A 144179-nucleotide genomic window follows, 5' to 3' on the forward strand; every position below is an offset into this window, starting at 1 on the left:
CCCGCTTGGGGATTAATCAACTGGCTATGATAGTGTGGCTCTCCTCCAGAAGTTTGCTCTGGAGTCGACCTCCCAATGCAGACCTGAGAATGGGCTCAACCAAAGCAAAGTTCAGGGTCCAGATTGGGTTCGGCTCTACGAGTCCAATAAACACCACTGGTCTCTTCTGCAAGGATAATCTAACTTGGGTGTGATTGGCACATACTTCCTTCCAGTGCCCGACAGACCCATTCCCTGGAATGGCTCCAGATTCTCAAGGAAATCTTCATGAAAACTCAAAAGTTCGCTCAGGAGAGGGACCCCTCTCCCCTGTAAATGGATCATGTCTCCATAAGACAGATCTGCACAGTAGGCTCCTTGAGGCGATAGGTGGATTCGAAGCCCCTGATCGTGAAAACTGCGTCATTTAATTTGAGCGGTGGGGTAACTTTCCCTAACAAATGAAAATTGCCTCCTTGGTTCCAAGGTAGGAAAGAAAGAATACAGGCAGAGCCTGGGTTAATCTCACGTTTGCCTTGTTCTCTGTGGTTGAAGAATCAATTACGTTTTGAGACACCACAGCCCTCGAGTACCTGCCTGAATTTCTGGAGACACCACCAGAAGGCTTTGCAGCATGAAGGACATTTTTAGCTCCGGTTCCTAAAACCCTAGTTGTGAGCTCCAGGACGATAATAAAATATCACCGCAGAGCGTAGCTGTTGCTCATTTATGCAAGCTTGTTTAGATGACGCCGGGAATTTTTGTTAACTGATGCGTGCAAACTTACACATTGCTTATTGAAAACCCATAGCTCACATCTGTGGATGTGGTTGCTTTGTTATTAAGAACGTGCCTGACCCCCTGGGGCTCCGAGGATGAGTGTGTAACACAAGCACCTGGTTCGATGCCAGGCACTGTTCCATGCCAAGCAGAACTTCACCATGGTTCGAGAGGTTAAAAATCACCAGCCGGGCATAATGATAACTTCAGAAGTAGTTTCCCTATTATTATTTCTAGGGATAATACACTGTGGATATACCTGCTGAGCTCCAAGGGGTTCATCTGCTGGGTGTGTTCCGGGGTTCCTCGTGACTCTGGGCTAATACCTAAAGTCAACGGTAAGAAGTTACAAATGCTGTCCAATTGAGATTCAAGAAAAGTATACTAAGTTTAAGAGAAACGACACCGTGTATTTAATGAGGATGTGCGCTAGGAAGTTGCCATAAGCATGATGCGTCTCTTTATATGATACAGTTGGAAGCACACAATATTCCCTAAGAAGTATTCTTGCCAGAAAGAATGAACCCGGGCTTTAATCAAGGATCTGGAGGTAACCACCGTGCACAGGAAGTTCGGGAGATAGTGGAATACGCTAAACAACATTATGAGAAGGAAGGAAGCCAAGTCCAGGAGATGGGAAATTCTATAGGACAAAGGACTTGATTCCTTCAACATGGAAATGACTTTGAAAACACGGGACAGGAGAAACTGTTACAGATTAATGGAAACTTAGGAAATGTATGGAAAACAACAATGTGTGGACCCAGTTTGGACCCTGTTATCCAACCAGTGGTGAAAGTTTTTTTGAGATATTCTGGAAAATGTGAACAAAGGTTATTAGATAATCCGGGCTGGTGATGATACACTATGGATATGTTAAAAAACAAAAGTTCTTGTGTGTGTGTGTGTGTGTGTGTAGCTGAGATTTACTTTGAAACACCTTAGCAAAAAAAAAAAACAAAAACAGATATAGATATGTAGATTAAACAAGATGAGCAAAATGTTGCTGAATGTTGATGCCCAGGTAATGCATCCATAGGATTTTAGTATGCTATTCTCTCTGCTTTGGTGGACAAGAAAAATTTCCAGAATATGGGGGCACCTGGGTGGCTCAGCCACTTAGGTGTCCAACCTTGGCTCGGATCATGATCTCACTCTTTGTGAGTTTGAGCCCTGCATCAGGCTCTGCGCTGACGATGCACGGTCTGCTTGGGAGTCCCCCCAGCCACCTTCCAGGATATATCCGTGGAAAATATGGCAGCCACATGGTGCCGTGAGGAGGGGAGGGTGAGCAGTCTTCGGAGGATCTGGGGACTTCGGCCACAGACAGATGCTTGGGAGTGCTGGTCAGGTTGCCCCTCACAGTGGCCTTTCTGATTTGTCAGCCAGCAACCAGACCAAGGGCCCTGGTCTATGCTGCCTGGCACTCTGGCTTAGGGGGCCGATACTGGACTTCGATCACTGGCCCTGGGACCACATACTGTGGAACAGCCTCCAGGAGGTATATGCCACACACACGCGGGACACTGCCATTGGAAAAGTATTTGCGTTGGCTCCCGGGAACAACCATTTGAAATCTCTTAACTCCGTGCCCCGTTCCCTCGCTGCCTTCTTTCCTGTCACCGACACGGATCCAGGCAACCCCATCCTTCACTTTGCCGCTCTTCCAAGGACCCGGGATCACCTGCATGCCCGCTAATTATTCTCTCTCCCTCCCTTCCTCCGCCCTGTTTTGTTTGAAGAACTCCAAAGGATTGTCCAGGCTAATTGCAAAGGCTGTCGGAATGAGAACAAGTCTCTGGTGAAAGAAAAGCCACAGTTAGAGAATGCTGTGTTCAGAAGCAATCTTGTTTCTGGAAAGTATGCACAGTAACTCTTAACTGCTTATCAAACAGCTCCAAATGTAGGTCTCACCTTTTGAATTGCTGGCTTGTAAATGGGCCTCCCTGGCATCCCGGGTCTCTGCAGAGGTGCTTGAGGGGCCAGTGCCAGCCCTGAAAGAGGGATAAGATAGAAAAGGACATTTGAGCGTGCACGGTCCCGCAGCCCACTTTCGCCTCAGAGAACTCCCCTTTCTTCTGCTTTGTCTAAGACTTAAAAAAAACTTCCCTGTCTAAAAAAGTAACGAAATAAAAAGAAAGCTGAAAACCGACGGCTTTAATAAGTAAATATTCCAGCTGATTATTGATTTACATATAGTCTTTGCTAAAGGGCTTGGGAAATGATTTCCTAAGATGTCTGAACACTCTACCTGCAATTTTGTTTCATCCGTTTGTTTTGCTGACAAACCTTTCTTTCACAGGAAGACAAACCCGCCCAGTCCCATGGGATTTTGTACAAATTTGCACAACGGGGGGATCCAAAGGAAATTGCATTCTCTATAGCTAATCTTTTTCCCAAGTGGAAGGTCAACGTTACCAATCAGCCAACATCCTATTTGTGGCTCGCTGCACCTGCCTGGATCCCATATCGACATTGAGAAGCCACCTGAACACGGCAGGGGCCGTGGGGGAAATAATCTCTCACTGATCATGAAGCCTGACCCTTTTCCTGCCGGAAAACCAGACTGATAAATCCAGGTAGCCTCAGATGTGCCCCTCTTCACCTTCCGACTCCCATAATTCCCACAGCGAAAGGCCAAGCGACGTTTGATGGTGACAGGAAAAGCAGCCACGCCATCGATCATGAAATCCCGGGGCAGCAGTTGAGAGTCAATCACTGCCTTCTTGTCACCATTTCCGATAAAAACAACGGCAAAGTTACTGCCTCATAACTACAAAGTACCTTCATGTTTCAGAGCAGACACACAAATGGTGGGTGCCTCTAGCTCTTCCAAATCCCAGAGGAATGCATGGAACAGAGGTGAGGGAACAAGTCAGAGAGCAGAGAATGACATCGTGACAACTGTTGTGTCCCCAGTAAGGAGTCAGACAACCGTATTCCCTGGCCGGCTGTGGGGGACGGGGCATTCCACTTTATGCCAACAAATATTTGTGGAGCACACACTCCAAACGAAGCCCTATGATCACACCAAAGGGGCCACGAGGACGGTGAGAGGTGTCTTGTCCTCAAGCAGCTTGCGATCTGGTGACACGGCAAGGTTGTATTCAATGAGCCAGAAAGCATAACGCGCAAGGGGTTAATGTCATGAGAGGACACAGCACAGGCAGCAAGGTCAAGGGGCTGGGAATGGCATACCACCCCGAGGCCTGGACTACAGGGTTCAACCAACCACCGTATCCTTGTATTTGACATGGACCATACTGCAGGGATGCCCCTCCTGACGCTGCACCCCTTTTCACGTAAGCAGCACATACGCAGGACGGAGGTCTCTCTGTGGTTACCGCGAGGACCCAGAGAGACTCCCTAGAAGCTGGATTATTGGCCCCAGGAAGTGCAGACAAGGTGAATGCTGTGTATACAAAGGAAGGAGGGACGGTGGTCTACTTGGCCTGATTTCAAGACCAGAGTACTCTTAATTCCAAAATATCTCTCCAGTTTGCCTCTTTTGAAATAAGACATTTGTCCTGTAACCAAGACCTTTGTGAGGAATAGCACACTGGATTGATAACGGGCCGATGGCCCATTGACACGCACAGATGTTCAGAACTGGCAGGTTTGACAGAAGGAACGTGTTACCCAGTCACCCCACCCCTCTTGTTCCTCAACCTAGTTAGGAACTTCAGGTCCCTGCTTTCTCCACTTTCTTGCTGTAAATCATCTTTTCCCTCGGGTCCCTCCCCATCCAACTAAGGAGGGGGGTGCTCACTCCAGGGAAAGTTATTATAAAGTTATAGAGAGGTCTTATTGAGTTCAAAGATTGGAAACTAATCTAGGCCTGTGGGGACTGAAATCTCAGGAGTCAGGGCCACTCCAGCTCTCTCCATATCTTAGGTACTATTTTCTCACTGCTGCTTCTTTCTACCTACCTATTTGCTTCTCAGTCTGCAAATCAACTTCTTTCACCATCCCCTTAACTTGTTCATGGCCCCCAAGGGCCACTCTAGCCCCAGGTCTATTGGGATCCCCGGCATTCAAACACAAACGACATCCACATATCCACGTGTTTTGGTTCAAATTCCCAAAGTAGAGGTCCTGATGACTCAACTCGCACACCACGGCTTGATGGTTGGCCTGTAGTCAGGGGTCAGTGGGGTCAGGTGCCCACCCTTGCCTCCCACCGACAGCCCAATGCGGGAGGTAAGACCGCATGAGCCAGTGCATAAAACAATACATACTTGCCATGTTTCAGTCTGCTAGGGCCAGGTGGCTTAAACAGAAATCGATTTTCTTGCGGTTCTGGAAGCTGGAGATCTGAGATCTAAGTGTTGACAGTTGGAGTTTCTTCTGAGGCCTCTTTCCTTGGTTTGCAGATGGCCACCTTCTTACTTTGTCCTAACACGGTCAACCCTCTGTCTGTGTTGTCTGTGTCCTAATCTTCTCATGGGACATCTGCCATGTTAAATTAGGGCCCACCCTAACGACCCCATTTGAACTTAGTTCCCTCTTTAAAGGCCCTGTCTCCAAATACAGTCACATTCTGAGTCATACTGAGGGTTAGGGCTTCAGCCTATATGAATTGGGGGCCCAAGTGGACCCATAACAACCAATGTGCCCACCAGAGGGGATGTGGGAGGGAAGAGAATGACTGATTTCTGTCATACCATGGTCTGTCATATTCTTGTCAGAATTGTCAGCTCCTGCGTCATTGTCTTTTCATCACACACCTGGGGGGAAAAAAAACCCCAGCTTTATATCAGCCTCCGTGTCTCAGCTTATACTTAATGCTGAAGAGCACTTTTAAGGAAAACCACCCCTACCGTGCAAACCGGCGCCACATCAAGTTCTCCGTCATCAGAGGGGCCCAGAGAGACCTCTGTGTGCCCTGAAACAGCTCTTTCCTCTTTTTTTTTTTTTTTTTTTTACAGCCTCTGTTTCAGTCTCTTTCTACTCTCCTCAGTCTTCTTCCCTCTTGGCAAGTATTCTTACTTTCTTCTCCCTACAGAAGATGGAATGCATCTGAGAGGGATTCCTTTGACTTCCTGTTACTGACACTACAAACATGCCTACATCTGCTTCTGTCTTCTCTCTCCTTCTAGTCAAAAGGAAGGAACCCCTCTCCTGCCTGCGACTGGTCCCAACCCCTGGGTTCTGGGTCTCTTCCCTTCCAGTCTCTGGGGTCTCCTCCTTCATTTACCCCTTCTCCATTCCACTGGTCCATTTCCATCAGTATTTGTACATAATCAAATTTCTTTCCCGTGAAAAAACCCTCCCGCAACCCATGTTCTCTCCAGCTAATCCTCAGGAGAAACATTTAAGAAGGCTTGACTATGAACTCTTTCTGCTTCCTCACCTCCCATTTGTTCCTTAGCTCCATCAGTGTGGCTTCTGTTCCCATCACTTTGGTAAATGTGCATCACTTCCCCTTGCCACGCCCTACCGTGCTCCTTAACTGAAGCTCACCAGTCTAAATATCACTTCTGGGAAGCCATCTCTGCCTTTAAGACTGGGTTATATACCTTTTATCTATGTTCTCATAACATTTGACTTTTCCTCTTATCATGAAACTCATCATGATGACTTCCAATGATCCATTTACTGCCTGGTTATAAGTTCCTTGAACAGAAGGGCGATTTTTCGCTCACTAAGGCATCCTACTGCCTATGTCAGTTTCCAGAACAACAACAACAAAAAAAGATGTTCAAGGTTATAGAGCTAATGATGGGCAGTGCCGTGACTCAAAGCCGAGTCAATGCCAAGCCCTATCTAGAATAGTCTCTGCATCTGATTATCAAAGAGATTTCTCTAGACCAGGGCTTCTCAAACTTCAATGTGGAATGCTCATCACCAGAGCATCTTGTTAAAGGTGAATTCTGATTCAGCAGGTGTAGGGTGGGGTCCAAGATCTGCATTTCTAACAAGTTTCCAGGTGATGCTGCTACTGTAGGTTCATGGGTCCTACCTAAAAGCAAGGGTCTAGCTGACATAAAAACAAAATACTTTTGTAGACTATATCAGAGAAAGAGAGTCTCCCTCACTCCGTGTAAGCTCAGATCCCAAACGCAATGGGAGAGGGACTGAGAAGAGGTTCCTCTGCCTTCTGTTCTCTTCTTTGTCTAGCCCCAGAGCACCTGCTCCCTGACAGCCAATGAGAAATGAAGTCAATGATTCCTTCCTGTGCAGTTATACATTTTAACTCACCCTGCAATTCTTGACTGCATTTCTTGCTCTAGGAAAGGTTCCAATTTGACAGGGGAGGATGAGATAAACCCTGAGTTATCAAATTGTATTTCCTGGATCTGTCCAAACAAATTCCCTCAAACCCTGCTGAGGAAATGGTTCTGCTGTTTCCCCAGTAATCTGGGTAGAGTTGATGTCATTCAAAACCCGGAGATAAGCCAGGGCTGTTCCCTTCTGTTTCTTTAAGGTGCCTCACCCAAAGGAACTCCACGCTTTAGAGATGCTTTCTCTGTAAGAAATTGAAGAGACAGTGCCTGTGAGCCAACCAAGCAAGGGATCGCCACTCCACAGCTGGGGACGGCAGTTGGAGGTCACAGAGGGATACAGTGTGCTGAGTGTCTAGGACTCCGACCGCTGGTCACTTCTACTGAGCACCCATAGCTTTCTATTGCTTATTGAATTAGCATAAGTTCTTTTCAACTTTGTATGCACCATTACCTTACTTTACCATACCTACTCAACTTTCTTAATATTGCTTTAGTTTATCTATCTACGTCCAAGCAATATACAAAAAAGAGCACCGATGAGTTGAAAATTAAAAACAAACAAACAATCAAACAAACACCCAAACACGTAGATAAAATGATGCAAATGGGAGCAACCAAAAAGTCATTATAACAACAGGAAATTAACAAAAGCTAAGACTCTAGGACCTTAGGAGACTTACGTTGCCAAATATATTATCAATTTTTTCTATTCCAAAGTTGTCTAGGAAAATCTAAACCATAGCCAGCTGTCTTGCAAAAATCTAAATTTGTACTCATGCTCAGAAAAGAGACAGGAAGAAATGCGAGGCTGGATTAGCTTAAACCCTCCCCTCTATCAAGAAAACCTTCCATGAGTGCTCTCCTGATGACGGTGGGGCCAATGGCGATGTGTTTGTCACATGTGCTTGCTTTCCTTCCCAGCTAAGTTGTACATTTCTACACAAGGGTATCTGTCTCTCTTCTGAATACAAATGTCTTATTAAAACTTCAAATATTACCATCCCCCGTAGATCACCTTAGACTCCCATCTCAAGGAGCTCCACTGAGCCTTATGTATAAACTGTTGCAAAAAAAAGAATCCACAATTACTTCCCTCTTCGTATCCACGTCCGTGTGCAATGTGACTTAGCTGCTCCTTCAGTCAAGAACTGGAAAAGTTCCCTACTCTTAAAAGCTGAGCTGGCCATGTGACTTTCTTTGACTAATCCAATGTGGCAGAAGTAATATGTGGGAGTTTCAAACCTAGATCCCAAGAGATCTTATGGGCTTCCGCTTGCTCCCTGGGGCCCCTGGCTTCTGCCATGGGAACAAGCCCAGGCTCGCCAACAGGAGAATGAGGGACAGCATGGGGCGGAGTGGGCTCAGTTGTCCCAGCATACGTATCAGACATACAAGAGAGCACAGCCAAAGGAGCAAAGTCAGTTCCAAGCAATCCACCAGCTGACCGCAGGAACCCGAGTGAGCCCAGCCCAGATCACCCAAGTGTGGCCAAGATGAGAAGAAAAGCCCAGTTGAGGTTCACAGATATTTTGATAAAATTTCCGTGTTTCTATTTACCAAATCAGATTAACTCATGGAACTAAAACGAAACAGATGCTGCCATTCCAGAAAGAGTTCCTGGATTGGTAAATAACATTAAATCATAAGTGTCCGTTTGAGAACCTTCATGAATGTCTGGCCAGGACTGGATGGCTCGCCTCCCTACCTCCCCACCCCTTCCGTGATAAGCCGTGTGCCTCACAGAGAGCTGAGCACACAGTAGGCCTTCAGCACAAGCAGGATGAGTACATATGCAGCTTCCCATCTGTCTTACACAAAAGTGGAATTCATCATGAAGAATCCTGTAGATCAAGATCCACTGGAAATACTCCTTCCTAGTCCCTGGGGGAAAAATAAAGGTAGGAAAATTTCCATTTTTCTGGCCCAGTAAGCCAAGAGTTCTCAACTTTGTTTTGCTGCTCTAACACCTTGAGTGACACACACTCCCAAAGGGAAGCTCACTGCAGAACTGGGCAGGGCCCTTCCTCCCTAGGTGGGAGGTGGCACTTATCAGAATAATAGTGTGCGTGTGCTGTTTGAGAAAGCCTTCCAGGGGCACTTGAGTGGCTCTGTCGATTAAGGTGTCCAACTTTTGATTTGGGCCTGGGTGGTGATCTCCCGATTCACAGGACCGAGCTCCGAGTCAGGCTCTGCGCTGACAAGCAGCAAAACCTGCTTGGGATTCTCTCTCCCCCGTCTCTGCCCCTCCCCAGGTCATGCTCTCTCTCTTTCTCTCTCAAAATAAGTAAATAAACATTAAAAAAAAAAAAAAAAAAAAAAGCCTTCCAAGTAATTCCGGTCTGCCCTTCTCCAGCTACACGGAGATTCACCAGGCCTAATATATCTCAGAGTGAACAATAATCTGTTTTCAAACCCTCCTTATTAAACTACAAGCTTCTAGTCCTCTGCTGTTCAATATGGCCTCTAGGCATATGGCTGCTCAAATTTAAATTAATTATAATTAAGTAACATCAAAAATTCAGTTCTCCGGTAACACATTTTAAGTGTTCCATGGCCACTGGTGAACGGGACAAGGCAGAGGACATTGCCATCACAGACCTGCCACGGGACAGCACTATTCTAGTCGGCCCATGAGCTCCCCATAGGCTCCTACAACCTACCCGTCCCACCGTAAGACATCTCGTTGTCCAATCCTCAGTTTACCTGCTCTCTTTCCGTTTCCGTTTTACCTTTTCCACTGCTTGCCCTTCGTGCGCCTTCTCCCCTTCAGTTCATAGGACCCACCCTAAACACCTTCCCCCAGGTCCTGGATGTCAGTCGCTTCAGTATTTTTCTTTCTCCGGGAGCACATTGAAAACCCACATTTACATTTAAATGAAGGTCCTTCTTCAACCAGACAGAGGTATGCCTGGAAATAAATCCATACGTTTCAGGCAGGGGAGTTATCTTCATTCTTGTAATATAACCTGTCTGGACTCCATTGGAAATTATTACAAATCCGCCGTTCCCTGTGCCTTCAGGAACAGAGTGCCGATTTGGTCTGTCGGCTAGGAATCCAGGTTGCAAACCCTTGCTGAGGGCTGGCTCCACTCTTTCTTTGGCTGTGCTGTCTCTAAAATAACTGATAGCAGTTTAAAGCGTAGCAATAAGTCTTGCCGCTATAATTGGACATCGAGCAGAAAAAGACCTTGAGCTATAATGGGAGGTATGTTTGCTAAAGGCGGTCCATCTTTCTGTCTTTCAGGCATCTGCTCCTGCGGGCGATTTCCAATCTAAGAAGGATCATCTTGACCTCTTCCTACCTTTGGGTAACCTAGTTCATCTCTAAATAGGCAGCACAAAGCTGTCAATTCGGAATGCAGACCTTATTAATCTTGGAGGACTGGGGAGGGTGGGGGAGAGAAATTAATGATCTTGGAAATAAGAAGAATGAATGAGTATGTGTGCTGATGTTGGGTTCCTCGGGAAGCAGACCCTGAAACAAGGGTTTTAATACAAACAGTCTATAGGAGGTGATCCCAGGAAGCACCAGTATGGGGTGAGCAGGCGAGAAAGAATGGAAGGAAGCTATTGTAGGAAGTATTGATTACATCTATAATCACACCAGGGTCCTCCAGGAAACAGTGTAGACCACGCTTTGGTGTCACTGAGATGGGACTTTTATCTTCCAATTCCCAGTTTGTCGATGGATGCTCCTGGGGACATTAACTACCTCCAGTGCCCATGAACAAGTCAAACACAATCCTGCGGTGAGAGCCCTGAGAACAATCGCAATTGCAGGGGCTATCAACATGCAGGGGCTATCAACATAACATCAAAGGGCTATGCACGGGGCACCAAGAGCTCTGCCAGACCCCTCTTCTTACTAGACGGTGGTTTCATCCATTTTCTTAAGCAAGCAGGAGGTTTGTTTTTACATCCTTGGGACCACTTAAAAAAATCATCCCCAGTCACGATGCACGGTGGGAACCGTATCGTGTCATTCCCTCCCCTAGAATATTAACGTCAACCCCGACTCTGAGAAGTTATAGTGGGTACAGGGGATTTGCTGCATTGGCTGCTCGGCTTTCTTTTTTTCCATCCCGTATGCCTGTGATGGAAGGGTCTGTGGATCACAGAGACGGGCCTGTCTTCTGGCTGCAGAGGCGGACACACGGTCAGGGCCAGCCCTATCATAGCCCTCATACGGTGAATAAACGTTGAAAGGGCCCGCATGGGCCTCCAGCAGGGTCAATCAGAATGCTTTAGTGAGACTTCATATATCGATGCTGGGAGAGCAAACTTCTCAAGGGCCACGTAAGCCTCGAGCTGCCAAGGATCACCTTTCCATCCACAGGGAGAACATCTGGAAAATGAAGCCATACAGAGGAAAGTAGCACCAAGGAATTGGTAGACAGAGACTGAATTATGGAGAAAACGTGAATCCCTGCATCCAGCTTTGGCTGAATTCAGTCCACTCCTGACTTCCAAAGCACACGAGCCGACCAAGGCCGCTGTTCGCTGGGCTTCACTCACTTCATTGAAAGAATCCTGTCCAAACCATCTGTTCGAGAGTATTATGCTTTTTGTCTTTTTTTGAGGGCGGACTCTTCATCCATTAGACCATACAGAGAGAAGATCAGCCACTGCGTTCACCATTGGGGTACCACGGACACCTTTGTGTGCCCTGCCTTTACTCCAAGGACCATTGAGGAAGGTTAACTTTGCCTAAGATTTACTTGTGTCGTGGACAATATAAATTGTATAACTGATCAGGTTCCCTCCTCCCACTGGCTGCTAGAAAGACCTGAGGGAAACGTGTTGTTTTTCATTCCCTTCATTGCCTAATTTCGTCACATCTTTTCGTTCATCTACGATGAGCTAATCCTTGCATTTAACAGTGACCCGGCTTACTGAGCTTCTGGGTTTTCCTGCCTTGGAGCTTCTCCAAAGCCACCAGAGCTTACTCAGGCCACACAAGCACAGCTCAGAGGGTTGGGGAGATTGACATCCCCAGGATAGACCCCCTATCAAAGGAGGCTGGCGATTGGTATAAAAATGCACCTCTTTTGAGGTATATTCTACACAGTTCCATAGGGACCCCCCCCCCCCCCGGAATGACTGCTCAGGTGCCCACAGAAATTTTACTTGCTTTAAGAACTCACCACTTATTGGCTTGTCTTCTTCTCTTCTCACTCTCCCCATTTCCTTATGTTACTTCCTGGAATCACCTTGCAAAAAACCGTAAGCACCCAAGTCCTGGTCTAGGGTTTGGTTTTTGGTAGAGCCCAAACCTAAAGAGAAATTAAATAAACACAAACAAATAAATGAGTAAACAACCCCCCCCCCCATTTAGGAAACCCCATTGTAGGAAACGCCAAATGAAGCAGCATTGTGCAAAAAATGGAGCAAAGTCAATACGTTTGGTTGAAAATGGCATCGACAGTGTCTGAGAAGGTCCCCCAGCCAAGCTCAGGGATCATATTCCCTCCGCGGGGAGGGCTGTGATGAGGCCCTGGAGGGAAACCAAGCAATCACAAGGCGCAGTTGGACACATCGCGGCCTGCTGGTTGCCGAATAAAAGCAAAACCACCGAGGGGAGGATCTCCTTCCAGACTGCAGGCTTGCAGACACATTTATATGTACATACCATGCCGTTATGCTAAAAAGAGTTACGTTCAAATAAACGGAGCCCAAACAAATGCAAAACTTGAAACTTGAAAGAAAAATAAATTAGCTAATTATTCCACATCAAACTAACCATTTGGTACAAACGACTGGCAGGATGGAACATTCTCCCTCCTTTTTCTGTGAATGAAATTTCCACAGCACTTGTTCCCAGCTGTGTAATGTACTTCCTGTTGTGATCTGTGAGCTGTTCACACCAACCTGATGTTTCGCCTCAGTTAAAACTTCCCCTGACACCAGGCAGGAGTGATTATGCCTTCTGGGATTGGATGGGATGGATGCCCAGTGGCCTGGGAGTGGGACTCCCCTGTTCTGAGACCCAAGTCCCTTCTCCCTTGTTTAGTCATATGGGACTTTGAGCTTCAGAAAATTCAGCCAACACCCTGAGGCCTACTCACCCCGGCACATTGGTGCTCAGGGGCGAAGGCTCTGCTCCTTCAGAAGTGCAGAAAGTGGGGCGCCTGGGTGGCACAGTCGGTTAAGCATCCGACTTCAGCCAGGTCACGATCTCACGGTCCGTGAGTTCGAGCCCCGCGTCAGGCTCTGGGCTGATGGCTCGGAGCCTGGAGCCTGTTTCCGATTCTGTGTCTCCCTCTCTCTCTGCCCCTCCCCCGTTCATGCTCTGTCTCTCTCTGTCCCAAAAATAAATAAAAAACGTTGAAAAAAAGAATTAAAAAAAAAAAAAAGAAGTGCAGAAAGTGGCTGTTGACAGGAGCAGGTCCTGAGAAGGACCAAGCCCAGAATTCTCCAGGATACACAGCCAGGGCAACTTTCCACATGAAGAAAACACAAATTAAATGTAGCCGATGGAGTCTGGCTCCACATCAATCTCTTTACAAAACAATAAAATAATGACAGAAGGGAAATTGTGGCTGAGGGAAAGAGGAAGGAGATTGTGGGGAACAACCGTGGGCTTCCAGAAGGAACGCTCTGGCTAGTGGAGACCTGGGCTCTGTCCAGGCCGACGTATCTTCCCCTGTCACGACTCGGCTTTGCACCAGCTTCTTGGGGTCCTGAGGAGACCCCGCAGGCCCCAACATGTGGCGTTAGCTGAATCCAGGGTCACCAACGGGTCACGGTTCTTTGACTGTGGCCCCGGAAGGTCCCGGAATTGCCCCTCCATGTCTCCAGGAAGCATGGAAGAGGCCTGGGTGACCACAGGCCCACAAGGAAGGGCCTCACGGGTGGCTCCGTCTGGCGAGCATCCCCCTGGATTCCCTTGGGGACAGTCTGACTCAGCAAGCTCCCAGGAGAGCCTTGCCTCGAAGAGAGCCAAAGCAAGGATTGTAAAAATAGAGCCAAGAGGCTGTGATTACAGAGGAACCGTTTCGATCCATCAAAGACCCAGGCTTTTAATGCCTCACATTGAGGCTCAGGCTTGTGTGGAATGAGAACGGACCTGGCCTTTGTTCCTGCCCTCAGCTGCAGCCAGGCCAGTATCCCAGGAGGAGAACTCCAGCTGACTCCCAGTCTCTGGAGTGACAGCCATCTCTCTGGCTAAGGTGGTAATACACACTCCTAGCCAGGTTCAGGGGCTGGGGAAGGTCTCAGCTCCAGGAGGGTCAGGACGGCAGGCTCAAGGGCTGGAAAACACCCCCAACAGAGACACTTGCTAGGCCTTAAGAATCTGGAGCAGCTTGAAGGCAGGGCAGGGTAACAGGGAGGCCATCTGTGGGGTCATCCTGGTTCTGGGCAAGGAGTCATGGTCGGGCTTGAGGTGCGTGGCCCCCCACGGAAGAAAGCCACACAGGGCTATTGGTTCACCCGGAAACAGGAAAGGGAGGTGTCAAAAACCCAGGGGTTACTGTTTGTCATGCTCTGTGACCTTAGGAAGGCCGGTCACCATTCCGGGCCCCTGAGATTCCTCACCTCCTGGCAAAGCTCAGTGAATGCTCCCGAAGAAAAGAAATGGCAATGGGGCCACGTGACTGCCAGAGTGCAAAGGCTCAGGGAGCCTTCTGGTACCCCAAAGAGGCAGGACAGCTGGCATGAAGTGCAGGTGGCGGGAAGGCATGGCGACTCTTGCCACACACACACACACACACACACGCACGCACGCACACACACGCCTACCCTGCAGAAGCTCCCAGCCAGCAAAGGTCAACCCCTACCACAGTGCTCAGAGAGGGAGGAGCCCGCGCTGACGAGGGGCTAGCCCATGGGGAGGCTACACGGCCCAGCACTCCCAGGATCGGTTTCTCTCTCAGCAAACACTTGCCACCATTGCTTGTGGGCACTGGGTCTGCTCTCCTCTAGGACAACCAAGAAAGGAATCAGAGGAGGGACCGTCCTGCCCAGGAAAGAATGGCCCATTTCCCTTTCCCTCCGGGGCAGCAGAGCTTGGTGCTTAAGAGCTTGGGTGCTGGGTTCAGGCCACAGCAGATTCAAGGTCGGGCTCTGAGATACTTTTCTTCCACCTCTTTGAGGCTTGTTGCCTGGTTTGTAGAATAAGAGGGATCAAAGGTAACAACCTCAGAGCTGTTAGTGGGATGATGCAGGTTTCTTGTTGGTCGCAGTCTAGCAAACAGCAATGGCTCAATAAACACTGGTTATTGTAACTACTGAGCTCTGAGGCAGTGTTGCCCAACACGTGAAAGAGGCTCCCTAAGTGAATCCTGGCGAAGGCGTCACTCTTCAGGGAGCTGGTGCCCTGAGGCCTTGACGAGGGGAAAAGAAAGGGGCTTATGCATGAAAATGCTCTGGCTTGACCTCCCACCAGTCACCTGGCTTCCATTGCGTCAGTCCCAGACTGACCAACCACATCGGCTCAGGGGAATGAAGAGATGGCCCTCCAGGACTGGAAAGGTCTCTGGCTGAAGATGGAAGAGGAAGGAAGGGGATTCTGAAGCCTTCAGAAGCCCATCTTTGAGGAATCACGACACCATCAAGGCTACGGGGTTGGAAACTTATATCCACATTTCAGTTCTGTCATTTCTATCTTGTGTAACCTTGAGAAATGGAGATACGCACCCCTAACCTGGGAATAACTGTAGGGATTAAATGAGATCACATATGTATAGCTCCCAAGAAATGTTTCTTTTTAATTCCCTTATTTTATTTTTTTTAAGTTTATTGATTTTTTATTGATTTTTAAATTTTTAAATTTTTTTTTAAATTTATTTTTGAGACAGAGAGAGACAGAGCATGAGCAGGGGAGGGGCAGAGAGAGAGGGAGACACAGAATCCGAAGCAGGCTCCAGGCTCCGAGCTGGCAGCACAAAGCGGACGTGGGGCTCGAACTCATGGACTGTGAGATCATGACCTGAGCTGAAGTCGGACGCTCAACCGACTGAGTCATCCAGATGCCCCAATTTTTTATTTTTTTTTTAAGTTTATTAATTTTGAGGCAGAGAGAGAGAGAGAGAGAGAGAGAGCCTAGGGGAGGGGCAGAGACAGAAGGGGAGAGAGAGAATCCCAAGCAGGCTCTGCACCATCAGCCCAGAGCCTGAATGCAGGGCTCAAACCCACCAACCATGAGATCATGACCTGACTCGAAATGAAGAGTGGGCGCTTAACCGACTGAGCCCCCCAGGAGTCCTTTTTTTTTGTTTTTAGTAATTCTGTGTTTAGTAATTTCTACCCTCAACGTGGAACTCGAACTCACAACCCTGAGATCGAGAGTCGCATGCCCTTCTGATGGGAGCCAGCCTGGTGCCCCTCTAGGAAGTGTTTAATAAGTGTTAGCTTCCTGTCGTTTGAAGGACAGCTCCATGGAATCCCTGTCTCATCCTCTGTGGTGTCTTCATTTCACTCTGCACAGAATCAACTGCCAAGCTTCTAAAGCAAAGATCCCATTACCTTCTGGGTCAAGCTGTGCTCCACCCAAAATTGTGTGTGCACACCCGTGCACGCGCGCGCGCGCACACACACACACACACACAGCCCTTTTAAAAGGAAATTTATTTCTCTAGTCAGAGAAAGACAAATGCCATATGATTTCACTCATATGTGGAGTTTAAGAAACACGACCAATGAACACAGGGGAAGGGAATGAAATATAAGATTAACAACAGAGAGGGAGCCAAGCCATAAGAGACCCTGAAAGACAGAGAACAAACTGAGGGCTGCTGGAGGGGAGGTGGGTGGGGGGAGGGGCTGAATGGGGGATGGGCATGAAGGGGGGGGCACTTGTCGGGATGAGCGCTGGGTGTTGTAGGTCAGAGATGAATCACTAAATGCTCCTCCTGAAACCAGAACCACACTGCGTATTCACTAACTTGAACTTAAATCAATAAATGATGTGCCCTAAAAAATAAAATTAAAAAGAATAAAAAGTAAAAAGGTACAGTTACTCCTCAGACCCAATCACCTTCCAGCAGGAATGAAGGTCCCCGCCACCGTGATGGGAGCTGTGAATTCAACCCCAGTGTCCCCCTTGTCCTCTCCTCCCCCCCGCCAGGTACCTGAGCCCTTCAACTGCGTCCAGAGGCTTCCTGCCCAGCACGTGGACGGCAAAAGGATAAGTCACTCCTGGGGAGGCTGAAACTCTGCAGATGTCCTAGGTGCCGTCCCAGTCGGGCCCCACGGAAAACACCTAGGGCCACTGCCAGAGCCACAGGTTACCCCTGTGGGCTAGAAGATCAGCCTCAAACCCCAGGGATGACAGTTATTTGAACTTCTTGGCTCACACGTGGGACTCCGCGTGCCCGTCGCAAAAATCCACCCCGAGCTCCTATTTCGGGGAAAACCCGGCCCCGGCCTCTCAGATCAATACGCAGACAGCCCTGCTCGAGTCAGCCCCCTGTACACCCACCTGTCACTCACTCAACAAACAACTCGGGGAGCAGCTGCTCCTGCCGGACACCGGGCAAGGAGGCCCTGTCAGTCCTGTCCTGACTCCTCTCCATCCCAGGGTTACTGCCCAGGCCCAGAACATCACTGTCTGTCCGTGCACGGCAACAGCCTCCTAACACAGCACCTACTAATCCGCTGTCCCTCCAGGACCAGCCCATGTGACTGCTGGTCCGGTGCTGCTTTAGCCCCTGGCCGGGGTCCCCCTTCACACACGCTGCATTTCAGTGAAACTAGCTTCCTGTGGTTCCCCATTTTCTCTGCCCAGAATGACCATCTGGCTTCCTCACCCTTCCCCCACCTGCCTGAGGAACTAGGATTTCCCGAAAGATTTACCTCAAGACTCTTCTCGCTTGGGAGCCCCCCCACCCCCACCCCGAAAACCCTGCCAGAATGAGTCATGCTGTCCTGCAGGCCGTTTGTTGTCCCTTGATCACGGTACCGGGTCAACAAATCCTGTCCGCCTTTGTTTCCCCACCTGACTCTGAGCTCCTCGAGGCCAGAAACTCTGCCTTAGTCGTCTTTGTGGACACGGTCCCTGGCAGTGAGGAAGGTTTGTGTCCTCCCCAAACCCATATGTTGATTCCTAACTTCCAGCGTGGTGGTCTTTGGAGGAGGTAATTAGATCGTGAGGGCAGAGTCCTCATGAATGGGATGAGAGCCCTTATAAGAGACCCCAGAAAACTCTGGCACCCTTCCACCATGGGAGGACACGGTGGAAAGACAGCCATCCGTGAGCACGAAGCGGGCTCTCACCAGATACTGTGTCCTCAGGTGCCTTCACCTTAGACTTCCCAGTCACCAGGTCCGTGAGAAAGTAAATTTCTGTTGTTTATAAGCCACTCAGTCTATGATATTCTGTGACAGTAGCCTGAAGGGACTAACACAGGCTTAATAGAGTTTTATGGAATGTATTGTTTATCTAATGTTAGAAAACAAATCACTCCAAAACTTAGGGGCCTAAAACAATACAGTCATGTATTAGGTCTCACGGTTCCTGTGGACCAGGAGTTTGGGAGTTGCTTAGCAGAGGGGTTCCGACTTGGGAATTTCTTCAGAAGTTTCCAGCCTCGATTGCATCATCTGAAGGCTTGACTGGGGCCGGAGGATCCCAAGTCTTCTAAGATGATTCGCTCACGGGGCGCCTGGATGGCTCAGCTGGTTAAGTGTCCGACTTCGGCTCAGGTCATGATCTCACGGTTCCTAAGTTCGAGCCCCACGTGGGGTTCTCTGCTGACGGCTCACAGCCTGGAGCCTGCTTCAGATTCTGTGTCTCCCTCTCTCTCTCCCTCTCTCTGCCCCTCCCCTATTCATGCGCGCGCACTCTCTCTCTCTCTCAAACATAAATAAACATTAAAAAAAAATCTAACATGATTCACTCACATGGCTTCCAACTGGGGACCATGCTGATAGGGGCGGGGTCTTAGTTCATTTCCATGAGGTAGGGTTGTCAAATAAATACAAGACGGTGCATTAAATTTAAATTTCAGATAAACAAAAATTTTAGTATAGTTATGTACCAAATTATATCTATATCTATTTAACCTTTCTTTCTTTCTTTCTTTCTTTCTTTCTTTCTTTCTTTCTTTCTTTCTTTCTTTCTTCCTTCCTTCCTTCCTTCCTTCCTTCCTTCCTTTCTTTCTTTCTTTCTTTCATGAGAGTCATTACACTTGCACATAAGCAGGGGAGAAGCAGAGAGAGACTCCCAAGCAGGTTCCGTGCGACTCCTTGCAGGACCGCCCAGGAACCCTCACAACATGGGGGCCAGCTTCCCCTGGAGTGAGTGCTCCCAAAACAGAAACTGCAATACCTTTTGTGACCTAGCTTCAAAAGTCACACGCTGTCACTTTCCCCATAGTCTTCTGGTCACATTGGCCAGCCTTGAATCGGTAAGAGAGTAGCACACAGGGGCATGAATACCAGGAAATAAGACCCAGTGGAGCCATCTTGGAGGTTGGCTTTCATATGGAGCAGATTCTCCAATGGCTGAATTCAATTCCTAACATCTCTACTTATTTTCGGGATGTCAGTTGAAACATCCAGTTCCCCCATCTTTAAGGTGGGAAGCATAGCCAGTCCTGCTGGGTGTTTTTCTTAGAACAGATCCTTAAAGATGTGAACCAGCCACTCTCAAATGCCTGCTTTAGTGGAAGGAGGCTGAAGACCGAGTAATCCCACAACCAAGTGGAGAATCTAAAAACCCTCAGCTTTTTATATTGGACTTGTAAACCTAAATGCATGCAACTTCCTTCTCAGCTCCTCTACCCCATGAATCCTTCCCTTATTCCAGACTCCTCCTTCTCCTGTCAGAAGCCACCATCACTCACCAAAGGAGAGCTGACTGTATTGAGATGTATTTCTACGTATTCAGACAATAGGATGTTCCTCGTCAGCTTCCAGAAAATATGATAATCCAGAATTGACTTTACCTCTGCAGCACATTTAAACTGAAGACTCATCTTTGATCCCACCTCAAGGCATTTAGACCTGCCATTACCTCTACCTGGAAAGTCTCCATCACACCCACTCCCCAAGAGTCTAGCTACCTCTTCTCATTATTCAGGGATCTGCTCAAATATCACCTCCTCCGATAGACCTGTCCTGACCAGCTTATGTAATATCAACCACCACTCTCCTACCCTGGTCAATTTCTATCCCTTTAACTTTCTTTGTTTTCTTCATATCACTTGCCATTCTATGGAATCTCACTTTTCACTGTTTATGTGTGTATGTCTGTTTCTTCCACTTAGAATGTAAGCTCCAAGAGGACAGGAGCTTTGGACCCAACAAATTGAACGGTTTCTGGTACATATGAGACAATATATATTTGCATAATGAATGAATGAATGAATGAATCCTAGCACATATGTTTTATACTAGACTTTTTTTCCTTCAAGTTCATTCATTAATTCACTCATTCATTGAACAAATATATATTGTGTGCCAGGTTCTATTTTATTTACAGAGTAATCAGAATAGACAAGGTCATATTCGTAATCCTTTTCAAAATGAGTCTCTCACTATAGACTTAATCACTGCTATTTTGGGCATGTAATTTGCTGTGAGATATCACCCTGAAAATTCCTGGAAACCCTCCTGTCTAGCTGAGTGGACTTATCGGGAACTACCTTGATTCTCTCAGCATCTCACAACCACATCCTTGGCTTGATATTACCGTGATATCGTGTGTTAATTTGATCACCTTTTCCTCACTCCAGAGACTAGCGATGAGAAAGTTTTCATTTTTCAAATCAAGCATGGCTATATTCCCTCTAAAGTTGGCCTGCAAACCAGCCAGTTCTCTTCATGCGTTCATTTCTTCTTGTGGTATATTAGCATATATGGCGAGTAAGAGCCAGCTGACACTTTCAGTATTCTGCCTGGAGATCCTTTGGACATGTTCAAAATTCCATTTGGTACATTTTCTGTCTCCCACACGAGCACAGGCAACTGGCTGTTGGCTGATCAGGATGACCTTGGCTGACTCGACTTGCTTCTCTACCAACGACCCTTCAATCCCCAGCAGGCTAGCCAAGGCATGTTCTCATGGCAATCAGAGACCAAAACAGAAACAAAACCAGGAATTTTTTAAATCACTTTTTTATACGGCTCGAAGCAACGGTTTGTCAATCCCTCTCGTAACTGTGTAGATGGGCTGGAAGCAGCTGGGCAGTTCTCACCTGGGCCCTCTCATGAAGTTGTGTCACATGATGGCTGGAGTTGAAGTCATCTGAACACTTGGCTGGGCTTCTATCCAAGGCGGCTTATTCACTCACATGCTCTGAGACTCGGCCAGGACAACTGGAAGAATGGGGTCCGCTCAGCCTCTTTCCATATGGCTAGGTTAGGCTTCACATAACAGTCTTAGAATAGCTGGAGTTCTTACACAGTAGCTGGCTTCTCCTGGAGTTCGCATTCTAAGAGCTATGTGTTGCTTTAAAAGCTTTCAAAATGACTTACACCTTTACTTCTCCACTGCATTTCTCATGTGGCAAGACACTGGCCATGAGTGGAGCGATGGGCTCGCCTGGCCATCTAAAGCAAAGGAGCAAGTCTACCCACTGGTGGGTAGCAATTATAGGGTAACCACTTAGGTGCCTCAGGGCATTGGAGTAGTCTCAGAATTGAGTGTGTCTTCTTTATTGATGAGCGTGGGGTTCTGAAGTTGGGGCCTCCTATTTTCAGAGTTTCTGGGACATTTGACTGGCATTCTCATATGACATCGGAACATTTGATACCTTCTGCCTTCCTCTGATGTCAAAACAAATCCACTTGCTTTCTATCTTATCAAAACGACCCAGTATTTCCGTCTTAGCTGGAGTTTCCCTGAAAGGAGAGTCTGCGATGAGAACTTGGGAACACTTATTTGAAAGGTGACCCGAAGAAGCAGGAGGGAGAGAGTGGGGACAGTGAGACTGGCGAGGAGGAAAAGCCAAGAAAGGGGCATGGAGTCACCACTGTGTGCAACTGTGCTCAGTTCCACTGGGACCTCCAGAGAGTCATAAGAAGTGTCTCCTAGAACTGTCCATCCAAAAGATGGATGTTCAGCCAGCCAGGCATTTGTCCACAAGCGTCCCCCTACTTGGGGGGTGCCCCTGCAGGGCTAACCATGCACTCAAGTGCAGGCAGAGAGAGCCAGCTGGCCTGGGAGAAGCCTTGGGGGGCAGAAAGCAGAAGGACCAATACCGTGTCAAGATGCTGATCGCTCAAGCCAGTCTGAGCTTGCACAGAACTGTCTTCGGTCCTCTACCTTGAGTTACGCCCACTGTTTTCGGGAAGGCATTTATAGCTGTATCACATTCTTCTCGGAGAAGGGTACGCGATGAACAAGGAAAGCCAAAGGAATGGCTCCACGTGCTCCCGGGAATGAGATTAAAACTCGCTCGCTCAGGGGTGTCTTTGTTACCTGAATCCCAGCTGGCATCTGGGGATCCTCTTCGCACCTGGAGGTCTGGGGGAAGTTACTTCGAAACTGTCTTCCCATCTCCTCCAGGCCTATTCCACCAGCCGAAAGAGCCTACAACACTCTCCCAATGTTCTCCCACGGTTCTGCCAATTCTTGGGAACTTCTGTTCTCCCAGGTCAACTGCCTCACAGGCTCCAGCTTTGTGGGATGTTTTCTAACACGTCAGTCCCAAGGAGAAACTCGAGCTGGTGTGTCATTCCAGCAACAAACAATGGTTCGCAACCAGCATGTGTGGATTTGGTGAATTTGGGCATCCACACATGCCCTCGTGTGGATTTGGTGAATCCAGCCCCCTAAAGGCTGAGGAGAGCAGATCTCAAGAAGGGGGTCTCACCCCACTTCACACAGAATTCAAACACCTCCCTGCCTCCTTCTCTCTCCGCCTTCTATCTTTTATCATCACGAGTAACTTTAAGCACGGTCTGGGAATTTCAGAAACTTTCTGCTTCCGTTATGCTATTGTACTTCTCAGCAAACTCGTCTCCCAAACACTGCCGTTCGAGGGGCTTTCAAAAATGCTTCCCTGCGTCCTTTTGACAGTTTTGTTTTGTCCTGTTTTATTTATTCATTTTTATTTTTTATTTTTTTGAGACCGAGAGTGTGTGTGCCAGCGGGGGAGGGGCAGAGGGAAAGTCTTAAGCGGACTCTAGGCTCAGCGTGGAGCCCCCCGTGAGGCTTGATGTCACAACCATGAGATCATCACCTGTGCCAAAATCAAGAGTCCTACACTTAACCGACTGAGCCCCCCAGGCTTTTTAAAAACAAAGATAGTTCCCTAATTAAGAGAAGTTTGGTGCCTGCTACTAAGATAATATTGCCCTATTCATTTCATTAGTGATGGTCACCGATGCATTACTAGAAATTCTGAGCCACGCTCCCCACTTCCTTACTGGTTTATTTGCCAGCGCTCCCTCCAGGTACCCCCTTTGCCTCGCCATGATAGGCCATCCACACTACTCACACCTTGGGTGTGACCTAGAGGCTGTGGAACGAGCAGAAGTAACGGAAACCATTAATTAATTAATTATGAGAATTTACTGGAAGAATGCTAAGGTGGCTTATGGAATCCCAGAAACCAGGGAAGCCCCTAGCTCCAGGAAGGCTGGGATTAGAGCTTCCCATAGCAGCATCAGCCTAGAGTTTCAGACCTATTTTTTTAAGTGTCTACCATTCATGTGACTCTGCTTGAAAGACCGCCAATCCATTTTTGTGTATGTTCCAGATTTCAAATTCCCAGGACAGAGACTCTGATTGGCTCAGCGTGGGTAAAACATCTACTTGTGGATCTATGAACGGTAGTTAAGGGCAGAAGAAAGTGAGGCTTGTGGTAGAGACAGGGCCCATTTCCACAGGTGGGATCAGGGAGGTGACCAGGGGAGGATGAGACTATTGAACTAGGAAGCCCCCCTGCCCCAACCCTGCCAGAAGGTCTGATGTAGCCATTCATCGATAGTCTTTATTGTACTCAATTCGGTGGGTCCTCAGTTCTGATATCACCACCTTGGGGAGCCCAGACCTCAAGCCACTTGATAGTGATGGAATTGATTTAAAAAAAATTTTTTTTTGATGTTTATTTAATTTTGAGAGACACAGCATGAGCAGGGGAGGAGCAGAGAGAGTGGGAGACACAGAATGTGAAACAAGCTCCAGGCTTCAAGCTGTCAGCACAGAGCCCGACGTGGGGCTTGCATACGCAAGCTGTGAGATCGTGACTTGAGCCAAAGTTGGATGCTTAACCAACTGAGCCACCCAGGCGCCCCATGGAATTGATTTTTTAAACAGGGCGTAAGCTGTGGACTCTGGGGAAGTCCTACGCTTTAAGGCTTTGAGGCCTGCGAAATACATTCCAACTTTTTCCACCACTGACAGGTAGGCCATGATATAACTTTTGGGGTTGTATTTCATGGCTCTTGTCATCTTTATCCTGTCTGTACTGCGAGGCCTGCTGCCCTCCACTTCTAAAACATGATCCTTCTATCTGTTGCTTTTCTGGTTTTTCCTGACTCTTCTTCCTCCTGTAGGCAGGGCCCCGCTCATATTATCCACCGTTCTGCTCTTTTCCCAGGGCCAGACAGACATTTATAAGGAAGTCTGGGAATTAAAACCAGTTAGCTTAAGCTCTGTAGGTATGACTTTTGCTGTATAGTTTTAATTATTTCCAAACAGAGCCTAGAAGTCTATTTCCTTAGAATTTTGCATTGTCATGGATTCTTTTGAGATTAAGCATCAGATTGTATGGTTAAGTTTCGTTGTTTAAATTTTTTTTTTTTTTCAACGTTTTTAATTTATTTTTGGGACAGAGAGAGACAGAGCATGAACGGGGGAGGGGCAGAGACAGAGGGAGACACAGAAGTGGAAACAGGCTCCAGGCTCTGAGCCATCAGCCCAGAGCCTGACGCGGGGCTCGAACTCACGGACCGCGAGATCGTGACCTGGCTGAAGTCGGACGCTTAACCGACTGCGCCACCCAGGCGCCCCAAGTTTCGTTGTTTAAATAAAACAAATTGGGGCGCCTGGGTGGCTCAGTCGGTTAAGTGTCCGACTTCGGCTCAGGTCACGATCTCGCGGTCCGCGGGTTCGAGCCCCGCGTCGGGCTCTGGGCTGACGGCTCAGAGCCTGGAGCCTGCTTCCGATTCTGTGTCTCCCTCTCTCTCTGCCCCTCCCCCGTTCATGCTGTGTCTCTCTCTGTCTGAAAAATAAATAAACGTTAAAAAAAATTGTTAAATAAAACAAATTATTTCTGCTTTTAGTGGTTAAAAAAAGTAGAATAGAAAAACATGGAGATTCTCAGTCGATCCAACTGGTGATACTAGTCTTGCTTTGGGATCGTGACACTTCTGTTACCCACTGCCGAGTACCCCAATTGCTGGCTGAACATGATGGTGTGTGGTTAATAACTGTAGGTGGCATTTTTCAATTATTTTCTGTGCGGTAAGTACTCCGTTGACCCCTCTGCGTAGTGTATTAGCCTTCTTGGGCTGCCATAACAAATGGCCACAAACTTGGTGGTTTCAAACCATCAAATTCTATTCTCTTACAGTTCTGGAGGCCAGACATCCAAAATCAAGGTGTTGGCAGGGCCCCGATCCCACCAAACGGTCTAGGGGAGGATCCATCCTTGACTGTTCAATCTTCTGATGGCACCTGGCGTTCCTTTGCTGGTGGCAGCTTAACGCCAACCTCTGACCCCATCTTCACATAGGCTTCTTTCTGTCTCTCTTCCCTCTCCTCTTCTTAAAAGGTTATCAGTCATTGGATTCAGGGTCCACCTTAATCCAGTATGAGCTCATCCAGAGTGTTAACTAATAGATTTATATAGACCCTATTTCCAAATAAGATCACATTCTCAGGTTTTGAACGGACATGAATTTGGGAGGGGACAGTATTCGACCCACTACACAAAGGGTTTATTACATAACACTGTTTCCATATCATCACTGGGAAATCTGAGATCTGGGAGGGAAAGCCACTTACCCTGTCACTCAACTGCCCACTGGCAGAGCTAAGTTGTCGTCTCAGACATGTCTGAGGCCAGTTCCATGCTTTTTCTGCTACACCATGCTGCTTCTAGAAAACCAGTCTGCAAATTTGAGCCTGGAAAGTAATGGAGCCAATGGTTGCCCAACAATTGGCCCCCACATCATACGACTGGAGGCAAAAGGGCAGAGGGGTCTGTGAGAATTTGGTTTTCATTTTAGGTATGGTGTTAAGATCTAAGAGGATGATGAGCTCATCACTGTTTCAAAAGTGGAAGCAGTCATTTCGTGTACTGCAATTCTGTCCAACCGCAACGCAAGTATTCAACGGTCACACAAGGGTAGGAATGTCAGGGACTACCCTTCTCTGGGCTCCCAGTTGTAAGTGGCCAAATGACCTCAAGCAGGTCACTTTTCCAGGTCTCTGTAACAGAAGTGCCTAGCATTGGACAATGCCTTCACTGCAGGTGTTTCCCAAGCCGTATCCAACAGACTTGTATAGTCACAGGAAGGTGTTCTCGCCCATATATGTTAATGTTTGCCGGAGTGTGGGCAGGGTAGTACAAAGAATGTACATTGACTTTTCACCTCGAAGTTAATAGTTAACTTTGTCTCCTTGTTTGACTGTGTTGCTTGTTAGCTTTGATCAGGAAAAAAAAATCCTGAAACACGGGATGGAACTGTTTGAACATTTACCTTTCTTCACCTTTACTTGGTACAGTTTATTTTTGTCAAGTTGGGTCAAGATAGCTTTTCAAAAATGTATTTCAAAAATACAATATACCACTACGCTATTTACCATATAAATCTTAGAACAGATGTTAACTTTTCAAAATAGGAGAATTTTTTTTTTATAAGCTCGTGCTGTTTTTAAAGGTTAGAGACATCTATTGCAGCGATCTAGAAAAATCATTCTTTGTGGGTGGCTCAGTCAATGCCTGTGGCAGCTCTGTGTGTGTGTGAACATCATGAATTTGGGGGTCACACAGACCTAGGTTCAAATTCAAGTTCTGTGACCCACTAGCCATATGACCTGGGGAGAGTCACATAACCTCTGGATCTTGGTCCCCTCCCAGACTGCACCCTGAAATAATCCCTCTGTAAAATTATTGTGACTTTTCGAAAGTAACGTATGTAAGAATCTTGCCTGTAGTAGGAGGTTAATAAATGTCACTCACCCTCTTCTTTCCCTAAGTCAGCTGTTCTGTTGGGTCAAGATCTGCCATTTTGAAAATGTGGTTAGGACCTTACAATGAGATTCTCTTCTCTTCCAAGTTTTCTAGTGAAATGGGAAAGGCTGATCTATTTTTCTCATTCTAATTAGGCCTTAGGGCAATATTCTGGAGGAAACCCAAACAGCTTGGAATGCTCCTTCCCCTTTCAGGGAAGTGTCTACGTCCAAATCTGTAAGTTCAATGTGCCATTTTGTCTCACCAATGGATTTTACCTATTGTGCCCCCAAAATGAAAGGAACACAGTAGGCCCAGCAGCGGGCTCACTTGATAAATCATTGTTGGAACCAGAGGGAGTTTTGTTGCTGAAGTGACAAGGGACCAGAGCCTGCTTTGGTGCCCAGCCCAGATAACATGTGGCTGAGACTCAGAATTGTTTACTGTTCAGTGCGGTGGCACATTTCCTGCTGGCCCTGCAAAGAAGTGGCAGATGCCCATGATCATGAACCGGGACTTGGGCTGCCAGGGGAGCTTGTGTAGAAGGAACTAGACTGTGGGGGAAATGGGGATGAGGGGGAGTGGCTAAGTTTGCTGTGTGCAAAATCCTAGACAATGATGCCAGCGGCAGGGGAATGGGTCAGATCGCTTTGCCGGGCCCAACACCGAACAAGTAATAATCTCAGTGGGCTTCCCTCCTTTGTCAACCTTCCTCTGTGCCCCTCGCTGGAAGAATGAGGAGAAATGAGAAACCACTCCTGTCTTTGACATCCCCATTGAGTGCAGGAGAACGCCTGGTAACCATTCAGTGACTTTCAAAAGGAACATATGTAAAAATCTGGCCTGTAGTAGGAGGTCAATAAACGTCACTCACTCTCTTCCTTCCTTAAGTCAGCTGTTCTGTTGGGTCAAGATCTGCCATTTTGAAAATGTGGTTAGGACCTTACAATTAGATTCTCTTCTCTTCCAAGTTTACTAGTGAAATGGAAAACAAGGCAGAGCAGTGGCCCTTCCTGCCCCTGGAAGGAGGATCACAGTTCAGAGCAGGGCCCCTGGAACCCAGCAGCCTGGGTTCAAATCCTGCCTGAGCCACTCCCTGTTGTGTTACGTTGGGCAAGTTACCTGACCTCACTGAGCCTCAGTGGCCTCATCTGATGATTACAGCACTTAACCTGGTGGGGTTTTTAGAGGATTAAAAGAATATTTTTTAAGCGGTTGGCACATCGCAGCACTTTGTTGTTAAATTGCATATAATCCTTAAGGGATCCTTTTCCATGCGGGCTGGGGCACCCCCTTTTTCAATCTGAAAATTTAGGCACTGAATATATAAGCCGAGCTTTCCTGATTTATAAGCATATATTCATGAAAAGTCTAACAGAATGTGGCAACATTAAACATGTTTGTATTTAACAGGCCACCTTTTACAGAGAGCACCCAAGTGTTTGATATTAGCACAGTATCTGTTTTTGCCACCGATTCTTTCTAGCAAAGGCTTAAGGGGCTCTTTCTGTCCTGGAGAGAGCTGGAAGCAGCCCCACACCTTCAGTAAACCTCCTTCGTTGTCAGACTAGCGTAAGAAGGAACCGTGTGTGATGAATCTTGGGAACGAAATCGAAAGACTTCGTGAAGCAGAGAGAGCCAGCGGGGGCAGAAACAAGTGCTTTCCCAGGCTAGCTCTCTCCGTGTTAAGTCTGCTGTTTTCATTCTACTCATCCCCGATTCCCCACCATCATGCAACATGCCCTGAGCGTGTATATGTGTGTGTGTACGAGCGTGCACATATGCTCTCTCTCTCTCTCTCTCTCTCTCACACACACACACACACACACACACACACACGTGCACGCACCTGAGCACAGGCTTGCCTGGATTATTCTCCTAAGCTCTCCTGGCCCTGATGAAATGACACTGCTTCTGACTGGCTCTAAACAGGCCCCAGGAATACCATCCACCCAGGCCCGGAGGTCTGGGAACCAGCTGCGTCTCCCACACGCCGATGGTCTGCTGCCTGTCTTTCTTCCGACCTTTTCAGCACATCCTTGTTTCCAGCCCAATGCCCTCCTCTCCGACTTGGAGACACAACTTGGCCATCAGGCTCCATGGGACACAACCTGCCGTGCCCCCCTGGCACAATACTGGGAACCCAACCAAATCCGTTCCGGCCACTGGGACCTCACCCGGTGGAGACAGCCAGGTCTTGAGCACCTGTTCGGGTGAAGGGGTGTCAGTCACTATGTCCTTCTACAGGTGCAGCCTCTTCTAATGCACACATCCTACCATTTTTCCCTGACCTGCTTTGTATATGGCGCTTCTCCTACTCTGAGGAAGCATCCCGGCGGCATGTAGTGATGACCAAATGGACCTTGACTCAAAGGCTGTTCTAGTTGTAACTTTTGGGGGGATTTGTGCACCTGGGACTTGGTTTCTCCCTCCCATATTTTAAGCATCCTGTGAAACTGCAGAGGTGGAAACCCTGTAAATTTCTAAGGGAAACTATCATTCCTCGCCCTTTCTGCTCTCAGACCTGCTCTCTTTCCACCCTCGTCCCTCACACCACCCTCTCCGTATTAGAAAGGGTATTTTCATTAATTGTCAGTTTCTTTGGCCACCTACTTCTGGCTACTGATTCCGGGTGATAGATACACATACACAATTAAAGATAGAGAACGTGGGGCGCCTGGGTGGCTCAGTCGGTTGAGCGTCCGACTTCGGCTCAGGTCATGTGAGCTCAGGTCTGCGAGTTCGAGCCCCGCGTCCGTCGGGCTCTGTGACAGCTCGGAGCCTGGAGCCTGCTTCGGATTCCGTGTCTCCTTCTCTCTCTCTGCCCCTCCCCTGCTCATGCTCTGTCTCTCTCTCTCTCTCTCTATCAAAAATTAAAATAAACAAAAAGAAATGAAAGACAGAGAACGTGAGGACTATCAGTTCCTCAAGAGCATGACTGTCCCCAGCCCAGTGCCTGGTTGAATGAATGAATGAACAAATGAATACATGGCATGATGTGTTTGCTACTTAAGATGGAAAGATGCCTCATGCTCTCCGGACCAAAGGCTCCCTCTGGTAATGTGACGGCATGAAGATTAGCCCCACAGTGAAGACTAAAAGAGGTGACCACGGAAGTATCCCCACTTCCGCACTGCTCATTCTGAACTCTCTGCCCCCACCCCAGCCAGGACCCTTCCCAGAGTTCACCATCAGAGCACCCACGTGCTCCAGTCAGAGCAGACCTGCAACATCTCTCTCTCTCTCCCGCCCGCCATCATTGAATCTCGCTCATCCCACACACCCAAATTTCTCTCTCTTGACTTCAACCACTAATCTTAGCTATGATCATCTCTTGCCTTGTTTACCGTAGAATTTTATTTTATTTTAAAAATGCTTATTTATTTTGAGATTGAGAAAGAGAGAGAGAGAGCAGGAGCAGGGGAGGGGCAGAGAGAGAGAGAGACAGAGAGAGAGAGAGAGAGAGAGAGACGATCTCAAGCAGACTCTGTGCTTGCAGACTCAGGGCTCAATCCCATGAACCGTGAGGTCACGACCTGAGCCAAAATCTAGAGTCAGATGCTTAAGTGACTCAGCCGCACAGGCGCTTCATCTTACAAAATTTTAGACCTCCTAATCTGCTCAGGCAGAGTAATCATTTTATAGTGAAAATCAGGTCATGTCATGTCCTTGTTCAAAATCCTTCAGCAAGTTTGCACTGCACTTACAACAAAATAGAATTCAAGATAAAATTTTGAGAATAAAATCAAAATTCCTTAGCACAACCTAGATGTTAGAACGATGTTAGCTGCTGGGACAAATGGAACAAAAGACATGTAGCGGTTGAAACACAATCAAAGGTCAATTCTCAGACACATAGGAGTTCAGGGTGAGTGCGCCTAGGCGGCCGGCAGCCGTCCTCTAGGATTTAGGGGCCAGACTTCCTTCTATATTACAATCCCACAGGTTTGGAGGGCCTCATCGACACCTGCTTCCAGCTGGAAGACTGGGAAAGGAAGGGTCTGGAGAAGGTAGACCTACTTCTTAAAGGTTTTAGCCTAGAAATGGCACATATCACCTTGATTTTCTAGCCCAAAGTGGCCTCTAGCCACATCTAAGTGCAAGGGGAGGGGTCCTGACTTGCCAAACACTTCTCAGAAACAACTCCGTTCTCTGGGAGGGGTAGCATGATTTTTGGTGGAAGCTGGTCATCTATGCAACATTTAACACCCAAGGCCAGCTGTGATCTGGCCTGCTTTTACTGCTTTGCTTGAGGCCACCGACATACCCTCACTCAGGGTGGCCGCTCTTCTCGTTCCTTACTGGAGGCCACTCTCCAGCTCCCTCAAAGCGGCCATGACAGCCTTTCTTCAATCTTGAGTGAACCAAGCTCTTCCTGCTTCACATATCCTGCTCTACTCCAGAGTTCTCCTCTTCCTCCTTCCCCACCCTTGTGGTTTTTCTGGGCTATCTCTAACAATTCCTTCAGATTCAACTTAAATATATCTTCTTCAGAGAGGCTTTCCTGACCTCCACATACAAACTCATATCTGTCTAGTATGCTTTCTCATGGGGCCATGTTCTTTTTCTTCCTAATACACATGTAACTAAAAATTCCTTATGTGTAGATTTGTTAATGCCTAATTTCTCCTCTTAGACTCCATGAGGGCCAGGACCCAGCAGGTTTGCTCATCACCAGGGTTACTCTTGGCTTATACTCAGGGCCAGTTCAGCACCATAAATATTTGCTGAATAAATGGATGTATGGATGATGAATGAATGCCTTGTTAATGTCAGGAGACAAGGTAATCTTGCATTTATTTAACATTTGTTATATGTCATCGCCTGGCTAACACCTTTACACACGTTATCTGATTTTATCCTCAGTTTAACTTTTTAAGATAAATATTTTTATTTTCACTTTCTCTGTGAGGAATCTGAAGTTCCTAATTCTTAAGCATTTCACCACAGTTTGAATAGCCAGCACGTGGCGAAGGCAACAGCCATACCCATTTGTACCTGCTCCCAAAGCACAGGGCTCACTAGGGTTTCACAGGGAGTGTTCTGCAAGAGAATTTGACCAGCAGGAAGTCTGGATCCAGCAAACTGCTTGAGGGCCAGAGTTTCCAGCCTGCTGCCTGCGTTTTCCTTTACGCTTTCTTTCTTTCTGTGTAGGCAGGTGTGTGGGGCATGTTTTCTCTTTTTCTCTTCATTTAAATAGGTTTGGGTAAAACTTAAGTATTTCTCTATTCCCCTCCACTTCACTCACCAAAATTCTCCCCTCCGTATTTTTCATGTTTCAAGAAATACAAATTCTTGTAGGACCTTTTGCTATGAAATGTGTCCAATCAGAAGGGCAAGTGATCATGTACAGGTTTAGCCACTGAGGCCTGGGGGCTGCAAGGTCAAGCAAATCCAACTCTCCATCCGATTTCCCCAAGGCTCTGGCTGACAGGCAGAAAAATATTACCAAACCCAAAAAGGACCTGTGGCATAAAAGCAACGTAAATGGCTTCGAGAAAAAGTAATTTCACACTTGCACTGAGATCCCTCTTTGGAAATCTCTGTAAGGTCCTCTCCCAGGACCTCCCAGGTCCCTCCTTCCTCCCCGGACCCCCATCCAATTACAGGATTCATTTTGAGGCTAAAAGAGAAGGGCCAGGGGAGAGGAGGGGGGAGGGGAGAGGGTTCAATACGGAAATGCCATGGTCAGACCAGGCCACATCCTGTCCCTGTTAGGATGACCAATTGTTCTGGTTCGTCTGGGACTGATTTTAGTGCTAAAATCAGCAAAGTCCTGGACAAATGGTGACAAGTTGGTCATCCTCGTCCCCACTGACAACCCTGAGAGGTATGTGCTCATACTCCTGTGGCTAGTATTTTCTAACTCCCAACCACTAAAAGTTAAGACACACAGGTAACATATGTCAAGCAATTTTTTAGATGCATCATTCTATATTTTTGAAACTGGAATAATTTGCAACCCAGAAATTGCTCAAAATTAAATATTAAAATAAAAACCAACATTCATCAAGTTAAACCCAGGATCTGTACATTTCTCTGTATGTGTTACATTTTAATACAAATTTTGTTTAAAAAAACAACAAAATTTCTGATTTTAGGAGATTCGCATTACTGTTTCACAAATAGCAACTGCCATGAATTCATAGGTTAGTGATCAGCAAGGAGTTTAAATTTTTAATTTGAATTCAGGTTATCTGTTTACATATAATTATACAATGTAAGAAAATGCAAGGAAGCTTGTCATTTGAAAAATGATGGCATTTGGCAATAAAATAATTGAATACTTTAAATTTTAATGTTATACATTGCGATATTATCTTATAAAGCAAAAACTTCTATAATCTATTCAAATTCGAGTCAACGTATAAATGTCTACTCTCTTCTTTTGTTAACCTTTTTGAATCAAGGCCTTCATTTTAATGGAAAAGTATCAATCTGTAAAATAATAATATGAATTACATTTTATAAAGAAGCATTGATTGAAGGACCGAAAAGGAAAAAAGAAAAGAAAAGAATATAAGTGAGTCCCAGATTTAACGCACCTGGATGTTCTCAGTTGGCCCATGTGATGGGACTGTACTTAGAGACTTTCTGCTTTATTAAAAATGTCAGAAAAGGTAGTGTTGATTTATTTAGATCCTGGATAAATACAGTTGGCTGACCTAAACGATTTTGCATACATTGGTTCTAAGTAGGAAAGTTCAAGAAAACCCAGGAAAGAAAACACGTGGTTTATTTAGCATTATGATGTCTATATGCACGGCTTCATCGTGGATGGGAGAGAAGAGAGGGTATCTATGTTCTTTACCTTTTAACCCAAAGTGACCTCACGTGTTAGGGAACACAGCCGGGCTTGTGTGCTGTTCCTCTCTGGGGGAGGTGGGCGGAGCAAGAACAAAATGAGAGGGGACTCTCGAGGGGTATCATCAATTGCAGCGAGCAAGGGGCTACTCGCTTGATGGTTCCAATGAGCTGTGACTTTGATTAAAAGAAAAGAAAATGGGGGTGCCTGGGTGGCTCTGCCGGTTAAGCGTCTGACTTCGGCTCAGGTCATGATCTCACGGTTCCTTGGTTCGAGCCCCACATCGGGCTCTGTGCTGACGGCTCAGAGCCTGGAGCCTGCTTCAGATTCTGTGTCTCCCTCTCTCTCTGCCCCATCCCCACTGATGCTCTGTCTCTCTCTGTCTTAAAAATAAATAAAACATTAAAAAATTTTTTTAAAGAAAACATTTAAAACTGTGTATATGTGTGTATACATATGTATATATGTGTATGTATGTATGTATGTATGTATGTATTTATTTATGCATCTGGGGCAGGGCTCAAAATGCCACACGATGTCCAACGAACAGAGACAAGAAGGGGTGCCCAGCAGGGAGTTGGTGAAGCATGCGACTCTTGATCTTGGAATGGGGAGTTTGAGCCCCATGTTGGGTGTAGAGATTACTCAAAAAAATAAAAAATAAAAATATTTTTCAAAAATTTTAATGGAGACAAGAATAGAGATTGTAGACATTTATTTCTAAGTGTCTACAAAACATAATGACTTCATTTACTCAGAGCTAGCTGTGAATCTATGAAAATAGAACATGAAATTTTAAAAAGCAAGAAATCAGCAAGATACTTAATTAGATGACCATCTGTCGTTCACATGCTGTCCCAGGTGTGAGGTTTATGTCCTTTTTTCTTCTTTATTTTATTTTTTTGAGTTTATTTATTTATTTTAGGAGAGAGCATGCTCAAGCAGGGAAGGGGCAGAGAGAGGGAGACAGAGCACCCGACTGGAGGCTCAGTCTCACAACTCTGAGATCACCACCTGAGCCAATATCAAGAGTCAGATATTGGGGCGCCTGGGTGGCTCAGTCGGTTGAGCGTCCGACTTCGGCTCAGGTCACAATCTCACGGTTCGCGAGTTTGAGCCCCGTGTCGGGCTCTGTGCTGACAGCTCAGAGCCTGGAGCCTCCTTCGGATTCTGTGTCTCCCTCTCTGTCTCTGCCCCTCCCCAGCTTGTACTCGGTCTTTCTCTCTTGCTCAAAAAGAAATAAAATAAATTAAAAAAAAAAAAAAAGAAAAGAAAAGAAAATGGAGCACTAAGACCCAGATCATGCTAGAATGCACACGTTTTTCCTTCTTATTCTCTCATGTATGTCTCCTTCAGCCACTTCTCTTCAAGATGGCTGTTTTCTGTAAAGGGGACATATCTGTTGGAACATACACCTGTCCTGGGGAGATCTTTGTCAGATAATACGGTTCATATTACGTGTCTGCTTGGCTAGGCTGTGGGCCCAGGTGTTTAGTCAAACACCAGCCTAGATGTTGCTGTGATGGTATTTTTTAGATGTGATTAACATTAACAATCATTGTATTTTGAGTAAAGATTACCATTTAAATCAGTAGGCTTTGAGTAAAGCAGATTACCCTCCATAATGTGGGTAGGCCTTATCCAGTTAGTTGAAGGCCTTATGAGTAAAGACTGAGGTGTCCTGAGAAAAAAAGCATTCTGCTTAAGACTGCACAATATATAAATGCTGCCTGTTTCCAGTCTTTGGATTCAAGACTGCAACATTAACTCTTGCCTGAATTTCCAGACTGCCAGCCTGTCCTACAAACTTTGGACTTGCTAGGCCCCCATAATTACGTGAGACAATTCCCTAAAACAAATCTCTCCTCTCTTCTTCCCTTCCACCCCATGTATATATTCTGTTGGTTCTATTTCTCTGGAGAACCCGAATTTATACAACATTCTTTCTGAAAAGTAGGCCTGGAAAGTCACAACCAACCTCTGTCACAAAAGGAGCCTAGACCTATCAAGCTGGCCAGAGTGAAGGCTTCTATCCTGTCTGGAAGGTCCTGGTGCAAATTCTAGCAAGTGGAGGAGGACAGCCGAGGGTCAGATCAGCTTTCTGAAGGTCTCTGTTTACCAGTTGGTTCTGCTGTAATTCAGTAGATCCTTTCCTAAGCACCCACACAATGGTTGCTTCCGTTGGGTGGGGGAGGGGGGCCCGGGCAAGAGTTTCAGCCACTCCACGGTAAAGTTCTATTTATCTGCAGGAATTGTGATCATGAGGATAAGTTGTAATAACTCTACTTGTCTGTCTGAAAATTGTCCCTGGGCAGGGGTGGCTCACATCTACTTTTGGGGCTCAGGGGCTCAGGTCCTTCTCCGCTAGAAATTCCATTAGTTTAGGGCACAAAGCCACACCAACAAAGCGGCTTCTTCCGTAGAGTGTAGGCTCCAGAAAGCTGCTAGTTCATCCTTACCTGGCCAGTTTAACCAAAGATCTGTCACCTAAAGCAAATCTTGTTTCCTAAGCAACTCCCTCATACTCAATTAGCATCACAAAGCACATCCTCCAGGGAAAAGGCTCTTACTTCAGGATGGGTCATCCTGGGGGCCACTTCTGGTTTAGGTTCTTCAGCAAAGAGCTATGGAGTAGCTGCGGAGATTTGAGCCCTCTCATCCTTTTGACTTTTAGTCAGGTCAGCAGCTGGAATTGAGGTTTGCAATGGTATGCCGACCTCAAGAATGCATGGTGTATTCCCTTAGAGAAGACAATTTAAAGCCAGAGACCCAACTGGATGCTCCTCTTGGTATCTGCCAAAAGTCTAAGGATTGCATTTTACAGATAATGGCTGGACACATAGGAGTGGACACACACGGGGCACACTTTACACGCGAGGAGTTGATGGTTTCTGATGGCCCCATATGCCACCCATAGGGGAATGTGGATATATGCCAGAATTCATTTATTAGTCCACGAATGGGTATTGAGTGCTCATGATGTGCCCAACATGTCTCTGGGAGCTGGAATTTGATGCTCGGTTTCCCAGAAATCATAGCAAATGGTCTGGGTCCATCATCTCTCTCTTTTTTATATTATATACAATTTATTGTCAAATTGGCTTCCATACAACACCCAGTGCTCATCCCAACAGGTGCCCTCCTCAATGCCCATTACCCACTTTCCCCTCCCCCCCAACCCCAGTCACCCTCAGTTTATTCTCAGTATTTAAGAGTCTCTTATGGTTTCCCTCTTTCCCTCTCTGTAACTTTTTTCCCCCCTTCTGCTCCACCCTGGTCTTCTGTTAAGTTTCCCAGGATCCACATATGAGTGAAAACATACGGTACCTGTCTTTCTCTGCCTGACTTATTTCACTTAGCATAACACCCTCCAGTTCCATCCACGTTGCTACAAATGGCCGGATTTCATTCTTTCTCGTTGCCAAGTAGTATTCCATTGTATATATAAACCACATCTTCTTTATCCATTCATCAGTCTCTGGCCACAGGCGAGAGGTGCACGGGACCTGAGCTTGGCCCTGGTACATGAGCATACTTGCAGCTACAGAAGGATAGAATATTCTTGATCAACCATGTTCCAGAAGATCTGTACCATGGGCCAGAAGCCAAATGTCTGATCACCTCCCTCGGTGTAAATTCCCCCAACTTCCTCTCCCACAACCTGACTGATGAGGAATTTGAAAAGATGAAGTAGCAAAGACAAAGGCATGCCACAACCGGCCTTGAGAGGCCAAAGAGGCCACAACAGGCCCTGAGAGTTTTCAAACTTATTTTTTACCGTGAGATATAGTTTAATCAATGACTGGATTAAACAGTCCAGGAAAAAAAGGAGGGCACAACTGAGTGTAAGAAGGTTATTTTTGAGGGTGTGGAGAGGGTGGGAAGCCAATGGGATGGGTGAAGCGCTTGTGGCTAGTAACTGTGGGGTCCTGAGGTGGCGAAGGGAGACTGTCCAGCCCAATGGCTAATGAACCAACATCATCACAAAAGAAGGGGGCATCGTTGAGTTCTTGTGTCCAGGCACCATGCTAGGCACTGGGAAATGCATTCCCTATTTAACCCCCAGATAACATGATTGAGTCATGGGGTGATGAGTCAGATCTGAGGGGCTCCTGGGTGGCTCAGTCAGTTGGGTGTCTGAATTAGGCTCAGGTCATGATCTCATGGTTTGTGAGTTCAAGCCCTGCATCGGGATCTGTGCTGACAGCTCAGAGGCTGGAGCCTTCTTCAGATTCTGTGTCTCCCTCTCTCTCTCTGCCCCTCCCCTGCTCACACACTCTCTCTCTCTCTCTCAAAAATAAATAAACATTTAAAAAAATTAAAAAAAAAGAGAGATATCAAAACTCTTGGGGCTCCAGAAACAAAACCAGTGTTGTTTCCATGGGGGGCAGGAACAAATATTCTTACCAAGCTATTTGGAAATAAAAGGAGCTTCAGAACAAAATATGGGGGGAGGAGGAGGGCACTATTAACCAAATAGTTCCCCCTCCGTGTCCCCAGCCTAACCCCTGGCCCGAGTTCTGGATTCTGGGCCCCAGTTCTGCCTCCAACAAATCAGACAACCTTCTGTATCCTGTCTCCCTGACGCTCTGTGAGATTTTGAACCCCCACCTAACTGCCTGCCTAAAGGAATGCTTGTTTCCAGCGGTTCAGCTCTGTTGACACAGAGTGAATGGGAATGAATTCCTCTTCCCTTCCCAGTGTGAAGTTTCTAAAATTATCCCGCTGTCAGAGAACAAAATTAGTCAAAGCCCAAGTGAGCCATTAAATTAACACCCCATGAACTTAACTCTCCTTGCTTGATTCATAAGACAAGTTTACAATTTTAAACACTGTTCTTACCGAGGAAAAATGAACGGAGGGTTTGTCTGGAACTTTCTAGACTGCTTCCTGGGGCCACCCAACTGATTCTCCTACTGTGATGTTGTTAACACGTTGCCCTGTTCACTGACCCTCGTGCCAGCTCAGTCATTTGCGGTGGAGGTAAAGGTGACTTTCTGTAGCTGGAATCCCACAGTTACGTGTATGAGAATTTGGTAAACTGGTGAGAACTAGGTGGCCCCTGGCACCAGGTCTTTGAAGCAGTAAAAAAAGCTAGAACTCAAATTCAGAGAAAGAGAGAGAGAGAGCACTCACCTGCTCCCAGAGGCCACTAGCCTTGGGAGTTTACAACTTGTGTTAAGTGATCAGAATCCTATCCCTTGACCCACAGACTCGTTCTCGGGCGGGGGCTGCTGGTACTGAGCTCACCAGGTGACAACTCGTGAGCTAGACTGGCAGTGAGGAGGGAGCTCTGCTCCCGATCTGCTGTTTATCTAGTGTGTGGGATAGGGAAAGCCACTCCTGGTTTAAAAACTGGCAAACGTTGGGGCACCCGGGTGGCTCAGTTGGCTAAGTGCTGACTTAGGCTCGGGTCATGATCTCACGGTTCATGGGTTTGAGCCCCTCATCGGGCTCTGTGCTGACAGCTCAGGGCCTGGAGCCTGCTTCTGGTTCTGTGTCTCCCTCTCTCTCTCTGCCGCCCCCCGCTCGTGCTCTGGGTCTCTCAAAAATAAATAAATGTTACAAAACATCTTAAAAACCATCAGCTGTTTCCCGTTATTCTTCAGTGGGAGCCTGGCGTCCTATCTGGCTTAGCCAGACCTTGCTTGGCCCCACCTGCCACTGCCCTGCTCTATGCTGAGCACCTGACCGCGACCCTCAGAGCCCTCCCTGGCTCTGCTCTGTCCCCCAGGTGCCCTTTCAGCTTTTCTCTTACTTCTGATACCCTGCACCAACTTCCCGGCATGGGCTCTGTCTTCCCGTCTGCTCCCTTCTCATGCACTGGCTTTCTGTCTGTTACATAAACGGGCCATGCCATTTGCTCTTTCTCCCGTCCCCTGCAAAGATGCAAAACGCCCCTGCACTTGTCACAAGACATCCTCCCTTTCTGGGCCCTGGCCAGCCGGGAACAGCAGCCTCTGTTTCGGATTCCTAGACAGTGGTTCCTCTGCAAAGCAGGCCAGGCGCTGGAGCTGGGGCCCCAGTTGTATGCAGCTAACTCACTTCTACCTTCCCGAATTCTGAAAAAGCCCAGACGCACCAGCGCTGGCACCAAAGGTCACTGCTCATTTTAATCAAACCGCGTTGCTCTGCATGGCTGGGCTGTGGCCTTCAGTCGAGATTTCCTGCGTGGCAGATTTTCTCTCCTCTCGGAGAACAGTGATATTTGCTGCAAGCATCTAATAGAGCTTGAAATTACCGTGGCAAGTTGTTTACTCTTCTCCAGAGTGGCACTAGGCTCTGTGCAGTGTTTATCCAGCACCGTCATTGTTTTTATTAAGTAAGCCCTTGCACATCCGAAGTGTGCCATAGGCTCTGTAAATATTTTATTAGCCTTTGTGATTAGTCGTTACGTCGCCCAGCCCTGCTGGGAAGTGGGTCAGTGTGACAGTCCCCATTTTACCACGGAGGTGAAAGACACCTTTCCCGGAGATGGGAAAAGGGCCTTGAGTCTGAGGCCGAGGGAACAGCTCCTCCTTCCAATGAAGGGCAGGGAGTTTGCTTGCTGGTGTTGATAGGGATCTGATAGTCCAAACAGGGAGCAGTGAGAATAACCGTCCATCACCCCCAACATGGTTGGTGATTCCTCTATAGGACCGTGCTGAGAACTGAATGAGAAAATGTGAGAAAAGCTGAGCAAACACAGCTGTGTCGGCAAGAGATAGGCACTCAGTGACACCGGTTCCCTCTGCACCACTCCCGCCCCCACCTCTGCCCCTGCTCCGTACCACACTGGGGCTTCATGGATGCACCCCCCGAGTGTGGGAAGGGGAGGGACAAAAATGGCCACAGCGTATGAGGGGTGTGTTTCCAAATGAGATCTATGAACTCTCTTATTGGAGAGAGTCTGTTTTCTTGGAGGTGAAGTAAATGTTGATATTTGTTGGTTGGTTGGTTGGTTTAGAGAGAGAGAGAGGGTGCAAGTGGGTGAGGGGCAGAGAGAGAGAGAGAGAATCCCAGGAGGCGGAGAGGGAGAAGGGTGAACGAGAGAATGAGAGAGAGAGAGGCAGGGGTCGAACTCACGAACCGTGAGATCATGACCTGAGCCGAAGTCAAGATGCCTAACGACTGAGCCACCCAGGCTCCCAAATGTTGATTGTTAAACATGCTTTCCAGGGTGGAAAGGATTTCGTACAGAGCTATTAGATGAACTTATTGGTTGTGATATTTAAATACTCCTTGGTATATACCAAATAAGGAAAGAGGTGCAATCAAATCTACCCCCAGAGTGATTTTGTCAAGCCCTCCTTAATTTCTGGGTGTTTTTGTTCTGCGCATTAAGAAAAAGTTTTTTTTAATTTAAAGAATTTATTTATTTATTTATTTATTTTTAATGTTTATTATTTATTTTTGAAAGAGAGAGCACGAGCCGGGGAGGGACAGAGAGGGAGACCCAGAATCCGAAGCAGGCTCCAGGCTCCAAGCTGTCAGCACAGAGCTTGATGTGGGGCTCGCATTCACGGACCATGAGATCATGACCTGAGCCGAAGTCGGACGCTTAACTGACTGAGCCCCCCAGGGGCCCCTGTTCTGTGTATTTTGCTGTCATGTTTTTCATTGCACAAAGGTCCATGTCTGTTTTCATCTTCCTCAAGGATTGTATCTATCATGAGAAAAATGTAATCTTTTTCTTCACTCGATGGTTCAGGCCTTGAATTATCTTTGCATTGAAATACCTCCTTTCTTGTTTTTTAATTATTCACATTTTCCTGGTGTAGCGTTGAGTATTAAAATCAACATTTCTTCATTAGTGTTTACTTTTAGAGGTGTCTCTTAGAAACTGCATGTAGATGAAAATTTCATTTTGAACCAACCTGAGGTTCTATTTATTTGATTTTATTTTTTTCAATTTGAGGGTCTATTTTTTAAAGGGAGATTTCAGCCCATTTATTGACTTAAGTGACAGATTTATTTTTAGTTCTTCTCTTCTTTTTTTAAACGTTTATTTATTTATCTTGAGACAGAGAGAGAGAGAGAGAGAGAGACAATGCGAGCAGGTGAAGGGCAGAGAGAGAGAGACAGAAAGAAAATCCCAAGCAGGCTCCGCACTGTCAGTGCAGAGCCCCATGTGGGGCTCAAACCCACGAACCCTGAGATCGTGACCTGGGCCGACACCAAGAGTCAGATGCTCAACCAACTGAGCCACCCAGGCGCCCCTAAAAACTTTTCAATAAAGGCCAAAGTAAATGAACGTGAATCAAATAATCAGATTTTAAAAATAGATCTAAACGGAAAATGATAATGTAACAAAGAATTACAAAGTATAAATGTAGGATTTCAAAACCAAAGGTAAATACCTGAAGGGGAAAGCTGATGGGGTGACATTTACAATTACGGGCAGTCTCAGCAAAGTTCAAAGTTGAAGGAGGAAGGAAATAGCAAGTAAAAAAATAAAGTTTCCTTCACCATGAGAGTGAAGGGGGCTGAGCTGGCAAAGTGTTTTATGGGAGCAGAATGACCATTATTTAATTTCATATACCAGTGGAAGATAGAGGGTTAGATATACTAATATTTACCCCTAATACTAATATTTCATGAAGGAGAAGCGTGGTAACAGCTGTAAGTGGATGGCGGAGAGGGAGTATAGGAAGAAAGCCCCAAAACTCGGCCAGGCCACATAGTAGGAAAAAATAGATAAATCGGGACCCACGATTATAACGAACAGAAAGCATTTAGAAAACTGTTCTGTGATTCTGTGTCTCCCCCTCTCTGCCTCTCCCCTTCTCACACTCTGTCTCTCCCTCAAAAATCAATAAACATTAAAAACAATTTTTTTTTAACGTTTTTAATCAGTTTCGTTCTAACCTGGGTTTGCCAGAAAGCAAAGCCTCTAAGACCAAACAAGACAAACCGGGGGTTTGCTCCAGGGGACGGGGAGTGATAGGAGGTGAAACAGGGAAGGAGGGAGAGCCGGTTCAAGGATTCACTGTTGCTGGTCATGACTGCAGGTGACTGGTTGCTCTATCGGGGGACAGCCTGGACAGCTGCGCGAACGTGTCCTAGCGCTGTCTGTCCATTCCCGAGAAAGAGGGAGGGATGCCTCTGTCAGCTCAGGATTCTCCCCCTAAACCAGTTGGTCAAAGAGGTGACTCAGGGGGTGTCGACTCGACTCTATTTCCAGGTGGAACGTACATCAGAAGGGAGGTGGCTCTTGCCTGGGTCTCCGGGAGAAGCCCAAGGGCAGGAAGTAAGAAGCATACGTGGGCCGGAGGCCAGATACTGTCAGGCTACACCTGCAGGAGGCTGGCCAGATGCTGCACTGCAGCCGAGATTTGAGGAACCGGCAGGTGAGGCCGGGACAAGCTGAGGCATAAAGGGCTTTCGGCGTAAGCACAGTACCTGCAAATCATCACACAATCACGTCGTACCAGAAGATTTAGAAGAATTACCCTCCCACCCCCAACCCTTCCTCAAGCCTCCTCCCTTAGAAGCAATTTCTTTTTGCCTCCTTGAACTGTTCACTTCTGATATTAACCTGCAGGGTTTTTTTTTTTTTTTTAATGTTTATTTTTGAGAGAGAGAGAGAGAGAGAGAGAGACAGAGACAGAGAGTGTGAGCCAGTGCGGGAGGGGGGGAGGAGAGCAGAGAGAGAGGGAGACACAGAATCTGAAGCAGCCTCCAGGCTCTGAGCTGTGAGCTCAGAGCCCAACGTGGGGCTCAAACTCACTAACTCTGACATCATGACCTGAGCCGGTGTTTGAGCCACCCAGGCGCCCCTAACCTGCAGCTTTCTAAATACTTTCATATCCCTAGTTTCTTATTCACTAGCTTTTAGAACTTATCCATTAACATCCTGTTCAACTGAGTCAAAGTGTTGTCGTAATGCCACCCAACACCCTCTCCCCTGCTCTCATCCTCCCAAAAACGTCTACAGAATTGTTTCTTGTTCGTTCACTAACAGTCAATGTTTACATGATTGTGGTTATGGAAATAATGTTCCTTGTGGTGGCAAGTAGAAGATTATATATTTTTTTCCTGTACAATTTGTTTTCGTTTTTCTGAAATTAACAGTTGCCTGGTTTTTACGTACCTGTATCTCACCCACACGTGGCATCTGATCGACCATATGCCAAGCAGTGTTTTCTTCCGGAGTACTCCTTCGTATCAGATCAGCTTGGGGTAAACAGTTCCCTTCATTCTCTTTGTCTCTCTCTTCCAGAGGCCCTGTTCTTCTCTAATCTGACTTCCTGGACCTTCTGCAAAGTCCTCAGCCAGAGATTTCCTTTTGTGTTATATATAATATATATTATGTTATATATATGATATATGTGTGTAATATATGCATGACATCCTCTTTATCCATTCATCTTTTGAAGGACATTTGGGTTGCTTCCATAGTTTGGCTATTGTAAATAATGCTGCAAAAACATGGGGGTGCATATATCCTTTTGAATTAGTGTTTCATATTCTTTGGGTAAATACTCAGTAGTGCGATTACTGGATCCTATGGTAGGTCCATTTTTAACTTTTTGAGGAAACATCATACAGTCTTTCCCAGCGTCTGCACCAGTTTGCATTTCCACCAACAGCGGAAGAGGGTTCCTTTCTCTCCACATCCTCTGTAACACTTGTGTTTTCAATTTTAGCCATTCTGACAGGTGTGGGGTGGTACCTCATTGTGGTTTTGATTTGCATTTTCCTGATGATGAGTGATACTGAACAGCTTTTCATGTACCAGTTTGCCATCTGGATGGCTTTTTTGGAGAAATGTCTGTTCATGTCTTCTGCCCATTTTTAAATTGGATTATTTGTTGCTATTTGGTGTTGAGTTGTATAAATTCTTTATATATTTTGGATGCTAACCCTTTATCAGATGTATCATTTGCAAATATCTTCTTCTATTCGGTAGATTGTATTTTAGCTTTGTTGATTGTTTCCTTTGCCGTGCAGAAGCTTTTTATTTCGATGCAGTCCCAGTAGTTCATCTTTGCCTTTGTTTTTCCTGCCTTAGGAAACATATCTAGAAAAATACTGCTATGGCCAAAGTCAGAGACGTTACTCCCTGTGCTTTCTTCTATAATTTTTATTGTTTCACATTTAGGTGCTTAATCCATTATGAGTTTATTTTTGTGTATGATGAAAGAAAGTGGTCCAGTTTTATGCTTTTGCATGTAGCTGTCCAGTTTTGCCAACACCATTTGTAGAAGGGACTGTCTTTTTCCCATTACATATTCTTGCCTCCTTCGTCAAAGATTAAGTAACCATACAAGTGTGGGTTTATTTCTGGACACTCTGTTCTGTTCCATTGATCTATGTGTCTATTTTTGTGCCAGTACCACACTGTTTTGACTATTTTAGCTTTGTAATATAACTTGAAGTCTGCAATTGTAATGCCTCCAGCTTTGTTTTTCTTTTTCAAGATTTCTTTGGCTATTTGAGGTCTTTTGCGGTTTCATACAAATTTTAGGATTCTTTGTTCTGGTTCTGTAAAAAATGCTGGTGGTTATTTTGACAGGGATTGCATTAATTCTGTAGATTGTTTTGAGTCATATAGACATTTTAATAATATTTGTTTTTCCAATCCATGAGCATAGAATGTCTTTCCATTTGTTCGTGTCGTCTTCAAATTCTTTCATCAACGTTTTATAGTTTTCAGAGTTCAATTTTTCACCTCCTTGGCTGAGTTCATCCCTAGATATCTTACCGTTTTTGGTGCAATTGTAAATGGGATTGTTTTCTTAATTTCTCTTTCTGCTGCTTCATCTTTAATGTATAGAAATGCAGTTGATTTCTGTATATTGATTTTATATCCTACGACTTCACTGAATTCATTTTACCAGATCTAGTAGTTTTTTAGTAGAATCGTCAGGGTTTTTGTATATATAGTATCATGCCATCTGCAAACAGTGAAAGTTTTATTTCTTCCTTACTTTTTTGGATGCCTTTTACTCCTTTATGTTATCTGTTTGCTATGGCTAGGACTTCCAGTACTGGGTTGAATAAAAGTTGTGAGAATGGACATCCTTTAACAGACATTTTAAATTTGAGTTCAAGGTTTTCATTTATAATTAGCCGAATCCTAACAGTACAAATACCAAAGACACCAAATGCAAACTATTCCTTCTAACGAAAAAGATCAATACAATGATTTTTATTCTCGGAAGTCTTTCCATCCTTAATTCTAAATCTTATTGTGGCTTAAAGATGCCTACCCACTAAAAGTCCAGCTTTGCTCCCAGGTTACCAAGGTTATTTCCTGTTAGAGATTTCTCCAGGACTTGAAACCTGGAGCTTCAGAAACCAGAACAATCCCCTTCTCCACCCATGCTGTCATACCGAGCCCCTCTTTAGTAGATTGAACCCTATGAAAACAGCATTTTTATAGCATCCCAGATATGTGTGTATCAGTTCCACCTCGTGGAGACATTTATATCATGGGTTGCAAAACACAGAGAAGCAATATTCTCATAGTCCTTTATGCTTAATTCTCCAGGCCACACATTTCTTGTATATATCAAAAATGACATTGGAGTGATCGTAAGCTATCTTCAGGAAGTCATTTTTAGGATGTCATTCTACCCTCCTCTCCCCTTGACCCAGGGTCAAACAGGACCTTCTAAATTTGGTAGGCGTTCAATTCTGTATTCTTTATTGGTACACTGAACAAATCAGTAATACCCATATGATAGCAGCGTGAGTAACGAGACCCAATAGCAATACATTCTATCCCACGTACCTTCGCGTTAACTTGTCAGTCTGGGGGTACTTATCCTCTCCAGTCTTTCTCTTGGGGAGTCCGTGCTTGACTGCCAGCCTCCTGAGGAAGGCTCTGGGGGAGGTCCTTGCAGGGAGGCTGCAAACTTTCACTGAATCCCTCTAGTTAAGCTTCAGGCATTACCTCCCACACTCCACTGTGTCTGCTGTCCTCTGCACTGTAAGTCTTTCCAAGTCAAGCTCCCCGGGCTTCCTCCTGACACTGGGATGGAAGAGAGTACAGTTCAGGTGCAGATGGCTCTAACCAGTCTGCCTGGTTCCAGCTCCCAGTGCTGCCCCGCCCTTTGCTGTCCCTGGTGCCTTTGAGTCCAGTTCTGCCGAGCGACTTGGCTCTACCTTGCCCCGCCCACCTTTTGATTGCCCAACATCCACTGAAACCTCTCATCCGCCGCTGTTTCTTCTACTGTCTTTTGGACCTTGTGGGGTTTTTCCTTTTTAAAATTCACTTACAATCCTTTGAATGGGGTCACAGGAGAGAGAAGTATAAATTCGTGGTCAACTTTAACTGCCAGTCCATCCATTTAGATTTTACTCGATGCATTAGAAGTGAGAAGCCCACTGCTATTCCTAGTCCCCTGCAGATCTTGGATCTCGTTTGATTTTCATCTGGGTTGCATTCTCCTGTCATGAATTCTCCTTAGATAGGACACCTGGGTAGTGTACTCTCTGAGACGTTGAGTGTTTCAAGGTGTATTTCTTTTGCCCTGACTTAGTAATGCTATCTTGCATGTGTCCAGCTTTTGCATTAGTGTCCCTGTCGCTCAATGGGGTTCCTTTGGGAGGTAGAACTACAGCTGTGATTCCCAGGGCTACAGATGAGAAGTCTGTTCCTAATCTGATTCTCTTTCTTTTTTTCTCTTTTTTTTAAATATGAAATTTATTGTCAGATTTGTTTCCGTACAACACCCAGTGCTCATCCCAACAGATGCCCTCCTCAATGCCCATCACCCACCCTCCCCTCCCTCCCACCCCCCATCAACCCTCAGTTGATTCTCAGTTTTTAAGAGTCTCTTATGGCTTGGCTCTCTCCCTCTCTTTTTTTTTCCTTCCCCTCCCCCATGGTCTTCTGTTAAGTTTCTCAGGATCCACATAAGAGTGAAAACAGATGGTATCTGTCTTTCTCTCTATGACTTACTTCACTTAGCATAACACTCTCCAGTTCCATCCACGATGCTACAAAAGGCCAGATTTCATTCTTTCTCATTGCCAAGTAGTATTCCATTGTGTATATAAACCCAATTTCCTTATCCATTCATCAAATTATGGAAAGAGCCTAAATGCCCATCAACTAATGAATGATTCTCTTTCTTTTTTAAGGAAGTGTGGAAGATCCATTGTCCTTAGGATGGATACATTTAGGCACGTAGGGCTGGTTTTTGTTATTGTTTATACTGGTTTTGATATAAATTCTTACTAATTTTGCTTTTCATTAAGTGTTTAAAATCTGAAGATCGAGTCAACTCAGAGATGTTTTCTTCTATTATTTTCCTAATTATCATTATTCTCCTTCCACATCGCTTCACATCTCCTCTTATGGAAATGTTAGATTTCCTGTACTTCCCCCCCCCCCCCCCGGTGCCTTATGTTTTTCTTCCATCACTTCATTTCCCTGGTATTACTGCTCAGTGTGGTAAGATTATGTCTTCCTTTGGATCTTCCAAACCAGTGTCAGGCAATTCTCAGGGCTGGTGGTATATTACAGGTCTCCATAACCAGACTGAGTGGCTTACATAACAGACAACAGACTCTTATTTTCTCACAGTTCTGGAAGTTAGAAGTCCAAGATTAAAGTGCAGGCAGAGTTGGTTTCTGGAGAGCCCTCTCTCCTCAGCTTGCCGATGCCACCTTCTCACTGTGTCCTCGGATGGTCCCTTCTCTGTGTGTGTGGAGAAAGAGCTCTCTGAGGCCTCTTTCTCTTCTTACAAGGACATCAGTCCTATCAGATTAGGGCTCCATCCTTATGACTTCACGTAAACTGAATCACCTCCATAAAGGCCCTGCCTCCAAATACAGTCACATTGAGGGCTGAACGTCAATATATGAGCTTTGGGGCACACGGTTCAGTCCACAGCCAGTGCTTATCCTTTAGTTTCCTTATGAAAGTTGTAATCACGTCTTAAATTAAAGAAATTTAAGGAAATATTGAAGAAATCATATCTTCCAGTTTCAGGACTTTGGGATTTTACAAGTTTTGTCTCTTTGAGAGCGCTCGCTGCTTTTTAGATAAAATTAAATTCCTTTTGGCTCTTAAAAGTTCGCTTGATGGAAACCAATTTGGCAAGAAGTTATATCTAATACATAACAAAAAGAAGAACTCCTAAAAAAGAAACAGTTACTTTGACTCAGTAGGAACCACCTGTTGGTGACGGTCGACTTGGTGTCCCTCCCTTGAGTTCTGGAGTCCTCTAGGCTTGGGCATCACATATTTGCCACCCTTGCACGTGAGTCCCGTAAGCAGCCATCCAAGGTCAGGCTGAAGGCCCGAGGGAGGTGCAACACCACACGGTCACTTCAGCGGTTCAACGGGAAAAGAGCAAACAAAATCTCAGCGGTTTGCAACCATGCGGGGAAACATCTCTCTGTTCTCTGATTTCTAGCAGTACCAGCAGGTAGGCAAAAGTCACGACACATCTCAAAGCCTAGGAACACCTCAGCTCACTGGTGTAGCCCCCCACCCAGGGGCCCCGGGACGCACAAGCCTCCATGCCCACCATTAAGGGGCATAGACTCTCTCGGGAGAGTTGGTAGATGTGCCGGCCAGACACATTGAGTTGAGTGGTAACAACTCAAGTCCAGCGTGGCTCCTGCCCACTCCCCTAACGGAAGGTCTCCTCCTTCAGGGACAAGGGCCCACCGTCGTGGCCCATGTCGAAAGCTCTGTTCCCTTGCTCGTCGTCCGCCCTCTCTTCCCCACATACCCAGCGTCATCTGTCACTTCTACAGTAAACCTTGAAGAGCTATGAGAACCACATTTCCAGTCGCTAGCAAACGAGAAGGATTTTCTCCCTTCCTAGAGGACAGGGAGGGCTCCGCCATCAAACACTCCACTGAGGTGAAAGGAAATAGATTGCTTGATGACGTCTAGCATAGACTCTGAATCGTTGGAATATAGATGCACATTCTTAGTAAGAAGGGGGTAGAAAAGAAACGTGGGACTTTCCTTATTAGAAATGTTAAGGATGCATAACCTGATGCAGTTGCCATACGCCTAACGTCCTCTCGTGATGTCTTGTCCAATGGCCCTGTGGCCGGGAGACCACAGCCCCGGAGAACTCACCACGTAGCTGCAGGGCCTCTAGTCCCACGTAGTCAAAACTCACAGCTGTGGAATGGCGCACAGAGGGACGGGCTTCCCCGGGTGCACAAGGCACACCACGCACCACTGTGTGAGTGAGTGTGGCAGCTGGGGGTTTAAATTGCTCTATGTGTCTGTGGGTATCTTCCTAAAGAAAGGTGGAAGCCCTTGAGAGCGGAGACGTTGTTGCTCCTGCCAGGTGTCCCCCAAGATGCCCTGCATGATTTGGCGACCAGTAAATATTTTCCGAAATGAGTAAAAGTCAATAGAAAGGGAGCAGAAATAATGTGATGTTGTATAGCTGAAAAGTAAGGAGAGAGCGTAAGGCCAAATTCTTACAATCCTAAAGATTGGGGGGGAACTAGAAAGGATCGTTATGGGTAAGGTCATCTTTTAAAAAAAATTTATCTATTTATCCTGAGAGAGAGAGAGAGAACACAAGTAGGGGAGGGGCAGAGAGAGAGGGAGACAGAGAATCCCAAGCAGGCTCCGCACTGCCATTACAGAGCCTGGCACGGAGCTCGAACTCCGGAAGCTATGAGATCATGACTTGAGCCGAAGCCAAGAGCCGGCTGCTTAACCGCCCCGGCCACCCCTCATCTTTCTCACATGAATCTTCAGCTACAGCACGCTGTGAGGAGTGATGGTCCATGCTGGATGTGAATATGGTGACCTTCTCCAGATTGCTCAGAGGCAGGAGCCTGGACTTGAAATCCCTGACACACATCCAGAATGGTCCAAGCGTGACCAAATAAACCCGCAAGACTAGAGGAGCCTTTGTGTGAACGGAACGCTGTACAAAGAGACACCGATAAACGCAGCCAAGTAAAACGTTTGCGTATCTCGCGTTGTGGGATTCTGATCAGAAAACACTCGGGAAACTGGGATGCGGTCCCCACTCGACAGCGTTAAAGTGACGGTTGTCCCCACTTCGTTATATTCTGCTGGGACAGATGCAAACTCCTCAAGAGCAGTAGTTGGAAAAGCAGAGAGAGAGGTGCCGGCATGAGTAGGGAGGCGGGTCCCCGTGTGAGACGCTGCTGGTGGGAACAGCGCCTGGGACAGAAGTGGGCTCGTCCCACTTTCATGTTCACTGTCGTTCCTTGGTCCCCGCAACACTCTGGAATCTGGAAACAAACCCGACAAAGTCTGGGTTGGGTACTGGACAGCAATGGGTTTCAACCTTCCTGGGTAAATGCAGGCAAATGTAACGTGTGGTCAAGGTCGAGAACCACTAGTTGATGAGTTGTCATTATTGACCCACTGCCAGATTACAGGTCTGAGGACATTCAAGGAACCTCCAAGGAAATAGGGGAATGAGATAGACAACAGCAAGTACTGTGGGATATGAGATCAGGGATACCTGGGCAAATGTGAGAAATGGTCTTGTGAGGTTCAAAAATGCCCTTTGGGGTTAGAGATGGGGTAAATCCCACTATTCCTACTTACAAAGAAGAGCTGTCCAGAATTCTGCTCTGCTGTCCCTTCAGGGCCCTCTCTCCCACCCCCAATCCAGCCCTACGAGCCAACACTGCAGAGAATCATATCCATGAGGTGGAAGCCATGTTTGGGAAGTGCTTCTGAGACACAAAGGTGTGGGGGCGGGGGGGGGCGTCTGGGGGGCTCAGTCAGTTGAGCGCCTGACTTCTGCTCAGGTCATGATCTCACGGTTGGTGGGTTCGAGCCCCACGTCGGGCTCTGTGCTGGCAGCTCAGAGCCTGGAGCCTGCTTCGGATTCTGTCTCCCCCCCTCTCTCTGCCCCTCCCCCACTCCTGCTCTTTCTCTGTCTCAAAAATAAAATAAACATTAAAAAATAAAAAAAACACCTTAAAAAAACCCACAGAGGTAAGGGAAGAGATAAATGATAAGAGAGGCAGTAGCTATCCAGGATACAGAACTGAAATCCAAGGTCAGAACTATTGCTTTCCCGGGGGGCAGAAAACCCAGGCAAAAATTAGGCTCCTAACTGGAGACAACTTTCTTGATTTCTCCTGATCTGAACACAGAGATTGAAAGAGCTTCCCAGGCCAACATTTTAAATAAATGAAAAAATAAATGAAAAGAGATCCATACCAATATGTGTTCTGTCAGTTTTATTGAGTTGCCCTGATGATGAAAAAAAGTCCAACAAGTGCCTCCACACAAAATACAGGCCGTTCAATCCCCTCTTCATTTCAGGGCTCATCTGTAATGCTCAACAGCTCGTTCACACTGAACTTGCTGCCCCAGACACAGCATCTGTTTGCACACCTCTGTACCCCTGGGAATTCAGCTGCCTCAGCGTAAGGCCTCTCCTACCCCTCTTCTGAAATTCTCTTGGGTTCATTCATCCTTCAAGGCTCGGCTCAGACTGTATCCTCAGCCAGCTCCCTCCCCATTCCGGATATTGGAGTGAGTCTCCTGCTGGCCTTGCTCCCCCACCACACCCCAATTCTGATTAGAGTTGTCTCCTGCCTCCTTGCTAGATGGGAGTCCCTCTGAAGGGCCAGAAGCACTGCCCGCCCCATACATATGCCCCCTCGCTCCCACCCGACCAAGCCTTGCTTGCTCCTTAGTTTGGCTTTTGACTCCCTTTGCGTCAGGTTTCTAGAGTAGGCCTCGGCTCCATTCTCCAGAGGACAATGAACTGTGGGTCTTCCGTCGGTGAAATTGTGCCGGAAGTCACCGCCTGGACGGCCCGAGTGAATGGCTGCCCCATCTGGTGGGTGACTCCAACCTCCAACAGAGCCAGCCATCTAGGGCCCATTTCTCTCAGGAAGGGACTCTCGCAAGAACTCTGTTGACTCCAGAGCTTTGGGCCTGCCTGAGCCCTCACGGCCACGGTTTAGATTCGGTAACGGAGCACTGAGGCAAGTGTTACCATCCCCACTCTACAAGTGAGGAACCTGCAACTCAAAGAAGTGAAGTGTCCCACCGCGAGTCACATAGTCCCTTAGCACCCTCATGAGGATTGGCACTCAGAATCTGGGTCTCCACCATCCCACGATGCTTCCAAGATGGACAAAAGGAAGCAGAAGGAGGGGTAGAGGTTTGCCCCATTCCCACACTTGTCTGTGGTGGCTCCTTGTTTCCAAAACACATAGACCACGATCTGTCCCCTCTCCTCCAGTTCATCACTGCACTGTTTACTCGTGGGTAGAACACTGGTTGAGAGACATTGTCAGGCCTTGGACCAGCCGACTCAAGGACGAAAATTTAGAACTTGTTGCGATCCTCAACTTCAGAAGTTAAGACTGTCTAATCTGAGATTTAGCTTTTGACCTCTAACAAGGAGAGCAAATAAGCAAACCCAGACAACACAAGCATCGCACAGAATCACGGCAGCCCAGTCGGGCGTTTTAGCAATTAGAGGTACTTGTCCATAAAGCACTTAAAAATCCATTTAGACTGTCCAAGTCGGTTTAAGCTCTTTAATCTTGGATAAAGTAAACAAGACTGTTTTTAAGTTGGGGTTTTTTTTTTTTTTCCCTCTATTTTAAAACAAGAATATTGGGACAGAAAAAAAAAAATAAGACATTCAAGGCCAGACCTCTGTGCCTCGGTAATGTATAACAGCTGCAGAGGCCGGTCAGACGTTCTGGTGGTATTTTCAGCCTGCCAACACCAGTTCACCCTTCTGTAGACGGAAAACAACACATCTCCTTGAAGTACACTTTTCTTTTCACTAGAGGCTTGGAAATTCCTTAAGGGCAGGCCCAAACCTTACTGGGCACCCCACTGGACCTGTAGCTCAGCCCGCGGGGTCTCAGCAAATGCTTGCTCACAGACTGACCACTGGAAGTATCAGGCGATGCCCCCTCCGCCGTTGTTGGTTGTCGGCAATGAACACATCTCACCACGGCCCGCAGGCACCCCACTCTCCAATCAGACCAGCCCACTTCCAATTTTGCCAAGCTTTGAACCACTCCGTGACCTTTGCTTGGCACACGTTGGTTCTCCACCCGGAGCACATTTCCATCCTGTATCCCCACCGCGTCTCCCAGCTGAAGGGACACCTCCAAGGGGCTTTTCCTGATCTCCTTGGCACTTGCCCGGTTTATGTTTTTGCTCCCGCTCTCTTGGCAGGAAGTTCCGGAAGGCATGGGCTACTACATACTTCTCTGTGTTTGTTTGCTTCACGTCCGTTTTCCGTACCCAACCCCATGAAGGACAACAAGCGCTTTATTCCCTCCTGCATCCCAATGCCTAGCCCAGGGCCTGCCGGCACGGGGACTGAGTCGAGCTGAATAACACGGACATCAAGAGCACCAGGTACACAATTCTCGGTTTATTCTCCCTTTCAGCTAAAGGTCTTAAAGTATAGTGTGCCCTTTAACCAGCACGGCTCAGCCAACCGATGACTCACCTAAAGCCACACGACTCCAAGTTTACAGGCTGTGACTCTCCAAGGTGTAGCTTGCAGGGGCCTAAGGAGAAACACGATGCAGCTTATCTGAACCAGGTGCACCTAGGAGAGAATTCCCCCGAGTACAGGAGGTGGACTGCGGCCAGAGGCTGGAAAGCGGGGCTCATTCCCACTGGGAGACATTGTTCAATGAAGCAGCAGCCACACCCTCACTTTTTTCAATTCTTGTTCTCCTGGACATTGTTCCACTACACAAGGAATTGCCTAAACAGGAGGGTTCTGCAGGGGCCAGCCAGCCCGCCCCTGTGTGTGCAGACAGGTGTGGCTCCCTGAGCCAGTGGTAGGCTGAACTTCGGACCCCGCTGGAGACCAAACACTTCAAAGCCACTTGGAGTCTTAGGAACACAAACAAAGCATTTAATCTCGGGTCTCTGACACTTTCCCAAGGCGCCACACTCCATTGAGGTGGCAAACGCAGCACTCAGGCTCAGAATACCAGCCCCTTTAGATTTCTTTGAGCGTCGATTTCCTTTACGTTTGGGTGATCTCTCTGGCTCTCTCTCTCTCTCTCTCTCTCTCTCTCTCTTTTTAACTTTTTATGCAATCGTTATGCATTTGTAGTCAGTTGCAAAGATAGTGCTGAAAGGTGCTGTGTACCCTTCACCCATTTTCTCCAAAGGCTACATTCTTATGTAATTGTAGGACATATCAAAACTGGGAAACTGACATTGGCACTTGTAGATTTCTGTAGCCACCACCAATCAAGATACAGAACTGTTACATCTTTGCAAAGATCTCCCTCCTACTACCCAGTATAGTCATTCCCACCCTCCCCCCCCCCCCCCCACCATTCTTTACACCTGGAAACCACTCATCCGTTTTCGATCTCTATAATTCTGTCATTAGGGAATAATATATAAATGGAGTCATACAGTATGTAATATTGAGGTTGGCTTTTTTTTCATTCCGCATAATGCTCTTGAGATTTGTCCTGGTTGCCGTGTGTATTAATATTTTATCCCTTTTTATTGATGATGGGCTTGTTGTGGTTGTTTACCACAGTTAACTGTTTTCCTTGTTGAGGGGCATTTTGGTTGCTTCTGGTTTTTGACGACTGCAAATAAATAGCTATGCTGTGAACCGTCCTGTAGAGGATTTTGTTAGACATAAGCTATCATTTCTCCGGCAGTATAATCTCTAGTAGGTGTATGTTTAGTTTTTTTAAGACACTTTCAAACTCTTTTCCCGGGTGACCATTTTATAGAAGCCATGTGGGCAATCCAGCCTCTCCACATCTTTGCTAGCACCTGGTGTTGTCGGCTTTTTTTGTTTGTTTGTTTTACCTATTTCAACTTCTATGCAGTGATAAAACCTCATGTTTTATCAACATGCATTTCCCTAACGATTAGTGATGTTGAATATCTTTTTGTGTGCTTTTTTTTTTTTTTTTTTGAGAGAGAGAGAGGGTGCAAGTGAGTGAGGAGCAGAGAGAGGAGAGAGAGAGGGGAGAGAGAGGGAGAGAGAGAGAAGCGGTGCTGGTGCTCACCTGAAGTGGTGAGGGGCTCAAGATCGCCCGATGAGGGGCTCAAATTCACCAACCGTGAGATCATGACCTCAGCCAAAGTCAGATGCTTTAACCGACTGAGACACCCAGGCACCCCTTTGCATGCTTGTTTGCCACTGCATCTCCTCTTTGATGAGATGCCTGTGTCTTTTGCCCATTTGAAATAGGATTTATTTTATATGTGGCATGTTGATGTGTTGACATGTAAGAATTCTTTCTTCATCTTTTCTAGAATGTGAGTCCTATGTCAGCTATGTGGTTGCAAATATTTTCTCCTGGTTGGTAGCTGGTCTTTTTATCCTCTCAATGGAATATTTTGTAATATTTTGATTTTGATAAAGTCTAATTTACTGATTTTTTTTTTCTTTTCTAGATCATGCGGCTGGTGTCGTGTCTGAGAACTCTTCACCAAGACCTGGGTCCTAAAGATTTTTTCCTGTATTATCTTCTATGAGTTTACGGCTTTAGGTTTTATTTACATTTAAATCTATAGTTGACTTTCAGTGAATTTTTGCCTAAAGTGTAAGGTTTAAGTCAAGGTTCATTTTTGTTGTTGTTGTTTGTTTGTTTGTTTGTTTGTCTGTGGATACCCAATGGTTACAGCACTATTTGCTGGGAAGGCTGTCTTTCCTCCATTGAATTGCTTTTGCCCCTTTGTCCAAAATCAGTTGCTCGTACTTGTGTGGGGTTCTTTCTAGCCTCTCTGTTTTGTTCTGTTCATCAATCTATCCTTTCACTAATGCCACACAGTCTTAAATACTATACCTATATGACAAGTGTTGAAATTGGATGTGGTAATTCATCCCACTTTTTTCTTCTTTTTCAAAATTGTTTTAGCTGTCTCGTCCCTTCACCTTTCCATATAAAAGCTTAGAATAATTTTGTCAGTATCTAGAAAAAAAGTCTCACTGGGATTTGGGAGTTAAACCTACATACCGATTAGGGAGAATTGGCATCTTTATTATGCTGAACCTCTCAATTAATGAACACAGTATGTCTTTTCATTTACTTGGATCTTCTTGAATATCTTCCTGGTGTTTGGTATTTTTTCAGCAAACCAGTCCTATGTATGTTTTGTTAGATTTACACCTAAGTATTCCCATTTTCTTTTGAGCAACTTAAATGGCATTGTATTTTTAATTTCAGTTTCTATGTGTTCCTTACTAGTATACAAAAATACAATTGATTTTTGTATATTCTTATATCCTGTAACCTTACTGAACTCATGACTTCTGGAAGTTGTTTTTTGGTTTTTTGTGGTTTTTTAGTATTTATTTATTTATTTAGAGATTGAGAGAGAAAAAGCACAAGCTGGGGAGGGGCAGAGAGAGAAGGAGAGAGAGAATCCCAAGCAGGCTCTGCATCAGAAGCACAGAGCCCGATGGGAGGTTCAAGCTCACCAACAGTGGGCTCATGACCTGAGCCAAAACCAAGAGTCAGTTGATCAACTGACTGAGCCACCCAGATGCCCCAATTCTAGGAGTTTTCTTATAAATTCTGTGAGACTTTCAATGTGCATAACCATATTCTCTGCAGATAGGGACAGTTTTACTTCCTTTCTCATTTCTGTGCCTTTTATTTCCTTTTCTTGACTGTTGTGCATGGTTAGAGCTTCTGGTATAGTGGTGAGAGTGAATATCCTTGTCTTATGCCTGATCTGAGAGGAGAAGCGTTCAGAATTTCATGATTAAGCACGATCTTAGCTTAGTAGTTTTAGTAGATATTCTTGATGAAGTTGAGGAAGTTCACTATTCGTTTTCTGAGAGTTTTTATCACAATAGATGTTTAATTTTATCAAATGCCTTTTCTACATCAATTGATATGACCATGTGCTTCTTCAACTTTTTAATATGGTGGATTATATTGACTGATTTTCTGATATTAAGTTAGCCTGTCACCTCTGGAATAAACCTCACCTGGTCATGGTGTGTAATTCCATTTCTGTATTGTTGAATTCTATCTGCTACCATTTTGTTTAGAATTTTTGCATATATATTCATAAGGGATATTGGTCTGTATTTTTCTTCTTTTGGTATTGCCTTTCTTGTGGTTGCAGGTAGTGTTGGCTTTATGAAGTGACGCTGGAAGAGAGTATTTCTATTTTCCGGAAGAGACTGTATAGAATCAGTGTTAATTCTTCTTGAGACATTTTGTGGAATTGTCCATTGAATCCACTTGGGCCTGGAGATTTCTTTTGGGGGCATTTTTAACGTATGAATAATTTTCATAATTGTTATGGACTATCCTAATAATCTATTTCATACTGAGTCTGTACTTTTTAAGGAAATGGTCCATTTCATCTAAGTTGTCAAATTTATTTGTATAGATGCGTTCATCATATCCCTTTGTCATTCTTTCATATCTCCAAGCTCTGCAGTGATGCCCTTAGTTTATTCCTGAAGTTAGTAATTTGTGTCTTCTCATTTTTTTTCTTTGTCATTCTTGTTAGAGGTTTGATCAATTTTATCGATCTTTTCAAAGAACCAGGGTTTTTTAAAATTGACTTTATTATTTTTCTGCTTTCAATTTCATTGATATCTGCTCTTACCTTTCTTTTTCCTTCTTTCTGCTACTTTTGGGTTTATTTTTCTCTTTTTCATTTCTTGTGATGGGGGTTGTAAATTATTGATTTGAGACCTTTTCTCTTATTTAATGCAAACATTTAGTGCTATGAATTTCCCTCTCAGCACAGCTTTAGCTGCAAATTTTAATACGTTGTATTTTCATTTGCATTCAGTTTAATGTATTTTAAAATTTCTCTTAATATTTCCTCTTTGATCCTAAACTGAAGTCTGGATCCATTGAGGCCAGAAAATATATTCTGTATTATTTCTAGTTTTAGAAGTTTGTTGAGGTTTACTTTTCATCCTTGTGACTTCTTTGTTTCATAACTTTACAAAGTTTTTACCTTTTTTTTCTTTTTTAAGTAGGCTTCACCCCCAGCACAGAGTCCAACGTGGGGCTTGAACTCATGACCCTGAGATCAAGACCTTAGCTGAGATCAAGAGTCAGACACTTAACCGACTGAGACACTCAGGCAGCCCAGAAGTTTGTACCTCTTAACCCCCTTCACCTATTTCACCCATCCCTCCACCCACCCCCTACCTTCTGGCAGCTACCAGTTTGTTCTCTGTATTTCCAAGTCTGTTTCTGTTTTTTGTTTGCTTGTTTTGTTTTATAGATGCCACATACAAGTGAAATCTTATGGTATTTGTCTTTCTCTGCCTGACTTATTATTTCACTTAGCAAATACTAAGTCATCCCACATGGCATGATCTCATGTTTATTACATGGCCTGCAATATGATCTCTGTTGGTATATGTTCCCTGGGCATAAAATGTGCGTTCTGCTGTTGTTGGGTGAAGTGTTTTATACAGATCAATTAAATCCACTTGGTTGATGGTGCCGTTGAATTCTTCTATAGTCTACCTGATTTTGTTTTTTTATCTTTATTTATTTTTTAATTTATTTATTTTGAGAGAGAGAGAGAGAGCACGTGAGATCCTGAGCAGGGGAGGGGCAGAGAGTGGCAGGGAGGGGGGAGGGGAGACAGAATCCCAAGCAGGCTCCACGCTGTCAACACAGAGCCTGATGCGGGGCTCAAATCCACGAACCATGAGATCGTGACCTGAGCCGAAATCGAGAGTCAGATGCTGAACTGCCCCAGGTGCCCCTATTTTTGCTGATTTTATGTGTGGTTTTGCTATCATTGTTGAGAGAGGGGTGTTAAAGTCTCCCACTAAAACTGTAGATTTGTCTATTTCCCCTTTCAATTCCATCAGTTTTTGTTTCACACATTTGGTAGTTCAGTTGTTGGCTGCATACACATTTCAAATGGGCATGCGTTCTTGGGAGATTGATTTATCATTCTGTAATGTCCTTCTTTATCTCTAATAATTATCTTTGCTTCGCATCTACTTTTTCTGATCTTTATACAACCACTCCTGATTTCTTTTGATTAATGTTTTTTCTGGCATATCTTTTCCCATCCTTTCAACAGACCTATCCCATCATATTTGAAGTGAGTTTCTTGAAGTGTATTAATTCAATAATTTTAAAAAAGCTACTCCACCAAATTCTGTCTTTTAATTGCTGGATACGTTCATTTACATTTAGTGTAACTATTAATATGCTAGGGCTTAAGTCTATCATTTTACTTTTTTGTTTTCTGTTTATTCTGTTTTTCTGTCGTTCTGTTTCATTTTTCTTGCCATCTTGAGGGATAATCGAGCGTTTCTTTAGAATTCCATTTTGACTTTTCTGTAATGTTTTTGAGCATATCTATCTGCATACCTTTTTGGGCAATTGCTGTACATATTACATTATGTGTCCGTAACTGTCACAGTCTGCTGATGTTAACTTTTTGCCAGTTCAAGTGAAGTGTATAAAATGTACTCCCCACTTTATATCTCTTTACCCTTTCTGATTTGTAATACAATTTCCTCAAATATTCCACCTCCATCCTTTGAGAACTACATTAGATGATGTTGTCATTTCTGCTTCAACCGTCAAATATAATTTAGAAAAGTTAAGAGGAAAAGGAAAGCCTCTTTACTGACTTTTTTTATTATGTTATTCCTTCCCTCATGACATTCCAAGATTCCTTCTTTTATGGTTCTCTTTCTTTTTATGGAACTACATTTAGCCATTCTGGCAAAGTAGGTCCTCCGGTGACCAGTTTTCTCAGTTTTCCCTCATCTGAGAAGGTCTTGATTCCCCTTCATTGCTACAGGATATTTTCTCAGAATATAAAATTCAGTGGTTGCAGTCCTTTTTTTCTCAGCACCTGAAAAATACCTCGCCGCTTCCTTATGACCTCCACGGTTTCCGATGAGAAAGCCACTGTCATTTGGATTGTTTTCCCTATAGGTAACATCTCATTTATCTCTGAACTCTTTCAAGATTTCTTTGTCTTGAGTTTTCAGAAATTGTGGCACAGATTTCTTTGGGTCTATCCTATTGGAGATTTGCCCAGCTTCTTGATATATAGGTTTATGTCTTTTGCTAAAGTTGGGAAATTTTCAGCTATTTTTTTTTCCAAATATTTTTCCAGCTCCACTCCCATTCTCCCCTCCTTCTCGGGCTCCGATACCCCAAATTCTAGGTTTTTTGGCTGTTGTTGTTTTGTTTTGTTATAGTCCTGGGGCTCTGTTCATTTTTTACCGGACTCCTCAGGATTTCCTGTATGTAAGATCATGTCCTTTGCAAATAAAACGGTTTTACCTCTTTCCTTTTATTTCTCATCCATGTCTCATTGTCCTGACTGGAAGCTCCAGTACAGTATTGAATAGCAGTGGTAAGAACATTCTTGTCTCGTTCTTGATTTTAAGAGGAAAGCATTCAATCTTTCACCATTAAGTGTGTTAGTTGTGGGCTTTTCATAGATGCCCTTTACCGGGTTGAGAAAGTTCCCTTCTATCCTTAGTTTGTTGAGTGTTTTTGTCATGAGGGGGTGTTGAATTCCTTCAGCCACTTTTTCTGCATTTGCTGAGATGATCACGCGGATTTTCTTCTTTATCAGTTTATTTTGTCCTCCGTGGTTCGAGAGTCTTAATTTCTATTGTTTTACCTTTAGGGTTATTGATTCTTTTCTCTGTCCTCTCCATTCTGCCATTGAGCTTTTATTCTGGCTATTGTATATTTTAGTTCCAAAATTTTCATTTGGCTCTTTTTTTATATCTTCTACTTGTTAGTTAGGTTTTTCTAAAGTTTAATTTGTTCAGGTAGGTTCATAGTTACTCATTTTAATGGGTTTATATCGGCTGGTTTTGAATTTTTGTCGGATAATTCCAACGTGTCATCTCGGTGTTGGTGTTGATATTTGTATTTGGTACTTGGGCATAATCGTTGTGTATTGATGTCTTTTGTCATTCAGGTCGAAATCTTCTTGTTCTTGGTATGACTGCTGATTTTCAGTTGAAACCTGGACATCTGGGGTACTATGAGATTCGAGATCTTTTTTAAATTTTACATTGTTAGAAGGATTCTTCTCACATTGCTCCCAAGGGAGACATCACTTCCTTACGGGGGGTGGGAGTCAACACAGGAGGAGGGAGGAAGCTTTTTTTGTGCTCCTGAGTGGGAATAGGAGTTCAGTCTCCCCCACTGGGTCTCTGCTATTATCCTGGCTGAAGGGACAGGGAAGGCACTTGGTTACTGTTCCCGGTCATCTCCCAATGAGCTGGGTGAGCTCATTACTGCTGAGCAGTGGCAGAAGTCCTGACTTTCCACCTGGTTTTCTCTGACACCCCCCCCAGCGAGGAGGGGAAGGGGTACCTCATTATCGCCTGGAAGTGCAAGTCCATACCTCACAGATGAAAGTCCCAACTCCCTACCTTTTGTGACACCACTCTGTCGGGGGGGACGTGCCTTGTCACAGCCTGTTGAGGTGGAAATCTAGATTCTCCACTTGGCCTTTGCTAGAACGAGTGGAGTAGGACTACAGTGCTCTCTGTGATGTTTGGCTGGAGGAGAGCAGTGGTCACCTAAAGGTTTTCTGTCTTTAAGACTGCCCCTTTCCCGGTCCTTTGGCTAGAGAGAGCAGGCTTTTCCTGGGGCTTCTTTTTGTCTGCAACCATTGGCATATCTGAGTTGCTGGCTTCCTTTGGTCTTCGTCTGGGATCTACGGGGCCCAAAGAACACCCAGGGAAACATCAGCTTGTCATTCCTGGGGTCCTGAGGTCCTCAGCCAAGGTCTACCTTTCAGAGTCTCCTTAATTTTTTTTTTAATTTTTTACGTTGTATTTTATTTTTGAGAGAGAGAGACAAAGTGTAAGTGGGGGAGGGCAGAGAGACAGACAGACAGACAGACACAGAATCAGAGGCCGGCTCCAGGTTTCAAGCTGTCAGCACAGAGCCCGACGCTGGGCTCGAACTCATGAACCGTGACACCCTTCCTTACGTTTCTTTTCTATGTAATGTCCAGAGGTTTTAGCTGGATTTAGCGGGAGAGATAACAGAGAGTACGTCTGTTCCATCTTTCCAGAAACCTTCTCCCATTGGATTTTAAAAACTGACATTGGCAGCCATCCTGGAACCCCCTTGTAAGTTGCTTCATGGTGCTGGAGCATGCGTGCATGATCAGTGCCTTGGGACGGGGATTCCAAGAGTCTAGGTTATAATGGGACACCGTGAACAAGCCCCAAGAGCTCCATTTACATCCTATCACACGCATCAAGTGAGTTTAATAAATTGTCTGGTGGGGGGGGGGTCTGAAAAATTAGACCACATTTACTAATAATTTAGGCTGGGTTAGTTATTGGAAGTTATCGCAGTTGTACAGTTGGTGAACAAAGGTGATGAATCAGAAGTAAAATCAAATTTCAACTCCATTTATCTAACAAACTTGAATATAAAATGCCCCCAGGGGCGCCTGGGTGGCTCAGTCGGTTAAGTGTCCGACTTTGGCTCAGGTCATGATCTCGCGGTCTGTGAGTTCGAGCCCCGCATCGGGCTCTGTGCTGACAGCTCAGAGACTGGAGCCTGCTTCACATTCTGTGTCTCTGTCCCTCTGCCCCTCCCCTGCTCACACTCTGTCTCTCTCTCTCTCTCAAAAATAAATAAATGTTAAAAAATGCCCCCAAATTAACGGGCTCTCAGGTGACTGGGAAGAGGAGTGAGCTCAGGAAGTCACCACGAAATCACCATATCTTTTTTAGGGGTTTGAGTCAACTGGCTCACACTCCCTTTGTAATCTTTGTGGGCTGACTAAGTCTTGGTTTCTTATAATCTCCAGGAGAAAGCAAACAAACAAGGAAAACCGAAACCTCATCCAGACTCCCTCTGTACGAGATCCAGTGGCTTCCTGAATAATTCTACAGGTGGAGAATTACAGACGTCACCTCTCAATCTCAACTGTTGCCAGCTTTGTCTTACTGCCTTCTGACTGTCCGCTCACTGCTCCTGCTGACTATTGTGTTTCCTTGGCATGGCTTTGCCCAGACGCTGACGTATCTGCTTTTTCCCCTCTAGTTTCCGAAGACACTGCTAATGCAGTGCTCCGTGGGTGATGGGATCCACTGAAGGTTTGAGAGAAACAAAGGGGAATGACTGCACAAGACAAAAAAACAAAAACAAAACACACAGTTGAAAACTGACCATCCCTGCCTTGGGCGTATCTTAACCGCTGGCACTCTAACTTCTGACTTGAGCTCACTGGGGAAACATTTTAAATCTCTTAATATTAAGCGATCCAAGCCGAGTAATTTCTCTTGTTGTCTTGACAAGAGCCAGGGAGCTTATTCATGACCAGTGAGCCATCGGAGCATTTCCTTAAAGAAAAGAATTGTTTTCTCCCTGAGACAAATATGGCCTTCTCCAATGCAAAATTGATGGAAGTGGGCTTTTTAACAGCATGTATTCCAATATTTTTAGATGATTATGATTTTAACCCAAAGGCAAGTCATATGGCCTGGCAAGTCCCTGCCCCTTCCCCCCCTCCCCCATGCATGAATCTATCCACATGAAAAACCTTTCAAAGTTTTAAAACCAGGTCTGATCATACTGCATGCATAACAGAGCCTCAGCTCTCCTGTCTATAAAACTAGACGATGTCATGTACCTTCAGGGCTATTGTGTTGTTAAGTGTCTCGTGAAACACGTGAATAACATAGAAATGTAACCTGGTCTCCGGCACACCAAGCACACTTTCCATGTGAGCTGGCCCTTTGATGAGCAGAGTAAAATTAAAAGAAATATTTGGATGGGAGTTACCACACCTCACCAAATACATGAGTCTGACTCCATCTGCGATGTATTTACTTTCTACAACAGAAAGAATTTCCATAGGGTATATGAAGATCAAAAGTAATTCAGAGGATAAAAGGAATCTTAAGAATGCCTCGTCCCCAAATCTTTCTCCTCCATACATCACTCCATCATTACCTCAGTCCAATATCTTGAGATTAAAGACGAGGAAAAGTAATCGTCTATTAACTTTGATTTCCAATTTTTTGAGGTTTAAATTTCACTGTTAGTTTCTTAATGGGCTTTTATGAATGTAAAAATATTTATAAGAGTTTTTAGGTTCACATACAACCTCCCTATCCCAATCTTTTCCCAGCCATTCATCCTTCTAGAACTGTGGGGTTTTAAAACATGTGGCCATTACGACTGAGGAAACAATATCCAGCAGCTTTCCCCTGGGTGAAACCAGAATTTCTTGTCACGTGCTAAATTGAGTCCCCCGACCAATCCCCACACCAGGTCCTCTGAGCTTTCTATATCAATAAGTCCTTTTCACAGCCTACCTTGAAAACAGCCATTTCCTGTGGGTCAGAGGCGTTTCAAAGCCAGTGTTGGGACTCTCCTCCTCTCTGGTTTAGGTATAAGTGACAATTCTGAAAGGTAAGAGATGGCATTCAGATCCTCAAGTTGTTAATAGCACTTCTCTCTTAGCTTGGGTTCCCCCAGAAGCAGAGCCTGAGACAGGACTCGTTCGTTTGGGAGGAGATCCCAGGAAGCAGGGGTAAAGGGAAAGGAAGTGAGCAAGCCCAGGAAGGAGAAAAAGTCACCCTCTGTGTATTATCAAGGTTGCTGGGCAACAGGGTCTCAATTCTAGAACCTCCGGCAAGCATACAGAATTCCTTCCAGAACGTTCTGTCCAAAGGATGAGCTTTTTGTCTACTGGCTCTCATTCTCCCCTTGACAGTGGCTCCTGGGTGTGACCTTCCCACACTTCCAGGGTGTGCTTGTGGGAGAGCTGGGTGGGCTCCCAGCTTCAGAGATGAACTTACTGAACTTACCACCAGAGCCACAGCTGAAATCATAGGGGGGCTGAGGGGATGTGTCACAGGTACCAAAACCATTGTGTAAAAACATATTGTCCCTTCTGTACCTACTGTTCCCCACTGTGCCCATGGGGGTGCTCCCCCACCAGGGCATCCAAAGGATCCCAACGACACTGAGGCGGAAAGGCACTGCTATCAGCTTCCCCCGAGGGGTGTGGGGACCCTAAGGACGGCCCTCTTCTGTCTTTCCTCCAACCTATACTTTTGTCCGCACTCCCTCCTTCAGGGAACCGAAGAGTGGTGCAACCTCAGTGGGCCCCAAGGGTAGATGAAGGCTGCTGCCTAAGGGAACGTTTCACTTGACCGTGAAAGAGGGTGGCAAAGGATCATCTGACCCTGCCCGGGATGTCTCCCCATGCGCGCCTCCCCTGGACTGCTCACCCCTGGCCCTGTGCCCAGGACGATCTCCAGGCTGAGAGCCACGCCCTGTGCTGCCCCTTACCAGTGAACTTGTCCCGTCTGCTCTCATGTGTCTACTGGTCCGTCCCCCGTGTGCACCAGGAGCTTGTGGCCCAGCACACCGTGTCTTCATATCTCTCGTCCAGCCCCAGTGCAGCGCCTCGGACACATGGGTTCTCTGCAAACATTTGCGGAGGAAAAGGGAGGGAGGAGGCAAGTCGGTTGCCGGGAGAGAAAATGATTTGCTTATATCGCACTTGCCAAAGAGGAGTCATCTGACATGTGGGGAGTTCCCAGAACTGACCATTTAAGAGCACCACTCGGATGAAATCCGTGGCAAAATCAGTACTTACTGAGGCACTTGCTTTTGCCTCTATTATTTCTGAAGAGAGAGATGTTCCAAGACCAGTGTGACTGATACTAACCAGGTGACTTGGCTGTGGCCTCCCGTGAGTCAGGCCTGCCAGACAGCCGAGGCCAGAGGTGAACAGGAAAGAGGCTGAGAAAAGCCAGAGAAACGGAGTCAACACAGACGTGGAGGAGGCTTCTGGAGGCTTCTGCAACCCTCTCAGGCCAAAGGGCGCTCACAGCCGCAGACCCCCAGACACTCACGCTCAAGTGCATGCAGCTGACATTGCTTCGGCTTGAAACTCTCCTCGGGTAGCAGTCAAGATCCGGTCATAAAGGCCCTGGGGTTAGGACCACTTCGAGGGGCTTTTTCTTATTTATTTGTTGGGTTGAAAAAAAAAAAAACCCAAAACCGAGATGTGAGTACTGCTACTCTCCTAAACTGTGAATTTTCCCTCCCTCCTCTCTTCCCAGCACCCTCTCTCCCTACCCTGACATCCTGACCATCCTAAGATTTGCTCAGTACGCAGAAGAGACACCGGTTAACATCACTCTGTGAATCGAGAGCATAAACGAAAAGTTGCCCGCTTCTCCTTGAAAAGCACAAGACCCCACAGACGCGAGGCATCTTTGAACAGAAGCAGCCACAACCCCGCACCCCTCACAGTCCCTAGCAGCGCCCTGGGCTTGTCTGGTCTAGTCCCTGGGGTGTTTACCATCCAAAGCGGGCAAAGCAGAAATGTAAGAGACTCTACACACATTGCTAAGCGTTGTGCACAGGACAGCACGCATTAATTACACTTTACAGGGTGCAAAGGACCTTCCCCGCGTTCCCCATAATCTAACAACAATCCTGAAATTATTATCAGGCCTTAGAGATGCAGAAACTGGGGCGCGGAGGGGTTGACCGACTCACCAGACTTCAATCAAGCCGGGTAGATCCTGGGGCTGAACTCGGGCCGTCTGGGCCTAAACCACACTGTTTCCAAGCCCCCGCGGCAAACTCCTACCAGCTGGTCACTGCCAGCCTCCCCGGCCCTACCTCTGCCCCCCGGGAGGAGATGGTCACCCCCCGCCCCCCAGCAGATAACGGGCAACTTGGAGAAAAAACTAAGTGCGCCCCAAAAGAGAGCTCGGTGCCGAATGCTCTGTTTAACTGACACCTGGAAGAAAGAGAGCGAAGAACTGACATCTGGAAGAAAGAGAGTTTCAGGTGAATGTTTAGACGGAACTCTGAAGGAGTGGAGTATTGCTCAAGGGTTGTTGAACACACAGGGCTGTACCTGGGCAAAGACAATCCACGGGGGAGATGAGGGCTCTTCTAGAGCTGGGAGGAGACAAGGAGAGGAGGTCAAGGATCTAGAAGGGACAGGTGGGGGCGGGGCAGAAAATGGCCTGCGTGCCCGTGTGCCCCACGGGGCACTCTGCCCTCACACCCACCTGACTCCGCCCTTGCCTTTCCAGCCCTCAGTCCTCGTGGACAGTGTTCCGTGCCTAGGCACCTTTCTAAGACAAAAAGATGTCCCAGCTCAGGGCTCTGGTGCCAGCTGTGTTGGATGGCCCCTGCTCACCAAGACGTTTGTGGGACAGGGGCGGCTAGGGTTGCTCTAAGGCACCCCGCCCCGGGGTAGGCAGCGTGAAGGCGTGCTGGGGTCCGCAGGCAGCGGGCTGTACCAAGATTCGGGGCCAGTCAGCAGCACGAGAAGGGGAGCCTCAGGATGGGGCTGGGACACCGAGCCTGCCCAGGGTTTTAAACCTTATGCAAATGCCAGCAACTCTGAAATGTGTTCTTTCCAGCCCAGACCCCACTTGCTAGCTCTGGAGCCATTCGTGGGTACCACACACTTGGACGTGTCCTTGAAATCTCAAGCTTGTTTGTGATGGAACTGGTAACCCGTCCCTCTCATGGGTTGCTCAAGCCAGCCTCCCGACATTGTCCCCGTGTCTCCTCCTCGCTCCATTTAGCCCATCACCTTGTGTGCTATCGTGCCCCCAGATCCATCCACTTCTTTTTGTCTCCGAGGCTGGCTCCCTGGTCTGAGTCCCCACCACCTCCTACCGAATCATCAAATTCACACCCTCAGTGGCCTTCCCACTGAATCTCTGTCATCACAGACCAGCCAGAATGGCTTTGCAGGAGCATGAGCCAGATCATCATTCCTGGGCTCAAAACCCTCCAGTGGCTTCAAAACTGAATCTGAACTCTCATGGTACCAGCTTGGCCTCAGAGCCCTCTAACCCCCCCCCCCCCCCACTTCCCCCACTCCCCGTTCACTCGGATCCTCTGAGGAGGCAAATCCGGTCTCCCTTTAGGGTCTTGACAGCATGGTGTTCCTTCCGCCCAGAATTCCTCCCTCTTGCCCACCTTTGCAATGGCTGCCTCCTTCTTATACAGTCAATGGCAGAGTAAGTGTCACCTGAGACCTCCCAGAGCCCTTTCCGGACTCTCCATGAAAAGAAAGTCCTTCCCGTTATTCTCTCTCAGCATCCAGTCGCTTTCTTTCCTAGCAAGTATCATGACCTGCTGTTATGTACAGATGTGGTTTTACTTCTTTGATGCTTAGTCGTTTTGCTGGACTCTAAGCTTCGTGAGGACAGACATCCTGTCTATTCTGTTTTCTCCTGTGTCTTGAGAGCCCAGCCCTGTGTGTCTGGTGCATTAAAATGTGGTCATAAAGAGAGGCTGGATGAATGAATAAATACGTTTTAAAATGGAGCAGGCTAATTTGTTCTCTCACGAGAGTTTCTAGTCTTCTCCTTCCCTTCTACCTCTGACTGTCCCCCATCCACCATGCGCTCTGAGCGTGCAATTTAATGCCACATCAGGATATGCATGAGTCGTCCAGCAAATCCCTCCCCTGGGCCATGAGCCCTCTTCCGTCCTTTCCTCCTTTATTAATGTAGTAGATGAACCCATATGGAACAATCATAGTCTATGACATAATAATAATGACGTTTATGGAGCTTTTGCAGTTTGTTGGGCACGGTCCTTTATTTTCTCATTTAGTCCTCTGGACAAACCCAGGGTGCAGTTACTAGCATTTGCTCCATTTTACAAAGAAGAAAATCAAGGCTGGATGAGTTAGTGACTTTCCCTAGCTCAGATGGTAGCCTGGACGGCTGTTGGATGCCATAACCATTAGGCAACACCGCCTCCCAAGGGTTCCCTGGTATTCAGTGCATTTGAGATTCAACCCACCCGTTAAGTCCCCATGTATGAACCAAGCACTGTGCCCAGTGTTTCTATCCACGTTCATATTTGGCTCCTACAAGAACCTAGCGAGGTAGGTCTTTATTATTCTCATTTTTGCAGAAGGACGGCCGAGATCCCAGGAGTTGAAGCACCTTTACGTGGTTCATTGTGGAAGAGGCAGGATTGGATGTAGCGCCCTCCCTCCAAGGCCGCCGTTCCCTCCATTCCTGCAGTGCTTTGCTGCTCGGACCAAAGAGAAAGGAGCAGAGAGAACCAGGCCTGGGAGACGCCCACGCTCTGATCAGGGGGGTGTGGCCGGAGGGACAAGCCACCCCCTGGGCAGCCCCTGTAGTTCTTCCACCAGCAGAGAGGCTCTGGAAAGTCACGGGACAGGGGAGAGGTTGGGCTTTGGAGTGAGACTGATGTCCATTTAATTCGCAGCTCTGCCCTTCATAAGCTAGGTGGCCTTGTGCCATGCACTCCACTCTCTGAGCCTCTGGTACCACTAAGGGGGTTCTAGTATCAGCCTCATGGAGCTTTTTGTGGGGATTAAATAAGACCACAGAAAGAAAGCCCTTAGCACAGGGGTCAGTACCTGGTAGGTCCCTGTTGGTGGGCTTGGTATTTCCAACTTCCTGCCCGCTGGGTTCTCAGACCTCAGGGAGGAGGCACTATAATCGGGCTATTCTGCTGTGGAAATGCCTCACAGCCTCGTGCCTCTCTCTCTCTTTGTTTTCCTTCTATTGTCTCTCCCTTCCTCTCCCGCCCACAATTTGAAGCCGCCTGTTCTGTCTGCAGGAAATGTGTTAAACGAAACACTGTTTGTGTTCGCGCCTCCGTCCACGGGCTTTTCTGGCATGTTCCTCCGTTCTGGTCCTTGGGGAGCGTCTGAAATGTGATCAGGTAGACCCACGGACAGTCTGACAGGCATGACGCACACAATTACTAGAAGAGAAATGTTATTCACAGAAAGAACAGGAGAGTAATGTATTCAAATGGCCGTGGATTTTAGAGACCGGGTCTGGGTCCACATCCCAGCAACGTTACTGACTTGTGAGCTTGGCGATGTGGCTCCTGTCTCCAGTGGTCAGTGTCCTTGTGCATAAAGTTTTCAGAATCTGATCAGAATAAGGAGAGGCAGGGTTTTGAAACATCTGGACAATGTCAGGCACTTTGTAGATGCTTCATAAATGAGAATGTCACATGATGCTTGGCATCTAAAACACCTGGTCACAGGACCAATCTAACCAACTTACCTGTGTTTACAAATAAAGTTTTATTGAGACACAGCCACACCCATTCATTTACATATTATCTACAGCTGTTTTTTTCCCCCTACAACTGCAATTCACTGTTAACTCCTTCCTCTTCTTCTAGAAACTAGAGGGCTGCTGTGGACTCCAGGGTATGAAGTACAAGGGCTACGGGGTCCTCCCAGTAGCTGCCCATTTAGTGTATCCGTTGGGATTAAATTCAGCTCCGTGAACAGAGAACCAAAATAAAAATGGCTTAAACGTGATAGAAGCTGACTTGCCTTTCATACAAAAATCTGCAGGTGGAAAAATCTAGGGCTGTTCTTGCCTATAAAGCACTCAAGGACTCTGGTTCTTTCAACTTGCCACATTTTGTTCAGGATGAAGCTTTCATCTTCACAGACCAAGATGGTGGCTGAAGCTCCGGCCATCACATTCTCATCCCCGGTGCCTGGATAAAGAAAGGGATGAAGACAAAGGAGCTGTATGAACCAATTCTTGTCAAGGATGGCTCCCAACAGCTGCCACCTGACACATCTACCAATAACTCACCAGTCACATGGGCACACTTAGTTGTAGGGCAGGCTGGGACATGGCACATGAATCCAAGTGGCCAGATGCCTGGATGAAAATGGGGGAGGGGGTTTCTACTTACGAAGGAAGATGGAGAGTGCACATCTTGAGGGAAAACCAGTGGGTGTGTATCTCAGTGGTTTAGGCCACCGGGACATTCGTTCTTTAATCACGGAGAAATCCAGAGGCAGGTGGTCCAAGGCTAGCACCCACGCTTCCCCTCTGCCCTTATTTCCCCCGGCCGTGGTCTTCTGGTGGCAAGATAGATGCTTCAGCTTCGAGCGGCAGATCCCCACACCTGCTCCAAAAGTAGGACTGAGGACGTGGTGGCGGAGAGCTTCCTTCATGTCCTGCTCTTTTTTGTGTTCCCGCAGAAGTCCCTGGAAGCTTCTCCTTCCGTCTCCTTTGCCAGCCCTGGCTCCCCTGCCCAGCCCCAGCCCAGCAAAAGAGAATGGGATTGCCAAGACTGGCTTACGTGACCTGCTGCCTGAACAAAATTAGGGTTCTGTTAGCAAGGAAGAAAAGGAAAACAACCTGTGAGTGGAACGCAAGAGAAAAATCCACTCACTGTTAACGGAGAGGGGAAGGCATAGTCATTGTTTCTCCCAGGCTCGAGGAACAGGAGACTCAGATTCTTCTTCCTGGATAAAAGGCAAGGAGTGAACAGAACTGGGATCACATTCTCAGGTTTCTTGTGACTGCTATTTATTATCGACGTGATTCGTATCATTACAAAACCTGGAATTAGAGGTACAGTCTGCTCCACAAATCTTTAGGCTTGAACTCTCAGTTCGGTACTCCGCACGGTGCTGTCTCCACAATGTTCAGAGCTATTTTCAGGTGGATGTTCTCGATCAAAAAAAAAAAAAAAAAAAAAAAAAAAAAAGCAGCTTCCTAAAAATTTTGCAGCGGCAATCCTACAACTCCTGGAAATGATGCCCCTTCATCTTGCTGATAGGGTCTGCAATCTGATGGCAGAGCCAGCAGCCATAACTTCACTGTCGGTGATAATGAGATTAAATCCCTTCCCACTGAAGACAGTCCTCATCTTCCAGCACAGCCCAACAGCACTCTGCAACTCTATCCAGCAAGCCTGATGTTGGAGAAGAGCGATGGGCGGCTCACATCTGGATTCACAACGCAGAGCTGGAAGGCTTAACGTAATAGGCAACTTGCCTCACTCAGATTTCATCCAGAGCTTTCCCCTAGAGAAGAGAAGAAGTCAAGTGGTGTTCCTGGGGTGTCTGCCATGTGGTAGGTGGTTTACATATATTCTTTATCAAAGCCCTTTTTCGTAAATTAAGATGGTCTTACTCCTGTCTGAAACCCCCTTACAGGCCCAACATGGATGGAATTCTGGGTTGGCTGAGTTTGGGGTTGGAGGCTGGAGGTCTTAGACTCTGAATTCAGATATCCGGAATTAGAAAGAACCAAAGGCAGGGTCTGGAGTCTGCTTCGGATTCTCTGTCTCCCCCTCTCTCTGCCCCTCCCCAGCAGTCTCTCCTCCTCTCTGTCTCTCAAAGATAAATAAAAACATTCAAAAAAGTTTCAAGAAAGAACCAAACGATGTACACAAGACAGATTCCCCAGCAGACGCCAAGGGTCCAAGTCTAATAACCCAACGATAGTGCAGAGAAAGAGGAGGAAAGGTTGTAAGAAGTCATAGAAAGATCTGAGGGGTTTCCATAAATAAAGTTCAAGGGCACATACGGTGTACGAGTAGTGTTCAGGTTTTCAAATGTTGAATGATAGTGTTGAACAACAATGACAAGTGGGAGAAACGTCTTTCGGTTGTGATGTATGATCTTTTTTGTATGTTGCTAGATTCACTTTGATAGTTTTCTTTCGAGGGTTTTGCTAGTATGTCCATGAGGGATATTGGTTGGTAATTCTCTTTTCTTGAAAGTTTTTTTGGTCTCATTTTGGTTTTAGAGTAAGCCTGGCTTCATCGAGTCTGTTGCAAAGTATTCCATTTTTTGCAGTTTTCTGAAAGAGGTTGTATAGAATTGGCACTGTTTCTTCCTTACATGTGAGGTAGATTCACTAATGAAAATCCATCTGGGTTAGGAGTTTTCTTTGGGGAATGTTTTCGACTATAAATTTAATTTCTTTAATGTTTTTAAGGCTATTAAGATGATGTATTTCTTCCTGAGCAAGCTTTGGTTGTTTTATCCTTTGTCCCTTTCATATAAATTCTCAAATCTATTGGCATAAAGTTAATTATAATATTTATTTATTGCCCTTTAATAACTGTAGAATCTGAGGTGATGGTACATCCCTCATTCATACTCTTGGTAATTTAAACTAATGTCGTTTAATTGATCTTCTCTATTTTTTTGTGTGTTCTATTTCATAGCTTCTACCCCTGATCCATTATATTCAGTCTTATTTTCTTTTTTTATCCTATTTTCTTTTTGAGAGACAACCTGACTTTTTACTTATGATACCATTCTGATACAGACTATACTCCACATATGTTTTGTGTCTTGCCAGAATCCCAGACCCGATGTTTCCGGCACGTTTAAATTCTCGTATAACCCAAACCCCAGCAAGACTGAATTCTCTCTTCTGTATCCCTGATGGCTATTTGTTCAGACTATTCTTGAGTATCTGCAATGATAGAGAGCTTGCATACTCAAAGGTGCCATTTTCACTTGGGACAACTCTGGTCAACAAAACACGCTCTCTTATTTTGAGGGGAAAAGGATTTTCTCCCCTGTGCGCCCCCCGCCCCTGATCAATCTTAATGTAAGCTCTAGAATGACAACATCTCCAGTGCTTGAAATTAGAGGACTGCCAGTTGTATGGAGTTAGACCGTTGAATTAGGATTCCAGCTCCAACACAGTTAACTCACCTGTAAATTAAGGATAATGAGAGCACTCACTTCAGAGGATCATGTGGAGACCACGTAAAATCATTCACACAGGATGCTTAGCACAATGCAATGACTGACACAGAGCGGGCACTCCAAAAAGTCAGCTCTTACTAAGTATCAAAGAGAAGGCATTTTGCATTGTACGATCTTCCTCCCCTTCCGAAGAGCTAAGCCCTTCTGGGTTCTGAAGGAGCCAGCGAATGGCTCCTTGATTTGGGGTGGGGTACTCTGGAAGCTTCCCTCTGGCCAAATGCTTGCTGGGAAGTGTCAAACACTGCGTTAATATTATTAAGATGGGAAGAGCAGATGCCCTGAGGTATCAAGGGGTTCAACTATGCCACGCTGGCACTGGAGCTTACAGCCAACCCAGCCGTGCTCAGCGCGTCGCAAGCTCCCGTGATATTCGTAGCGGTGATGTAGCGGATGTCATCATACTTTGGTAGAACTCCACAGGTTCCACAGATGCATCTACAGGAGTTGCATCTAAGCTGCTACTTCATCTCCATGGGGACCCGGTGAGATTGGAATTAGCATTCCCATTTTACAAATGAGAAAACCAGAGTTCAGAAGAACGAAGGAACTTGACCAGGGTCCTCAAGGACAGAGTAGTTACCATCTATGGAATGGCAGTTCTGTGCTAGGTATTTTAGCAGCTGATTTCGTATATGTTATCTCATTTTATCAAAAAAGTCCAACGAGGGGCGCCTGGGTGGCGCAGTCGGTTAAGCGTCCGACTTCAGCCAGGTCACAATCTCGCGGTCCGTGAGTTCGAGCCCCGCGTCAGGCTCTGGGCTGATGGCTCGGAGCCTGGAGCCTGTTTCCGATTCTGTGTCTCCCTCTCTCTCTGCCCCTGCCCCATTCATGCTTTGTCTCTCTCTGTCCCAAAAATAAATAAAAAACGTTGAAAAAAAAAATTTAAAAAAAAAAAAAAAAAGTCCAACGTATCCATGAGTAGGTACTCATTTTTATTTCATTGTTCTTAAACGCTTATTTGTTTATTTTGAGAGAGTGGCAGAGAGCAATTGCACGCGTGCACAAGGGGAGGGACGGGGAGAGAATCCCAAGCAGGCTCTGTGCTGTCAGCGTGAGCCTGATGCAGGGCTCGATCTCACAACCGTGAGATCATAAACCTGAGCCAACATCAGGAGTTGGAAGCTTAACCGACAGAGCCCCCCAGGTGCCCCGGTACTCATTTTTAAATAAAGAAACTGCGGTTCAGAAAGGTTAAGAAACTTCTCCGAAGTCACACAGCTCTAATAAATCCATTAGCAGCAAACTCCGTGTGCTTTTTACATTCCCCACATGGCCAAGGAGAATTACACAGAACGTTCTGAACAGCTTCAGGTGGAATGGAGACGACAAATTGTCACCTTGGCTTGGACCACATTTTCTCCCAGGTGTGTTATAAATCTTGCTCATGAAAGAGGTTCTCTCCTGCTCCTAATTTGGTTCCTCAGCATGGAGGAGTCACATTCCTCGAGGGAGAAAGCTAAATTAATGAGTGTATCTGGGGATCCATCTGCAGAATTAGAAGCCAGTTCTCACCAGCCCTTTGGGTGTTCCTCAACAATACAGAACACCTTGGGAAAAACCACTCCTCCTGTTACCAAAAAATGGAAAATAACAGTTGAGACTCAGACCGTGCTCCTTCTACAGCGGTTACAAAGGTTTTGAACCTTGGCTGGGATATACAAGAGCGCTACTGGGGTCAGAATTAGCCAAGTTCCAAACGGTCAGCTTGATGGCTGGCTTAGAGATCGAGCCTTGGCGATCCCTTGTGTTTTCAAAGCAAAACACCCCTACCTCACACCATTCATAAACTCGACCACAAAAGAGGAGGAAGAAGTGGGACCTCATTCCACGGAGTATGGTGGTGGCATTGGCCACGGCCCCGGGAGCTAGTGTAGATGGGTGGTTCTCATCCAGGGGCGTTTTTTTTTTTCTCCCGGGGAATATTTGGCTGAATGTCCGAGACGTTTTTGCTGTCACAACTTGAGGGGAGATGGGGATGCTATTGGCACATGGTGGGTAGAGAACCAGGGATACTGCTAAACCTTGTATAGTGCGTAGGACAGTCCCCCAAAACAAAGATTTATCTGTCTCAAAGAAGAGAAACCTGGAATCAGTGAGGAGGGACTCCCAACAGCTAACAGCCTCAATAGCATCTGTACAGGTCTTCATAAAGCTGGACGGGGACAGTCTTTAACAGGTCTTCTGAGAGCAAGGTGCCAAGGAGAGACCTCCCCCCACCCCCGATGCTGGTGTTCATAGCCCAACTCAGTCATTCCCTGTGTAAGAGAGTCTACACGGAACCGAGTCATGAGATTGCTTTCTGGCAGGAAGCCAAAGCGGAGGGAAGAGGTAAGGTGGCAGGAAAAGCCAGAACTGCATGAGGCAGGCACACCTGTTTTAGTTGGATTCCCCAGAAGTAGATCCTGAGATAAAAACCTGGCAAAGGAGTTGGGGGGGGGGGGTGCAAGAGCCAGGAGGGCAGGAAGCCAAGCAGAGGTTCCCACCAGAGACACTTTCAGATGGACGGCGGGCAACTCCGGGGTATGAGTTTTGCTCTGGAGTACAAGTTACACCTGCAAGCAGGAAATGGCTTCGAATCCTCCTGCACCCATCAGTCATTGGCTATGGGCCATGGCGGAGAAGTAAGCTCGCTCTCCAGAACTCTCAGCCTTTGCTATGGATGCACGTGGGGGCTGCAGCAGCCCAAGGGCGTCCTCAGGAAATCGCTGCAGGCACTGGCTGTGGGCAGTGGGATCACAGGGAAGACACAGAAGTGGGAGAAGTCCACAGGGAGGGGTAGAAAAGGATCTGAGGGTATCTGGGCCGAGCACCTCACCTTTGGCTCTTTACTCCACCCTCCCTGGGGACAAACGTGATGGAGCTTTGCGATTGCGTTTGTTACATCCCCAGCCCTCAACTTACGCTCTGGTCTGGTCTGTGGGTTCCCCTGATCTCCACCGGAGTGCATTCAAGGGTGTCACCCCACCGTCGGGGGATCCGAGTCAGACCCGCAAACCTGTGCTCGGTGAAAACCCATCGAGGCCTCCTCAGTGTTGCTGCAAATGCTGGAGGGCCTCCTGCCGCTGGGGTTTGCTTCAAGTATCTCACCCTTCCGCCACTCAGGAGGAGATACGAGCTCCTTCACCCCTTTGCGCGAAAACCCAAGGGCACCCGGGGTTCGGCAGGGGTTTGGGCTGACCCAACTGACCTTGCTTGGAGCACAGAGAGAGGGTAACAGTGCAGAGTGTGGCCCATTGGCAGCCTGCCGGTTCCTTCCTTTCTCCCTCTCCCCTGTGTCCGAGGATCACGAAGAACGCTCTGCAGGGTTGTGCACAACAGTTTAGTGAGCACCTTCGAGGCCTGAGCTGGCCCTGGGACTCCCCACAGCACCCCGGCGGCTCATCCATACATCTCTTCCACATAAATGTGATGCTGCTGCCCACAGGAACTACGGGAATAATGAGGCTTCCTTTCGCTGCCTTGTGTTTTGAACAGATGATTTTATTTGTGTGTCGCACCCCGGTGAATTCTTGTACTTTCATTTATATGTGTATTTCTTTGTTTGTTTCTTACTGACATTGTAATTTCTCTGCCTTTGCCTTAGATACGTTACTTAGGAGTAATCCCCACTTAGATCCAATCTGGGAATCTTTGCTTTTATTTGCTTCGAAGATCGACGGGGTCGGTCTCGTCTCTTTCACTGTAGTTTCCGCAACCTGCTTGGGATTTTTATGCCTCTCTGCCTCTTTGTTTCCCATCTTTTGCCAAATGGCTTATTTGTTCTTTTCTTACTCAGGTGAGTGGAATGTTGTGAATTCTGTTTTTCCCGGGATAACGGTTACCCTTACGTTTCAAGAAATAATCGATCCTGTCTTCTTTTTGTTGTTTGTCGTTCCAAGTTTTTATTTGAATTCAAGTTAGTTAATTTGGTATTTACCCAAAGGATACAAAAATGCAGTCTCAAAGGGTACATGCACCCCAATGTTTATAACAGCATTATCAACAAATAGCCAAACTATGGGAAGAGCCCAAATGTCCATTGACTGATGAATAAAGAAAATGTGGTATATATATATATATAATGGAATATTACTCAGCCATGAAAAGAATGAAATGCAAATGCTGCCATTTGCCATGATGTGGTTGGAGCTAGAATGTATTATGCTAAGTGAAACAAGTCAATCAGAGAAAGACAAACACCATATGATTTCATTCATATCTGGAATTTGAAAAACAAAACAGATAAATTCAAGTTAGCTAACATATAAGACAGTATTGTTTTCAAGAGTAGAACTAGTGACCCATCACTGACATATAACACCCAGTGCTCATCACAAGGGCCTTCCTCATGCCCATCCCCCATTTAGCCCATCCCCCCACCAATCTCCCCTCAGGCAACCCTCAGTTCTCTATAGTTAAGAGCTTCAAAAATAAAATAAGATGAAAACAGAGAGGGTGGTAAACATAAGATCCTATATTGTTTTATCAGTGTCAAGAATGAGACAGGATTAATTGGCCCTCTCCACAGTGGATGGTTTAGTACGCTTTTATTTTTTTCCCCACCTATGCCCATGTCCAACTTCCCAGGGTTTTTGTTTTTTGGGGTCTTTTTTTGGTATAACCTTGGTTTTTAAATCCAAGTTAATATTATTGTTTAACTGTCCATCTTTTTCTGTTCATAGGTATTTTTACATTAGCATTGTTTCCTTACATAATTAAAAATTTAAAATTATTTAATGAGATATTTACATTAAAAAAATCTTTTTAAATGTTTATTTTATTTTAGAGAGAGAGACGGAGCATGAACAGGGGAGGGGCAGAGAGAGAGGGAGACACAGAATCCAAAGCAGGCTCCAGGCTCCGAGCTGTCAGCACAGACCCCGACACGGGGCTGGAACTCACAAACCATGAGATCGTGGCCTGAGCGGAAGTCAGTGCTTAACCGACTGAGCCACCCAGGGGCCCCATGATATTTACATTTTTAATCAATTACTTAGAGAATAATTTCACTTTACACTCTATCATTGCCCACCCCACTTCTTTCCTATTGTGTTTTCCTCATACCAGGGTTCCGTATTGTGATTTGTTGCTAAGATCACTGGACTACTTTTCTGGGAAAACAAAATTAAGAAGAGAGATGAGTTGTTGCATTTCCCCCGGAGACCTTGTTATCTGGGTCTTCCCTATTTTACTTGCCCCAAATTTGTTCAATTGCCATCTATAACATGGCCCCATTTCCTTCCGATCTTGAGAGTTGCAGAAAAAAAGTGAGCAGCACATTTGATCATTTTGTTTGTTTTATTTACACGGTTACTTGTAAGACCTTTCCCCTTATTCTTAAATTTAAAAATTTTTTTCCAGGGTATTTCTAAGTGTCTATTCTTTCTCTATATTAATTTCTCTGATACTTGGTAAGCCCTTTTAATCTGAAGATTTTAGTCTTTTCCGCTCTGGGAAATAGCTTTTATAATACCTCTGAATCAATTTTTCATGACTCTTATCTTTTGCTCATGATCTCAATCTTTTTACATTTATAGGAAATCTTTTTACATTTCTGAATAATCAGATAATTTATCAAACCATCCTTCAAAATCAATGAGTGTCTTTTCTGCCTTATCCACTGTGTTACTCATGCTGTCCGGGATGGTTTTCTAAATTAGGGAATTCATGTTTTCATCAGAAAGCAATCTATCCTGATTTCGAATTTCTCCCTTTTCATCAGTGCTGTGTCGTCTTGAATCTCGCTGAGAATACAAATTGGGGGGATTTGTCTCCTGTTCCCAGGTTGCTCCCAAGGTCATGACTTGCCCGGAAGCCATTCTCTGCAGCCTCTGCGGGAGGTGCTTGTGTTAATCAGGACTGCCATTGTCCACCGGAGACGGGGAGAACGCGCTGGGGAGAGAACACGACCGTGCAAAGATTCCCTGTGAACTGAAAGCTTCTCCTCACACGTCAGTAACCCCAGTTTTCTGGAGCCCAGCAGTGCTTTCTTAGGACCACAGACAACTTTAGGCAGCCCTATTTAATTAACTGTGCTGACCGTGCCACACGCGGGCTGGTGGTGAACACTATCGCCATTCACTCCCTATGATGGGTTCTAGTACAATTCATTCATTCATTCATTCATTCATTCAACAAATATCTCTTGAGCACCTCTCTGTACCGAAGCTGGTTCTACACATTGCAGATATGATGGCTCAGTTTGTCCTACCCCCATCACGTTTTTATTATGGTGGGGAGACTTGATATACTATCGAGGAATCACAAGTGCTATGAGGAAAAGCAAGTAAATCCAGGGTAGGAGACTAGAGGGAAAAAAAAAAAAAGCGCTATTTTCGTAAAAGTGGTCTGCAAAGATCTTTCTTAAGGTCACTTGAGCAGACAACGGAATGGGGGGGGGAGTGAGCCAAGAGGATGTGTGGAGGAAAAGCAGTCCAAGTAGAGGGGAGAGCAAGGAGAAAGGCCCTGAGACAGGAAGGTGCTGGACTTCCTAAGGAAAAACAGAGAGACCAGTGTGGTTAAGGTTGCATGAGGGAGCAGCGCGGGGCAGGGACAAGTCCTGGGGCTAGCATGTTGTGCTGTGCTTTTGCTTTATCAGACAGCCCTGTGTGCATCTGGGCCATACCTGGGCTTCTTATGGGAAGGCTGTACCATTCGAGATGCCAAGCCAACTCAGGGACCTAGCTTTTAGCAAACTGCCTCCCAGCAGCCCAGCTCCAGCACGTGGGGCTGAGCCACCAGCCTAATACTTGCTGTGATGAGTTCTCAGGCCACCAAAGGGCCCCCTGCCTCCACTTCTCACTCATACCCATCGTGTTGGGCCAGCTTCCCACCTTCTCTCGTCCGCAAGCCTGGGGCTAAGCTCCAGTCTTCTTGGCCTGAGGCCTGAAGCTGCTGAGGGCCCACGGTACCCTCATTTCAGAGGGGAACCAGATGTCCCACTGTGGCGTTAGCAAAGCTGCATTAATCTGGTTAGTGGACTCCTCCCCAAGTGGGCTCAGCCCTCTCCCTCTGAGAGGACCACCTACTGCCTCTGCTGGTTGGGACCCTCCTAACATTCGCCAAAGGCTGGTTGCCCTAGAAGCCTCTGCCCTAGAGTACTGGACCTTCACCTTCGCCCTCATTCTTCCCATGCTTCCCTAGCCTTCTCCGTCCCCTACAAGCCTGTGTTTCTGAGGTCTCCGTATGCCCCACCCCAAGCCCGTCTGAACTTTTACAAGCGGGTACTAACCACCCTCACCCTGCTCTATATCCAAGCTGGGCGAGGTAAAGGGATGAAATCACATCCAGATTTTTAGAAGCAAAGAAACTTACCATTAAGGAAAAACAAAAGGTTATTTTTCAAAGGAGAGCTCGTGAGATGGAACAACCACCTGCTTCCCTGTGTCCCGGCTAGCCCGCCCTTTCTGAAGGGTCTGAGTCTTTCCGAAAGTTTTGGTTTATGTAATACGGTCATCATACACACTGTTAAATTTTAGAGATCTAAATATTTGCTTGGGGGTACTGTTAACAATAACTTACATCCTTTCTCACACAAAATTGATATAACTTGACATATATATATATATCCATTAATATAAATAGATATAAATAGATACATATTGATTTGTATCAACATAAATTTATATCAAGAAATTCTTGCCTTGCACTCATTTTGCAGAAATCTCTGTGAATGTCTCATTGGAATTTTTTGACCAGTCATGCTAGTTGTTAGGATGTATTCCAAATTACCTCGCAGTTATTATCAGACGGGCAATACTTGGGTGAGTTATAGGGTCCGCATATCACACACACAAAAATGCTTTCTTGGGGCGCCTGGATGCCTCAGTCGGTTAAGCATCTAGCTTCGGTTCAGGTCACGATCTCACAGTTCATTGGTTTGAGCCCCATGCTGTGCTCTGTGCTGACAGCTCAGAGTCTGTGTCTCCCTCTCTCTCTGCCCCTCCCCTGCTCACACTCTGTCTCTCTCTCTCTCTTTCTCTCAAAAATAAATAAACATTTAAAAAAATTGTTTTAATCGTCTTCTATATCTTTCTGGAGAAAATATGTAGTTTCTACAGCTTATGAATAAACTGAATTGTAGAGACAAGTTTAATTACTTGCCACCCACAGACACCTATAAAGGCACTTGTCAATCAACACAGTCTATACTGTCTGGCTGCATCGTTAATGTAGTCTGTGTCTTGGAGAAAATAGCTCAGTGTAATACGGGACCGGCATGGCAAGTGACTCAATGACATTTGATCTAACATAAGCCAGTTGACGTCTACTGTGCCCTACGCTCTGATATTGCCAATAGTAATAATGCAGTACCCTTGCAGAGACTCAGAGTGTCTTCAAGGACAGTCTTGACCTTGTATCACCTTCCAGACAGTCTTCATAAGGAGTCCAGTTGGCTTGAACTGGTTCAACAATGGTTGCTATCCGTGAAAGAAAAAGATCTGAATCAAGCATCACCAGCTAGGCTCGAAAGCTGTCTTTGGAGCCGGCCCACTGTGGATGACGAAAACTTAATCTTTGATGTTGTGAACAGCAGCTGCTTTGACCGGTTAGCTTTAGAAGATGAATTGACCCAGGATGTTCTAAAATTCACAACATACGCAGTCATTTCTCAAAACTCTTTCTTGGTAGTAGAAGGGGCACAAATTATTAATATCCAACTTAAACAGCAGTGGTTCACAGGCTACAGATTCCATTTGTGTAATTTAAATCTCTGGGCAGTGACTGATGGTGCTTGGGAAAAGGACCTCTTTGGTAAGCCCACAAGTTCAGCTGTCCTAGTCTAATTTAAAGAAGGGCTGTGAGAAACTCTCCTACGGCATGTGTTTCTGTCCCACAGAGGACAATGTGAGCAAAGCAGGGGTCCTCCCCACAGTAATAATTTACATTTCAGTGACACAAGCCTATACCTCATGCAAAATCTACCCACCGTCTGCTCCTCCCACATGCACTCATAAGCAGTCGTCCATTCCTTCTCTGGTCCCTTGCTTGGTGCTCACCAAATCAGAAAGCCGCCTAAGGGTGGTGCCCCCCACTGCCTCTCTTCCAGAGATGATGTTGCTGGGTCATATGGTATTTAACTTTTTCTTAAGTTTATATATTTATTTTGAGAGAGAGAGAGAGAGAGAGAGAGAGGAAGAGAGAGTGAGCGTGAGCAGGTGAGGAGCAGAGAGAAGGGGAGAGTGAGAATCCCAAGCCGACTTAACGCTGCCAGCACTGAGCCTGAAGTTTCTTGTTTGCTTGCATATGAATGTCCAACTGTTGAAAAGATTACCTTTACTCCAGTAAATTGCCTTTGCGATTTCGGTGAAAACCAATCAAGCATATATGTGGATCTATTTCTAGAGTTTCTATTCTGTCCCATTGATCTCTGTGTCTATCCTTTTACAAATAACATACTCTTTTTATCACTGTAGCTTTATAAAATTCTTGAAATCCAATAGCGTGAGTTCTCCAAACTTGTTTTTTTTTCAAAAATTGGTTTGGTTTTTCGACGTACATGTTAGAATCAGTTTGTCAGTGTCTAAAAAAATTCCTGGTGGGATTTTGGTTGGAATTACACTGAATCTATAAGTCAACGTGGAGATAATTGACACCTAAACTATATTCAGTCTTCCAATTCACAAACATGATATTACTATTTACTTAGGTCTTCTTTCATTTCTTTCATTAGCGTTTTGCACTTTGCAACACACTCATTCAGACTATATTTTATAAAATTTGTACCTACGTATTTCATACTTTTGGGTGCTATTGACATGATACTTTTTTAAACTGCAAGTTTCAATTCTTCATTGCTAGCCTATGGGAATAGCATTGATTTTTTTTTAATGAGCGTTGTATTCTATACAACTGCTGAGCTCACTATTTCCAGTAGTTTTTTGTAGATTATTTGGGGTATTTTATGTAGACAATCGTGCCATCTGTCAGTGGAGAGAGTTTATCATTGTTATCATTTCTCCTTTCCAATAGAGATGCAATGGCTAGGATCTCCAATACAATAGTGAACGGGAGTGGTGAGAGAAGATATGTTTGTCTTGTTTCGATCTTAGGGGAAAATATTCAGTCTTTTCTAGTGAGTATACATTAGCTGAAAGGTGTTTTTTGTTTTTTGTTTTTTGTTTTTTTTTTTTTTTTTTTGCAGATGTCTTTGATCAGGTTGAGGTAATTCCTAGTTTGCTGAGAGCTCTTGCCTGTGAATCAATATTGAATTTTGTTAAATGCTTGTCTTGCTTCCATAGAGGTTATCACATGGTAATGCTTCTTTAGTGTTTTGGCATGGTAAATTACAAAGATGGATTTTTAAATGTTGAACCAAACTTGCATTCCTAGGAAAAGCCTTGTTAGACATAATGTCTTATCATTTTATATATTCCTGGGTTTATTTTACTTGTATTTTGCCAAGGATTTTTGCATCTATGTTCATGAGGGATATTGGTCCCTAATGTTATTTTCTTATAAAAATTTTGTCCAGTTTGGTATCAGAATAATACTGGACTCCGAAAATAAATTGGGAAGTATTCCTTCTTCTTTTATGTTCTCTAAGCATTTGTGTATAGTTGATGTTATTTCTTCCTTAAATGTTTGTCGAATTCACCAGTGAGACATCTAGGCCTGGATTTTCTTTTTTGGGAGGCTTTTACTAATTCAATTTTTTAATACAGTATTGTACAAATAAGGTAAAGGGCTATTTAGGTTATCTATTTCTTCTCGAGTGATATTTGGCAGTTTGTGTCTTTCAAAGAATTTGTTTATTTCATCAAAGTTGTCGAATTTATCGGCAGAAAGCTATTCATAGTATTCTCCTTACCCTTTGAATGTTTGTGGAGTCTTTAGCGATATCACCTCCTCTTTTCCTGATATTTGTAGTTTACATCTTCTGGATTTTTCTTGGTTAGTCTGGTTCAATGTTTATCAATGTTATTAAGCCTTTCAAAGAGCCAGATTTTTAGTTTCATTGACTTTTTTCTTTTGTTTTTCTGTTCTTAATTTCATTGATTTCTGTTTTGTCTTTACTACTTCTTTCCTTCTGCTTGTTTTGGATTTAGTTTGCTCTACTTTTTCAAGTTTCTCCAAGTGGAAACTTAGAACCTCACCATCTTTGGCTCATCCTTCCTGTGTTTGAAGACATAACGAGTCCTTTGTCCTATTGTAGCCGTCAAGTGTTGCTTTCTCAGCCTCATTGTGTCTAAGCTGCTGGTATGGGCATAGGTTCTACCTATCGGACATATGCACTCAAGTCTTCAGAAGAGGGACATAGGAAGAAACGGGTCAACATGAGATCCTTCTTTTGACAAGGTTTGTTGTGAAAGTGTTAGCTCTACAGGAGTTTCAGAGGCAGAGTTGCTGGTGTCCAGGGTCTAACATCACTGGTGCCACTTGCAGAGTCTGGATCAAGGATGGGCAGCAGGGATATCTTAGCCAGAATGGCCCCCATAGTGTGATCTGGTGTTGTTCCAGCCCTGCATCCTACAATTTTATCTCTAGCCCTCCTAGAACTGCCACGTATTTCTTTCCTGCTTAAACTCTCTGGATTGAATTCTGTTGCCAACTAAGATCCACTACTGATGGATCCATCTTTAAAATTTTTCCAATTCTATGTACGTCAGATGATAGCCCTTCTTTATTGTTTAATTATGACTGGAGTCTAGAGTGTTTTGATATATATTTGGCTATTTATATATCTGTGTCTGAAGCACCCATTCATATCTCTTGTCTATTTTTCTATCATAACAGCTTGTCTTATTGATTTGTAACACCCACACTCCATTCTAATAATCTCTTTGTATTAAATATATTGCAAATATTTCTTCTGCGTATAACTCTCCATCTAACTTTGCTTATGGTATTTTTTTTTATTGTTGCTCACACGTTTTCTTCATTTTTATGAGATAAGATTTCTTAATTTTCCACTTTTATGACTTTTGGGGGTTTATTTGTTGTTTAACAGGAAGCCCACATCCAAACATTAAAAAAAAAAAAAAATGAACAATCCTAAGGTGCCTGGGTGGCTCAGTCAGTTAAGCATCTGACTTTAGCTCAGGTCATGGTCTCACAGTTGGTGAGTTCGAGCCCCCCATCGGGCTCTGTGCTGACAGCTCAGAGCCTGAAGCCTGTTTCAGATTCTCTCTCTCTCTCTCTCTCTCTCTTTCCCCACCTGCTTGCACTCTGTGTCTCTCTCTCAAAAATAAACATGAAAAAATAAAAAATAAAACAAAAATAAAATGACCTCTCCTGTGTTTTATCCTCATACCCTTATACTTTTATTGTTAACTTCTTAATGCTCTTTGAATATATTCCTGCGCACGGTATGGTGTAGAAGTGTATCACTTCTTTTTAACACCTTTTATTGAATGGTCCAATCACTTCTCCACTCTTCCGCAAATCCTATTGCAGAAAGATTCCAATACGAGTGTACATGGCACACAGCGAGCCCCTGAATGTGGAATATTTGCAAATTCTTCTGAAAATACACTCTCTATATAAACATTAAATATATTAATATGTAGCTAACACTGTGTGATTATTTCTTCATCTATTTCTCATCCTATTCCAGATAGGATTATGCATAGAGTTGTGCCATTCTTCCAGCGTTAGAAGCAACCAGTGGAATGTACCAGATGGACTGACTTTGCACTATCTTCGTCTCCTTGGCAGAACTCTTGGGCATCAGGCATTCTCAGAGGCCCTGCAGCGGTAGGACTTGAATTGGGCAGGCTCTCGCTACAAGAGTTTTCTGCTTGGGTTCCTAGCGTATTCAGTATATGCGTGGAGCAGGCACAGAAAAAGAGTCAAAAATGTGTCCTTGGCTGTCATTGGGTAAAGCAAGTAGGAGGAGAAGGAGGGGTGAGCAATTTTTTCTTTTCGTTTCGCCACATAGAGCTTTAAGGGGGGAAAAAATGTCTCAGAGCATGTCACACTAATCCAGGAGGCAAAAAAAGGACAGCATGGTACTGGGCAGAGCCCCTCCCGGCTAAAGCGTGAAGAATGGTGAAGGAATGCTTTTCCAGCCTGGGGCCAGCTGCACCTGCTATATTTGGGGGTCAGTCTCCTTGAGGCAATGCCTCTGCAGGAGTCACCCAGGGAATTCCTGGGAATTTCCACCCACTTCCTCCTCTCGAAAAGACAGCAAGTGGCTTTTCACTCTGACAGCATTTATGTTTGCATTTGGGGTTAGGATAAATTGTCAACTCAGGCAGGCTTCTTGGAGAATCCACGACAACCGACGTCTCTTTAAGAATGCAAATGAAATGTTCCTCTGTGTGCTTTTTTGTATGTATGCTATTTTCTTTGTTTATCATACCTTTAAAAAATACAATGCTGAATTTTTCAAAAAATATTTATTTATAGAGGTAATCTCGACACCCAACATGGGGCTCAAACCCATGACCCTGAGATCAGCTCTTCCAACTGAGCTATCCGGGCACCCGTATGTTGAATATTTGAGGGCAATGGTTTCAGTACTAATTAAAGGCACACAGGAAAGGCAGAAATAGCCATGCAGACAAATGTATGTGAGAGACGAGACAGGCAGTTCTTTGGTGAGAGTGTGCCCTGTAGAGCTCAAAGGGTGGGGGGATGCCTTCAGTTTCACCTACGGGGGAGGACTGGGGGGTCAGGAAGGTGTCTCTGCGGGTGATTTGGTCGTGGTTCTCACTTCCTCTCCCAGGGAAGGTGCTCAACTTCCATTTCCTGCCTTTCCTGTTAAATACCACCATTTGTCCCAAGACTCACAAGCACTCTTCCGTAGCCCTCTGGGACATCTGAACCAGCCCCCAGAGCTCCTACTCTCCTACACCTACTAGACAAAAGAGAGAGGCGGCTCTGTAAGAAGGAGGTGGTTCTGACCTTCCCTCACCCCTTTAAGGACTCTTTGGCAACTATGGAGGAGCTCAAGCTATGGCCAGAGGCTGACCAGGAGCTGGGCAAGAGGGTCAGTAATATGGGTGGAAGGGAGGGACCCAGGAGACTGCTATTGGGTAATCTCACCGGGTTAAATCTCACTGCATTAAAGACCACTCAGATGGTTGATTACAAAACAAATCATAAGTGAGCGTGCAATCAAACCAGTGTGCTAGAAACTCTGTTAATTCCCTCAACACTCCCATGCAGCTTGCATTTTCATCCCCATTTTACAGATGGTGAAACAGGTGCAGAGAAGGTCGGTGGCCAGTCAGTTCTGAATTCAAACCCCTGTCTCCTCTCCACAAGCCCCTCCCACTCTACTGCCCTTGGCGATCCAGGGTTATATTTTAAACCAGAGGTTCTCAGCCTTCCCTCTGCCCCCACATTGTCCACATTCCAAGGCTTCCCCATCAGTAACTTCCCAGATTTCCCACAGGGATTTTTTGCCAGGGAGGCAGAGAGGAGGCCGTATCTCCACCCCTGACCCTCTGCAGGGCAACCCATCCGATTCAGAGGACAAAGTGTGCCTGTTTTGAAAGAAGCTCCCCAGAAATTCTAAAAGCACCCTCCAGGCCACTTGAGAATCACTGATTCAATTAAACTAACTAAACTTGGCCTTCGATAGAGCCCAAGGTCACATAATTTTCTTCCTGCCCACATAACTGCCGTTTCCATCCCCAGGGACGAGTTTGGATTAACATTTGATGCTCCCCTGTTAGCCTTTATTCCTTGTTTCTTTTTAATGTGGGAGTTTATCAAAGAATTACATTCTCCATCTAGAACACTCACATCCAGAACCGGTGTGGAGGTACAGATAATGGGATCACAGCAGGTGCGGGCTCCAGGGCTGCCTGGGAACAGAGCGGAGAATTCAGGGACAGGAAAAGGGACGGGGACCAAGAGCTGGGGCAGCAGGAGAACAGGAAGGACCCAGCAGCATCCAGATGTGTCCCAGCCACATCCTCCCAGCCTCCCTGGAGGACTCCTTCTGCCGGCCGATGCCCGCACTGCTGATGGCTGCCTGTGTTTGTTAGCCGGAGGGGGGCATTCTCTGGCCGCAGGCACCTGTTGTGTCCACATACTGGTCAGGCTGGAAGCACTGGGGAGTGAAATGCCTCAGAAAGTCTCTCAGCCGTAGGGGGATGGGCGCTAGTGAGCAGACATTGTGGTTTCCTCTAACACCGGTGAGAAATTTTGAGATCTGTTCTTCGCTGGTTCTCGGAGACCCAGCGGGATCGAGTCCCAGGTGCCCATAGAGGTGCCATGTTCACAGACACCCCTCGAATTGTCTTCCTTTCCTCCACTTGCGCCCACGCCCTCTCTCAGGGTCTGCTGTGAAGACACCCAAACGAAGACAGATGCTTGATTTGCAATCAAGCTCTTTCTCCGGCTGCCTGACCACACACCAGTTGCCTGGAGGACCACCTCCATCACACCCGCACCGGACTCCGCATTTGAGTGTGAAACGTGCTCCTCCTCCCTCCTTTGCTTTCAGCTAATGGCACGGGGACTCTCTTCTTAAGATATCACCTCCCCTGGCCTCAGGGATTAATTCCAGTGGCCCAAGTGAGAGGAAATGAAAGCCAAGATCAAGCCTTCCGCTCACGTACTGGGGGAGAAAGAAAAAACCTGTCTTTTTCCAGCCCCGAGAAATGGTTGTCCCTTGTGAGTGTCAAGGCAGAGCCGGCGAAGAATGGAGATCAGACTGTGCTGTCAGGGCCCCACCATTATCCATGGGGCTTCTTCCCTGTGGGGCACAGCAGCTGGAAGGGACTGGGAATTACTAACTGCCTCTGAGCAGCTAGCCACCAGTGACCAGTGGGAGTCGTGACCCCAGCTTCCCCAGCCCTGGAGCAGGGAGCCCGGAGGCTCTCACTTCCATGGTTTCCCGGAGCTTCTGGGAGGCCTCGAGCTCCGGGCACAGAGACTTCCCAGCAGCCTTCCCTCCCTGACTCACTTCCCGACACCCTCACTGGTTCTTCCTGCATTTCCCAAATCGTAGTCCGATCCTTGCCTCCAGGTCCAGTTTGGGGGAACCCAGATTAAAAAGTGACAGCTCCAAGGACAAAAAAAAAAAAAAAGAGAAAAGGGGAAACCTATTCTCAGTCATCATTTGGACCCGAGATCGAGCAACGCCTGAGGCAACATGTGGCTTATTTATTTTATTTTATATATAATGAACACCTCCCAACGGCCACCTACCCTGTCGTTCTAGACGCTGGGCCCACGGCCCCAGCCTGAGGTTCTCCAGGGCCCTCTCCCCGCCCTCCCCCATCTCCAAACACAGCCCAGACCTGGCCTCTTGCTGGTTGCCGAAACCTTCCAGTCCTTTTCTTATGCTCAAGGGATCCCCGCCACCCTGGCTCACCTACACCTTTCTCTGTTTAACCTCACGCCCGCCCCCCACCCCCGTCTTGCAGGGCCCAGTTCTGAAGCCTCCTTCTCTCTTTTCTGTCGGAACAAAGCACCCTCCATTTCCGGCAGGATACTGTTCCCCCTCCGTGGCACTTTCTCTGTTCCTCTCAGGCCTGCAAATACGAAGAAAACATTTGCTATTTAAATTACCACCTGTCTCAGAGGCCCCGAGATGGGGTGCTTTTGTTTTGTTTCCTGGTCTGCACACGGGTTCCCCAGGTGTGTTTTCTTTGTGCAAGTTTTTCAAATAGTAGGCTCCAATGTGTGCACTCTGCATGGATGTAGTCTGCCAAGGAAAGAGTTTATTTAAGGATAAAGTATCAACTGGGTCTAAAGTCCTCGTGGCAAAGAGAGTTCTTTTTTTTTTTTTTTTCTTTTTTCTTTTCTGAGCACTGTGATGCATTTGGTTGTTCACCTTTGGGGTTCGGAGGTGGGTAAACAGGTCACCCTAAAAGAGGAAGAGAAACATTGGCGTTTCCCTGAGTGGCAGAGGGGTGTGGGGCAGAGAGACAGGGCTGGGGGCGGGGGCAGCTGTGTTCCCGCAACGCCTCCGCGACTCTGTGACTCGCAACGTGCGATCCAAGCTCACAAAACGCACCAGTAGGGTCTTTTTCTGGACTGCGGTGAAGTGGCTCAGTCCCACGTGTCCACTGGCACAGAATGAAATGTTGTTAGCACACTTGATTCAGGAGCTGGCAGTAAAGAGCCTCAGGAGAGGCTGAACTCTAGAATTGGCATTCATCCCTGAGAGGACATGAGACTTTATGGAGCCAAGAAATTGGGTGTTGAAGCAAGTTCAGTTTCTACCAAAGGGGCTTGGACATGATACAGTTTGTTCAGTGTGTTTTTCTCCTTTATTGGTCTGTAATTTTCTTCAGGCTGAAGGCAGCAATTGGACAGATAGACCGGTATGTGGATAGATGGATGGATGATTGGATGGATGGATGGATGGATGGGTGGGTGGATAAATAGGATGGATGGATGGATAGATGGATGGATAAACAGGATGGATGGATGGATGGATGGATGGATAGGATGGATGGATGGATGGGTGGGTGGATAAATATGATGGATGGATGGATAGGACGGATGGATGGATGGATGGATGGATGAATAGGATGGATGGATGGATGGATGGATGGATGGATGAAAAGATGGATGGACAGATGGATGGATGGATGGATAGGATGGATGGATGGGTGGGTGGGTAAATAGGATGGATGGATGGATGGATGGATGGATGAAAAGATGGTTGGACAGATGGATGGATGGATGGATGGATAGGATGGATGGATGGGTGGGTGGGTAAATAGGATGGATGGATGGATGGATGGATGGATAGATGGATGGGTGGGTGGGTAAATAGGATGGATGGATGGATGGATGGATGAATAGATGGATGGACAGATGGATGGATGGATGGATGGGTAGGATGGATGGATGGATGAATGAATAGATGGTGGATGGATGGATAGATGAATGGATAGATGACAGATAGATAGATGTTATTCTTGTAGCTGCTCTCTTTCCTCAGCATAAAGAAAGTGCTCGATACATTTCTTTTTGCATGAATTAATGGAAAATGGAAAGAGATGAGGGACTTGGGGTTTCTTGGATAACCAAGGATTCTCCTGCTGTAGAAGGAGCCTAACAGCACATAAAGAACATAAATTTTCTAGTTGAAGAACCGGGTGGGAATCTCAATTTTACCACTTACTAGTTGCGCAATGTTGGGCAAGTCACAACCTCTTTGAACTGGAGCCTCATCACAAACAAAATAACTGCACGAGGGAAAAAGGACTTTTGTAAACTGTAAAGTGCTTTTCAGACTTCTATGTTGGGAGGGTCATTTTCAGGACCTGCGTTCTAAGACCGCAGAACTTACCCAAATGGTGTGACTTCTCTGCCCCCAGATGCCTCCCCCGACGTGTTCCTGGCCCGTACCTTGATAGCTGTGACAGTCGTTTAGACTAGAGAAATGCAAATGCTCATTGATTTAAATTCACCCAGAGCTCTAAGTGATTCCTGACAGACTCTCATTCGGAAAGAGCAGGGTTTTCTGGTAGGAGGATCCAGGGAATTTCAGTGGGTGGGGAGGGGACACAAGAGAAGGGACCGGGACCTGTGGTGGCTTTATCTCAAACCCCATCAGGAAAAGACAGTGATACCCCCCCCCCCCTTGCTGTATCGTCACTGCTGTGAGCTTTCGTCACTTATGTTCTCGCCTTGTTAAAGGGGACACATGTTCTAGGAACTCTGGAAAGGCGTAAAGCAGGTGTGGAACGTGGCTTCTCGGAAGCTCCCTCTTCAGGCACCTCACGGTGAGGGCGTGATGTTTGCCAGATGCACCCTCCCAGCATCCCTGCAGGGCTCTACCCCGGAGCGGCCCATTACAGTTATCCTGTAGATCAGGCCTTCTGTCTGGTCTTAGGGTCAAGGATCCCCTGGCCGTCTTGTCCAAATGCAGATTCTACTTCAGATGATGCCGAGGCTGCGGGCCATGGCCCACACTTTGAGGAGCCGGGCTACATAAATCCTTGCTCAAGGAATGAACAAATGAATAATAAATCAATGTATTAAATTTCTGTTGTATATATCATCGCCCCCAGGACTTTCATCTGCTAAGAGACTCTTACCTGTCTGCCCCTCCCAGGAAATTGCAGCCTGTTATTTACAGCCGGCTGTCTGGCAGGAAGCCAGGGTCTATCTTCAGCCTGCGGGGCCCCATCTCTGCTTTGAGCAGCCGCTGTCTGCCCGCGTCCCCCGCCCCCCCACCCCCAGCCTGTGCCCTGTAAGTCACCAGGTAGCACTTGATGTGAAGATGAAAGGAGCAGCACACCTGGGTGTCGGCCCCGCTCTTCAAGCCCCGCTTCCTCCACATCAATCACTACCACCCTCTCATGGATCCAGATTAAAAGCTGGGCTCCCAAGTTCTTGCCGTCACAAATTCTGGTTCACGGCTGACCCCCAAGGCCAGCTCCATCCAGCCCAAGAAGAGGTGGGTGGGGCCAGCCAGGTGGTCACTTCCCTCGCTCAACCTCCGGTGACCAGCTCGGTGTCCAGGTAACCGCCCTTCTCTTCCCGACCGCCCCTTCCCCGGGCGCTGCGTTGGCAATAGCTGGGAACTGGAGGCGGAGGCCCCTGCACATCTTCAGGGTGTGCCTAACAGCACGCAGCCTGCCAGGTGATCAGTCTGCTGACAGTGCATCATCTCTGTCCCCGCCATTCATGACTATTAGGCTCAGCAACAGTTGTGGTCCTTTCTGGACACCCAACCCCATTCCGAGCTTCCCTGGTGGAGCAGTAATTGCGAAAGGTGGGAAAGTAGTGGGCGTGGACTTAAGGGCATTGGCATCGCGGAGGTCTCTAACGGCTTTTTTTTTCTTGCTATTTTAGGAGAAGCTCTGAGGGAGACGAAAAGCCATAAAGCAGTGTTGTGGCACCCACACAAGGAAGAATGGAAGTCTTTCAAACTATGGAAGACTTATCTGAACTGTGGTTAAATCACTTGAGTGTTGATAAAAGAATTATTGAGGAAGATGGGGTTTCCTGGAATTCTTAACAACTTGCCTCCCTTTACAGACGCTTAAAACTGGAAGGAATGAGCAAGCCAGATTCTCTCATTTCAATGAAGAGGAAATGGAAGTCCAGCAAATGAAAGGAACTTGCCCCAAATAAAACAAATTGGTGTATTTTCGCCTAGTTTATTTCCAAAAGCAGAGCCTGGGACCAGGGCTTGCGTGCCAGTTGCACACCTTGGGAAATGATCCTAAGGAGCAGGAGAGGAGCGCTGGGAAAGGCAAAGTGGAGAAGACGAAGCCAGCTTCTGTCCCTGATGGACTAAGGTTTCCCCATGGGACATCCTGGACGGTGGGTATCAGAATGGCTGAGCAGGTGCCCCAGGCTGACCCAGAGCAGACGGGAGAGATGCACAGTGCCACTGACGTGAGACGCTTCAGTGTCTTTCCACCACCCCTGGCCGTCCCTGACCGATGGGATGGCCGTGACCACTGCGTGTGTGCAAAGGGTGAAAGGCAGGTTCGAATATGGAATTCAAATTCACAAGTATTAACACTTGCTGTGAAATATTGCCTTTCAAATAAGACTGCCAGAATTCCAGACTACTGAAAGATAAGGTATACATTTAACAATAAATACGAAAATCAGAATGGACTGTATCACTGGTAACTCACCCAGTATGTCAGTGTCTACTCACTTCTGTTCACTTCCTGGGTATGCTGACCTTGGTTAACACTTCAGATTCTAGAACAGATCAAACCTTTCTCATCCCTTGCATTGATTCACTCCGAGTAGGGGGCTTAGAGCCCAAGTGAGCTATAGCAGAGTCAAATGGGGATCCTTGAACTGGCTCTGCTCACAGCCCCCTTCATGGGCATAAAGGACAATTTCATCTATCACCTCAAGAAAATCCAAAGAGAATAAATGAGGATAAAAAGACTGTCTTTGAGAAGACACACGCCCTTCCCTCAAACAGCCACACTGTTACAGCTTCATGAAATTCTTTTTTTTTTTTTAAATCTTCATGAAATTCTTAAACACTTTCAGAATTTGTCATCTTCAATTAATAGATGTATAATAGGAATGTCTGCAAGCTTTTTAGCACTGGTGGTAGCTTTTTGCTTCACAGCTGATGGAGACTAGGTTTTTGCCGACCAGAGGACACAGCTGATCACACCAATGTTCTCTTTTTTCTTTTTCTTTTTTTTTTTTTGGTCTCCAGACCTAAAAAAAAACCCAACCAACAGTGTAAACCATTCCATCCTTGGCAGGCTTTGACTATGAGAAAATTTCTTTCTGTTACTGATCCCAACCCTCTGGCTTCTGCCTCTTGGGGCCACACAGAAAAAGTCTGCTCCTTCCCCGCTGTGGCAGTCATTTTCACATCTGAAGACGAACATCACACTCCTCCTCATCCTACAGGCTTATCTTCTGACAAAACAACAGACTTTGGTACGTACCCCTCCTCAAAAGTGAACACTAGGGTTGTTTCAAAGAAACATGAGGTTTAATGGAGGTGATCTTAAATACATTATAAATATGAATTCCTACATCCTTATTCCACCTCCCTCCTCCAGGGCCAGTGGAGACTTGGGATGTCATATGTTGACATTGTATGATAAGGTGTTTGATGACTTGTGGTCCTTTAAGGTACAGTTTTGAGTAATGCAGTTAATCCTAAACTATCATTAAAACAGCATGTTAGCTTCTGTGATAATGCAAAGTGACCTGGTCAGTTGTGGTAGCATAAAATCCTGAATGCAAGAAAAAAAAAAAAAAAGAGCGTTTACTACCACAACCATGCAAGGGATCTGTATCAAAAACCCTTCTCTTTCTTCTGGAATTGCCAAATCTACTTATTTATGTACTTACCTGGGCCTTGCCCAATTACTAGAAAAAGTTTTATAATCACACAAATATATACATGATTTCAAATAATGTCAGTGAGTTGTAGGGATAAAGGGAAAAATTAGAATAAGTCAGAGGGTGGGTCAGTCCATACAATAAGAGTCAAAGGTTATATGCAAATTGCTCAAATTTGGATCCTAACACCTTGAGGTGAAAGGAAAGGGAATTGTAGTCATTCATTGGAAAATGTCACAGGTAGGAGTCCCTGGGTGGCTCAGTTGGTTAAGGGTCTGACTTCCGCTCAGGTCATGATCTCATGGTTCATGGGTTCAAGCCCTGTATCAGGCTTGTGAAGACTCCTGGAGTCTGGACCCTGCTTTGGATTCTGTGTGTCTCTGTCTGCCCCTCCCCTGCTCATGCTGTCTCTTTCTTTCTCTCTCAAGAATAAGTGAACATTAGAAAAAAAAATTGTTTTAAAGGAAAGAAAATGTCACAGTCATCCCTAAGAAAAAAATACCAAGCCAAGGGATAAGCAATTTCACATCGCGACCCAAGCTTGGCAACTTAGAAGCCTCCCAAGTCAGAGCACTATTTTCTGAAGCAAACTATTCTTATTTTCTAGGTCCATGATGCTTCTATAGAGTTATAAAGCATGAGAAGCAAAATTGCATATTGCTTAGGAATATATACACATTTAGAGTATAAAGACATAAAGACATGTGTGGAAATAACAATTACTAAATTAAAAAGGACAATAACATCCAGAGGGAGAGAGAGGGAGGGACTTCATGGAGATTTCAACTCATATCAATAGTATTTTATTTCTTGTGCTGGATTATGGATATGTGGAAGTTTGTTATGCTATTCTTTGTACTTTTCTCTAGTTCTAAAATATTTCACTGTCTGTATTTTATTCTGTTATGGAGGCAACATAAGGCAGTACGATCATTAAGGGGGCTATTAAAGTTGTACAGAGGAGGGAGGAAGGTAAATTGGACTAAAATGAAGACAGTGTATTTATAAAGGAAGTGGAAAATTTTGAGATGTGGATTTTTAAACTGCATGTGGGGTGTGAGGGAAAGAGAGCTGAGATTAACCAAATTTGGGGCATCATAAACTGCATAAAGGGTGGTGACACATAGTAGTCTGGGGATGATCGAGAAGGGATAGTTGGGACTAGGACGAGGGAGGATGTAATAACCATTAGTTCTCTCCGAATGTATGAAGTTTGAGATGTTTGATAGGCAAACAAGTGAAGATGTTGAGTAGATGGTTGAACATATGAGTCTAAAACTCAGAAGAAAGATCTGGTCCGCTAATTAAAATTTAAGTCATCAACACATACATGTTTTTTTATACACCTGAGACTGTAGGAGACCACCCTTAGAGTCTGGATAAAGAAGAGGGCCAAGGAAAGAGCTTTGGGCATTATAGCATTTCAAGATCTGAAACAGAAGCAGCAGCCAACTAAAGAGTCTGAGAAAGTGTGGGCAGTGGGGCAAGGTCAAAGAAGAAGAAGAAGAAGAAGAAGAAGAAGAAGAAGAAGAAGAAGAAGGTGTTATCTCAGGATCATGTGCAGTAGTGTTTCAAAGACGGGAGGAGTCAATTGGATCAGATGCCACTGAGAAGTCAGATGAGGACAGAAAATTGACCTTCAGCTTTGTCAGAATATAGGTCAAAGGCAACCTTAGGAAAAGCCCTGTCCGTGTGGATTGAACGTGGCTGGAGGGAAAATGGGAGCCAAGGAATTTGAAAGGTTTGCTTGTGCTCAAATATTTTAATGAATTTAGCTATGACTAGGAACAAGGAAATGGGAAAGCTGGGAGGCCAGGGTGCTGGATCAAGAGGATTCCATTTAAGGTGGGAGATGTTAAGGTATATATATGTGGGATGACCTAGTTGAAAGGGGAAAAGTGGGAAAAGCTGAGATTAAGAGGTGAGAGCCTGAAGGATAAAAGAGAAGTAAAATAGCTGTTTGAGAGGTAGAAGGGTAAATGTATTGGGGAAGAGTAGTAGGAGTGTCTGAAAGCGTTGAGTGCCCATGTGAGATTAAGGTCACAAATTTGAAGTTATTTAATGTCATTTTCCTCAGTACTATTCAGCTTCTTGGGCACATAGAGTGAACAGAAAACCAGGGTTTAACTGGGTTGTTGTTCCAGGAGTAATTATGAAGGGAGAGAGGAGCAAAGGGTGTTTATAAGGAGACGATTATACTGTGTTGTCTGCATAACTTAAAGCAGGTAGGGAGGGAAATAGACAGTGAAGGATGGTGATAAGATAAAGTCAAAGATTCGGAAGTTTCAATAAAGTCGGATATCTCCTGCCATGAGAGAACCAGAGCGATGAGACAGAAGGAAAGGCAATGATGGTCAGATAGTGGGATATTTAAAATGGAGAATTAGGTCCTGATTCATTTATTATGGTTGACAAAGTCTAGACTAGAAAATGACCATGTGAGTGAGGCCTGAGAGGCAGTGAAAAAAGAAGGGTAACAAAAAAAATCAACAAAATTCACAGCTACCTAAAAAGTCATTGATTATTTAACAAAGAAGTATAAAGATGAAGATTAAAGGTAAAATGCCAAATGATCTCAGCATGGGAAGTTACTACAGAGGGTAGGGAGGGAGAAGGTGGGGAGAGTAGAAAACTGTAAATATGCAAGGTTATGTTTTATTTGGAGAGGGGATATAATAAACACTTATTAACTCTAAGTATGGATAGAAAAATGTGTGCATGCACAGTAAAACCTTGGACTGTGAGTAATTTGTTCTGCGAATGTTCCGTAAGATAAGCAGACATTTCTAGTAAATTTTAACTTGATAAACGAGTGATGTCTTGCGATACAAGTAATATGTGATGGCAAATGTTACATGATCACAACTGAGCCAATGGTTCTTGAAATTCTCTTTCACATACAAGTGGTTTGTATTACAAGCATGTTTCTGGAACAAATTATGCTTGCAAACCAAGGTTTTACTATATTTACTTAAAAATTAAAGGTAACTGCTAGAGGACAAGAAACAGTATCCAAATTCCTTTTTTTTTTTTTTTTTAGTTTATTTATTTATTTTGAGAGAGAGCACACGCCAGGGAGGGGCAGAGAGAGGAGGAGAGAGAAAATCTGAAGTGGGCTCCAAGCTGTCAGCACAGAGCCTGACATGGGGCTCGATCCCACGAACTATGAGATCATGACCTGAGTTGAAACCAAGAGTCAGACACTTAACCAACTGAGCCACCAGGCACCCCTTAATTCTCAAATCTTTAAAAGGGAAAGGGATTAAAGAAAATGCAATCAATTCACTAAAAAGCAACAGGGGTGGGGGGAAAGAACATGAAATATGGTAAATATAAAAGCAAAATGAGATGGCAGGAATAACTTTGCATTTGCATAAATAATTGCAATAAATGCAAATGGTGGAGGTGGGGGAGGGAAGACTTCTGAAATGCCTGAGGGACAGGTCTAGAAAATCCTTGACCAAAAAGAAATGATAAAATGGAACCAAATTGTAATAAACCACCCTTTCGAGATTCTGGAGATTCAAAGCATACAACAAATCAGCTGTGCTTCTAAAAACAGAAGGAGTCTAAGACATTTTAGTTTGCGGCAGCTTCCATATCCCCCAAGCCCACCCAGCTCTGCCGCGTAGAGGTTCTGTCTCAGTGGGGCATGTCATGAGACTGGCAGCTCCCTGTTGGAAGGAATTGACATTATTTGGAGCAGAAAGCAAAGACTTCCATGCCCAGGATGTTGTTAACATTAAAAGGAAATATAAGGGAATATTATGAACACTTTTATGCTAACAAATTAGACAGCATAGATGAAATGGAAAGGTTCCTAGAAGGTAAAAATTTAATAAAATGACTCAAGAAGTATAAAGAAAGAATGAAAGAAACAAACAAACAAAAAGAAACGAATAGCTTTAAAGTAGTAGAGACTTTGAATTAGTAATTGAAAATTTTCCATCAAGTTAAGGGACAGCCCAGATGGCTTCAATGGTGAATTCTACCCAACATTTAAAGAAGAATGAATACAAATCCTTCAAAAGCTCTTACAGGAAATAAAGGAGGAGAAAAAAAAACTTTCTAATTCATTCTATCAGGCCAAGATTACCCTGATACCAAAGACAATATCCTTTACGAATATATATGTAAAAAATTCCCAGGAAATTATTAGCAAAATGAATCCAGCAACATATAAAAAAATTACATAGCATGACCAAATGGGTTTTATCCAATAATTCAAGGTTGGTTTAACGACCGCCCCCCCCCAAAACAATTAATGTAATACAGCGTATCAATAGAACAAAAGACCAAAACTATCTGAACACTTCAACAGATGCAGGAAAACATTTGACAAAATCCAGCACCCATGAATGATAAAACTCTCAGCAAACTCAGAATAGAAAAAAACTTCCTCAACCTGATGAAGGGCATCTATGAAAAACCTACAGCCAGTACCATACGTAATGATGAAAGACTATATCCTTTCCCCCTAAGATTGGGAAAAAAGCAAGGATGTCTGCTTTCACCACATTTATTCAGCCTTGTACTGTAGGTTTTAGCTTGTGCAATCAGATAAGAAAAAATGAAATGAAAAGCATCTATTTTCTATTAGAAAAGAGAAGTAAAACGGTTTTTATTCACAGATAACATAATCTTACACGTAGAAAATCAAAATACTAGAACTAATAAACAAGTTCAGCAACTAGTAACAGCTATAGCAATGATTACATACTACATACTAGCGATGAATGATCCAAAAATAAGATTAAGAAAACAATTTCATGTGCAATAACATCAAAAAGCATTACAAACTTAGAAATAAATTTAGCCAAAGAAGTACAAGATTTGTGCATGGAAAATTACAAAACATTGTTCAGAGAACCTAAAAAAATCTAACTAAATAAATATTTATGTTTTATTCATGGACTGAAAGACTCACACATGATGGTAAGTCTCCCCAAATTAACTTATAGATTCAATGTAATACCTGTCAAAATTTTAGATGGATTTTTTTTTTCCAGAGATTGTCAAGGGGCACCTGGGTGGCTCAGTTGGTTAAGCGTCCGACTTTGACTCAGGTAATCATCTCATGGTTCGTGAATTCAGGCTCTATCCTGACAGCTTAGAGTCGAGCCTGTTTCAGATTCTGTGTCTCCCTCTTTCTCTGCTCCTTCCGCACTTGCACGCTGTCTCTCTCTCTCTCTCTCAAAAATAAATAAACATTAAAAAGTTAAAAAAAAAGAAATTGTCAAGATGATCCTAAAATTTATATGAAAACGCAAATTACTCAGAACAACTAAAGAACTCTTGAAAAAGAAGAATAAATTTGAAGGGATTTCAAGCCCTAATTAAAAAAAATGTTTTTTAATGTTTATTTATTTTTGACAGAGAGAGACAGAGCATGAGCAGGGGAGGGGCAGAAAGAGAGGGAGACACAGAATCTGAAGCAGGCTCCAGGCTCCGAGCTGGCAGCACAGAGCCCGATGAGGGGCTTAAACTCACAGACCTTGAGATCATGACCTGAGCCGAAGTCAGATGCTCAACCAACTGAGCCAGCCAGGCGCCCCTCTAATCTTAAAACTTACTATAAAGCTATAGTAACTAAGACAGTATAGTACAAACATAAAGGCAGACATAAACAGAATTAAGCATACAAGAATAAATCCTGACATTTATGGTCAATTGATATTTGAATAATGTGTCAAAGTGATGAATAGTTTTTTAAACATATGACGCTGGGACAATTGGACATCCATATGCAAAAAAATTATTTTAGACCCTAATCCCAAACCTTAAACAAAAATTAACACTACAGAAGTCATTGACCTAAATGTAAGAGCTAAAACTATAAAACTTTCAGAAAAAGCCTAGGAGAAAGTATTTGTGACTTTAGGTTAAGCAAAGATTGCTTAGATAAGACACCAAAAGAACTATCCATTTCTTTAAATTTTAAATTAGACTTCATCAACATGAAAAATGTTTGCACTTCAAAGGCACCATTAAAAAAAAAAAAACGAAGACAAGCCATAGATTGGGAGATGTTGCCAAATCATATATCTGATAAAAGACTTTTATCCAGAACACTAAAGAACACTTACAACTCAATAGTAAAAGACAGACAATTCAATTTTAATTATTTCAACAATATTGTATAGTTTAAAATTTCATCTTAATGTCATTTTAAATGGAGTTGTTTTCTTAATTTTATTTTTGGATTGTTCAAGTATATAAGAATACAATCCATTTTTAAAATCTTGAGCTTGCACCTGCAACCTTGTTCAACTTGTTTATTTCTTCTAATAGTTTCCGCTCCCCCCCCGCCCCGCCCCCGAGTGGATTCCTTAGGATTCTACATACAAGATCAAGTCATCTGCAAAGGAAAGGCAGTTTTACTTCTACCTTTCCTATCTAGATGCCTTCCCTGCTCCCCCATATTCTTGCCTAATTGCCCACCAAAAGCTCTAGTACTATGTTGAATATAAGGGGCAAGACATCCTTGTCTTGTTCTTGATCCTAGAGGAAAAGCTTTCAGTCCTTCACCACTAGGAATTGTTAGTTGTGGGTGTTTCACAGATGCCCTTTATCAGCTTGAGAAAGTTCCCTTCTATTCCTACGTTGGCAATTTTTATTGTTGCTGTTACAAAAGTGTATTGAATTTTATCAAATACTGTTTCCACATCTGTTGAGATGATTATGTGGCTTATGTCCTACATTCTGTCTATATGGTGTGTTATATTAATAGATTTTTGCATGTTGAACCTATCTTGCATTCCCAGGATAAATCCTACTTAGTCATGGTGTATAATTCCTTTGATATGTTGCTGGATTCAATTTGCTAGTATTTTATTGAGGATTTTTGTGTCTGTATTCCTAAGAGATATTGATTTATAGTTTTATTTTTCTTGTGATGTTTTTGTCTGCTTTGGGTATCTGGGGAATACTGACCTAACAGAAGGAGTTAGAAAGTGTTCAATCCAATTTTAAAATGGGCAAAATACTTAATTGTTGCCATCTTACTACAGGTAGTTATACACCAATAAACTGATTACAAGAAATGGATAAATTCATAGAAATGTACAACTTAGCAAGACTGAATCATGAAGAAATAGAAAATCCAAACAGACCAATAACAAGTGAAGAGATTGAATTGGTAATCAAAACCTTCACAACGCGGAAAAGCCCAGAACCAGATGACTTCCCTGGTGAATTTCTACCAAATATTTAAAGAATTAATGCCAATCCTTCTCAAACTCTCCCAAAAAAAAAAATTGAAAAGGAGGGAACCCTCTCGAATTCATTTTATAAGACCGGTATTACCCTGAATCCAAACCCAGAGGAAGACACTACAAGGAAAGAAAACTACAGACCAATATCCCTGATGAGTATAGGTGCAAAAATTCTCAACACAATGTTAGCAAACCAAATCCAAAGTGCGTTACGAGTATCATACGCCATGATTAAGTGGGATTTATTCCTGAGATGCAAGGATCGTTACACATCCACAAAACATAAATGTGATATACCACATTAATTGGTGCACTTCCAGGCAGATGGGCAGCCGAACCGCACCTCCAGGCCACTGTTGCCACCCTCAGCCTGCATCGGGGCCGCTACTGATAAACCAAAGCCACTAGGCTGTGGAGCATCACCTCCCAGGGGCCTGGACTGTTGCTGCCTCCGTCCCGGTGCCAGCCCGGCCTTCCTATGTTGCAGACATTTTTCAATCAATACACCTGTAATACCGTAAGTGCATTTCCTCTCCTTATGATTTCCTTAAAAACATCTTCTTTTTATAGCTTACTTTATTGTAAGACTACAGTATGGGGGTGCCTGGGTGGCTTAGTCGGTTAAGCATCCGACTTTGGCTCTGATCATGATCTCACGGTTTATGAGTTTGAGCCCCCGCGTCAGGCTCCGTGCTGACAGCTCGGAGCCCGGAGCCTGCTTCGGATTCTGTGTCTCCCTCTCTCTCTGCCCCTCCCCTGCTTGCACGCTGTCTGTCTTTCTCTCAAAAATAAACATTAAAAATTAAAAAAAAAATAATGCAGTGTGTAATAACAAATATACAAAATATGTGTTAATGTTGTTATCAGTAAGATTTCTGGTCAGCAATAAACTCCTAGTAGTTAAGTTTTGGGGTAGTCAGGTTATACATGGATTTTCAACTGCATGGGGATCGGTGCCCATAACCCCCACCTTGGTCAACAGTCACCTGTAAGCAGAACTTCATCACACTTCTGCACAGCAAAAGACATGATCAACAAAATGAAAAGGCAACTTGTGGAATGGGAAAAATATTTGCAAGTGATGTATCTGGCAAAGAGTTCATGTCCAAAGTATATAAAGAACTTACACAACTGAATAGCAAAGCACCCAAACAATCCTTAGAAACAGGCAAAGGACTTGAACAGACATTTCCCCAAAGAAGATACACGAATGGCCAACAAGTACAAGACAAGAGATAACACGTGTTGGCAAGGATGTAGAAGATAGGGAATCCTGGTGCACCGTTGGTGGGGATGTAAGTTGCACAGCCAGTATGGAAAATAGTATGAAGTGTCCTCAAAAGAATTAAAAACAGAGCCACCATATGATCCAACAATCCCACCACTGGGTATCTATCCACAAGAAATGAAAACAATCTCAAAGAGATATCTGCACCCTCGCGTTCACTGCAGCATTATTCACAACAGCCAAGGCATGGGAACGACCTAAGTGTCAATGGAGGCATAGATAAAGAAGATACAATATATAATAGAATAGTTCTCGGCCCTGAGAAGGAAGGAAGTCCTGCCATTTGCAACAACTGGGATGAAACTTGAGGGCATGATGCTCAGTGAGATGAATTATATGGAGAAAGATGAATACCGTATCATCTCATTTGTATGTGGAAGCTAAAACAGTCAAACCCATAGAAACACAAAGCAGAATGATAATTACCATGGATGGGAGGTGGGGGAAATGGGGAGATATTGGCCAAAGGGTACAAACTTGCAGCCGTAAAATTAACAAGTTCTGGGGATCTAATGTACAGCATGGTGATTATGGCTAATAATACTGTACTATAGACTTGAAAGTTGCTAAGAGACTAGATCTTAAATATTCTCATCATAAGAAATGTAATTATGTGACATGATGGCGGTGTTAGCTGATGCTATGATGTAATCATTTTGCAATATATAAGTGTATCAAGTATGTAAGTGTATCGAATCAAATCATAATATCAAATGAAATCATACACCTTGAATTTATACAATACTATGGCAATATATCTCAGTAAAGTTTAAGGAGGGGTGGGAAAGAAGGGAAGATTTGTTTCTCTCTCTTATTAAATAACCAAAACCTTAAAGACATAGGGACTTTGAATACCATAATAATAATAAACTTGATGAGAAAGAGAAAGAGAGAATAGCATTCTTCTCAAACCAACATGAAATTTCCACAAAACTTACCAGCCACTCACACAAATACACACACACCACAAATAAAATCTATAAAACAATTTCCCTGAAGCAGAAATCATACAGGCTATATTCTCAGACCACTGCCATAAATTTAAAAGCCAGCCTCAGGGGCGCCTGGGTGGCTCAGTCGGTTGAGCGGCCGACTTTGGCTCAGGTCATGATCTCGCGGTCTGTGAGTTCGAGCCCCGCGTTGGGCTCTGTGCTGACAGCTCAGAGCCTGGAGCCTGTTTCAGATTCTGTGTCTGCCTCTCTCGCTGACACTCCCCCATTCATGCTCTGTCTCTCTCTGTCTCAACAATAAATAAACGTTAAAAAAATAAAATAAAATAAATAAAAGCCAGCCTCAAAAGGATAGCCAAAAAGAGTCTACTGCTTAGGAATATTAAAATATTTCTAAACATAAGAAAAACAAATACCATATGATTTCACTCATATGTGGAATTTAAGAAACAAAATAAACAAGCAAATGGGAAAAAAAGACAGCAAGACAAAGCAAGAGACAAACTCTTAGCTACAGAGAACAAACTGACGGTTACCAGAGGGGAAGGGGGTGTGGGATGGTTTAAATGGGTGGTTGGGATTAAGGAAGGCACTTGTGATGAGCACTGGGTGTTTTATGGAAGTGTTGAATCACTATATTGTACACCAGAAGCTAATATCACACTGCATGTTACCTGGGATTTAAATAAAAACTTAGTATGTTTTTCAAATATAAGTTTTGGATACAAAAGAAAAATGGAAATTATTGCTATTTAAGAGTGAACAGAAATGAGAATGCAATACATTGAAAGCAGTTCTCAAGGGAAAGTTTCAACTTTAAATGCACATATTAGAAAGCTAAACATCTTTAAACGAATTAAACATACTACCAGAAAAATTACACAAAAGCTCTACAGAATCGTTCTAAAGATGTGTAGGGGAATTTAATGGTGATAAAAAAAAGAAACGAATAGGCTACAAAACCAAAGAGAAAATAGTCAATAAGAATTAAACTCACCCTTCGAAAAGACCAACAAACAGATAAACCTCTGGCAAATCTGATCAAGAAAAAATACAGACACAAACAATATTAATGACAAAAAGGGGTGTGGGTCAAAGAGAAGATTGTTATAAATTTTAAAAGACTAAACAGAAATAGAAAGCATAATTATCGGCAGATGTGAACACTTAAATGTAATAGATGATTTCCTGGGGCAAAAAATAAAATTTTCAGAACTTACTAAAGAAGACACAAAACCTGAGTAGACCAGTATCAATTGGAAAAGAAATGGAAAGGTAATTGAATAACTTCCCTAGAGCAAGCAGCAAGTGGAGATGGTTTAAAAGCCAATTACGCCATACCTGAGAAACGCTTGCACCCTCTGTTCTCGCAATTCCATTTCTAGGGATGCACCCCAAAGAAGTACTCACATATGCTCAAAGAGTTGTGCACAAAAGTATTTCTTGCTTTGGGGTTCATACCAGCCAAAGAAGTGGAAGCAATCTACATTTCCCAACAGCGATGGAGTAGTCAAGAGCACATATTCCATATGACGGAATACTACACGGCCTTTAAAAAATGAATTTGACCTCCATACTTGATCTCCGAACAAAAAGATGTCCAAAGCAAACCGGTCAGTGAGAAAAACAAATTTAAAAACGTTGGGTTTGGCATGATCCCATAAGGTAGCAATAGGAAAGTAGATCCACCAATATATGTTCATTTTTGTAGGAATGTAAACAGATAGAGAGGGGTCAGGAGGATGCCAACAATGGCTGCCTTTGCAAGGGTGGGTAAGGGCACCATGGCATGAAGAGGCAATGTTGCTCTTGTATGACTACTTTCCAAGGCGAATATATTCAGGTTTTGCCTGTGTCCATAAAAACATAACTATAAAAACACAATGAGGCGTTCAAGTGGAGGACAGAGGTTTCTCACAAGACAACCTTTTAAGTATTTATTTATTTTGAAAGACAGAGAGAGAGTGCAAGCTGGGGAGGGGTAAAGAGAGAGGGAGAGAGAGAATCCCAAGCTCTCAGGGCAGAGCTCAACATGGAGCTGGACCTCAAGAACCGTGAGATCATGACCCGAGCCCAAATCAGGACTTGGATATTTAACTGACTGAGCCATCCAGGCACCCCACAAGACAACCTTTAAGACCCCTTGCAGATGTAAAATTCCATCACTAACCCCTGTCGTGGAGCCATTCAGACCAGACCCTTACAAAGCAACAGCTGTTTGCCTTTGCCATTCTGTGCCCTGGCTGGGCCAGAGCAAATTCCTACTTCTCATGGGGTGCCCTTCAGAGCTAGAGGGCATTGGAAACTCTGAATAGGTTCTCTCCAAAGACACTTTTCTTCCCTCTGTTATAGTTCCCACTTGGCCCCTAAACTCCATAAGTTGAGCACCCCTGTGGTAAGACTCAGCAGCTGTCTTATAAAATGTTAAGTTCCTTTTGGACGGAAAAAACAAAACCCTGCTTGTTGTTTTGCCCAGAATGGGAGTCAAGGGGCTGTGTATCTGTCCCCGCAAGAAAATGAGGAGCTTTGCGGGCACACCCATAGCTGCCCGTGGGCTCCACTCAGCTCGGAACTCACTGGTGACACCCGTCCACTCGTCCATCCTCCCCAGTCCTCTTGTTGGGTGACCTATGATCCAGAAACCTGGCCCCATTCTCTGTTGTTTTGCGTGTTTATTTACCACCCCCACATCCTTGTCTGTTGAGCTGTGCATGAAGGTCAGGAGCAGGAACACTACTCGCCCACTCCTGCCCATAACCCAGTTTTACCGCTAAGCAAACTCTTCCCAAACCTAGGGGCTTAAAACAAGGGTCATGCTTGGCTGGGCAGTTATTCTGGTCTCAGCTGGACTCCCTCATGGTCCTGCAGACAGTCCATCTTACCTGTGGTTCTGCTTTGCAGGATGGGCTTGCGATCAGCTGGGTGGCAGGGATGGCTGGGACACGTGTCTTTCAACCTGCAGCTGGCTAGCCCGGGCATGTTCACGTGGTGGGGGCATCTGTACAAAATGGTTAACAGGCCATTTCCAGGCATTAAATTCTCAAGGAAGAGAAAGAAGAAACCCCACCCTATAATTACCGTCCTGTGCAATGTCTCCAGACAAGCTTATGGTTCTTAGAGGTTGTCACATGTACCATGGATTCCTAGCTCCTCGGAATCATCTAGCCCAACTCCCCTTTTTCTCTTTGTCACCAATGAAGGAACTCACCCCTGAAAGGGGAAGGGTCTTGTCCAAAGGGACACAGATTTCCCGAGGGGCTTACTGATCTTGCTCAGACAGATTCTCTGCAATATGGTACACAGATTTTGGATGTTCTGACTCACTTCTATTCCCAGGCCCCAATAACTATCTGGAATTCTGTCCCTTTGGGAGACCAGGAGAGCATGGAGAAACCAGAAAATGACTTCCACCCAAGCCCAGTTAATAACAGCACAGCATGTCCTGCTGGTCAGAGACAGATGCTCTCAGTTATTCACATACACTGTGACCAGGATCCTCCTTCCTAAGAGAGTTCAACATCAGGGGTCCTTTGAAAGAGATGGAAGAAATAAAACCAAAAACTTGAGCTGTCAAATATAGAGGCCGCCTACAAATACTGGCTACTAACATTCAGGCCTACCTTCATGGATGCTGACCTTGACCCCTCAGCTAAATCCAAAGACCTGCAGGTTTTGAGATAACTAGTGTGGCAAAACACACAAATGCCCATCGAATGTATCACTGCATCCCTTTCTTCTTTCCAGACACCATTCCCGTGATTCTCAATAGTGCCTGAGCCCCTTCTCAGAAGGTAGGCAGAGGGAAAGGCACAGAAGAATGCCCTTTGCTGGTATCTCTGGTCTTAAGCCCAAAGTGTCACTTACAATTGGGTTTTGGAATTGTATGATCTACCTCTGACTCCAAGAATTGATCGTTCATTTAAAGGATGGGTATGGAGAAAAAAATTTTTTTGAGTTACACCCTAGCCATGCCAATCCCTGCACTGGCACTGGCATCACAAAAATAAAGGGGCAAAATCTTTGACCTCTGGAAACTCATCGTCTAGTAGAGAGTACAGATAGATATTCTAGTATTTGTAATGCAACAAGATAACTTCTATAATGAAGTATGCCAAAGTAGGAGCAATGGGGAGAAGGACCAATCATGAAGGAGGAAAGAGAGACTAGGGGTAAAGATCCAGAGGTGAGAATGAATCAACAAATGAAAAGGCAACCTACGGAATGGTAGAAAATATTTGCAAACCTTATAAGGAGTTAATATCCAAAATATATGAGAAACTCCTAAAACTCAATAGCAAAAACATAAATAGTCTGATTAAAAAATGAGCAGAGGACCCAAACAGACATTTTTCCAAAGGAGACCTACAGAGACCCAACAGACACATGAAAAGATGCTCAACATCACTCATCATGAGGGAAATACAAATCCAAACCGCAATGAGATGTCACCCCACACCTGTTCAGATGGCTAACACGTGTGGTAAAAGACGAGCTAGAAAGTGTTGGTGAGGATGTGGAGAAAAGAGAATCCTGTTCTCTTTACACTGTTGGTGAGGACGTAAACTGATGCAGCCACTCTAGAAAACGGTATGGAATTTCCTCAAATGTTAGAAATAGAAATACCATATGATCCAGCTATCCCACTTCTAAGTAATTATCCAAAGGAATTGAAATCAGGAGCCCCAGAAAATACCTGCATGCCTATATTCTTTGAAGAATTATGCACAATAGCCAAGATAGGGGAACAACTTCAATGTCCACCAGCAGATAAATAGATAAAGAAAATCATGTATATACACACAACGGAATAGTACTCAGCTGAGAGAAAGGAAGAAATCTTGCCATTTGCAACAGCACAGTTGGGCGCACAGAGCACCACACTAAATGAAGTAAGTCAAATGCTGAAAACAAATACTGTATAATCTCACTTACATGTGGCATCTAAAATAGTCAAACTCACAGAACCAGAAAGTAGAATGGTGATGACCAGGGGCCGGAGGTAGAGGAGATGGGAAGACATTGGTCAAAGGGTACAAAGTCTCAGTTATGCAAGATGAGTAAGTTCTGGAGATCTCACATACAGTACGGTGTCTATAGGTAACAACACTGTACGGTATACTCAAAATTTGCTAACAGAATAGGCCCAAAGTGTTCTCATCTGTGTGTGTGTGTGTGTGTGTGTGTGTGCGCACACGCACACACACACACACACAGTAACTATGTGAGGTGTTGATGGATATGTTAATTCGTTTGACTGTAATGCATTTAGCAACCTACAATTATCACGTTGTACACCTTAAATATGTGTAATTCTTTTAAGTTAAAAAAAATGGCTCAGAGGTGAGGGAGAGCTTGGCTGATTCCTTGGGGGACACTTGGCTCGGCATTGTTGGGGCAACCTCGATGAAGACAGAAGGGAAGAAAAACAGACGTGGGAGAAGCCTGGCACAAACAATAAATGTGATTTGGTGGCTGGAAGAGAAAGGAAGGAGTCAGAACTCTCAAAGACGTGTTTGCTTGGGTCTCAGGGCAGGTGATGGTGTCGCTGGCCAAGTTAGGGAGAACGAGAGGAGGAGCAGGGGCTGGGATGGGTTTGGATGGAGGCAGCAAGTGGGTAGGTCCCATCCAATGCTGAGTGTGGCCCCTGTGGGGTGGGGAGGGGAACAAGCTCTGGTCATATGGTGCGGGGCAGCAGGGGGAAAAGGCCTGGGCTGCAGAGAGGGACTTTTAGAGAAGCTGAGACAGAGAATGCTGGAAAGAAGGCCTGAAGGAAAAAAAGGAGGAGCAGAGAATGGAGCCCTGGGGAACACAGTTTACAGGGCCAGAGGAAATGGGAGCTGGAAAGGGAGGAGTCAGGGGGAGCGGCCCTCAGTGTCATCTGCCACTAAGAAACTGGGGCGATAAAGCATGAAAGCGGGCACTGTACTGGCCTCATGGAGGTCACTGGTGACGTCAGTCGGAGCTTTGACAGTAGACAGGGCTCAGTTCCAGTGTCGTAGGAATGAGAGAGAGGTCAGAGTGTGCAGGCAGCTGGTGCAGATGGCACTTTGAACATAATGAGAGAGCGCAACGGCTTCAGGTGGCAGAGAATACAGCGTCTAGGAAGGGTGATGCTGTAAATAAAGGAGACTATATTTAAATGTCATCTGGAAAGTGGGATAATAATAGCGCCCTCATAGGCCTATTATAAGGATTAAACTAGAGCATGCATGTAAGGTGGTTAGCAAAGTGCCTGGAACTTAGTAAGTATCCAGTAAATAGTCACTATAATACTAACATTATTAATAGTGACAATAATGGCAGTAGAATGCAAAGCACCATGGGGAAGCAGGTTGAAGACGCACACAGAGAATGAGCTATTGATAGCTTGTGGTGGCAGGCAGAGAAAAGATCCAGAATGCAGGCGAATGGGTTAATTTTCGTGGAGCAAAGGGATTCATTCATTCAACACGCAACAAGCGCCTACTATGTGTTAGGCACTCTGCCAAGTATTGGGAACATAAAGAAGAAAAGGAAGACACTATTTCTGTCCCCCCCCTCCCCCCAGAGCTCACAGTCTAGAAGGCAAGATGAACAGTGACTCAATCGCTCCAGTATGGGGTGATGGAGTGAAAATCAGAGCTGTGCGGAAACCCCAGGAGGGGACCCTAACCTCGTGTTGGCCGGCAGGGGTGGGAGGATCCAAGAAAGACTTCCTGGAGGAAATGATGTCTAGTCTTGGCCTTGGTTTCTGCAGACAGAAGATAGAAACCAGGCTGGTAGAAGTGGGAGAAGGAGGAGACCAGCTGCAGGAAATTGGGCAGGGAGTGGAAGAGTTCACACCAGGGTTCTTCCTTCTGTGCTAGCATAGTCTATCCAAGGCTTGAGAATGGGTTTGGAACAGCTGCAAAAGGAGGGCATAAGGAACTGGGGACGTCACAGAGATGCTGAGTGGTGCTGAGGGCACAGGTTAACAGAGCTGTGCAATTGTCCCCTGGCAGCATTCATAGGCTTGACAAAAATCCTCCCCTTAATCAAACTCTAGTCAAGCTCCTCTAAGCCCGCTTCTCAACCTTCAACCTTGGCCTCCATCCTTGTTGCGTTGGCACAGCCCAGTTTTGGTAAGAAGTCTGCTAAGTCAGTTTAGAGAGAATCCCCCACCCCTGGTATCTGATCAAATTCCTCCTCTCCCACCATACCACCCGTGACACCTGATTGCCCTGGCCTGCCTTCAGCAAGAATCCTGTTAGGTCAGTTTTGCAAGAATTCTCCCTGCCCTTGATACCTTCTCTAGTAGAATTTTTCATGCATCAACCCTCCCAAACTGCTCCTCGGCTATGAATTCTCACGAGTTCTTGCTTTGTTCAGAACTGAACCCGGTTCTATACCAAGGCCTCTTTTCCTCTATTACAATAGTTCCTGAACAAAGTCTGTTTTTCCTGCTTTAACCTCAGTCTGGCCCAGTTCTCTTTAACAGGCCAGACAGGTGTAGAAAGGGTGGATGTGGTTTTTAGAGTATGGAGCAGGCTGAGGGCAGGGGAGCTAGCCAAAGAGAGATGATGCCCTCTGAAATTAGGGGAGCCTAGAGAGGACACATAGAAAAAAAGGCACAAGGAGTGCAAGAGTGGATGTGGTAGTAATTGGGGATCAGGAAGCCTGGGTGGGCAAGAGGCTGAACTCAGAGAGGGAGACACAGAGTGGCCAGGAGCTCCAGGTTGGTAAAGTCCAGCAGGTGCCATAGGCATGGAGGAGAGGGGGCAGTCTGAGCAGATCAATGAGATATGGGGTGCCAGGATGATCACCCTGGAAGAATTAGGATGATGGCCGGAATGGGTAGTTGTCCCATCTCTGTCACCTTGATCAATGTAGGGGTAGGACCAGGGTTGGGGCTGAGAGCTCTGGGGCTGTTAGCTTAGGCATGGCCTGCCTGACTATAAGGGCACCCCATTCTGGATTTACAACCATTCCCTCCCATTGCTCTCATAAGTACTTGGGAGGGTTGGTGCCCCGGCTTTCTTTTTCTTTTTTTAATTTAAAAATACAGTCTATGAATATGAAGAGTGACCTATTTTCTCCCATCTGCAAATTATATTCTGATGTTCACCCTGGGGCTGTTCCTTTGTTGCCAAGTAGGCAAGACCAGCAAGTACAAATTTACCACTTGATTAAGGCACCATGATTTGCTTTTAAATATTATTATTCGATGATTTCAAACCCTCAGACCTAGAGGTTTTCATTCAACCTCATCAACGAGACAAGTAAAAGGCAATTACAAAATAGTGTGTGAAATGATGTAGTAGGAGTCTGCAGGAACACACTGGAGGGGCCTAGGCCAGTCTTGAGGTGGTCAGGAAAGGCTTTTTGTGCCCCAAGGTAATACCTGCCCTACCCCTGCCCCTCCCCACCTGGCCCAACCAGAAGTAAACACAAGACGTTAACCATGTAAAAGCCAAGCAGAAGCTGAGAGTGGAGGGCAAGCTATTTTCTATTATGCTCTTTGGAACAGTGGGGATAGGGAAAGGACACGGCCTTAATCTGGATTCGTCGAAGAAACTATTAATCAAGGTTTGAAAGACACATCCCTAAGGGGACACTGTTCCTCCCTCTCAGAAAAAGGATCCCAGGCACCATCTCTCTTTAACTTGGGCCCACTTGGCTCCTCAGTCTCCTGGCCCCATGTTTCCAAGATAACAAAGTCCCAGATAAGTCAAACACTGCCGGTGAGTTGGACTTTCCAGAAATAAACCAACACAGAAGAGAGATGTGGCTAAGGGCCCAAGCAGACAGTTGCCTGGATCCAAAAAGGTCATTGGTGGATGAGCCCCACTGTACATGTGAAAAAACTGACTGAAGATTAGCCAAAGACAAGAGGCATCTTCCTGGGAAAGAACAGAGGCCTATGGGAGAGACATTCAGGATGAGGAGAACTTGAGAGAAGGATTCAGGCACAGGCAATTAATTAAGGACTTGCTCACAGTTGAGACTGGTATGGGAGGGAGAGAAGCAGTACAGAGAAGGGGAGAAAGTCAAGCAAGGTTGTGATTTCAGGTGAAGCCCTTCCAAGGGCAGCTTCTACCTGGTCCCAGAGGTAAGCTCTCTCCTATCACATCTCACAATTGGCCTTCCCTCAGGGAAGGTAGCTGGGCTCTCCTGTTCCTTTGCCAGCCAGTCATTGGTCATGGGCTGCCCTTGGAGGCGTAAACTCCCTAACACTCCAAGATCTTCATCAGCAAATGGGGTCCCAGAGCTGGAGGGCCATTCACTGGAGAAGAGCAGATGTTAATAGTTGTTGTAAGCAAAAATTCACCAAAGCCAAGGAAAGACACAGATACGGTAAAAGGGACCTGCATGGATCTGGGCAGAGTACAATACCCACTCCGGTTACTAATATCTGTGAAGGTGATGGAATGATCAAAAGAAACACCCTGGACTTGAATGCCCATTTCCCTCATGGAACTTCAGAGTTCTGAGGAATTTTTAAGGGGCCACTGCAACTGGGAGGAGAGGGAGGGTGGGGCTGCACATGCCAGGATCTCCAAGGAGAGTAGCTCATCCTTCCTTCCTCTTCCGTATACAATGCCATTTAAAGAAAGGCTTCTACTAAACAGAAATCTGAAAATCGTCCAACAATGGCTCTTCAACCCTTCCATGTGCAAAGAGAACAGAGTAAATCAAGATGATAATTAAGCATGGCGCCCATGGAAGAAGTCATCCACCCTATACCGGCATAGCAGTAATCTTAGCCTTTGCTGTATACCCTCCCTCCTGCCCCCTGTGGACCCTACCAAACTGAAAACCCTAAGCTCCCAACAGCTCTGGCTACACTGTCACAGAATTCTGTGGAAAACCCTAAGAATCAATATGCATAAAACAGACTTTACCTTTCAGTGTATAGCAATGAGATGGTGCCCAGATATAAACCAAGGACAGAACTAAAAGAAGGGAGCTTTGGCAGTGGATAAATAAAGCTCTTGGAAATGAAAAATGCAACCCCCTAGATACAAAGAAGAGGCCCAGAGGGAGATTTGTGGTCCCAGAGAAGTCTTGCTCTCCATCTGGTTAAACAGGTTCCTGAAAAATAGCTTTAATTTCATTCCAAGAGGAGAGAGATACAAACTAAAAGAGTTGCTGGGGGAAAGAAGTGCCTGGATTCCTAACTTAGGAATCCTTCAACAAATATTATGTGCCAAGCAGCCTACTGGATCAACTGCCCTTGTGGAAAGGTGGAGGAGGGGAGAGGTAGGAAGAAAGACCATAATTAACGGAAGCCAAGCAGGACCCCAGGAGAAATAAAACCTGGGAACCCAAAGGAGAAGGTGTTTCAAGCAGGCCACTGAAATCCCACAGTGTCCAAAATTGCCACTTAAATGTTACCAACCATTGAAGCTACCACCTGCTTTAGAGAGAAAGACACCATCAGCTCTCAAGTGACATAGCTAGTTATGGAGAAACTTTGCAGAGGCATAAACTGGCTGGCCACTTTCGTTTGAGTTAGTGGCCAAAGTCATAAAATTGAGAGGTTTTACATAAAAGTCCCAACTTCTGTTTTTGCTTCTCTGAAAATTGAATTTGACAATGCTGTGCCCAAGATCCTGAAAGGTAATGGTGGGTGGTAGCTGGGTGGTGCTGTTTAGATGGGGACACTTTCACATTTCTTTATGGGACGTGTCCTCATGGCATGAAGAACAGGACGTGCATACCTATATAGACATCATGATGCAGATGGACAGGAAAGCCATCGCTGCTATTGATGATCCTGTTTCTTTGCTTGTGCCACCTCTGTCCCATTCAGGACTCCATTTCTTTGCACCAGGTCCTGGTCCTGTAATCATACACTTAACTGAATACAAGTCGGACCTGATTGCATTAGTCAGATTGTATCAATTGTGTCCTGATTGATGGGTGTGCCAGGTCCTCACTCAACTAGGAGGTGCAAGTGAACAGGGTCTAAGAATGTCCATTTCTGGGGAGGTGATTTTGTTAATCCCACTTGCTGAGCGTGGCTCTAAATTCTTGGCCCATGGTACCTCCTTTAATCCTCACGACAGCCCTGTGAGGTAGGTCACTTTGCCAACTACATTTTATGGATGAAGGAGCCAAGGATCTCAAGTTGTAGGATCAAGATGTGAACTATTGGGGTTTTGTTATATTTGGGAATCAATAGACTCAACACAAACTAGGATTTGAAAAAAAAGGGGGGGGTTGACATTCCTATGTGTTCATTCCACTATGTCGCACTCTAGGACACAACAGGTGTTACATCTAGGAGGATGGAAAAGTGTTCATGGTCTGAGCTGGAAAGCTGAAGTCAGGAAACGGGAAACCCAGGCTGGGAGTAGCCCAGCTCAGGGGAAAAAAAATGGTGTGAACATGTTTCCCAGATCAAAACATAAGTGGGCCCAGGTTTTTGGGAGTCTATTTGCAAGGGCAGGCCACTTGGGAAATGAGAATCAGGATCAGAAAACTGGCTTTATGATTGTCAGGGGGCCGAGATCCAGGCCACGTGGTCAGATAATCACAAAAGATAATATTTATTGAGTTGGCAGGCAGGGTGCTGAATAGTTCGCATGTGCTAACTCATTTCATGTCAACAGCTGTATGAAACAGGTACTATTATTATCCTCATCATATAGATGAGGAAACTGAGGTACAAAGAGAGGTTCAGAAACGTGTCTGGCATCACAGTTAGAAACTGGTGGAGCCTAGATTGAAGTTCATCAGTTGTTTTCTGAGTCTGTAATCATAAACCCTACATTCGCCACCTCAGATGGCCAAAGGCCATCAACGCAAAGAGGACAAGGGTTTAGGTGAAGGGATCTCCCGAGGACACATCAGCAGGTGTCAGGAGGCAAAGTCTGGACAAACAAGGTCAGGGGCCCAACACAGGGAGGCCAACCTCAGTGGTGAAAATCTAATATCAAACTCAGATGTCTTGGGGGCGTGGGAAAATACAGGTTCTCCCATATTGCAGGGGATCATATAGGGCCCACTGAGCAGGGAATTTGCCTGAATCTATGAGTTAATAATGGATATCCTTAGAGTCAGAAGTCCTCTTCTCCATATTTACCCAGAGAAGTCCTCATCAGGTTCCTGCTGTGGATGGAGCGCTGTTCAAGGATGGTGATTGCCACACTGTTCATAACAGCAAAGAGGGGACCAACCTTAGTGTCCATCAAGAGGGGAACAGTTAAATCAATTGTAATCAACCCATACTGGGGAACGCTTTCCAACAAAAAGCATACGTATCCCTCATGAAAAGATTCTAAGACCAATGAGGCCGCTGTGGGGCTACTGTACTCTTGGAGCTCCCTTCAAGAGAGGACTTGCCAGTGGTTACAAGGAGTGCAACGAGCTGATGGCCTCCAGCAGCAGAGTTTTGGGGATTTGCTGCAGCATTTGAGTCAAGGCCATGATTTTCCTGGGTGCCCCCTAGCCAATGACAGAGCATGGTGGGCTTCTGAGGCCTAGCCACTCCTGCCAAGTGAGGAGCTCCTCTAGGAGGCAGTCTCTGAGCTCCCTGAAAGCTGGCCAAGACCCTGTGAGATCCACATCTCTGTCCTGTCCCTGCCCCCGCTTGGCCCCCATATCTTTCCCAGGTATTACCCTCAATTAATCTCCTACACTTCTAACTGCTTCTGTATCTGCCTCCGAGAAAACCCCAAAGTGACATACTCATTGATGGATGAAAACAGCAAATTGCAGGACAATGCGTGCACTGAGATATCATTTATGTAAGTAAATAAACACATACATATCTACATGAATAAAATATTTTTTTAAAGACAGAGAAAGAGAAAAAGAAAAATCAAGAAAGGAAGGAGGGAAACTCTCACACACAAAAACATGTTTTTCTAAGCATTCATGTATATGGATAGATATGCATTGGAAAGTTCTAGAAAACGTCCGCTCACATGGCATCAGTAGTTATTGCTTGGGGTGGAGGGAGGAAGTTTGGAAGTAATCTGTGAACAGGACTTCAGATTATGGATATTGCTGTAATTTTCGTTTTATAAGGAGAGCACATTCAGATATTACTTATGTAATTAAAATTTTTTAAGACATATGCCAGCCATTGGGAACCCAGGTCCCTTGGATCGAGATAGAGTTTTCTTAAAGGGTATCCCCAGCCTCTCAGTTGGAATCAAAGCCTTTAGAGCGGGGCCCATGACTACACAGTAATGTTCCCTTCCGCAGGGGTCAGCCACCCCTGCCCTGCTCCCATTCCCTGCCTCTGTTGGAATAGCTAATGGCCGAGTGATACATCGGAAAGGTGTCCAGAAAGATCTATGGAGTGTTTCAAATTGCATGAGACTTTCCTGGCCTCCCTGGCTGCACTGTACAGAGATGCCATAACTCCCCAGTACAGCTTCTCCGAGAATTGCACTTGTAAATCTTCCCCCCTATCTCATGTGGCATGGAGTGCGTCAGAGAATGATCCTGGGCGATGCTAAATCTAATCAGCAGCATAGATGGTTCATGCAGGAGGAGACCACATTTGTTACTTATCCGCCAAAACTATCTCTTTCACCTTTAAGCTGTCAGAGTCGTCTTTCTCTCTCTTTTGCTCTTCCCCTTCCTGCCTCCCCTTCCCCCCCTTTTCTCCTTCTTTCCCCAGAGCCCTTACCAGGGTTGAAGGAGCAGCTGGGAAGGGAAGAGTACCAGCCTGGAGACTGTGCCCTGGGCACAGGCTGGAAGCGTCCTTCTTGGATTGCTGGCCTGTGTCCTCTCCTCGGCCTCACTGACACTGACAGGCTGGTGACGGGTCAGAGGTCTGCAATCTGAACGTGGTGTGAATGGTTTTCACAGCATGCCTGGAGGAAGAGAGAGCAAGCTGGCTGGGTCAAGCTATTACCGTTTAGGAAATTACTATTATTTTTATTTTTAGACACCAATAAAAATGACATCTGGGACCAGGGCAGATGAATGTTCCATTTATAGAGAACCAGAAGCCTGAGTTATGGCTGGGGGTGCCCAGCCGGGGCGTGGTAGGGTGGAAAATGGGTTAGGCAGAAGTTTGAGAGGTCCCAACTCCCAGTGCCTGACCAAAGGGTGTGTTAAGTAGAGTACCATCTCCCAGGTGTCGAGTTCTACTGTGCCCCTGAATCTATATTCACCAAATGTTCACTGTAGCTTTTTGAAGAGGGCACTGTCACCACCACTCCACTTATGAGAAGAAAAAATAAGGAGCACCTGGGTGGTGCAGTCAGTTAAGCATCCAACTCTTGATCTTGACTCAGGTCATGATGTCGTGGTTCATGAGTTTGAGCCCTGAGTCAGGCTCTGCACTGACAGCGTGGAGCCTGCTTGGGGTTCTCTCTCCCTCACCCTCTGCCCCTCCCCAGCTCGTGTGCATGCTCTCTCAAAATAAATAAATAAACTTAAAAAAAAAAAAAAAAGGTAACACACCTAAGGTCACACAGCCGATGGGTGTCAAGGCTGGGTTTGGTGTCTGGTTCAGTTGAAATGATCATGCTTTCCTTCTACCAGCCCTCGATGCCATCACAGGCCATCACACCAGCCAGATCGTCAAGGGGAGCCTATCCTGGAAAAAGAGCAGGGGAGGGAATGGGACACTTGCTGGGCTAATGTCAATCCTTGTAAACATATCCATCATGAACCTTAGGAATGAGATGTTGACACTGAGGTGACAGAATGCTGATGTCCCACCCACCCCCCTGCCCCCCCGTGTGCTGAAGGGAAGCTAGATTCCTGATTTATCACCTTTTTTTTTTTTTTAACTTAACTAATGTTTAGATTTACCTGATGTTCCTTTTCTGTTCCAGGATCCCATCTGGGATACCACATTATATTGAGTTGCCTTGTCTCTTAAGTTCCCCTTGGCCATGACAGTTTCTCAGACTCTCCTTGATATTTTTTTTTAAGAGAGAGAGAGAGATAGAGGACACACAAGCAGGGGAGAAGGCCAGAGGGAGGGAGGGAGAGAGAGAGAGAGAGAGACAGAGAGAGAGTCTCAAGCAGGCTCCACACTCAGCACAGAGCCTGATGTGGGGCTTGATCCCACAACCCTGAGATCATGACCTGACCTGAAATCAAGAGTCAGACACTCAGGTGACTGAGCCACCCAGATGCCCCCAGACTCTTCCTGTTTTTGATGACTTTGACGTTTCTTAAGTCTATTTTGTAGACTCTCCCGCAGCATCACCACTTGGTACCTACAAAATCCTACCGTGAGGCAGGATTCGTGCAACTTCCACAGGCATCTATGAACTTTACAACCAGAGAATAACTGAGATGTTAGGACGAAGGCCTTTAAAATTCATTCATTCACTCACTCACTTATTCATTCATTCTACAATCACTGAGCCCTCCATATACGCAAAGAAAGCAATGGAGGAGGCACAGAGGAGGGTTCCAGAGAAGCTAGAGATGAGCAAGATTTGAATGCCAGAAGCACGCAACTCTCCAGCCAGTAGTCCTGCCAGCCCGCTCCCTCTGGCTTGCAGCTCTCATCTGTGGAGGAAGGGTGGCAGCCGACCAGTGTTTCTCAGAGTAACAAATAGGGCCTCCTGCATTACAGACCCAGAGGTTCTTGTTAAAAATGAAAGTTCTCAACCTCACTTCAGATTCACTGAATCAAATGCTCCGGTCAGGAATCCACTTGGAGGAAGAAAAAAAAAAAAAGAAGAAGAAGACCGTAGTTGATTCTGAGGCTCAGACAAATTTGAGGATGCCATGAAACATAACACTGAATGGTCTACCTGCCCTGATGGGATATGTACAAGCCCAAGTGGATAGAGTGCAGACAGATGAAAGTAGGTAGGTGACATTACACATGGGCATTGCACTGGGTTGCAGAAGAAACAGAGCAGACAAGGAGGGATGGGGATCCAGGGAAAGAGTCTGATCTAGATGGTTCTGTGTGGTGTCAGGGGACAGAACAAGCACTATACCTGGTCTTGGGGTTGGCTAGAACCATGTAGGCATAGAATGGAGAATCTGGAATCCAAGGTCACTTGTAGATGTCAACATATAAGGAATCTATAAGGCAGAGGCATAGAAGAAAATGAAGGAAAGCTGAGTTTGGTTCTAAACATGTTGTGTTAAAGGCCTTGATGAAATATATAAGCAGACATGGCCTCTAGGCAGTTGGGGGTCCTGACCTGGCATTCGTGTGGGGGGGAGGTGCCCTAGACACTCATGGGCTTTAGTATCATCACAGAGCTGGGTCTGAGCTGCCTACTCTCATCACCCTCCAACCGAGTGGACTTCAGCCAGGTCAGTGGATTCCTCTCAACTTCAAAGTGGGTGCAGCATTGACCTTTAAGGGTTATGTTGAGGATTTAATGAGATACCCTAGGTAAAGTCCCCAGAGCGCTCTCGGAAAGATCAATATGAATTCACATTCAGGATCAAAGTTAACACTGAAACTGTGAGCCAGACCGTGAAGGAAAGAGTATGTGGTAAGAAGAAGAGATTAAGGCCTGGGTCTTGGGGAAAACAACAGTTAGGGGGCAGCAGAAGGAGCAAAAGCTGAAACAAAAGCGAGATCCTTCAGGTCCGAGGAAAGACAACAGCATCTTGCAATCAGAGGTAGCACTGACCTGGGGAGTATTGGCAGTCAGGTCCCCCACACCAGGGTGCGAGTCCTTGTTGTTCCCCTTACTAGCTGGGAACAGAGACTTGCCGAAACTGTTTCCTCAAATGTAAACCTGGGGTGACAGTACTCACCATGTCTGCCTATGGTGAGAAACAGTCAAGATGCTCCACGTAAATCTTTCACGTCCCAGAGGAGGAGCTTCCAGGACGCTAATCAGCATCATAATTATTATACAGGCAAGGCCAGCAAGTGTTTTGAAGAAGAGCAGTAAATGGTGCCCAATGCCGCCGTGAGATTAAGAAAAATGGGGACTTGAAGGAAAAAAATCCTGGATTTGTGATTTCCCTGAGCAGAGACAGGTAGAAGCCAGTTGGCAGGGCTTAAGGAATAGGCTCGAGCTAATTAGGACAGTTGATATGGACTGCTGTCTGAGGGCGGCCCGACCTTTCACAAATCATGGCACACGCAGACAATTATTATACTTACACAACGCACTGAGACAAACCATTGAGGCCGCTCAAATTCACAGAAGACCTGTGCTATCCCCTGTCCAGCTGCCCCAAGGGCTGAGGAGATTAACATGCCAGCTCTCTGGCACCAAACTATCAAGGCACCAAAGCATACCAGGTGGGCACCTGTCCCTACTGGCTGAGAAAGCCAAGAAGACAGCAACAAGGGACTTACAATGATTGCTGAAGCCATTTTTCCATGACCCACTTGCTTTAAACAGGGGCCAGCAAATTTCTTCTATAACTGGCCGGCAATTGTAGGCTTGCGGGCAACGCAGTTCAGCGTGGCTACGTAAGCACGTAAGTGGTCATAGACATACACAAATGAGTGAGCATGATCGTGTTTCAAGAAAACTTTATTTACAGAAACAGACAGTGGGCTGGATTTGACCTGCAGGTGATAGTTACCAAGCTCTGAGTCTGAGCTTCAAAATCTGGCAATATGCTTGCACCAGAATCACCAAACACGCAAGGCTGACAAAAACTAAAAGAACTGACATTACCAAATGTTGGTGAAAGCGTGGAGAAACTAGAACTTTCACATGTTGCGAACGGGGTTATAAAGTAGTATAGTCACTTTGGAAAGCATTGACAGTCTCTACTACAGCTAAATCTGCACACCCTACAACCTAGCAATTCCACTTTTGGATATAAACCCAAGTAAAACAAATGTGTATACCCACCCAAACACACGTATAAGGATGTTTATAGTGGCTTTATTCCTAATAGCCACAAGCTGGAAAATGCTCAAATGTCCAACAACAGTAAAATGAATAAATGAATTCTGATACATTCGGTACGATGGAATACTATACCGGAATGGGAAAGAATACACTCTGCTACCTGCAACTATCTGGGTGCATCTCACAGCCATAATATTGAACGAGAGGAGCTGTAGTATTCCATGAATGCAAAGTTCTCGAACGGGCAAAGGCAGTCTATAGTGATCAAAATGAAAAGTGATTGCGTTTGCAGGAAGATATGGATGAGGATTCCTTCCTCTAGGTGGGAGTCACAAGTGTGTGTATATACAAAGATTCGTCAGAATGTGCATTTAAGATTTCTGTACTTTATGTTACACCTCAATTTAAAAAAAATTTAGTGAGTAACACCAAAAAAAAAATGCAGAAAATTTGGAATCCAATATGTCTCTCTCCTGGGGGGCCAACAATAGCATATTTCCCCTACAGAGCCCATAGGACTGAGCCAGTCTTTGGGCACAGCACACTTCCGGCCTTGATAAAATTGGGAGTTTTTAGTAAGTTTTTTTTCCCCTTACCATGCTGGACATGGATATTTCACTGGCTTGGGTCAATGAAACAGCTTCTGGGTGGTGACTGAATTGGAGGTAGAGGGGAGGTGGGAGTTTAATAAAGGGAGGGTGGGGTTAGGTGACAACGAATGACAATGAACAAGATTTATAGGAAAAAAGCTATGCTCCCACTCACTCAATGAAAGATCCCATCTCCTTCAGCCCACGATTCCTTCTGAAGGCCACTCTGTGATATGACGTTTTCTGCCAAGATGGGAGATACAGTAGTCACACGGCATGGAACATACCACCTAATGTTTAGGTGTTTTGTAGATATCAGCCCTCAGAAGACCAGGGATCTTAGGAAACCGTTACCACACTCACTGGGCTGTTAATTCATCTGGCAGTGTTCTGGTAAGTCTGGCAAGTTCTGGTAAATCTGTGCATCAACATCTAATCTTGCCCACATGCATACATTGGGAAGAACCAGCTTTTTCTTAAGTTTCCAACAACCCAGGGTCCTGTGTTCCTACCTAGTTACCTGGTTCCTACCTGGTAACTAGGTAGGAACAAAGTTCAGACAGTGTTATTGCCGACATCCATTTGGGCCAGCCCCTTAAATTCGGTTCTCTTTCCAACCTTTGGCCCTCTTCACCCTCAAAATGAACACCTCGCGCTCTCGTCACTATCTCCTCAGAAGCTGGTGACTGAATGAGTTTTCAGAGAGATGTGGAGGGGGTGTGGGGGACACAAGAAGAGAAGCCAACATCCATGGAGCCCTACTAGCTTCTAGATGCCGTGCCAGATGATTTTATAGATCTGTGCTATACAATACAGTAGCCACTAGCCACACGTAACTACTTTCATGTCTAATTTTAATTAATTAAAATTATTTCAAATTGAAAATTTATTTCTTCAGTGGCTCTGGTCACATTTCAGAGGCTGAACAGCCATGTGGCTAGTGGCTACTGTATTGAAAAGTGTAGATATAGAACGTTTCCACCATCACAGAAATTTTCACTGGACATCCCTGTATAGACTCTTTTCCCCTTAATCCTTGCAACAGTTCCTTGAAACGTTTATCAATTAGAATGTGTTGGACTGCCTGTAACAGAAAACCTAGTCTCGAAATGACTTCAAATATAAATAACAATCTTAAAATAAATAATAAATTTATTTCTACTCAGAGACAAGAAGAAGGGTGTTTCTAGGCACACCCCAATGAATCAATGAGGTTGTCAGTACCCAGGGTCCTTCTGTCTCAATGCTTTGCCATTCTCACTACTGTCTTCACATCAAGCCTAATCAGGCTACAAGATGGCAACCAGTGGCCTTTGGGGAAAATGTCCTTCTTTGCTCACACGCACCAACAGGAAGGTAGAATGCCTCTCCTCCAAACTGATTGGACCAGGAGGAACCATGTACCCTTCCCCGGACCAATAGCATATGCCAGGGAGGGACTGCATTATACTGCTCGGGATAAATCAAGATTCCTCTGTGGCATTAGAGGTGGGGAATCCTGAACAAAATCGGGGTTCTGTCGGAAAGGAGGAGGAAGGGAAATGGATAATGAAAAAAATAACCAATATTAAATTCTACAGTGATTATTGCTATGCCCATTCACAAACAAGGAAACTGAGGCTCAAAGGCATTAAGCGAATCGCTCAAGGTCACAGAACACACATGCAATAGGACTGAGAGGACCAGTCTAGGGTCTGTGCCACTGCCAGCACACCACCTGCCACACAACACTGGATATATTTTGTCATTCAGGAGTACAGTGCCACTCGAGGGGTTATCACCTCACTTTTGATTAGGAGCAGCGTGATGATTAGCTAATAAGGCAAAGCAGTAATGAACTTGCTCTGATCGTCTTTCTGTGTTAGCAACTTCTGGTTATCTGTTGAACAGGACACATTATGCTGCTTGCCTCTCCCAACCTTTGCTTTTATGTTAAATATATGATTTTTATCCTCAGAAGGGGGATTATCTCAGAGCAGAATTGGCAAGGTTAAACACTATCTATAAAACACATTCAGCTGTGCCATGAAATGAATTACATAATATATCAGTCATCTACCTGGCTTTCAAAAACCTGCAAATGCATTTCTGTTCAGTATGGGTGAGTATTTTATATTTTGCCTCCCTTCCCATGAAGGTAAAAATGACCTTGGTTCTTAGGAAGTGAAGATATATTGAACGGGTTAGGATCAACACAGTTCCATTTCATTTAGTCTCCACTAAAATTGTGAGGAGTGAAAATGGAGCTGAAATTTATTTTACTATATATTGCCTCATTTGAACTTTAGTAAGGCATTAGCTTCTAAGGAAAACCCTCCCCCTTCCATAATCTCTTATTGATGGCATGTTAAGGAAATTGCCTTGACTTTATTGATTCTGAGCTATGAGGTACAATGTACCCAGTGGTGTGTTAAGCTGCGAAAAGTATGCAGGGCTGGCTACCGCTGCAGAGATGGACCTAGCTGACAGCCGGCACCCATGGCCATTCTCCCCAAAGAGCAGATTAACAGGATGCTGCCTGCGTTGGAGCCTTCCCGCCATGACCTTGCTTTAAAAGAACGAGGCCTGGAAGGAGAGAAACGGAGTATCCAGCTTTCTGGAGGTGGGGGGAGGTGGCAGGAACTAGGTGGCCCTGAAGGTGCCAGGATGCTCAACTTTTGGGAATCTCGGAGTTTTGAACTCTAAAGTGGTCTTGGCAGGGTGAAACGAGTTGCTGGTTTGGAGGGCAGCAGCATCCCCTTCCTACGTTTGTTTGAGAAACTACTGTGATTGAACCACTTTGGGTGAGGGAGAGGCACGTGGAGAAGAGTCTAGAAGCAGACCGTGAAACAGCTGACATGCTGTGCACTAAGAAGCTCCCAGAAGTGTGCGGGGCTGGGAGAGAATCGGGCGAGCAGGTAGAGATGAGAAATGGAGACAGGAAGAGGAAGTTGAGGGGCCGGATGAAGATAGGGTCGTTACAGTCGGGAATATCCAGTGTCATTTTAAGTCGTTTGTAATAAAAAAACCATCCGCCGCTACCAAACTTTGATCAAGTCTGCCCCTCGCACAAGTAGTGGTTCGGGGTAGAATGGACCGGAGAGCAGGCCCGGGCCGAGGAGGAAGGTCAGCAGGGCGCAGAGGGAGGAAGCAGCTCTGGAAGGCAGATCAGGTCGAAACAGATCAGAAGGGACCATTTGCATCCCAGCCCGGAACCTCACAGGGATCTCAGAGCCCAGCCCAGCGATGGACACAGAGAAGACTGCCAAGTGTCCCAGGCCATCCCAGCTGCTGAATGAGCTTGTTCACCTCTGATGGCCCCCAAGCCGTAGCTAAAAACCTTCCCACCCTAACAGAAGGGCAGTGTCCCTTCTTTTCTGACTATGATACTAAGTTTATTTTCTTACCAGTGGGGTCAGAGAATAGTATGGGCAAAAAAAAAAAAAAAAAAAAGAAACCTTTTTTCTTTTTTAATTCATATTCACTGACTTGCATGGCTGTACTCTGGATATTGTGCTAACCAAGGCTTTCCTTTTTTCCCCATCTTAACAAAAGGTGCAGGTAGGTTAGAATGGTGGTGGGAGTAGGAGGCAATGATCAGGGTCAGGGAGAAGAGATTAGGAGGACAGCAGAAACCCCATCCTACCGGGTAAGTGGTCAACAAACACATGTGGAATGAATTTCACCCCCAAGATGGCACTAGACATTATACAGGTCACGGACCAATAGCTCAGATGCCTCCAGATGGAAATGAGTGAGGCCGCCAGCGTGATGCGTAATGAGGGGCCGCTGCTCCCCGAAAGGCTAGTGGCCTTTCTAAGAGCACTAGCCTCTTCTCAGCTCCAGACGATTATTGCCAAGCAGGTGTGAGGGTCCCCTGTGGCTGGATCTTCTGCTATTTTTTTCCCCCAAGAAAAGCCAGAAACATGGATTTTCCTATAAAAATACCCATTTGGGAACACCGGAAACCAGTTCAAACCATTTCAAACGCTACACCAGTCAATACAAATGCATCTGCAGGCTGGACCTAACAAGGTCCCCGTGTGAGATGTAGAACAGTGGTTCCCAAACAGGAGTAGGCATCACAGTCGGCCACAGACCTTAGTAAAACAGCTTTTAGTGGGCTACACCCCCAGAGTCTCTGAGCCAGCGGTGATGGGGTGGAGGCCAGACAGGTGCCTGTCTAACATCTTCCCAGAGATGCTGACACAGCTGGCCCTGGACGACACTTGGAAATCCACTGCGGCTGTTGACCACCGGGATCTCCAGCCTCTTTCTGCCCCGCATCAGACTGCTGACAGCGGTGAAAGGGGTCTGCCCTCTCCTCCAGGCTCTCCTGCGAATAAAGTTCTGTGTGTGCCTGCTCTCTGTTTAAAGCCTGCCTTTGGGGCACGTTTTTAAAATAGAAGCACAAGGCTCTAATTCTTGGGCCCTTTCATTTTCTGATAATATTTTCCCGGCAAGGTCTGGGCCCCAAGCATCGCGTTGTCTTCGGCGAGTCCCAAACCAGAAGATTCTCTCCTGGAGAATCAGGTGCCCCGGTGCTCAACTGCATTTGATCATGTTAATATTAGAAAAAAAAAATCCAATATAAATCCCCTTGGTGTCAGGGGTTCTGCAAGGTTGCTCTAATTGCCTGAAGCTTAAAATGCATTTTTAGCCTCTTCTGCCTTCAGAGTCAGTTCTGACAAGGCCAGGGGAGAGGTCTACACCCTTGGGGTTCTCATTAGGGCTGGAGGGCACACAGTTCTGGTAACTAAGGGGGGTCAGAAGAGGAAGCACATGTTTATTGTTCCAACAGGACTATGCTCACCCAGGATTTCCTCTGTGACTTGCGTCCTTTCAAACGCAGAATCACAGAGCTGGCCAGCCCTTCTCCCTTAACACAGGCCCCGACTGTAAAGCAGCAGACTTTCCAATTTCCACAGAGAATGGTGCAGAGATTGCTAAAGCCCATGTCTGTAGGGTGGCCCCGAAAGCTAGAGGTACAGGGATCTGGTGGTCCTGAAAGACTCGTCGCTAGGACCCCCGGGTGAGCACTCACACATCCCTGCCATGACAACAGATTCAAGAACTTAATCCCAAAAGTCCGCAGTGCTTCCTCTCACCCCAAACGCCTGCCTGCCCTGGCCTTGAAATCTCCCAACACTTCCTCCCCGACCAGCTATAAAGCTAACAGGCAAGTCTTAAGGTAACCATTCCTACCGCTGTCCGGCATCCGGGAAAGGATGTCACAGGGCAAGTGAGCTCCGGCATCCATCAGCAAGATGGTCACAAGGGCAGGACTCCGAGTCTCCGTGGGTTCCGCCGGGGAAGATTCCAGCTCGGACATCTCCTCTGGCTGGAGGGGAGCGAGGTTCTGGGCCGGGACCTTCCAGGTGAAATCTAGCCTGGGAAGCTTGCCAAGATCCTGCTCTTGGAAGCCTGCCACCGGAGCTTCCCAAATCAGTCATCTCCCACCGTCCTCCAGTGTCTCTGGGCTGGGGTCTTTATCCCCTTTGACGGGGGTTCTGGGGCTGTGTCTCTGCCATTGTTTACTGCCCTGAGTGCCCCCTGCTGTAGCTCACACCCACCTCCCCCCATCTGAAATCAGGAATCCTGGGCTCGGTAGACCCATGAAGCGTCCGGAGCCCCATCTGTAAAATGTGTGTGGGGATAACCGCAGACCAAGTTGGACCGTGGCTTCAAAGTTCTTGGCAACCGTGAGCACCTACGCATCAGGGACTCTCTCTTCATCTGGTTTCGCCCAAGAGCTCTGGTTCCCTTCAGAGTATGCAGCAAAATGGAGGCATGGCTCCCTCCAGCAAGGATGTGCCCAGGGAAGAATTGGAAGGGAGAAAATGTAATTTGGATAAAAGAACCTGGGTAAGGGTGAAAACATACATTTTTGAAGGGAATCAGCTCTGAGTGCGAGAATCAGTTTGGAGGCAACGTCCCCACCCCCAACCTCACCCCCTGTCCCTGCTCCCTTGGGCCTTCTCAGAGCCCAAGCTTCTCGGAGCCCACACAGCTTTACCGGTACGGATTGCCCAAGGGCAGGGCCACAGAGAAGCCCAGCTCCAAAGGCTCCCGCCGTGTCCTAGTTATACTGAGGCCTCACTGGAAGGCACCAGCAAAAAGTCAAAGAGAGAGAATATAAAGAGGCACTGACAGTGGCCCGAGGGAAAAAGCACACGAGCACACACCCAGATGCCAGTCCTGGCCTTACTCTGACCAGCTACGTGTATTCGGCCAGTGAATTCTCTCTGAGCCTCAGTGTGTTCATCTGTCAAGTTGGGATAAGTCACCCATCACACGCTGTCTTTGTGAGGGCAGCAGGATCCGCCTGCATGAACTTCTGCCTTAGACGAAGTTCCCCAGAGGCAGAGGCAGAGCCTGAGACAGGGATTTGGATACATGTGGTTTATTAGAGGAATGCCTTCAGGAGCCGAGGAACAAGGGAAACAGGATGGGACAGGGGATTTTTACTAAGCAAAGAGGGGGTCCTAGTCTTGGCTTTATCCCATGGGGAGTTCTGGAGCATTAATTGCACCACTGACTTGGCCCCTCCTAGAGGCCATGGGCCAGGGGCCTTTGTACCTTCATCAGTCAATCATTGTCCACAGGCTTTCCATAAGTAGAGAGGGAAGAGAAGCACACTAGGGTCGCCTTCTGGGAGAGTCAGCTCCCATTCTGCTGAGGGCAATCCTCTGCAGAAGGCAGCTGTGAGCTCCTTGGAAACAGTATGGATAGCTGGGCGTGGGCACGCCCTTGGTGAAGGAGATTCAGGTAGGGCACCAGCAGCCTCCACCATAGCTGCTTTACTTCTTTTTAGTGCTTCCAGCAATAAGCCACCTTGCACAGATGGCTCAGAGGCACACCTGCGTCATCCTGAATTTGGTGTCATCCTGAGCCGCATCACGGCAAGACTCTAACGGGTGCCCCGTATCCACTGGCTCACAACAGTGCCACGTGTGTACCTGTCCCCCTCTCCTGACCTCACAGGACGACAAACAGGCAGCGGGCAGGGTTGCTCTGCCAGGGACAGTGGTGGCTTCGCATGGGGCAGCCACACCCCTGCCTTCCCACGCTTCCTCTCGAGTGGCTCTTCTCAAAAGGCCGAGACCATGGGACAGAGCCTTGCTTCCCAAAGCGTGGCAGACGGAGCTGCAGCTTGGGCATTGCCTGGGCACTTCTTTGGAATGCAGACCCCGGAGCCCTGCCCCAGAGCTGTTGACCTAGAGCCCAGTCTGGCAAGCCCCCCAGGTGACCCCCGTGCACACGGAAACACGAGATCGCTGGGGTAAATGCTTCCCTTCTCTCTCCTCCCACTGCCCCCTCTGCTCACCTCCGCCGGAATGCTTAGCACCTTTGCTACAATTTTCACACTTGACTTTTTATGTCCAAAAAACCAGTGGGAGGATGAAGTCAACAAGGAATCTGGAGACCTACATACTGGGGGTGGAAACCAGCTTCGTCACTGGCTAGCAAGGTGGCCTTAGGCAAGTCGCTCACCACTCTTGAGGCTTTATTTCTCCCCAGGTAAAAATGGAGAGGATGATGTCGACCTCACAAGGCTGTTGCGAGCCAAAGGAGCTAAAGCATCTAACTCTGTCCCAAGCACACAGTAGGCATGACGAGACGTCCCCCAGGCCTGGCTTAGCGCTTCTCATGTGGTGATATTAAGGAAATTTAATTGAAGCGAACTGAGTTGAAGCAGGCTGGCTTTCAGCCTCCAACGAAACACAATGTCTGCAAGGGGGGTGGGGGTGGGGAGGGTTTCAGAAACTTTGATCCCCCTGCTTGCTTTCGGTTCTCTTGCCCTTGATGGTTTTTACATCGTGCCTTCAGCTGTTGACACGCGGAAGTATGTGTCCCAGCCTTGCAGTACTCAAGAGGATGGATGGAGATTCACGGGGACAGAGAACAGGGCAAGAGGCCAGGTGGCCTTAACATTTGGAGCTCACAGGCCGACCTCCTGACTTCAAAGCAAATGTAGCAAACTGATGGCTACGCCAAATTCAACCCTGGCTTCTCTTTTGTTTGGCCGATAGAGGTTTTAATTTTTTGTTAACTACTTGAAGACGTTTAAAAATCAAAAGAATTTAGGGGAAAAAAACCTCATCTGGCTCCCTGGCTTTTCTTCTAAGACGTCCTGGCATCACTCCACCCCCACTGCCTGGCAACCCCTGGCTGGAGCTGACAGCACCTGCTGTTTTTGTCAGAGCCTCCCCTCTGTGACTTTGTCACAGTCCACACCTTACCCTCTTGTCACCCGTCACCACACATGTTCCCTGTTTGGCCTCAACCCACCTGTCCTTCTGGCCCCTCCTTGACCGACACTTGGAAAAAGCAGAAGACCCCAGGGAATTTGAGGAAGACTTTGGCCTTCTATAATCCATGGAATGAGGCTTTGGATGAATTGTGTCATCCTTTTAAGCTTCAGAGAGGCCCTCACGAACCAACATTTTATGTCTCTCACTCTCTGAGCACTTAGGGTATGCCGAGCTTTTTGTAGGACTCTCACATTTTATCCTTACGATGGTTCTGTGAGCTGTGTCCCATTTTATGGATGAGAAGAGAAATGCCACGAGAGGTAAATATGTGGCCCCCAATCACACAGAACCAGGACTTAAGTCTGGATCTGGAAGACCCCAGGGTCCCTAAGGTTTTGAACACAGCCTTAGCTTCATATATGTGCATATACAGGGTTGTAAGAAGATAAAACCCCATGAAATAAGAAAAAAAAAAAAAAAAAAGAACCAACTAATTCCACCGTCAATTATTTATAAGCTTTGAAATCAGTTGAAAAGAAAGGGAAAAATCAATCAGTAACAAGTTTTGGTGGATGCCTACTCTTGCACATGCCCTTTAATGTGCAATCAACTCTCCCTCGAGCACTCTCTTCTTGACCTGTATGCTGAGGTAAGAACAGGCCCCTTCTAGGGCCTTCCGCATCCCTGTCAGCGAGCCAAGAGTTGACTGGGGCCTTGAGCTGCCCGAACCTTCACTCGGGTCTTGCTGCTGGTGACCAGCTTCCCCCCACCTAGTCCTACGTGCCCCCCCTGGTCACCCAACTCAGATGCCACCTTGTCATTCTCTTGATTGATCCAGAATTCCTCCCCTAACTCCCCCCGCCTAGAATATTCCAGGATTGTGGAGTAACAGGGACCAACTAGGCCCCAAATCGTCTCTTCAGTCATAATCTTATTGCAGCATCACCCTCAGATTGTGGAGCCTCTTAAAGAAACACTTCTCAGCTTTCCATCTGCTGTGGGGTCTTGCTGCCTTCACACCCTGACAGAACGTTAACGGTGGAAAGGTTCTATTTCTGCATTCATATAGACCCATCTCCTCCCACGGGGATTCCTTCTTCAGTACCCCTGACAGAATGATGCTGCAGCCCAGCCTTACACTTTTGGAAATATGAAACACATTACCTCAGGGGGGCATTCTGTTCTCTATTTCAGAGCTCCGAGTTCTATAAGCCCTCTGTAAGCCTCCCTGAAATCCACCTGATTCTTATACCATTCATCCCTCAGCAAACCTGTGTTAGCACAGATTCATTTTGTATGACATAATTTTTTTAAGCCTATGTGTTTATTTTGAGAGCGAGAGAGCACGCCAGCAGAGGAGGGCAGAGAGAGGGGGAGAGAGAGAATCCCAAGCAAGGTCCACACTGTGAGCACAGAGCTCGATGCAGGACCCAGTCTCACAAACCGTGAGATCATGGGCTGAGCTGAAATCAAGAGTTGGATGCTCAACCGACTGAGGCACCCAGGTGCCCCTGTATGACGTAATTTTACAAGTGACAGAAAGCCCAATAAAATTGACCTACCCTGAAAAAGGCCTTTTAAAAACCAGTTTCATGTGAGGCTTATCCCGGAGTTTAGAAATGCCACAAAGGATCTGGTGGTGCTCCCATTCCAATTTGTCTGCCATGTCGTTACCCCATGTCCCCTCAAGCAATCCCGGTAGCTCCTGGGTTATCCTTTGCATCAGCAAAATGGTTGGTGTGGTTCCAGGCCTCTTATCTGATCTTCTAGAAAAACCAGGAGCAACTCTTGTTAGCTTTCTCAAAGCCTTAAGACTCACTCCTATTGGCTCAAATTGAGTCATGTATGGATGTTAACTAGATTTATTGTGGTGATCATTTCACAATGTATGCAAATATTGAATCACTATGTTATATACCTGAAACTAATATAATGTTATATGTCATGTCAGTTATACCTGAATAAAAAAAAAAATTTTAATTGAGACATCTATCCATCTCCTGGGCCAATCACAGCAGCCAGAAGGATGACATATGGAGCTGGGGTGGGAAAGGGCTATTGTCTATCCCACCCAAACCAAAAAACCTGAAATGAGGGAGGAGCCAATTCTCTAAAAGAAAGTATGGATGCTGTTAGCAGGAGAGGGGGTAATGGATCTTGGGGAGGAAGCCACAAGTGTCTCCCACAAGCCACAAGCCTCTGCTTTGTGACAGCCACCATGTTGTTTATTAAGGATAGCAAGTTGAATAAAACCCAATCCCTGCCTAAAGAAGCTAATAGCTTGGTGGGGTCACTCATTGTGACTTACAGAATACTCACCAGGGCCGCATTCTGGAGTGGGGGCCACATATCCTCCTTTTATGAGGCACCTTCTGGGCATTTGAAGACACACCTCTTCAAAATCTTCCCCGAGTTAAACAGCCCCACTTTGTCCAGTTGTAAACCCTCTGGCTGGGTGTGCAAGACTCAGATCATGACAGTCCCCTCCTGTTGGTGACGTGAACACAGGGTGCAGAATTGGACCTGAGCTCTGGATGTGATGGAACTGCCTTAGCTGGAACCCCCCACCCCTTGCAGCAGTAGATTCTGAGAATATGACTAGAGCGCGTGGAGTTTACTTAGGAGGTGGTCCCAAGAGATATCAGTGGGAATGTAGGGGAGACAGCCAATGCAGAGTGGCCAGTGAGCCAGTTATCACCTTGGGCAACCAAAAAACCCAACCCTCCCAGGGAATTCTGGAAAACCACACAAGGCATGCTGTCATCGGCCCCTCAACAACAGAGACTGGAAAGCTATCCCCCAACTCCCATTTGGCATTGGGCAAGGCCTCTCCGAGGGTCCTCTTCGAAAGTGTCAAGGTCTTGAAAAACAAGACTGAGAAACTGTCACAGATTGGAGAAAACAAGACTGAGAAACTGTCACAGATTGGAGAAAACTAAGGACACGGGACATCTAGATTCTAGATAGTATTCTAGATTAGATCTTGAAGAGAAAAAGAGACTTAGTGGAAAAATGGTAAAATTTGAATGAAGTGGAGAGTTTAATGAATAAGATTGTATGGATACTGATTGGGTTCTTAGCTTTGATAAATCTGTCATGGTTATATAGGATGTTAACATCCAGGGAAGTTTCTGTGAACGGTATAGTGGAACTCTTTGCACTCTCTTTGCAGCTTTTCTGTAAGTCTAGACTTATTTCAAAATAAAAAGTTTTAAAAACTTCTTCCAGTGCAATAGAGATCTACAATAGCATTTGTAATGACTGCCTCACATTTCATTGTATACAAATGCCAAATTTTACTGAATCAATACCTAGTTTCCCGCTCCCCCCTCCATTTTTCTGCTTTAACCACATTGAAATAATTCCCTTAAATTCATTTTTGTGCCCTTGCCTTAGGATACATTTCAAAAGGTAGAAACTCTGGGTGCATTTTAAATGGCCTTTTCCAGTGTCTGAGGGTTCCGGCACCATTATTTCCAGAAGAACTTCTGTCCAGTGCAGTTCCTTGGACCACACCCTGACGCACTGAACTCAGATCTCAAGGAGTATAGGCCTAGGAATCTGCATTTTCACAAACAGCCCAGTGACATTTGAGAAGGTTGGTCTGGTCTTGGCTTGAAATAAGGAAAGAAAGAACTTACACGGAGTTGTAGGTCCCTCGGTTGGCCCACGCCCTCTACAAGGCCTGAACTGACACCCCATATGTCAACTTAGTTTTTTTGTAGCTAAAGAGGCTACCACCCCAAGGTGATGACCCCACTCAATCAGTAATTCGTTTTGGGGTGCAGACAGCAGAATATTCTGGAGGAAACATGGTCTTGCAGCTAGGGAGGTGGAGCTTTGTTCTTTTCTAATCTAAGAGCAGAGCTAAGTGTGAGAACAAGGGAGAAGCTGAACAGCCCTCACCTCAGACTGCCTCTTGCCTCTGCAAACCCAGGAGCTGTGAATGGACATCACCTTCTCCATCTTGCCTTGAAGAGAGGAGAGCAATGTTTCCCCTGCCAGAAAAGCTGTCTTTCTTGCTTTCTAGGGTGACCAATTCATCCTGATTTGCCAGGAAGTTTCCAGTTTTCAAACTGAAAGTCCAATGTCCTGGGAAACCCCTCAGTCCTGACAAACTTGAAAGGTTAGTCATCCCAAGTGGCCTAGAGAGAATCCTGGGCCCTAACTCAGACACCTCCCTCCCCAACCATGTGGCCAGAACAAGTTCCAGACTCTGAGGTGTTAGAGGAGGAATCCAAGATGCCCCCTGAGCTCTTGATCTGACTTCTCTTCCATAACACCTCTCTTCCTGCTCCCAGCCCCTTTTTCCACCTGGGAAGCCTGCCTCAGCCCCCACCCCCCACCTCCAGCTGCCTTCTAGGTACCAGCCAACTCTTATTCAAATATCAGAATTCAGTGCCACTATCACCTTCTCCAGGTAACCCTCCTGCCTCTCCATAGGCTGGTTGAGATGACAATACCCCATGTTCCCTGTGTCAGGGCACTCAATCCCTCACCAGGACAGTCAGTTTGACATGAAGGTTACAGACGGGCCCCATGCCCACTTAGCAGCCATGTGACTGTGGGCAAGTAACCTAACCTCCTTAAGCCTTCTTTTCTCCATCTGTAAAATGGGTTTAATAATGCTGCCTGCCTCATCAAGGGAGTATTGAATTAGATTAAGTGAGAAAAAGTTCATATAATTCACCACATAGTAGACATAGAAGATGTTCACTCAGTATTCTTTGGATGAATGAATGCGTGACTACAAAGTTGAAAAATTCAACTCCGAACCAAAAGCTAGCCATCTAGGTAATGATTCGCTTCTTCTTCTCCTTATCCCATCTACTACCCTATCTCTATATTCGCAACATCCTTTGCCATAGGTATTCTTAATCTTCCTAGTGCTGTGGGGCCCTCTGGCAGCCCTGTCCCATAGACCCCTTCTCAGAATAATGTGTATTTTTTAAATTAAAATTTAGTTAACATGCACTGTGATATTGGTTTCAGGAATAGAAATCAGTAATTCATCTCTTACATAAAACACCCAGTGCTCATCACAACAAGGGTCCTCCTTAACGCCCATCACCCATCTAAACCATCCCCACCCTCCTCCCTCCATCAACCCGTAGTTTGTCCTCTGTTGTTAAGAGTCTATTCTCTTCTCTTCTCTTTTTCCCCCCATTCCCATGTGTTCGACTGTTTTGTTTCTTAAATTCCACATATGAGTGAAATCATATGGTGTTTGTCTTTCTCGGATTGACTAATTTCACATAGCATAAGATACTGTAGCTCCATCCACATCATGGCAAATGGCAAGATTTCATTGTGTTGGACGGTTGAGTAATATTCCATTGTATATGTAAATACCATATCTTCTTAAACCATTCATGAGTCAATGGACGTTTGGGCTCTCTCCATAGTTAGGCTATTGTTGATAATGCTGCTATAAACATTTAGGTGCATGTGCCCCTTCAAATCTGTATTTTTATATCCTCTGGCTAAATACTTAACAGTGCAATTGCTGGATCGTAGGATAGTTCTATTTTAACTTTTTGCGAAACATCCGTACATTTCCTCGAATGGGTGCACCACTTTGCATTCCCACCAACAGTGCAAGAGGACTCCCCTTTCTCCACATCCTTACTGACACCTGTTGTTTCTTGTGTTGTTTATTTTAGCCATTCTGACAGGTGTGAGGTGATCAGAATAATGTTTTTAAGTAAATTCAGTAAAATAATAGAGGGGCGCCAGGGTGACTCAGTCCGTTGAGCATCTGACTCTTGGTATTGGCAAAGGTCTCAATCTCATGGTTTGTGAGATCTAGCCCTGCGTCTGGCTCTGCACTGGCAGAGCTTGGGATTCTCTCTCTCTCCCTCTCTCTCTCTCTCTGCCCCTCCCATGCTCTGTCTCTCTCAAAATAAATAAATAAACTTAAAACATGTTTTTTTAAAAAAATAAAAGAAAAGAAAATAATAGATTATAAAGAAATCTAATGATATTGAAATCATTATTTAAATATAAAATATAATTTGCGACACAGCAATGGATAGCTTCCACATTAACGCATTCAATAAAGACTAGCAGCAGATCTAATAACGACTATTCACTTAATGATATCTTAAGATAACCTCAAAAACACTAATAGGATAGACAAACATTGATTTTTCTTGGTGACGGTCCTAATACTATACTTCACTGCCTATGTTTATAATTGACAGAAATGCCAAACTTTGCCTGAAGTTAGTAGAAATAAAGACGTAATGGTGTAAGCTAGCCAAGTTCCCAGTCCCACTGACTTCTACCCTTGAGCCTTCGAGGGGAGATGTCTGCAGAGCCCAGGTTAAGCACCCCTGCTGTCCGTGCCAGCAAAATTTGGGACACAACCCTGACAGCTGCTTCCCTCCAGCCTGGGGTACAGTTGGATGTTGGGGGAATGTCCCACGTTCCCCCTGCTCCTAGAACATGGGATTGTTCTCATTCTAGCCTTCAGGTACATTTCTTAATACATTAGGATCATTGCCATCCAGGCATCTCCCGGGCTCAAGGGGGAATGTCCGTGGGGATGGTCTGTCACATGGTCTTTCCATGGCTAGAGTGGCCGCCAGAGGCCACAGCCAATGGCGGCTCTGTGTTCCCAGAAAGATTCCTCTGCAAAATTCACGGTGGAGGGATGTAGCCAGTGCCCCATTCTGGTGGGTTCTGCTGTCCCAGGACCACCAGTCAGAGCAGACTCCTGTGCTGTGGGGCCTAAGGCTCACACAACTCAGGGACCTCTCTTTAGGAAATAACACAAAATTACTAATACATAATTAGGCATAACAACGAACACCTAGAATGAGAAAAGAAATGACAACAAATTAAAAATATTGAAAAGCTGACAACACAAACATCACAAAATCCAGAGAAACAGCATATTATTTTTATTACATAACTGCTTGACTTCCTTCTAAACTGTTTTTCCCCTGTGTTTATCTGTCTGCATTCTCTTTGATTGCTTCATGACACGACAGCAATTTTATAATATTTTCTACAGAGCCAATAGAAAGATAATTAAGTTTTTTCTCTAGCATGGTTGATCAGTTCTTTTTTAATTATGGACTATAGTTTATGAAGTTTCTTACAGCTTCACAATCCATTACTGTTAAGGTTATAGACATTTTCAAGGTTATTGTCAAACTCGGGGAATCTTCTCCAAGCTGGGAAGTTCCCAGGACGTTTCAGGTTTCCTTATGCAGTGGCTCATCTTTATGCTTTGAGTTGGAGATGCCCGTTAAAGAATCTGTCAACCACACCACCACCACAGCGCCCTACCGGGAGGCTGATGCCCTCACATCTGACCCAAGAACTTGGTGAGGTCTTGGTGAGGTGCTGCAGAGAACTGAGTCCTTCACTTACATATCCTGCAAGTGGGAGGAGTTTCCCCAGCCTACATTTCAAATCTTCTTTTTCCTCTGCCTTCCGTGTGGTTCTGGGCTGTGTACCATGGTCCGTGTATCACATCACGTGACCGTCTGCAGCCCTGCACCTTTGAGACCCAGTGCCCGGTGAGTCAGCTCTGTGGGTGGTAAGAGAATCCTTGGAAGTCGTTCCCACATGGAATCATCCAGTGTGACTTAAGCTAAACCCCAAGTGACCGTGAACCATGTCCCTCCACACCCAGCTGAATGAGCGACCAACTCATCTGTCCCCGGGCCGGATTCTCAAGTTGCCTTTGGCTGCCTCCGCTGCACCCAACCCCAGGGCAGTGTGACAGAGTGAAAAGAGGTCGGAGGGGAAAGAGGTGTGTTTTGATGGACTGTGGTTAAATAACCTTGCCTTTGCAAATTTTACAAAAACATGTTTTGCCGGAAATACTTTGTGAGGCCCTCCCAGGGCCTGGTATGGGACCTGTGTACGTAAAACAACCTTAATACACATAAGGCTTGTGGTTCTTCAGCCTACAGAGATCAGCCTTGCTTCCAACTGCAGGTAACAGAAAACCCAGGTCAAAGCAGCCCCCCAAACAAGGACTTCCTGATGCATGTGCCGGAAGTCAGAAGTGGGCAGTTTGAGGGCTTGGGCCAGTAGTTCCCCAGGGACCCAAGCGCTCTCCGTCTTTCCTCTCTGCCCTCTACAGAGTCAGATTCCTCTTATACCTGCATTCTCTCTGTTATTAAGACGGCTGGCAGACTGGCCATCTGCCTCTTCTAAGAATGTTTTTGGAACCTCCAGCCACTCTCCCCTTGAGTCGTACTGGCCCAAAATGGGGTGCCCACTGGCCCTAAGCCAATCACAGGCCAAGCCATTGGAATGACTTTCTGCCCACTTGAGTCTGCCTTGGAGCTGAGGTCGAGGCCCCAACCTCATTGCTGCCTCTCCGTGAGGGTAGAGGAGCCAGTCTGTTGCAGTCCCCCAGGGGTCAGAGGTCAGCCCTGGTCAGTGGTCTACTGGGAACACAGAGTCATTTTCAACATTGTTTCTGTAGAAAGATGCCTTCACACCTCTAAGCCATCCATTCATTCTTTCGTTTATTCAATAGGTTTGCAAAGGTGCCTACCGGGACCAGGCCTGGGCTAGAACATGGGGATTTGGAAGGGACTCCCACGCTGTCCTCATCCTCCAGTGCTCAGGCCCGTTGATGAGAAATGGAAGGGAGCAGACAACAAAAACAAACGATAAGATGACCTTAAAGACAGGAGGAGCCAAGACAGTCCTGGAGGCAGGACCTGACGGTCAGGTTCATCCTCAAGGGGGAACGGAAGGGAGGGACTGGTGCAGAGGGAATGACCCAAGGGTGCAGAGGCCCCAGCCAGGGGAGGGGCAGGTGTCTCTAAGTGGCTGGAGAACAGGAAGCCCTGGGCTAGGACTGCCTCAGCTCTGCTGGCAGGCATTGGATGCCTCTCCAGGTCCTCATGCCGGCTTCCGGCCTGAGCTGCACCCCGAGGTGGTAATGCAGGCTGCTGAGAGAGAGCGATGTGGTTAAATTCCGGTTTAGAAAAGACTGCTTTTTTAAGTAGGCGTGGAGCAGTGAGGGAGGGATGCCAGCAGCAGTTGAACAGAAATTATTCCAAATCCTGTGTCGCTGGCTCGCATGCGTTCCCTCTGAAACAGCCCCGGACGCCCACATAGAGCTTTACCAGCGACTCCCGAGAAGGCCCAGAAGGCACCACAACCGGCTTGTGTCCCAGTTTGGGGCCATTGTCAGTCGTCTCAGACTGCTTGTGTGTGTGCATGCTCATGTGAGTTCATGTGTGTGCTCATGTGTGTGTGTTCATGCGTATTTGTGTTCGTGTGCACATTATGTACGTGTGTGCATGTGTGTAATATGTGTGTATATATGTGTTTGTGTGTGCTCGTGTATGTGTTGTGTGTTCATGTGTGTTTGTGTGCACATGTTATATACGTCTGTGTACACGTGTGTATGTGTGTTTGTGTGTTTGTGTATGTGTTTGTGTGTTCGCGTGCACACGTTATTTATATGTGTGTATATGTGTTTGTGTATGTGTGTGTTCGTGTATGTGTTTTGTGTTCGTGTGCACATGTAATGTATATGTGTGTATATGTGTTTGTGTATATGTTTGCATGTTTGTGTGCACATTATGTATATGTGTGTATATGTGTTTGTGTATATGTGTGTGTGTTCGTGTATGTGTTTGCGTGTTCGTGTGCACATTATGTATATGCGTGTATATGTGTTTGTGTATATGTGTGTGTGTTCGTGTATGTGTTTGCGTGTTCGTGCGCACATGTTATTTATATGTGTGTATGTGTGTTTGTGTATATGTTTGTGTGTTCGTGTGCACATTATGTATATGCGTGTATATGTGTTTGTGTATATGTGTGTGTGTTCGTGTATGTGTTTGCGTGTTCGTGCGCACATGTTATTTATATGTGTGTATGTGTGTTCGTGTATATGTTTGCGTGTTCGTGTGCACATTATGTATATGCATGTATATGTGTTTGTGTATATGTGTGTGTGTTCGTGTATGTGTTTGTGTGTTCGTGCACACCTGTTATTTATATGTGTGTATGTGTGTTTGTGTATATGTTTGCGTGTTCGCGTGCACGTGTTATGTATATGTGTGTATATGTGTTTGTGTATATGTTTGCGTGTTTGTGTGCACATTATGTATATGCGTGTATATGTGTTTGTGTATATGTGTGTGTGTTCGTGTATGTGTTTGCGTGTTCGTGCGCACATGTTATGTATATGTGTGTATGTGTGTTTGTGTATATGTTTGCGTGTTCGTGTGCACATTATGTATATGCGTGTATATGTGTTTGTGTATATGTGTGTGTGTTCGTGTATGTGTTTGCGTGTTCGTGCGCACATGTTATGTATATGTGTGTATGTGTGTTTGTGTATATGTTTGCGTGTTCGTGTGCACATTATGTATATGTGTGTATATGTGTTTGTGTATATGTGTGTGTGTTCGTGTATGTGTTTGTGTGTTCGTGCGCACATGTTATGTATATGTGTGTATGTGTGTGTTTGTGTGTGCTCACATATGTACGTGTGCTTGTGTGTGTGTTGGGAGTGGGGGCTGGTCAGCCACGAGTTTTTCCCCCTCTCCTCCACTTGATGCTCACTTTGCAGAGATCCAGAGTCACGGGTGAAAGAGAAACCTGAGCTCAGTCTCCGAGAAACCCCTCTTGCCTTGAAAAGCCTGAAACAGAGAAGGGGGTACGCCTTCTGAGGCGCCTTCAGAGAAGCCAAAAGCCTGAAACGGAGGCGGAGAGCACCCGTTCTGCGCTGTCAGGAGGTGATCTTGGGCACAGGTTCTATGTTCCCAGGTTCTCCATCTCCTCCCGTGTAAAATGGGGGAGAGAATTCCCAGTTCTGCCTACTTCCCGGGAGGCTAACACGGAACGGACGGCATACATTTGGGGAACCTAGAGTTAAGAGTTCCTTCTAGGATCACCTGCGTGGAACGGTGTTACCACGCCGGGCCGTCAGCTGGTGAAGACTTAGTAGTCTGGTGAGCGGTGCTCCCAGGTTCAGACTGGAATGGCACACACCTTCCCCACACTCTGGGGAAAGACAAGAGGTCCCCAAGCATCACAGACATATTTGGAGGAAATGGAGACTTAGCAGGATCGGACTTTGGAAGAGATTAAGAGTAACTTCCAAACCGAAAAACATATTCTTATCTTCAAGTAATTGCTGGAGTGAAGAATAGGAAGCAGAGGGCACAGGCAACGCCCACGTCACTCTGAGGACCACAAAACAGGATGATGAGGCGATTGCCAAGTTTATTGGGGGAATATATGCAAACAGACCCAGATCAACCTTAGGTAAGTAATCAATCAGTAAACACTTACTGCATACTTAACTATACGCCAAGACAAATACCATTCCACCAGCGGGTTTCCCACTATGGTTGAATTTAAACAGCATGAATAATGCCATTTTAACCATTTTTACGCATACAGTTCCGTGGCATTAAATACATTCACACTGTTGTGCAGCCATCACCACCATCCATCTCCAGATACCTTTTCATCCTCCCCAGCTGAAACTCCGTCCCCATTAAACATGAATTCCATATATAAGAGGACCTATAATAGTCAAATTCACCAGTTCCTTTAAGTAGATGCCATTTTTTTGCATTTCACGTCTTTTTAAAATTTAATTTAATTCAATTTAATTTAATTTTTAATGTTTATTTTAGAGAGAGAGAGAGAGACGATGTGTAAGAAAGGGAGAGGCAGAGAGAGAGGGAGACACAGAATCTGAAGCAGGCTCCAGGCTCTGAGCTGTCAGCACAGAGCCTGACACGGGGCTCGAACTCACAGACCGGGAGATCGTGACCTGAGCCGAAGTCGGACGCTTAACTGACTGAGCCACCCAGGCACACCATCACTTCTTTCACTTCTTTTTTTTTAAGTTTATTTATTTATTTATTTTGAGTGAGAGAGAAAAAGAGAGGATGATTGGGGGAGGGGTAAGGGGGACAGGGGGGACAGAGGATCCAGAGCGGGCTCTGTGCTGGTCAGCCCAGAGCCCGATGTGAGGCTCAAACCCATGAACCATGAGATCATGACCTGAGCCAAAGTCAAGACGCTTCATCGACTGGCAGCCCACATGTCACTTCTTAAATAATAGGGACATGGGTACAGAATTGACCCTGGGATTCACTGATTCACTCAGGTATTCAATCGAGCTAGCATGCCTAAGTGTGAACCACGGAATAGTTGCCCTCTGTGGCTTGATATGAACTATAGAGAGACAGGAAAAACATAAAA

At 45.6% G+C, this 144179-nt stretch overlaps 1 long non-coding RNA gene across 1 annotated transcript; it reads right to left on the reverse strand.

Annotated features, from left to right (window-relative positions):
• Positions 1-2627: 2627 nt before the first annotated feature.
• On the reverse strand, positions 2628-65326 carry LOC131511648 (uncharacterized). The gene is made up of 3 exons (XR_009261639.1): positions 65069-65326; positions 46579-46818; positions 2628-2753 (listed from the first exon to the last, which is right to left on the reverse strand). It is a non-coding gene; the product is annotated as an uncharacterized LOC131511648 (long non-coding RNA).
• Positions 65327-144179: the final 78853 nt, after the last annotated feature.

This window comes from Neofelis nebulosa, chromosome 5 (assembly GCF_028018385.1).
Source record: "Neofelis nebulosa isolate mNeoNeb1 chromosome 5, mNeoNeb1.pri, whole genome shotgun sequence".
NCBI classification, from domain to species: Eukaryota; Metazoa; Chordata; class Mammalia; order Carnivora; family Felidae; genus Neofelis; species Neofelis nebulosa.